General features: G+C 45.5%; 3 protein-coding genes and 1 pseudogene across 9 annotated transcripts; 3 read left to right on the forward strand and 1 right to left on the reverse strand.

Moving 5' to 3' along the window:
* Positions 1–36,583: 36,583 nt before the first annotated feature.
* On the reverse strand, positions 36,584–37,860 carry RPP25 (ribonuclease P and MRP subunit p25). The gene has a single exon (XM_006087891.3). It carries the CDS (start codon positions 37,858–37,860, stop codon positions 37,267–37,269), a length of 594 nt encoding a protein of 197 aa, XP_006087953.2. The 3' UTR covers positions 36,584–37,266.
* Positions 37,861–64,257: 26,397 nt separating this feature from the next.
* On the forward strand, positions 64,258–85,701 carry SCAMP5 (secretory carrier membrane protein 5). 3 transcript variants are annotated; one of them, XM_014455040.2, is made up of 8 exons: positions 64,258–64,384; positions 71,353–71,438; positions 77,127–77,168; positions 77,975–78,103; positions 80,972–81,128; positions 82,256–82,357; positions 82,818–82,935; positions 83,109–85,701. In XM_014455040.2, exons 3-8 carry the CDS (start codon positions 77,162–77,164, stop codon positions 83,301–83,303), a joined length of 708 nt encoding a protein of 235 aa, XP_014310526.1. In that variant the 5' UTR covers positions 64,258–64,384; positions 71,353–71,438; positions 77,127–77,161; the 3' UTR covers positions 83,304–85,701. The 3 variants fall into 3 exon arrangements, with proteins under 3 accessions (XP_014310526.1, XP_006087957.1, XP_006087956.1); XM_006087895.3 differs by having other exon boundaries at positions 64,269–64,384; positions 71,353–71,364; XM_006087894.3 differs by lacking the exon at positions 71,353–71,438 and having other exon boundaries at positions 64,269–64,384.
* Positions 77,981–112,486, forward strand: PPCDC (phosphopantothenoylcysteine decarboxylase). 5 transcript variants are annotated; one of them, XM_023753131.1, is made up of 6 exons: positions 77,981–78,103; positions 91,905–92,111; positions 107,307–107,402; positions 108,316–108,444; positions 111,302–111,470; positions 111,896–112,486. In XM_023753131.1, the coding sequence occupies exons 2-6, from the start codon at positions 91,926–91,928 to the stop codon at positions 111,979–111,981; spliced, it is 666 nt and encodes a 221-aa protein (XP_023608899.1). In that variant the 5' UTR covers positions 77,981–78,103; positions 91,905–91,925; the 3' UTR covers positions 111,982–112,486. The 5 variants fall into 5 exon arrangements, with proteins under 5 accessions (XP_023608899.1, XP_006087958.1, XP_014310530.1 ...); XM_006087896.3 differs by lacking the exon at positions 77,981–78,103 and adding an exon at positions 86,677–86,780; XM_014455043.2 differs by lacking the exon at positions 77,981–78,103 and adding an exon at positions 86,693–86,817.
* On the forward strand, positions 101,558–101,656 carry LOC111825830 (annotated as a pseudogene).
* Positions 112,487–122,182: the final 9,696 nt, after the last annotated feature.

The raw sequence follows: 122,182 nt of genomic DNA on the forward strand, positions 1-122,182 counted from the left end.
GCGAGAGTACCCAGCAAGCCTGAGAAAGGAGAGAATTTCTTGCTTAGAGGAAGGGACAGTCATGGAGGAGATAAGGCGTTTACAGTCTAAAGAATGGTGTGGCTTTGTGAGGTGAGAGTGAAACTGAAGTAGGTAAAAGTCATTTGGGACAACTGGGCTTTATGAGGGGATGCATGGTAGCCCTGGCCGGGCATTGAAGTAGAATGAAATAAGAGTGAATGAGGGTATTTAGTAAGATGCAGTGCAGAAGTCAGGTGGCTAATGGCTGTGAGACTAATCCATCAACCCCCATAATAGAGACTGAGGAGGGGACAAGGGTCCCAGCGAATTCAGAGAGGGCAGAATAAGTGGCCCCAGTGTCAATTACAAATGAGATCAGCTTACCTGCCACCATAATCGTTACCTGAGGCTCTGTCCTGTGATATAAGTCTGTGGGGCCCTGGCAGGGTCTGGGCAGCTTCAGTCTTTGGTGGCCAGTATCAGGATGTCTGGGAGTTCCAAACTGGATCCAGAGGGTGGCCTTGCTGAGGTCTGACCTGGAGAAGATTGGCTAGTGTGGGATGGAGGGTCAGCAATGGAGAAGGAGCGGTTCCCAAACTGTAGCCATCCTTGGCTGGCTCAGGAGGGACCATAAGGGAGGGAGGCTTAATCCAGGCCGGCAATCAAGTCACACCAGTAGGATTCGGAGGTAAGCCCAGGTCGAGCTGCTACTGCCTGCTGCTCTGTGAGTAGCAAACTCAGGGTGACTGAAGCTGGGGTGATGGCTCCCCATCCCCGTGGAACCCTCCCGGGTTTTGGCACCAAATGTTAGGGTTGCCAAAGGAGGAACACATGAGGCAAAAGGGGGTAAAGAATTATGAATTTATTAGGTCATCTGGATACCAGATGAGCTGAGCCCCAAAATGGTGCCAGCCCCCAAAGATGGGGCGTCAGAAGTTCTTAAAGGACTATAGGTGGACTTTCTCTGGGCAGAGAATTCTCTGTGCAGGTCCAGATTCTGGGAAACTCTGGAGGGGAGAGATATGGTCTTAGCAAGTGGAATGTGGTCTAAACAAGTGGAATTTCCATTGTGAAGTGGCCTAAAGGTCAGTTCCCAGGAGGGGGTATCAATTAAATTATTTGATCAAACCTAACAGTCCCATTTACTTATTTTCCCCTTAGTTTCCTTTGCCCTAGGAGAAGTATCCATAAAGATATTGCTATGAGAGATGTCTGAGATTTTGCTGCCTACAGCTTCTTCTAGGATTTTTATGGTTTCATGACTTACATTTAAGTCTTTTATCCATTTTGAGTTTATTCTTGTGTATGCTGTAAGTTGGTGGTCTAGTTTTATTTTTTTGCATGTATCTGTCCAATTTTCCCAACACCATTTATTGAAGAGACTGTCTTAACTACATTGTATGCTCTTGCCTCCTTTGTCAAATATTAATTGAGTGTAATGGCTTGGGTTGATTTCTGGGCTCTCTGCTCTGTTCCATTGATCTATATGCCTGTTCTTGTGCCAGTACCAGGCTGTTTTGATTAGGTGGTTTTGTAGTATAACTTGAAATCTGGTATTGTGATTCCTCCAACTTTGTTTTTCTTTCTCAAGATTGCTGCAGCTATCTGGGTCTTTTTTGGTTCCATAATAATTTTTGGAGTATTTGTTCTAGGTCTATGAAATATGCTGTTGGTATTTTAATAGGGATTGCATTGAATCTGTAGATTGCCTTGGGTAGTATGGACATTTTAATGATGTTGATTCTACCAATTCATGAACATGGTATATTCTCCCACTTGTTTATATCTTCTTCTATCTCTTTTTTCAACATCCTGTAGTTTTCTAAGAACAGATGTTTGGCCTCCATGGTTAAGTTTATTCCTAAGTATCTTCATTTTCTTTTGTTGCAATTGTACATGGGATTGTTTGTTTAGTTTCTCTTTCTAAGAATTCATTATCATCCTATATAAAAGCCTAATATGTTAAGTGTTTGGTGGTCCAGTCAGCCATTCAACCCATCAAAGCGTAATATGCTAATGATATGCTAAGGCCACTCAACTGCTTACTATGACACGCACTGACCACCAGGGGGCAGATGCTCAACACAGGAGCTGCCCACTGGTAGTGTGCTCCCACTGTTCAGGCAGAAGATGGACTCACAGCTGGTGAGCACAGCTGCAGTAGCGGAAGCCTCTCCTGTCTCCGCGGCAATGCTAAGGATGTCCGACTGATGGCTTTGGCCCGCTCCCCGTCTGACATCCCCTGAGGGCTCCCAGACTGCGAGAGGGTGCAGGCCGGGCTGAGAGGACCCCCCCCCCCCAAGTGCACGAATTTCGTGCACCGGGCCTCTAGTCCTATATAATAAAAGGCTAATATGCAAATTGACCGAACAGCGGAATGAGCCGTTGCTATGACGAACACTGACCACCAGGGGGCAGATGCTCAATGCAGGATCTGCCCCCTGGTGGTCAGTGCACTCCCATAGGGGGAGCGCCACTCAGCCAGAAGCCCTGAGTCGGGCTAACGGCTGGTGAGCGCAGCGGTGGTGGTGGGAGCCATCAGTTTGACATCCCTGAGGGCTCCCAGACCTCGAGAGGGCGCAGGCCAGGCTGGTGGACCCCCCTGAGTGCATGAATTTCATGCACCGGGCCTCTAGTTGGTATATGAAAAAGTCATCGAATAGTGGGTGTTGATTTTGTATCCTGCTACATTGCCAAATGCATTTATTAAATCTAGTAGGTTTTTTTGGGGTGGAGTCTTTAGGGTTTTCTATGTACAATATCTTGTCATCTGTGAATAAGGAGAGTTTTATTTCTTCCTTTCCAATTTGGATGCCTTTTATTTATTCTTCTTGTCTGTTCACTGTGGCTTGGACTTCTAATACTACATTGAATAAGAGTGGTGAAAGCAGACATCCCTGTCTTGTTCCTGTTCTTAGGGGAAATGGTTTTAGTATTTTTTTTTATTGCTTAAAGTATTACAAAGAGTATTACATATGTCTCCTTCCCCCCCCCCCTTGACAATCCCCCAGCCTCCCCACACCCCAGTGTCTTATGTCCATTGGTTATGTTTATATGCATGCATAAAAGTCCTTCGGTTGATCTCTTACCCCCCCCCCCCACGCCCCAACCCTCCCCGGCCTTCCGGCTGTAGTTTGACAGTCTGTTCGAGGCTGCTCTGCCTCTGTATCTGTTTTTGTTCATCAGTTTATAATGGTCCTTATTATCCATAAATGAGTGAGATCATGTGGCATCTTTCTTTCATCGACTGGCTTATTTCACTTAGCATAATGCTCTCCAGTTCCATCCATGCTGTTGCAATTGGTAAGAATTCCTTCCTTTTTACAGCAGCATAGTATTCCATTGTGTAGATGTACCACAGTTTTCTAATCCATTCATCTGCTGATGGGCACTTAGGCTATTTCCAGATCTTCGCTATGGTAAATTGTGCTGCTATGAACATATGGGTGCATATATCCTTTCTGATTGGTGTTTCTGGTTTCTTGGGATATATTCCTAGAAGTGGGATCACTGGGTCAAATGGGAGTTCCATTTTTAACTTTTTGAGGAAACTCCATACTGTCTTCCATAGTGGCTGCACCAGTCTGCATTCCCACCAGCAGTGCATGAGTGTTCCCTTTTTTCCACATCCTCTCCAGCACTTGTTGTTTGTTGATGATAGCCATTCTGACAGGTGTGAGATGATACCTCATTGTTTTCTTGATTTGCATCTCTCAGATGATTAGTGACTTTGAGCATGTTTTCATATGTCTCTTGGCTTTCTGAATGCCCTCTTTTGAAAAGTGTCTATTTTGGTCCTTTGCCCATTTTTTGATTGGAATGTTTATCTTCCTTTTGTTAAGTTGTATGAGTTCCCTATAAATGTTGGAAATTAAACCCTTATCAGTGATAACATTGGCAAATATGTTCTCCCATGCAGTGGGCTTTCTTGTTGTTTTGTTGATGGTTTCTTTTGCTGTGCAGAAGCTTTTTATTTTTATGTAGTCCCATTTGTTTATTTTCTCTTTAGTTTCCAATGCCCTAGGAGCTGTATCGGTGAAGAAATTGCTTTGGCATATGTCAGATTTTGTTGCCTTTGGATTCCTCTAGTATTTTTATGGTTTCCCGTCTTACATTTAAGTCCTTTATCCATTTTGAGTTTATTTTTGTGTATGGTGTAAGTTAGTGGTCTAGTTTCATTTTTTTGCATGTATCTGTCCAATTTTCCCAACACCATTTATTGAAGAGACTGTCTTGACTCCATTGTATGTTCTTGCCTCCTTTGTCAAATATTAATTGAGCATATTGGTTCGGGTCGATTTCTGGATTCTCTATTCTATTCCATTGACCTATATGTCTGTTTTTGTGTCAGTACCAGGCAGTTTTGAGAACAGTGGCTTTGTAATACAGCTTGATATCAGGTATTGAGATCCCACCTACTTTGTTCTTTCTCAGGATCGCTGCAGCTATTCTGGGTCTTTTTTTTTCTGGGTCTTTTTTTTATTCCAGATGAATTTTTGGAGAGTTAGTTCTAGGTCTGTGAAATATGCTGTTGGTATTTTAATGGGAAGTGCATTGAATTTATAGATTGCTTTGGGTAGTATGGACATTTCAACGATGTTGATTCTACCAATCCATGAACAAGGTATGTTCTTCCATCTGTTTATGTTTTCCTCTATCTCTTTTTTCAATGTCCTGTAGTTTTCTGAATAGAGGTCTTTTACCTCTTTAGTTAGGGTTATTCCTAGGTATCTTAATTTTTTTTGGAGTGATGGTAAATGGGATTGCTTTTTTAGTCTCTCTTTCTGTAAGTTCACTATTGGTGTATAGAAATGCCATAGATTTCTTGGCATTGATTTTGTATCCTGCTACATTGCCAAATTCATTTATTAAGTCTAATAGTTTTTTGATGGAGTCTTTAGGGTTTTTTATGTACAATATCATGTCATCTGTGAATAAGGACAGTTTTACTTCTTCATTTCCAATTTGGATGCCTTTTATTTCTTCTTCTTGTCTAATCGCAATGGCTAATACTTCCAGTACTATGTTGAACAGGAGTGGTGAGAGTGGGCAACCCTGTCTTGTTCCTGTTCTTAGGGGAAATGGTGTTAGTTTTTGTCCATTGAGTATGATGTTGGCTGTGGGTTTGTCATATATGGCTTTTATTATGTTGAGGTATGATCCTTCTATTCCCACTTTGCTGAGAGTTTTTATCAAAAATGGATGTTGGATTTTGTCAAATGCTTTTTCTGCATCAATTGATATGACTATGTGGTTTTTATCTCTCAATTTGTTTATGTGATGTATTATGTTTATTGATTTGCGGATATTGTACCATCCTTGCATCCCTGGGATAAATCCTACTTGGTCATGGTGTATGATCTTTCTGATGTACTGCTGGATCTGATTTGCTAAGATTTTGTTGAGGATTTTGGCATCTATGTTCATGAGGGATATTGGCCTGTAATTCTCTTTCATTGTGTTGTCTTTATCTGGTTTTAGTATTAGGGTGATGCTGGCTTCATAGAATCAGCTTGGAAGTGTTCCTTCCTCTTGAATTTTTTGGAATAGTCTGAGGAGGATAGGTTTTAGTTCTTCCTTGAATGTTTGGTAAAACTCCCCTGTGAAGCCATCTGGCCCCGGGCTTTTGTTTACTGGAAGCTTTTTGATGACTGCTTCAATTTCTTCCATAGTTATTGGCCTATTGAGATTTTTAGATTCTTCCTAATTAAGTTTTGGAAGGCTGTCATTTTCTAGGAATATGTCCATTTCCTCCAGGTTGTCTAGTTTGTTGGAGTAGAGTTGTTCATAGTATTTTTTACCAAGCCTTTGTATTTCTGTGGGGTCTGTTGTTATTTCTCCTCTTTCATTTCTGATTTTGTTTATTTGGGTCCTCTCTTTTTGTTTCTTGGTGAGCCTGGCTAGAGGTTCATCAATCTTGCTTATCCTTTCAAAGAACCAGCTCTTGGTTTTGTTGATCTTTTGTATTGTTTTTTTTTGTCTCTATGTTGTTTATCTCTGCTCTGATCTTTATTATTTCCTTCCTTCTGCTTACACGGGCTTTTCTTGTTGCTCTCTTTCTAACTATTTGAGTTGTAGAGTTAGGTAATTTATTATCATTGTTTCTTGTTTTTTGCAGTAGGCTTGTAGAGGTATGAACTTCCCTCTCAAGACCGCTTTTGCTGTGTCCCATAGGTTTTGGATTGTTGTGTTTTCATTGTCGTTTGTTGCCATGATGTTTTTTATTTCTTCTTTGATCTCTCTGGTAACCCAGTCATTGTTTAATAGCATGCTATTTAGTCTCCATGTGTTTTATTTTTTTGGATTGTTGTTATTTATTTTTTTAATTAAATCTTTATTGTTCAGTTTATTACATTGGTTCCTCTTTTTTCCCACCATAACTCCCCTCCACCCAGTTCCCACCCCTCCCTCCCCCCTCGCTGCCCACCCACTGTCCTCATCCATAGGTGCACAATTATTGTCCAATCTCTTCCCGCATGCCCCACACCCCTTTCCCCCCCAAGAATAGTCAGTCCATTCCCTTTCTATGTCCCTGATTCTATTATAATCACCAGTTCATACTGTTCATCAGATTATTTATTCACTTGATTTTTAGATTCACTTGTTGACAGATGTGTATTTGTTGTTCATAATTTGTATCTTTACCTTTTTCTTCTTCTTCCTCTTCTTAAAGGATACCTTTCAGCATTTCATATAATACTGGTTTGGTGGTGATGAACTCCTTTAGCTTTTCCTTATCTGTGAAGCTCTTTATCTGACCTTCACTTCTGAATGATAGCTTTGCTGGATAAAGCAATCTTGGTTGTAGGTTCTTGGTATTCATCACTTTGAATATTTCTTGCCACTCCCTTCTGGCCTGCAAAGTTTCTGTTGAGAAATCAGCTGACAGTCGTATGGGTACTCCCTTGTAGGTAACTGACTTTCTTTCTCTTGCTGCTTTTAGGATCCTCTCTTTGTCTTTTGCTCTTGGCATTTTAATTATGATGTGTCTTGGTGTGGTCCTCTTTGGATTCCTTTTGTTTGGGGTTCTCTGCGCTTCCTGGTCTTGTAAGTCTATTTCTTTCACCAGGTAGGGGAAGTTTTCTGTCATTATTTCTTCAAATAGGTTTTCAATATCTTGCTCTCTCTCTTCTTCTGGCACCCCTATAATTCGGATGTTGGTACGCTTGAAGCTGTCCCAGAGGCTCCTTACACTATCTTCGTATTTTTGGATTTTTTTTTCATTTTGCTTTTCCAGTTGGGTGTTTTTTTGCTTCTTCGCATTTCAAATCTTTGACTTGATTCTTGTGATCCTCTGGTCGGCTTTTGGGAGTCTGTATATTTCAGTAAGTGTATGCTTAATTTCTAGTTGGTTCTTTATCACAACATCGAGGGTCTCACTAGATTTCTTGAGGATCTCACTACATTTATCGGCGGTTTCTAGAAAATTCTTGAAAAACCTTAAAAGTGTGGTTTTGAACTCTATATCCAGTAGTTTGCTTTCCTCCATTTCTGTCATTTGTGTCCTATTTCTTTGTCTCGGCATTTTTTATGCTTCCCTGTGTTGATAGAGTGGCTTTCTGTGCTAAGTGTCTTACAGGGCCCAGTGGCTCAGCCTCCCCAATTACCTGAGGTAGACACTCTTGGTGCACCCCCTTGTGGTCTTTGTGCACAGTCTTGTTGTAGTTAAGCCTTGATTGTTGTAGGTATCACTTGGAGGATTTGACCTCCGGGCCAATTCGCTGTGAGAATCAACTATGTCTACGGTGGGGGAACTTCTGTGCTGAAGACACCCTCATGGGGCAAGACTTGTTTCAGTGGTGCTTTAGTGCTCACTGAGTCTGCCCCCTGAGTGTGGCCCTTATGGATCTGAGGAGTTGTAATTGGATGGTCCCACTCAGACCACTGGGTACACTGGCTCTTGGATCTAAGGAGGTGCTAATCTAGCCTCTGCCTGAGGCTATCCAGCAGAAGCCAGCTGTAAAGCAATGCAAGTTGCCCTGGGGCCTTGGGGCAGCTGCAGTTTGTTAAGTAATTTTCAGATTACAAAGGGCCAGGCCTTTCATATGCAAAAGCCTCCGTGCACAGCTTGGGCGGGGCGGGGTCCCAGGGGATCAACAGGTTGGGCAGAGCGAGCAGTATGGCTGCTCTCAGTCCTGCCCTCAGAGGCCCCGTCAATCGCTGCGAGTGCCTTCGAGTTCGGACCGATGCCAGACAGTCCCGTTTCTCCCGTATGAGTCTGGGTCCCCAGAGACTCACCCGGAACTGGAGTTCAGAGCCTGAGACTCCCTCCCGATTGAAAAAGACAATCATGTCCTCAGCCACCAGCCCTCTCCGCATGCACCTCCACACCTTTGTATTTTACTTCCGCTCTGCATCTCCTCTGAGTCTCGGTATGCTTTTCTCTTTCCTTTTAGTTGTAGAATTTCCACTCAGCCAGCCTTCCTGTGGTTCTGGATGATGTCCATTCCATCTTTTAGTTGTATTTTTGAAGTGATTGTGCGAGGCAGCAATCTCCGGTGTTTACCTATGCCACGATCTTGGTTTCTCCTCTGGATTGTTGTTATTGTAGTTGATTTCCAGTTTTATGCCATTGTGATCTGAGAAGATGCTTAATATGATTTCTATCTTCTTGAATTTGAAGAGACTTTGCCTGTGACCCAATATAAGGTCTATCTTTGAAAATGACCCATGTGCACTTGAGAAGAATGTATATTCTGTGGCTTTGGGGTGAAATGTTCTGAAGATGTCATTTAATTCCATCTGATCTAGTGAGTCAATTAGGATTGATGTTTCTTTGCTGATTTTTTGTTTAGAGGTTTTGTCCAATGGTGATAGTGGGGTATTAAAGTCCCCTACTATGATTGTATTGCTGTCAATCTCTCCCTTGATCTCCTCCAGAAGTTTTCTTATGTATTTGGGTGCTCCTATATTGGGTGCGTATATGTTTACCAGAGTTATTTCTTCTTGTTGGATTGCTCCCTTTAGTATTATGAAGTGGCCTTCCTTATCTCTTTTTATGTCCTTCACTTTGAGATCTAATTTGTCAGATATAAGTATTGCTACCCCAGCTTTTTTTTCATTTACATTCGCCTGAAAAACCTTTTTCCATCCCTTCACCATCAGTCTGTGTGCGTCTTTTTTTCTGAGTTGGGTTTCCTGTAGACAGTAGATATATGGGTCATGTTTTCTTATCCACTCAGTTACCCTATGTCTTTTGATTGGGGCATTTAATCCATTAACATTTAAAGTTATTATTGATAGATGCTTGTTTATCGCCATTTTAATTCTTTACCCCTGTGTTCCTTCTTTGTTTCCTATTTTTTCTTTTTACAGCAGACCCTTTAGCATTTCTTGCATTGCTGGTTTGGTGGTAATAAACTCCTGTAGTCCTTTTTTGTCTGTGAAGCTCCTGATTTCACCCTCAATTTTGATTGATAGCCTTGCTGGGTACAGTATTCTTGGATTCAGACCCTTGCTTTGCATGACTTTGTATATTTCATTCCATTCCTTTTTTGCCTGATGTGTTTCTGTTGAGAAAACAGTTGCTAGTCTGATGGGGGATCCTTTGTAGGTAACTTTCTGTCTCTCTCTGGCCGCTTTTAAGATTCTTGCTTTGTCGTTGGTGTTTGCCAATTTAATTATAATGTGCCTTGGTGTCGGTCTTTTGGGGTTCATTTTGTTTGGGACTCTATGAGCTTCTTGGATTTGTGTGAGTTTTTTCTTCCCTATATCAGGGAAGTTTTCTGTCATTATTTTTTCAAACAGGTTTTCTATTCCTTGCTCAGTTTCCTCTTCTTCTGGCACCGCTATTATGCGGATGTTGTTTCGTTTTGTGTTGTCCCAAAGTTCTCTTAGGCTCTCCTCCTGCTTTTTAATTTTTTTTTTCTAGAAGCTGCTCTGCTTGGGTATTTTTTCCTACCTTGTCTTCTAGCTCACTGATGCGGTCCTCTGCTTCTTCTAGTCTACTGTTGATGCTTTCTATTGAGTTCTTTATAGCAGTGATGTCATTTTTCATTCCTTCTTGGTTCTTCTTCATTTCCTCTTGGTTCTTACACATATTGTTGAATTTGTCTTCCATTCTTTTCATCCACCTTATGACCATTTCTCTGAATTCTTTCTCTGACAGGTTGTTTGCCTCCATTGCCTCCATTTCGTTTACTTCCTTTTCTGGTGATGCCTGTTTTTCTTTCATATGCGGGCTGTTTCTTTGTCTCCCCATGATCTCTCTTTTCCAGGTGTTTGGTTATGTAGTTCTCTCTCTGCAGCGTTGATTTAAAGGCACAAAATACAACACAACAAGGCACAAAGCACAAGGCACTGAACACAAATGTATTCATGATACTAATAACCCCAAATAAAGGTGACCACCAGAGCAAAGAGAATTAGGGGATTAGGAAGAAAGAAGAGAAAGAGAAACAGGAGAAAAAGAAAAGAAAAGGAGTGCAAAAATGAAGTTGGGAAAAAGAAAAAAAATTAAGAGAGAAAAGAAAGAGAATGAAATAGAGGAGGGGAAGAAACTATTTATATGGGGAGAAAACTCCAATAGAACAGCCACTAATCCCAACAAATTCCAGCAACAGATCCCTAGAGATGAATGCAAACTACAAACAACAACTAATATCAAGCGATGCGAGGGAAAACAGAAGCAAAAAAATAACCGGGGGGGGAAAAAAAACCAACAGAAAAAGAAAAAGAAAAAGAAAAACAACCTCACAAACAAGCATAAAAACCCCCAATATACTCAACAATCAAGTAAACAACAACAAAATGACAGAGAGAGAAAAAAATATGGATAGTGAAGAAAGAGAAGAGAGAGGTGTATATGGATTTAGAGCAGGGGACTGGAAATTAGATATATAAGTAGGGTAAAATTTTAATAGGGGGGTAAAAAGAAGGAATAGGGAAAATCTAAAGCAGGAATAGGGTAAGAGAAACAGGACAACAAAAGGGGAAAAGTAAGGAAGAGAGTTTTGGTGTAAAGGTAAATTTGAGGTAGAGTAAAATGATGCTAAAGGAAAGATGAAAATAGAATGTAGAACACTAATCCCAAAATAAAATAAAGAGAAAATAAATGACACTATAAAAAAAGGTAAAATGGTAGTAGTAATAATACTGGTTAAAAATAAAAATGTAGTAATTAAAAAGGTAAAATCAGGTGATAAAAAAAGAGAAAAATTAGTTTCTTGAGTAAAAGGTGAAAAAAAAATTGTGCAGTAGCGAAGGTCCTTCAATTCCTCTACTCTTCTGTTTGGGACGCCTTAGTCCTGTCAGGTATTCAGGAGAGTGTTGAAGTTCCCTGTGATACACTGTTCATCCGTGTTGTAAACCACAGTCCTGATATTAAAGCAGGCCGTATTTGTTTCCCTGACTGCCTTTATGTGTGTTTACAGAAGAGTCAGTTTGTGGTTCAGCCCCTGGGTGGCAGTGTTTCTGGATTGACCTCCAAGGCTATACGTCCTCTCTAGCCAGTAGTTAGGTTTTGTTTTCCCTATCGCAGGTAATACTGGTTTGGGAGAGTCGACTGCCCCAGAACTGGTTCTTTGATCCTTACTCCCCGCTCTGATTCCCAGGTTCCACAAAAACAACTTTCCCCTGCAGTCTCTGTGAGTGACCCCAATTGGGCGATCCTATGTATTGGGTTTAATAATCAAACACAAAGATTTAAGGGGGAGAGAGAGAGAGGAAAAAAAAGAGCCTGAGAAGGTGCGCGAACTGGCAACCCTCCACCGTCCAGCTCTGTGCGCAGACTCTTCCGCACTTCCTCTCTCCCCTGGCACTAAGCCGCCGGCACACTGGCAAATTCCGAGGCTGCCTTTTTGCACCCAGTCCAGCTATGGGCTTATTCTCAGAGTTCCCTTCTGCCAGCAGCCCTGCGGGACCCCTTCCACATTCACGGATCATGCTGGCCCCAACGGCTGCGGACTTTGTGGGGCGCAGAGTCCCCCCGCGCGCGTTCCTCTCTCCAACCTGGATTGCAAACTGCACCTTTAGGTGAAATCTGACCTTTCCGTGAGGAGGAGCAGGGCTTGTCAGAGTCCACGTAGTCGCGCTGCTTGAGATGATCCCTGGATGACGTGGTTGCAGGTTCCCTGGATGTATACGCTTCTGATATCAGCCACTCAAGATGGCACAGTCTCCGAGGCTGAGCTGGCCGATCCGGGAGAGATCTCAGCAGCAGTGGAGGCTGCTGGGCCAGGCGAGCCCGATTCGGCAGTCTCCAACAGCCCCCTTTCTCCTGGAGTCCTCTGTCTTTCCTGGCTGCAAACTGTCTCCCAGCTGAATCTCCTCTGCCAATTTGGGCTGGATGGTACTGGTTTCAGCTGCTCACCCTATCTGCTCCGGGACAAGGCACGGGACACGTCCATCTAAACCGCCACCATTTTAGATCTCCATGGTTTTAGTTTTTGGCAATCGAGTATGATGTTCCCTGTAGGTTTGTCATCTTTGGCCTTTATTATGTTGAGATATGCTCCCTCTATTCCCACTTTGCTGAGAGTTTTTTTTTTTTAAATCTTTATTGTTCAGATTATTGCAGATGTTCCTTTTTGCCCCCATAGCTCCCCTCCACCCAGTTCCCACCCCACCCATAGGTGTAAGCTCTTTGTCCAATCTCATATACATATGTATATTTCAGACAGGAAGGGAAAGGGAGAGAGAGAAAGAAACATCAATGATGAGGATCATTGATTGGCTGCCTCCTGCGCCCCCCACTGGGAGTCGAGCCTGCAACCCAGGAATGTGCCCTGACCAGGAATCGAACCATGACCTCCTGGTTCATAGGTTGATGCTCAACCACTGAGCCACGCCGGCTGGGCGAAGTTTTTTTTATATATACGTGCTTCTATATTGGGTGCATATATGTTTACCAGGATTATATCCTCTTGTTGGATCAATCCTTTTAGTATTATGTAATGACATTTGTTGTCTCTTGTGATGGCCTTCATTTTGAAGTCTATATGGTCAGATATGAGTATTGCTACTCCAGTTTCTCCCCCCCCCCCCCGTTTCCATTTGCATGGAAAAGATTTTTCCATCCCTTCACTCTCATCCTTTGTGAGTCTTTTGTTCTGAGGTGGGTTTCTTGTATACAGCATATAGTTGGGTCATGTTTTTGTATCCATTCAGCTACCCTATGCCTTTTGATTAGAGCATTTAACCCATTTACATTTAGGGCTATTAGGTACTTATTTATTGCCATTTTAATTCTGTATACCTAGATCTATCTCTCTGTTTCTTCTTCTCATTACAGCAGTTCCTTTAGCATTTCTTGTAATGCTGGCTTGGTGGTGATGTGCTCCTTTATTTCAACGACTATACTGAATGATGGCTTTGCTTGATATAGTAAACTTGGTTTCCATTACCTTGAGTACTTCATGCCATTCCCTTCTGGCCTGTAGGGTTTTTGATGAGAAATCAGGTGTCAGCCTTATGGGAGCTCCTTTGTAGGTAACAGTTTTCTTTTCTCTTGCTGCCTTTAAGATTCTCTCTTTGTCTTTAAATTTTGGTATTTTAATTATGATGTGTCTGGGCATGGGTCTGTTTTGGGTTCTTCTTGCTTGGGGTTCTCTGTGCCTCCTGGACTTGTGTGACTTTTTTCTTTACCAGGTTAGGGAAGTTTTCTGCCATTATTTCTTCAGACATGTTCTTTATCCCTTCCTGATTCTTCTTTCACACCTGTTTTTCGAATATTGTTTTGTTTCACGTTGTCCCACAGCTCCTTTAAGCTGTCCTCCTATTTTTTTTAATTGTTTTTTCTTTTTGGTTTTGTGATTGAGTGATTTTTTTAACCCTGTCTTCTAATTCACTGAGTCTATCCTCAGCTTCCCCTAATCTGCTATGTCTTCTTTCCAATGTGTTTTTTATTTGTGCTATGTCATTCTTTATTTCTATTTCCATAGTTACTTTATCTCTTATCGTGCTATTGAGCATCTTTACCATCATTATTCTGAAGTCTGTTTCAGATAAATTTCTTATCTCCATTTAATTTGTTTCTTCTTCTGGAGAATTCTCTTGTTCTTTCATTTGTCTGTCTCCTTATTTTGACTGCCTGTTTGGGTTTGTGACTATGTATTAGGTAGATCTGCTATGCCTCTCAATCTCTAGTGCAGAACAGTGTCAAATGCTGTTTATGACTAATTAGATCAGGCAAAGATTCAAAGCCTCCAGAGAGCGTCTGTCTATATACTGAGAGGATTTTGTCTTGAATTGCCCTTAGGCAATCATCCACAGGCGTGGCAAGTTTTTGTTTTTTTCAACAGGGTGGGGCAATTACTTCTACTTGGAGGCTAATTGTTAGTCTCTTTTAAAAAAATATATATTTTTATTGATTTCAGAGAGGAAGGAAGAGGGAGAGAGAGCTAGAAATATCAATGATGAGAGAGAATCATTGATCGGCTGCCCCCTGCATGCCCCCCACTGGGGATCAAGCCCACAACCCGGGCATGTGCCCTTGACTGGAATCGAACCTGGGATCCTTCAGTCCACAAGCCGACGCTCTATCTACTGAGCCAAACCAGCTAGGGCTCTCAGTCTCTTAAAAATACACACACACACACACACACACACACACACACACACTAGAGGACCGGTGCACGAAAATTTGTGCACGGGGGAGGGGGGGGTCCCTTAGCCCAGCCTGCCCCTCCCTCACAGTCTGGGAGCCCTCACAGGATGTCCTACTGACGGCTTAGACCCGCTCCCCATGGCCTCCCTCTGTGCGAGGTGACCGGCCGATCAGGTATATATAGATACTTTCTGGAGGCAGCATGCACTCCTTCCTTATTTCTTTCCTCAGTGGTTGGAGAACAGGGGACTAAAAGGTGGAGACGGAACTGTGGCCCGGGGCTTTTGTAGGCAGCAGAAAGAGGGAGAGGGCTGGGGAAAGTCTAGACATATTTCCTTCAATTGTCTGCCCCTCCTCGGGGCCCCTCCCTCCATTTTTTCCTTCTCATGGTGGACACTTGGGCCTTGGACTGACCAGAGCCCAGCGATAGTGGGGTTCAGCCCCCTCACTTCTCAGCTGAACTACAGCTGCCTCACATTCCAAGTGGGGCTGTTTTCAAGTGACTAAAGTGCTGGGAATCCACAGCTCCCGGCCTCTCCCCTCTCGGTTTCCTCCTTGGGTTGGTTGCAAAGTTCACTGAGACACTGAAACAGCTCTGCCCTGGTAGTTCTGCACTGGCCCCCACCAGGGCCCCGCCGGGCACTCTTCCTTGAGTCTCCGGGCCCATAGTCTGCGCTCGGGGAGGTTGGCCGGAGCCTGTTTCCCCAGGTAGGTGAGGCAGGGGGCCTAGCTTGGAGAGCTGGAGAAAGATGGCAGAGTAATAGTTGGTATGAACCAGTGCCTGCTCAGCCAGACTTCCTAAGCTCCCCACCGGGCCCACGCCGGGCCCCTTCCCTATGCTGGGAGGACCCCCTGCTGAGGTCTCCTCCCTGCACCCAGCGCCCTCCTCCCCTTTCCACCATGGGGGTGGGAGCAGCTCGCCCGTGCCACCCTGGCCTTGAGTCTCCTCCCCCTGCCTGAAGGGCAGGGCGGGGTCCACGGCCAGCCACGGAGGCAGGGGGGTGGGGGGGGGCGCATGGCAGTCTGTGCATGCCCACTCCAGCTCCAGGCCAGCAGCCCGCAGCGAGGCCCTGCGCCCCTCGCAGCCGCCCCTGGGCCCTGTGCATGGAGACACCACCTGCCGCCTGCCGCTGAGCCACCATCCAGCCTGGGACCTGCAGGGGCTAGCGTGGCCTCGGGCTCCCACTGGCCCCGCCAAAGCTGGACTCAGGTTTGCCAGCTGCCCCTGTCCCAGCCCACCAGTCGGGAGTGGCCTCCGCCTCTGAGGCAGCCTGTAGTTAGCGCTGGGCAGGCCTGTGCAAGCCCACTCTGGGGGTGGAAGTCCCCGCCCCATCCCCCCCCACCAGCTCCAGCCTGGTCGTGACTCAGACACAGTAATGGACAAATTAGCATCTCTCTCTCTCTCTCTCTCTCTCTCTCTCTCTCTCTCCATATATATATATATATATATATATATATATATATATATATATATATAAAATTGATTTCAGAGAGGAAGGGAGAGGGAGAAAGAGATAGAAATACAAATGATGATGAGAGAGAATCATTGATTGGCTGCCTCTTACAAGTCCCACTCTGGGAATTGAGCCTACAATCTGGGCATGTACCCTGACTGGGAATCAAACCGTGACCTCCTGGTTCATAGGTTGATGCTCAATCACTGGGCCACACCAGCTGGGCTATTCTCAGTCTCTTAATGGGTCTGAGCAATTCTTCACCATGGGGCAAGGTGTTTTCCAATAGGGTGGATCAACTGCCTTTCCCCCAGGCAAGGTTACCTGTATAGCAAACGTCTGCATGAGAGAGATGATCTCAGCATAGTGAGGAATGACTTATAACATCACAGCTAGATGTTATGTGGGTACCCTTCTCAGTTTGGTGTTCTCTGCTGGGAGGGGGGCAGCTTGGGGATTAGATCCCAGAGTTCTCAGTGGCAACCCCCCCACAGCTGAGTTATCTCTCCAGAATTTTAGTTGCTTTCTTTTGGAGCCCGCCAGCCCTTTCTCACCTCTGCCCATCCTACCAGTCTCTATGCAGTCTCCACTTTTGGTCCTCAGTTATCAGGGTTCTCTCCAGTGAGTCTTTTGTTGATTATTCAGGAAGTTTTTCTGTATTTTAGTTGTAATTCCAGTTTGGTTCTGGGAGCATGTCTGTGCAGCATCCACTTACTCCACCACCATTTTTTCTCTCAAGTTCCCCATTTTATAAATGAGTAAACTAAGTATGGTTAGAACATTTTCTTAAGCTTTTATAGCAAATTAGAGTGGAATCCAGGCTTGTAACCCAGACTCCTGGATATCAATGTTCATGGTCTTCACCACACTACATCTCCACAAAGATTCTTAGTCACCTAAGAATACCCAAGATTGAGCTGGAGGAAGTACCCCTTATCTTTGGAACTGAAGGATTTCAGGCTCTCATTTCAGCAAAAGGTTTTGTTCAGACTCACAGTTAAGTATTCTAATTGAGAAGCTGAAATTAAAATCAGCTGGCTGTCTCAACTTCTGTCCTTTAGTTCCATCTCAACAATTTTCTAAGAACAGCTTAAATAAAGTCAGACTCTCTACCACAAGCAAGGGAAGGTCCTGGATCCCAAGAGACAACTCACCCAAGTTCACCCAATATGGAGGGGAGCCAGTGGGGCTCACTAGGCCCCTATTGAATCCTAGCTCCCAGTCCAGGTATGTGAGGCGGTCCTGGGAGAGCTTCTTCAGAATTCTGCCACACTATACCAAGTAAATGTCAATGTAAGAAACATTCAAAGCTGTTGAGAATTTTTATAAGTTTATTTGAGCAAAACTGACAACAATTGTGGGGAAGCAAACACTTCAATGGATTGAGAAAATGCTCCAGAAAATGGCAGTTTGCACCTTATTTTATACTTTATAATCAAAAGAGAAAAATTAAGTAGGTTACATGAAATACATTGGTGATTGATTAGGGAGGTGGGAGAAAGCAAAGCTGGGGGTAAGGAACCCCTGGGATTGGGGAAAAAAAGTGAAAATGATAGACACATATTTCTTCTTTTTTTTTTAAAATATACTTTATTCATTTTTTACAGAGAGGAAGGGAGAGAGATAGAGAGTTAGAAAGATCGATGAGAGAGAAACATTGATCAGCTGCCTCCTGCACATCTCCTACTGGGGATGTGCCCGCAACCCAGGTACATGCCCTTGACCGGAATCGAACCCGGGACCTTTCAGTCCGCAGGCTGACGCTCTATCCACTGAGCCAGACCAGTTTCGGCCATATTTCTTTTTTAACAATTAAGATGATATAGATTTCTTTTTTTAATCCTCACCCGAGGATATGTTTATTTTATTTTATTTTTTTGTTAAATCCTCACCCAAGGATATTTTTCCATTGATTTTTAGATAGAGTGGAAGAGAGAGAGAAAGACAGAGAGAAATATCGATGTGAGAGAAACACATCAACTGGTTGCCTCCTTCACACACCCCAACCAGGGCTCTGGCTGGGGAGAAGCCTGCAACCGAGGTATGTGCCCTTGACTGGAATCAAACCTTGGACCCTTTGGTCTATAAGGGGGGGGGGAGAGAGAGAGAGAGAGAGAGAGAGAGAGAGAGAGAGAGAGAGAGAAACAGCAATTAGTTGCCTTTCGTATGTGCCCCCAACCATACATGCCTCAACCAGGGACTGAACCTGCAACCTAGGCATGTACCTTAATCAGGAATTGAACCTACAACCTTTGGTGTATGGGACAACACTCTAACCACTGAGCAACACTAGCCAGGGTGACACATACTTCTTTTACATAGGTGGGTACAGAAGAGTTAACAGTCAAAAATTAACATGATAGCAACAATGAGGGGGTTTGTGGTCCACTCTGGTGTTGTGCCTGTGCTTTGAGGGGTCCAGAAAAAGGGCAATTGCTTTGTTATTGCAAAGGCATGGTTATCATGTATGTTATACTAGATGCAAAAAGACAGCAGATAGGCTTAGTTAAGACAAAGATTGACTGTTATTAGGGAAAAATACTACCTTAGGGCATCACTACCCCTCATGTATTGCTTTTAGTTAAAAAGTTTTCATTTCAGACTATACTATGTGATTACTTTAGGTCTCTGAGGGTTTTTTAAAAAATATATTTTTATTGATTTCAGAGAGGTAGGGAGAGGGAGAGAGAGATAGAAATATCAATGATGAGAGGGAATCATTGATTGGCTGCCTTCTGCATGCCCCATACTGTAGATCAAGCCCGAAACTTAGGCATGTGTCCTGACGGGGAGTTAAACCTTGATCTCCTGGTTCATAGGTTGATACTCAACCACTGAGCCATGCTGACTGGGCAGGTCTCTGAGTTTTTAAGGCCACCATGCAGGCCTCTTCTAAGTGTGTCAGGCTTAGTATGTGGCTCATTTTCACCCAAAGACCACTCTCAGATTCTACCTAGAGGCTACTCTTAGGGATTTACCACATGGCTCCCCTCTATAGGGCTTCTCACAACACCACAGCTTATTTCTTCAAGCCAGCAGGAAACCCTTCACTCTCTTCTGAAGACCTCATTTGATTAGGTCAGGCATCCAGGGTAACCTCCCTTTTGATTAACTGAAAGTAAAGGGATTAGCAGCTTAATCTTGGTAATGATATCCCAGCAAATTCCCAGATTCTGCCTCAATTATACAAGCCATGTACACCAGTGGGCATGAATCTTGGGAGCTATCTTTTTTATTTTTTGAATTTTTGTAAGTGTTTATTTGAGCCAAACTGAGCATAATGTTGGGAGGCAAGATCTCAAATGCTCCCAGAGGCCATCTTTAATTCAGCCTACCACATCACTGGGCAAAGGTGGTGGTGGGGGGTCGACTTGTTCCCAAATTGCCTCCAGTTGGCACCCAGGCCCCAGTCCATTCTGCTGCTCCTGGTGGGTGCTCCTTCCTGGATGGGTTTAGACCAGGTATCCTAGCTCTTGCCCAAGGCCATTGAGTCCTTTATCTCTTCTTATCACCTTCTGTCCCTCTGGGGAAGCAGCAGCTGGACTTTTAAAGCCTCAAGTATGACATCATCATCAGTTGATCAGCTATCAGCTTCCTGCTGCAACCAGAGCTTTCATCCTGGAAGAGTTGTGATAAGGCATTTCCTGTGATGTATGCACAGGGAAGGGATAATGTTATTAAGCAGCTTGTGAGGACAAAAATACTGTTCCACCATTTGAATGTCTAGTAAAGGGAAGTGTACATTAAAGAAAAGCTCTATTTTCTTTGGTAATAATGAAGCGTGCATTGGGGAAAAAATGAATCCTGCCATTTTAAAGATGGAAGGGTCTTTGAGGCTGTTAGTCTGACTGATCTTACATTGCTTTCATTTCCTCAGGTCCCTATTTGAGCACCTCCGATGATGGGTATCACACTTCTGTACTATTTTGAAAAGGGGATTAACAAGAGGAGGCAGACTCTGATGCTGAACCTCCAGGGATCCAAGAAGAAGCTGCAGAAGAAGGGGAATCAGATCAACCTAGAAAAAAAGGAAAAGGTGAACTTAATATTAAAAATGGCGGCAGAGTAAGTGCATGCTGCACAGAGATGCTCCCAGGAGCAAACTGGAATTATAACTAAAAAACTTCCTAAATAATCAATGGAAAACTCACAGGAGAGAACCCTGACACCCAAGGACTGAAAGTGGAGACCTCATAGAGACTGGGAGGAGGGGCGGAGAAGTGAAAGGGCTGGCTGGGTACCCACAGATAACAACTGAAGTCCTGGGAGATATATCTCAGCTGTAGGAAGTTGCCACTGAGAACTCTGGGATCTAAACCTCAACCTGTGCCCCCCAGCAGAGAGCACCAAAACTGAGAAGAGTACCTATGTAACATCTAGCTGTGAAAATCAGGGGGTCCTGTCTGCCAGTGAGTGACAGTTGAAAATTCAGGCACCCTCTTAAAGGGCCAATGCACAAAATTCCCTGTGGAGCCACCCACCTTATGCTCTGGGAGAGGGAGGGTGAAGTGGACTGGAGCTGTGAGAGCAGAACCCAAGACTGGGGGCTCGGGGGATAGAGCTCAGAATGCAGACACCCCAAGTTTCCTGGGCTGAGTCATTCCCTCATGCAGCAGAGGACATCTTTCCCACATAGACATTTGCCTTGCCTTGGGGAAAGCAGTTGATCCACTCTATTGGAAAACACCCTGCTGTGAGGCCACTTCAGAGATTAAAAGTAACAATTAGCCTCCAGGCAGAAGCAACTGCCAGACCCTGTTGAAAAAAACTCTTGCCACACCTGAGGATGATAGCCTGGGGGGCAATTCAAGTAGGAATCCTATCAGTCTGTAGGCAGAGGCGGTCGCTGGAGGCTTTGAGTCTTTGCCTGATCTAATTAGTCAGAAACAGCATTTAACACTGTCCTGCACTAGAGATTGAGAGGTGTAGAGGATTTATCTAATACATAGTCATGAACCCAAACAGACAGGCAAAATGAGGAGACAAAGAAACAACCCCTAAATGAAAGAACTAGAGAATTATCCAGAAGAAAAGATAAATGAAGCAGAGATAAAGAAATTTATCTGAGCCCTAGCTGGCTTGGCTCAGTGGATAGTGCATTGGCCTGTAGACTGAAAGGTCCTGGGTTCAATTCTGGTCAAGGGCACATGCCTGGTTTTCAGACTCGATCCCCAGTGTGGGGCCTGCAAGAGGCAGCCGATCAATGATTCCCTTTCATCATTGATGATTCTATCTCTCTCTCCTTCTCCCTTCCTCCCTGAAATCAATAAAAATATATTAAAAAAATTTATCTGAAGCAGAGTTCAGAGTAATGATGGTAAAGAAGCTCAACATCATGAAAAAAGATATAGTAACTATGAAAACAGAAAAATCTGATATAAAGAATGACATAATGCAAATAAAGAACATACTGGAAGGAAACAGCAGATTAGGGGAAGCTGAGAATAGAATCAGTGAATTAGAAGACAGAGTTGAAAATATCACTCAATCAGAGAACCAAAATGAAAAAAAACAATGAAAAAACAGGAGGACAGCTTAAGGGAGCTGTAAGATAACGTGAAACAAAACAATATTCAAATTGCAGGTGTGCCAGAAGAGGCAGAAAGAGAAAGGAATAGAGAAATATGTTTGAAGAAATAATGGCAGAAAACTTCCCTAACCTGGTAAATGGAAAACGTCACACAAGTTCAGGAGGCACAGAGAACCCCAAGGAAGAAGAACCCAAATAAGCCCACACCCAGACACATCATAATTAAAATGCCAAAATTAAAGACAAAGAGAGAATCTTAAAGGCAGCAAGAGAAAAGAAAACTGTAAACAACATAGGAGTTCCCATAAGGTGGAAACCTGACTTCTTATCAGAAACTCTACACGCCAGAAGGGAATGGCATGAAGTACTCAAGGTAATGGAAAGCAAGGATCTGAAACCAAGATTACTATATCCAGCAAGGCTATCATTCAAAATAGAAGGTCAAATAAAGAGCTTCCCAGACAAAAAAAAGGCTAAAAGATTACATCACCACTAAGCAGGCATTACAAGAAATGCTAAAGTGACTGCTGTAATGAGAAGAAGGAACACAGAGAGTAACCTAGCTATATAGAATTAAAATGGCAATAAATAAGTACCTGTCCATAATAACCTTAAATGTAAATGGATTAAATGCTCCAATAAAAAGGCTTAGGGTAGCTGAATGGATACAAAAACATGACCCAACGATATGCTGTCTACAAGAGACCACCATAAAAAAAAAAAAGACACACAGTGGATGAGAGTGAAGGGATGGAAAAAAATAAATTTTCCATGCAAATAGAAAAGAAAAAAAAGCTGGAGTAGCAATATTCATATCCCACAAAATAAACTTTAAAATGAAGGCCATCACAAGAGACAACAAAAGTCACTACATAATACTAAAGGGATCAATCCAACAAGAGGATATAACCCTGGTAAATATATACGCACCCAATATAGGAGCACCTAATATATAAAAAAACTTCTAGAGGACATTAAGGGAGAGATCAACAACAATACAGTCATAGTAGGGGACTTTAACACCCCTCTGACTTTACTGGATAGATCTTACAGACAAAAACTTAACAAGGAAACAGAAACTCTAAAGGACACACTGGATCAGATGGATTTAATTGACATTTATAGAACATTTCACTCCAACACAGCAGAATATACATTCTTCTCAAGTGCACATGGATCATATACAAAGAGAAACCACATGTTAGGACACAAACCAAGTCTCTACAAGTTCAAGAAGGCTGAAATCATATCAAGCATCTTCTCAGATCACAGTGAAATGAAATTAGAAATAAACTACAGAAAAACACCCAAAGACATTCAAATACATGGAGGCTAAATAGCATATTATTAAACAATGAATGGGTTACCAATGAGATCAAGAAAGAAATAAAAAACTTCCTGGAAACAAATGAAAATGAACACACAATATCCCCAAATTTCTGGGACACAGCAAAAGCAGTCCTGAGAGGGAAATTTATAGCACTACAGGCATACCTCAAAAACAAGAAAACATCAGCAATAAACTATTTAGCTCTACAACTTAAAGGACTAGAAAGAGAACAACAAGAAAAGCCCAGAGTAAATAGAAGGAAGGAAATAATAAAGATTAGAGCAGAAGTAAACAACATAGAGACTAAAAAAACAATATAAAAAATCAATGAAACCAAGAGCTGGTTCTTTGAAAGGATAAACAAAATTGATAAACCATTAGCCAGACTCATCAAGAAACAGAGAGAGAGGACACAAATAAATAAAATCAGAAATGAAAGTGGAGAAATAACCACTGACACCACAAAATACAAAGGATTGTAAGACAATACTGAGTCAAATGGGAGTTCCATTTTTAATTTTTTGAGGAAACTCCATACTGTTTTCCACAGTGGTTGCACCAGTCTGCCTTCCTGCCACAGAGCACGAGGGTTCATTTTTCTCCACATCCTCTCCAGCACTTGAGAAAAGAAAACTGTAAACAACATAGGAGTTCCCATAAGGTGGAAACCTGGCTTCTTATCAGAAACTCTACACGCCAGAAGGGAATGGCATGAAGTACTCAAGGTAATGGAAAGCAAGGATCTGAAACCAAGATATGTTTCAGACACTGTGTGTCTCTTTTTTTTTTTTTTTTTTTGATGGTGGTCTCTTGTAGACAGCATATCATTGGGTCATGTTTTTGTATCCATTCAGCTACCCTAAGCCTCGGTTCCGCTTGCCTCAGCTGGCCGCCCCGCCTATCGCCACTCGTAGCTTAATGCAATCCCCATTAAGATATGAACAACTTATATTCCAACAAGCTGGACAATGTGGATGAAATAGACAAATTCTTAGAAAAATATAATCTCCCAAAACTTAATTAGGATGAATCAGAAAACCTGAATAGGCCAATAACAACTGATGAAATAAAATCAGTAATAAAAAAAAGAAAACAACTCCCACCAAACAAAAGCCCAGGTCTGGATGGATTCACAGGGGAGTTTTACCAAACATTCAAAGAAGAACTAACACTATGTTCCTCAAACTATTTCAGAATATCCAAGAGGAAGGAACACTTCCAATCTCTTTTTATGAGGCCAGCATTATCCTAATTCCAAAACCAGATAAAGACACTACAAAGAAAGGGAATTACAGGCCAATATCCCTGATGAACATAGATGCTAAAATGCTCAACAAAATATTAGCAAATCACATCCAGCAATATATTAAAAAGTTTAAAGACCATGATCAAGTGGTATTTATTCCAGGGAAACAAGGCTGGTATAATATTCACAAATCAATAAACGTGATACATCACATAAACAAATTAAAAGACAACAATCACATGATCATATCAATAGACACAGAGAAAGCATTCGACAAAATCCAACACCCATTTTTGATAAAAACTCTTGGCAAAGTGGGAATAGAGAGAGCATATCTCAACATGATAAAGGCCTTATATGACAGACCTACAGTGAACATCACACTCAATTGGCGAGAACTAAAACCGTTTCCCCTAAGAACAGGAACAAGACAGGTATGTCCACTTTCACGACTCCTGTTGGACATAGTACTGGAGTGCTAGCCAAGCAATCAGACAAGAAGAAGAAATAAAAGGCATCCAAATTGGAAAAGAAGAAGTAAAACTGTCATTATTTGCAGACTAGAGGCCCAGTGCACAAAAATTTGTGCATTGGGGGGGGGTCCCTCAGCCCGGCTTGCGCCCATTTGCAGTCCAGGACCCCTTGGGGGATGTCCACCTGTCGACTTAAGCCCACTCCCCGGGGGATCAGGCCTAAGCTTACAGTCAGACATCCTTCTGGCAGCCAGGGAGCCCTCGGGGGATGTCCGACTAAAGGCTTAGGCTCCCAAGGGAGCTGTGATGAGGAAGTTGGGGTGACAGAGGAGTCACGCTGTCCCGCCCGGCCGCCCTGAGTCGGGTCGCACACAGGACGCCCGCCACCCCAGGTCACAGATAGCAGGCCCGAATGGTGGCAGGGCAGGCAGGATGGCGCTGTCCCGCCCTGCCTGCAGTATGCAAATTAGCCGCCATCTTTGTTGGCGGTTAATTTGTATATTGCGCTGATTAGCCAATGGGAGGCGTAGCGAAGGTACGGTCAATTACCATGTTTGTCTATTATTAGATAGGATGACATGATATTGTACATAGAAAACCCTAAAGACTCCATTAAAAACTACTAGACTTGCCCTGACTGGTTTGGCTCAGTGGATGGAGCGCCGGCCTGCAGACTGAGGGGTCCCGGGTTTGATTCCGGTCAGGGGCATGTGCCTTGGTTGTGGGCACATCCCCAGTAGGGGGTGTGCAAGAGGCAGCTGATTGATATTTCTCTCTCATCGATGTTTCTAACTCTCTATCCCTCTCCCTTCCTCTCTGTAAAAAAATCAATAAAATATATTTTAAAAAAAATTAAAAAATAAAAATAAAAACTACTAGACTTAATAAATGAATTCGGCAATGTAGTAGGATACAAAATTTACACCCAGAAATCTATGGCTTTTTATACACCAATAATAACTCACAGAAAGAGAAACTAAAATAACAATCCCATTTACCATTGCAACAAAAAAAAATGAAGATACCTAGGAATAAACTTAACTAAGGAAGTAAAAGTTGCGTACAGACAGTTCTCAGGTTACATCAGACTTGATGTACGTTGTTCCATGGTTAAGGCACCATTGCCCATTTATTTATAAAAAAAAAGTTCTGTCATTTCAACATATGTACATATGTGCTTTATGTTTTTTATTATTTATTTACCACAAGTAAAGGTCAGAAATTGTTATATTTCTTTTAAATTTTTTTACTTACAGCGAAAATCGTGCTACGTCACGCTGTAGGAACAGATCTCCAACGTAACCCAAGGACCTACTGTACTTGGAAAACTATAGGACATTGAAAAAAGAGATAGAGGAAGACAAACAAATGAAAGAATATACCATATTCATGGATTGGTAGAATCAACATCATTAAAATGTCCATACTATCCAAAGCAATCTATAGGTTCAATGCAATCCCCATTAAGATACCAACAAAATATTCCACAGACCTAGAACAAACTCTCCAAAAATTCATATGGAATAAAAAAAAGACCCCGAATAGCTGCAGCAATCCTGAGAAAGAAGAACAAAGTTGGAGGAATCATAATACCAGGTCTCAAGCTATATTACAAAACCACAGTTCTCAAAACTGCCTGGTACTGGCACAAGAATAGACTTATAGACCAATGGAACTGAACAGAGAACCCACAAATTGACCTAAGCCATTATTCTCAATTATACTTGACAAAGGAGGCAAGAGCATACAATGGAGTCAAGATAGTCTCTTCAATAAATGGTGTTGGGAAAATTGGACAAATTCATGCAAAAAATGAAACTAGATCACCAACTTACACCATACACAATAATAAACTCAAAATGGATAAAGGACTTAATTGTAAGACGGGAAACCATAAAAATCTTAGAAGAATTCACAGGCAGTAAAATAGCAGACATATGTCATAGCTATATCTTTACCAATACAGCTCCTAGGCCAATGGAAACTAAGGAGAAAATAAATAAATGGGACTACATCAAAATAAAAAGCTTCTGTACAACAAAAGAAACCATCAAAAAAACAACAAGAAAGCCCACTGCATGGGAGAACATATTTGCCAATGTTATCTCTGCTAAGGGTTTAATCTCCAAAACTTAACAAAAGAAAGATAAACAATCCAATCAAAAAATGGGCAAAGGACCTAAATAGACATTTTTTGAAAGAGGACATACAGAAGGCCAAGAGACATATGAAAACAGGCTCAAAGTCACTAATCATCCGAGGGATGGAAATCAAAATGACAATGAGGTACCATCTCACACCTGTCAGAATGGCTATCATCAACAAATCAACAAATTACAAGTGCTGGAGAGGATGTGGAGAAAAATGAACACTCGTGCTCTGTGGCAGGAAGGCAGACTGGTGCGACCACTGTGGAAAACAGTATGGAGTTTCCTCAAAAAATTAAAAATGGAACTCCCATTTGACTCAGTAATCCCATTTGTAGGAATATATCCAAAGTAATCAGAAACACCAATCAGAAAGGACACATGCACCCCTATGTTCATAGCAGCACAATTCACCATAGCTAAGATTTGGAAACAGCCTAAGTGCCCATCAGCACTTGAGTGGATTAAAAAACTGTGGTACATCTATACAATGGAATACTACGCTGCTGGCAAAAAGAAGGAACTCTTACCATTTGCAACTGCATGGATGGACCTGAAGAGCATTACACTAAGCGAAATAAGCCAGTCGGAGAAAGATAAATATCACACGATCTCACTCATTTGTGGAATATAATGAACAACATAAACTGATGAACAAAAAAAGAGCCAGAGGAAAAAAAATATTTTGAAATATAATTGAAGTAATCCTGTTATTTGCAGATTTTTAATATTTTCTACAACTTTTGTGATATTATACTATGTTAGTACAGTTTTGGTAATATTATTATATTTAAAATCTTTTTTCTTGAAATATTAATGTTTATTGCACATAAATTATTTTGTATCTACAATGTAGTAATAGATTTATTTTTTATATTGTAAAAAAAACAAACAACAACAACAACAAAAACCAAGAGAAGGCACTTGAGAGCATTACATTCTTGCTGTTATTGAATTATATAGAAGTTCTTTTTCCAGAGCAAGGCAGGATGTGACATGGGGGACAAGGCATGGAGATTGGTTGGACAAACATACTACATGGATCACCTAAGAATCAGGGAGAAAGGGTAGCAGAAGGAAGCAACCTTCAAAGATGATCCTGTGGGGCTGCCAACCAATAGAGCTTGGAGGGCTGTAATGGTTCTTTCCTTCTTTTTACCTTATATTATGTAATTTCCTAAATTATTACTTTAAAAAAAATCCTCAACCAAGAATATGTTGTGTTTTTTTGAAAATTCATTTGAGAGAGAGAGAGAGAGAGAGAGAGAGAGAGAGAGAGAGAGAGAGAAACATTGATCAGTTGCCTCTCATATGCACCCTGACTGGGGATTGATCCCCCATCCTAGGTATGTGCCCTGACCAGAAATTGAACCCACAACTTTTTTGGTGTACTGGACGATGGGACAATGCTCTAACCAACTGAGTAACACCAGCCAGGGCCTAAATTAATACTGTTATGATCAGAAAATTATTAAAGGGTATAATTTTTCCCATATTTTTATTGATTTCAGAGAGAAAAGGGGTGGGAGAGAGAGATAGAAACATCAATGATGAGAGAGAATCATTGATCGGCTGCCTCCTGCCCATCTCACATTGGGGATCGAGCCTGCATCCCGGGCATGTGCCCTGAGCAGGAATGGAACCATGACCTCCTAGTTCATAGGTTGACACTCAACCACTGAGCCATGCCTGCTGGGTGAGTATAATTTTTATTGAGATATAGCTCACCATAAAATTTACCCTTTGAGGTGTATAATTCAGTGGTTTTTAGTATATTAACTATGTTGTATAACCATTATCACTAATTCTAGAACATTTTCATCACCACCCCCCAAAAAAAAACCCATGTTCAATGGAACCTATCAACCCCACCAGCCCTATGTAATTACTAATCTACTTTTTGTCTCTATGGATTTGCTTATTCTGGACATTTCATATAAATGAAATCATATTACATGTTCTTTGTGTCTGGTATCTTTCACTTAGCATAATATTTTCAAGGTTCATCCATGTTGTAACAAGAATCAGCACATCATCCTTTTTATGGCAGAATTATACTCCATTATATAAATACTAGAGGCCCGGTGCATGAAATTTCATGCACTGGGAGGGGGTGTCCCTCAGCTCGAACTGCGCCCTCTTGCAGTCTGGGACCCCTTGCTCCTTACCGCCTGCCTGCAGTGGAGGCGGGAGAGGCTCCCACCACTGCCGCTGTGCTCACCGGCCCTGAGCCTGGCTTCTGGCTGAGTGGCTCTCCCTCTGTGGGAGCTCACTGACTACCAGGGGGCAACTCCTGCGTTGAGCATCTTCTCTCTGGTGGTCAGTGCATGTCATAGTGACTGGTCCTTCCGCCATTTGCATATTAGGGTTTTATTATATAGGACTAAAGGCCCAGCGTGCATGAAATCATGCGTAAGTAGCTCGGTTCCGCTTGCCTCAGCTGGCCGCCCTGCCTATCGCCACTCGTAGCTTGTGTCCCACCCTCCGCTGCTCGTAACTCTCCGCTACTAGTAGCTTCCGCCCCGCCCAGCCCGCCATAAAAGCCACTGCTCATTTGGTCGTGTTATGGCATCACGACCACAGGCTTTTTATGAAATAGATACAACATTTTGTTTACCCATTCATCAGTTTACAGACATTTGGGTTGTTTTCACTGTTTGGCTATTATGAATAATGTTGATTTAAACATTCATGTATATGTTTTTGTGTGGACATATGTTTTAAATTCTTTTGAGTATTTATCTAGGAGTATTATATAGGTCAAATGGTAACTCTATGTTTAACTTTTTAGGAACTGCCTAACTGTTCTAAAAAAAAAGCCTGCACCATTTTATATTCCCACCATCAATGTATGCAGATTCCAATTTTTCCACATCCTATAATTTTTAAAAAATAATTTTATTGATTTCAGAGAGGAAGAGAGTGAGAGAGATAGAAACATCAATGATGAGAGAGAGAATCATTGATTGGCTGCCTCCTGCATGCCCCCTACTGGGAATTGAGCCCACAACCCAGGCATGTGCCCTAACCCGGAATCGAACTATGACCTCCTGGTTCATAGGTTGACACTCTACCACTGAGCCATAGTGGCCGAGCCCTATACTTGTTTTTTTTTTTTAATATATATTTTATTAATTTTTTACAGAGAGGAAGGGAGAGGGATAGAGAGTTAGAAACATTGATCAGCTGTCTCCTGCACACCCCCCACTAAGGATAGTCCTGCAACCAAGGTACATGCCCTTGACTGGAATCGAACCCAGGACCCTTGAGTCCACAGGCTGATGCTATCCACTGAGCCAAACAGCTAGGGCTCTATACTTGTTTTAATTGATCCTCACCTAAGGACATTTTTTCCATTGATTTTTAGAGAGTGGAAGGGAGAGAGAGAGAAACATTGATGTGAGAGAGACACATCAATTGGTTGCCTCCCTCATGTGTCCTGACCTGGGCTGGAGATAGAAACTGCAATGCTGGTATGTGCCCTTGACCAGGAATCAAACCCTTGACTCTTTAATGTGCCACTGACACTCTAACTACTGAGATACACTGGCCTGCATATATGTGTACAATAAGATGTCAACAAATACGTATCTATCAACAATTGAAACTAAAAGTCAAAATAAACAAATAAGAAATCTAATAAACAAAATAAACTTGTGAATAAAATAGAATCAGAGGCATGGAAACATGGAACAGACTGACGAATCTCGGAGGGAAGGGGGCGGCAGGAAGAGATTAGCCAAAGATCTTACCTATGGACACAGACAGTAGGGGTGTGAAGGCCTGGGGTGGGTTGGGAACCTGGTGGAGGAGCCAGTATAGCTAAATGGTTAGAGGGCATGCGTATATATGAAAGCTGAGTCTTTGTAGTTGAGCTGGGTCCCCATGCTCAGTTTCCTTTCAGGAAACAGATCAGAGGAACTTTGTGCTAGTGCAGGGTCTTGGGCCTTTTTTTGTGGGGAGGGTCTTGGGCCTTTTATTGATAGGTTTGGGGCATGCTGAGTCAGCTGCAGCTTGTTTGAGAGATTTTAGCAAAGTCTGAAGCCTGAGCAAGGACAGGCCATTTATATGCAAACAGGTTGGGTGGGGCTGCAAATTGGATGGGGCGGAGTCTCAGGGAATCACCCAGGCAGAGCAAACAGATATGGCTTCCAGTCAGCCCTGTGACCAGGGAGGTCCCAGCACAGGAACAATGATCCCTGTGAGCACATTTGTCTGGGAGACAACCACCCCTGAGTTCCTGCCCTGATGCCAGACAATCCAGTTCCTCCTTGTATGTGTCTGGGTCTATCAGTGCCTTGCCCTGGTGCTGGAGCTTAGAGGAAGCGGGACCTTGTAAGTTCAGTTTGTGCGTGGGCCCTTTAAGATGATCTCGCTCCCGAATAAAAAAGCAGCCTAAGTGGGTGCCAGACCAGCCTGTTCCATGCCTCTACCCCTCCTACCAGTCTCAATGTGCTTTCTTCTTTACTTCTCTAGTTGTAGGACTTCTATTCAGTCAGTTTTCACACAGTTCTGAATTATGGTTGTTCTGTATTTTAGTTGTAATTTTGACGTGGGAGGTGGCGAGTACAGGGGTTTACCTACACTGCCATCTTGGTTCTCTCTCTCTCTATCTCTTTTTAATAATAGAGGAAGGGAATGGGAGAGAGAGATAGAAACATCAATAATGAGAGAGTATCACCAATCAGCTGCCTTCTGCACGCCCCCTATCGGGGATTGAGCCTGCAACCTGGGCATGTGCCCTGACCCAGAATCAACTGTGACCTCCTGGATCATAGGTTGATGCTCAACCACTGAGCCATGCCACCTGGCTCTCAATAGTTCTTTAATAGTTGCGTTTCACTTCAGAATAATGTTTAAACTGTGGCTGAATGTGAAGGGAATGAGAGGGGGATTTATATATATATATATATATATATATATATATATATATATATATATATCTCCTTAGGGAATAGTCAGTCTGGGTTAATTATCAAAATCACATGAGGATCTTATTAAAGTGCCTATTTCCAGGTATGTTTTGGGAAATTCTGATCCTGTTGGTTTGGAGTTCAGTCCAGGCAATCTGTATTTTTATTCTGTTTAAATATGTTTTTTATTGATTACAGAGAGAGGAAGGGAGACGGAGAAGGAGAGAGAGATAGAAACATCGATGAGAGAGAAACATCAATTGGCTGCCTCCCATATGCAGCTGGATGGGGAATGGAGGCCGCAGCCTGGGCATGTGCCCTGATCCAGAATTGAACCAGCAACCGCCTGGTGCATGGAATGACGCTCTACCAACTGAGCCACACCAGCCTGGCCAGTCTGTTTTTTTATTTTTATTTTTTAGTTTTTGTTAATTTTCACCTGAGGATATTTTTCCATTGATTGTTAGAGAGAGTGGAAGGGAGGAGAAGAGACACACAGAAATATGGATGTGAGAGACACATGGATTGGTTGTCTCCCACACGTGCCCTGACCAGGGATTGAGCCTGCAACTGAGGTACATGCCCTTGACTGGAATTGAACCCAGGATGGGCTGACACTCTATCCACTAAGCCAAACAGCTATGGCAAATCTGTATTTTTAATAAGTGTCCTAGGGACACTCTCCCTCCTGAGAGCACCCCGAGCCATTTCCTTCTCCCACAGGCACACATCTCCTAAACTCAGGGGAATAATGGGCAGCAGCAATTCATTTTGGGCTAACCTCCTGAACCTGTCTCCAAGGCCCCCTTTTCTCTGACTTTTCAGTGAGCCAAAGCAGCCAGCCTAGGGTCTCTCCTATTGCTTCTTCTATCCTAAGCCCTTCCTTATTTCACTGTCCCCAGCTTTAATAAATGTACTTTCAAAGTTAAAAAATATGTGTCCTAAGTAATTCTGCACATGAACCAAGGTTGGTAAGTCTGGTATTATATCCCTTATCCCAGAGCAATCTAGCACATTTGCAGATAAGAAAGCTAAGGCTCAGAGAATTATTTTGCCCGAAATCACCATCAGCCTTTCTTTCTCCAATGCCTATGATATGTTCAATATGATACCAGGTATTACATTTGCTTGCAGAGTAGAGAGTCTCCCTCCAATCAGGAATAGAAACTCTGATAAGAAGGACTTTGGCAAACACCCCACATTCCTTTCCCCAATTTCCACTGAAGGTGGTGAGAATACCTGTTGTATTTGTTTTTTAAGGCAGCTGTAACAAAGTGACTTAAAACAACAGAAATTTACTCTCCCATAGTTCTGGAAGCTAGAACTCCAAGGTCAAGATGTCAGGGATACCATACTCTCTCTGAATGCTCTAGGGAAGACTCTGTTCCATGTCTTTTCCTGTTGTTTCCTGGCAACTTTTGGCATTCCTTGGTTTGCAGCTACATAATTTCAATCTCTGCCTCCATCTTCACATGTTGTTTTTCCCTCTGTGTCTATCCCTGTCTTTTCTCCTCTTCTTATAAGGACACTAGTCATATTGGATTTAAAGACCCATCCTACTTCAGTATGACTTCATGTGACATATGACTTACATATGTAAAGACCCTATTTCCAAATAAGGTAGCATTCACAGGTTAGGGCTTTGACATATCTTTTGGGGAACACAATTCAATCCATAATATCTGTGATAATTAGGAGGTATCAGAAATCCCACTAGAATATTCAAGTTGTGTATACAAACCCAATCATCAAAGATCAGTGAGGACCCAAGGGCCCAGATGGGAAAAGAATGGTGAGGATAGGAAAGCTTTGGCCACCGTTTATGGGACTGGACAGTTAAGGACTTGGATATGGCATCAGAACAGTTCATAAATATGGCTTAGCCAGTCTATTCATTCAGTCACCAGCTCTCTGTGGGCTTCCTATGTGCCAGGAGCTGGGTAGGGGGTAGGGAGTAAGGCAGGCAGAATTTATTTAATCATAGACTTCTGGTTCAGTGGGGTGACTGACAACCGGAGGATCACACTAATGAGGGAATAATTACAAACTAAGATTTGTGCTCTGAGAAGAAACCTGTTGTCACCAAGAAGACCCTCCTGTGGACCTTCCTTCCTTCCTTCCTTCCTTCCTTCCTTCCTTCCTTCCTTCCTTCCTTCCTTCCTTCCTTCCTTCCTTCCTCCCCTCCTTCCCTCCCTTTCTTCCATTTACCCCTGTCTCTGGGAGACTTGGAGGTGATTCAACATCACAGTGAAATTGAGAGGACTAGAACATCCTAGTGGCCAATGTGGACATAGCAATGACCCAAACTTCCCAACTAATGGGGTTGGGGCTGGGAGGTAGAGGGAAGGGGTGGAGTAGGTGTGGGGTTGGGGGAGGGAGTGTGTCTGACTCAGGACTTCTCCCTACTGAAATGGACGACAGCTCCTAAAACTTTTAACCAATTTGAAACTGTGGACCCCACCCCTCACTCCCCACAAAATCCCTGTTGTTTAGCCTTTACATAGCATGTCTCCTGCTATGCCAGGAAGGCAGGCCAAGTCCTGACCAGACTAGGCTTAATGCCATAAAAAGCCCTCCTTTGTCCTGGCTGTAATGGCAGTGAAATACTACCAAATCTGTCCCCATCTCTGCCCCTGCTACCACTATCCCATCTCTTACCTCCCTGTAGCCTCTGGGATCCAGGCAGGACCCTTCCAACCCACTTCCCAGCTACACAGGTGTTGAAGGGATCCTTCTCAAACACCAAACAGATAAGGGCACTCCCTGGCTTCTGTTGGCTCCCCACTACCTTGTGGCTTGGCTCCTACCTAGTATTCCAGTCCCATCTGCCTCTTAATATGTATCCTTCAGATGCTTATATCCTTCAGAGACTTGAGGCTGCCTCAATACCAGACACAGCACCACCTCTCTGTGCTCTGCCTGGAATTCCCTGCCCAGACCTTCTGGTCCTTAGGGAACCAGCTCCACCAGCACCTATGTATGAGTTAAGTGTTCCTTCTCAGAGCTCCTGCCTTCTCCCACTACCATGGCCTGTGCTAACTTCCTTTTCTTTCTCTCCACTAGATTGGGACCTCCTTGAAGCAGAAACAGTGTCTGATTACTCTGTGATTCTTACCCCCAGTCCCACCCCATGCCTAGATTGAGACCTGGCACAACAATGAAGTCTCTCAAGGCCTAGCCTTGGATTACATACATTTATGTTCAGAAATGGATTCTGATTGTATGACCTGACAGTTTTGTGGGTGTGAGCCTTCACTGCCACCCCTAGCCTACAGGTGCCCCAAGGCAGGCCCAGGAAGCTCCTTGTTAGAGGCCACTATTGGAAAGATGGGGTCACAAGGGGGCTTCCCACTCCCTCGCATTCCGCTACTAGTTAGCTCCCAAATTGGGCCATCTCTGAGGTGCTCCCCTCGCAGCTTTCCCCCTTATTCCTGCACTGCCCAGAGTCCCACCTCAGTCTTGGGGGAGGTGTACCTGGATATCTGCCATCTTCCTTTGGAGCCTGCTCCTGGTTCAGTGAGGCCAGAGGGTCAGTAAGGCAAGAATGGGGTGTTCATCAGTGCTAGGTTCCACTGGCACCCATAAGCACCTATCAAAAGCCCAGGAAACAAACCTTCTGGGGGTGAGGAAGAAAAAGCCAGTTTCATAACATGCTTTCCAGCATGGGAGCAAGTTAACGCTCTGAAAGTGGAGCAACAACATGCCCCTCTCCTCTGCACACCTCAAGAGGAATTTCCAAGCTGGAAGGGGACTTACCTGACCTAACATCAAAAGAGACAGCCTCTGAAGCAACCCCCCCACCCCACCCCCAAGCTTCTGCTTGATGAGTCCTTGGGACTGGCAATCAGGACTTCAGACGCTAGTGGTCTTGGACAGTTGGCCCTTTTCCAGAACCAAGACCAGTCTCCCTTAAGCTTCTACTTCTCCCAAGTTTTATCATTTAATTTAGATGAAGGGTCCTTGGTTGTTAGGGTAATTTACATTCTTTCCACCCTCTTTTGGGCCACCCCTAAGAGGGTCAACAATCATACCAGAGCCCCTTGGCCCTCTGCAGGGACTCAACAAGAATACATTGGGGAAGGCAAGCAGAGATATTGGGAGGGGGGAACGACCACCTCTTGTCACCAGCAGAAGGATTTATTTCAGGGTCCTGCCAGCAAAGTGACTTACATTCCTCCCTACCTCCTCCTTTCCAGGGTGCTAGGGAGTTGCATGGGGTAAGGTGTGCTTCTGAGATCTTAGGCTATATGCCCCCACCCCCATTTGCTAGAGTTCTTCCAGCACCCAGCACCCCCTCTCTTCCCCTAGTGGACTTGAAGTTGGGCAGAGAGGCTATGAAACCGTTATCTCTCAGCAGACAGTTGTGCAGGGCTCGAGGCAGCAGCTTATCAGGGAGCTTGCAGTGATTCACAGTCCAAGTCCCAGCTTCTCTGCTGAATAGTAATTCCCAGCAGTGGATTTGTGCTCAATCTCTCTCCTCCCCCTCTCCCAAGGGTGTGCTGTCCTTTCTCAGAGAGAGAGCAGTGAAGAGGGCTTTGTGCCAGCCTTCTGGGTAAAGCTGTCTATTTGCAGGAGGCTGCAGGTTTAGGAACCCCAAGCAAGATCTTGGCAGTGACCCCCTCAGGGAAGTTCATGGATTCTTTCCTTCCCCTCCCAGAAAAGCAATGTACTGCTCCTCTTTACTTAGTAGTTATGAACAGGGGAGACAGGCCTCCTTCTAGCCACAAGCCCCAGAGGCCAGAGGCAGCCAGGGAGGTCTGGAGAGAGGGAGAAGCCAGGGACTGGGCAATGTGCCTCTTGCACCATTTTGAAGCTGTCCAGTCTCTGTACCTGACCCTGAAGACTACAAAGGTTAAGGATCCCAGGCTGGAGGGGACTGAAACACAAGAGGGCAGGTCAGAGCTGTCTTTTGCACAGGCAAGTAGGGAAAAATATGGGACAGAGCCATATTTATGTTTGTTTTATTGAAAGCAACACTCCAGCTGCGGGGCTCAAGGGAGGAGGCATAGAGAATTTTGTTCTGGTTCTTGCCTCTGAGCCAGCTTGGGGCAGGGAGAATGTTAAAAGAGTTAGAGCTTGTCGCCCCGCCCTTGCCACCAGGATCTCAGGACACTCCTTAACAGAAGGGAAGGAAAACTAGAAAGGTAAACTGTCCTGGGGTGAGCGGAAAAACGAGGCTCCCCTGCCCCAAGCAGTCTGTTTCTCACTCCTCGCCCTCGGCTGCCAATGGATGAGGGTGATTCCAAGAGCTCTCCTTGGCTTCCACACTTTCCTCCTCCCCCCCTTCCCCCCGATGAATGCTGGATGTCTTTAATACTTGTGGGTCCCGGGCAAGGCTCAAGAATCTCACTGCCCACCATTCCCTCCCTGAAGAAGGTCTCAGTATGGCTCAGCAAAGCTGAAGGTGGAATTCTGCATCTTCAGGCAACATAAGTGAAGGAGAACTGCCCCACGAAGCTGCCCTAGGGTCCTTCTCTTGTGGCTGTGGAGTTCATGTGGCAGTCTGAGGAGCTGAGACCAGGCTGTGAGCTCCAGAAGACCGAAGCGTGAACGGCTGAAGGTGCATTTCAAGGTTGAGGCGCTGGGTATAAAATCCAGCTCATCGAGGTGGCCCAGAGCCCAGAGTTCTCAGGCCGTCCAGTCCTCTTCCGCAGCACCTGGTTCAGGTTGTGACCTCTTCGCGGAGCCTTCTCCAGCAGCGGGTTCCCCTAGGCTCCTCTTGGACGTTGCCCTGGTTGGCTGGGACAAGGGGCCAGAATGGGGGTTCGGGGGTTGGTAGCCGGGTTGGTGCGGATCCAGTGCATCCTTGGAAAGTAGGATGGCGAGGCTGGGCATGTTCTTAAGAACACTGAGACTGGTGCCGGGTTCGCTAGGCCCAGGAGTGGGCCCTGGCGGGGGGCTCTGCCACACCTCGCGCACGCTCCGGTAGCGCAGCCGCGTGACCTGGTGCAGGCCAGCCAGGCGGCGCTTGAGGATCTCGGCACATGTGACGGTCTTGGTGGTGGCCCTACCGCAGCCGCTGAAGACGATGGCGCGCGTGGCTGGCTGCGCCATGCTGGAGATGGCGAAGGCTAGTAGATTCCGGATCTTGCTGCCCTCCTTGACCCGCACTTGCACGGCGCCCGGCGCCAGGTCGGCGAAGGGGTCAGGGCTCAGGCCGCCCCACTCAGTCCCGACTCCCCCCGGCGCCTCTTCGGAGCGCACCTTACGGTAGTTCTCCATGAGCGGTGGTTGCCGGGACCGCGGGGACGTGGGCTTTGCCATGGGGCCACTTCAGCCCCCGGGCTGCATGGCTGCCGATCGCGCCCCGCGAGGACCCGCAGGGGTAACCGTGAGGGAACGGCGCGGAAGCTGGTGGGCGGGTAGGGACCGCGAGATCGTCGTTTCCCACTTGTCTCCAGAGGTTACTATTCTATTCCGAGCTCAGGGCGCCCCGAGCTCCGCGCCTTCGGCCGAGGCCCCGCCTGTGGGCCCCGCCCCTACCGCCAGGTCCCACCCCTAACTCGGCCCGCCAGCCCCGCCCCAGCCTCACCCACTTCTCAGATCCAATCCGCGGGATCCTCGGCTGTTGGAGTGGGGACGGCGCGCACAGTGGCTCGTTATGGCAGCGCCACGGGATAAGGCGAAGTTCCCCTATAATCGCTATCAGACCTTCCCGAGCCAACCCTTATAGAGGGGTTAACTAAATAAAAACTGCGTTTGCGGTGCAAATGCTGCTTCAAGCCCGGTCCCCGGGCCCTTCCACCTTCCGACTGAACCCTTCCCTTTCTTCCCTCCCAAGGAGAGATTTACAGACCCTCCTCACTCCCCCCAGCTTCGTCCCTTCAGCTCCTGAGCCAATATGCTCGCCTCAAGGACATCCGTGCACAGTCAGCAAGTGCGGGAGGCGCTGGCTTCGGCCCCACTCCGCGCCTGCCCTCCTCTGACTACCTCGCGTCGTGGCCCTCCAGGACAGCCGGAGACTGAGGTCTTAGCCTCGCGGTGCCTGGCCGGGCTGGAGGTCATCGCACCCTCGGACTTCCCTGAGGAGGGGGGAGTGAGACTCTGGGCCAGGCTTCTCCCTGATATGAATGGGAGGAGAACCAGGAGATCCCTTCTCAAGCTCCCTCTACCCCTGCCTGAAAGTCCATCATTAGAGCTGCACGCTTTAAGGTAAGCCAGGCGTGCTTCCCGATAACGTGGGCCCCCCTTGTCCCCCAGTCGAATTAGTTGTCCGTCAGTCTTGGCATCTTGAGACCTCTGGGGTCCTTTTTCAAAAAAGGAGACTGGGCGAAGGCAGGTTTTAAGAGAGAAAAGGATGGAAAGTGGGAAGTTGAAGCTTTGGTGGCGCTATGAGCCGCTTGTCAGTCTCTGGGTGCCCCTCTACGGGAACTGCGTGGAACCTAGAGAGTGGCCAGGAGAAATGACCAGCGAAGACAGAGAGGTTAGGGTTGAAGGACAGCTGAAGGGAGGGAGAAGGCTGGAGAAGGAGCGGGACCCTCCCTAGAGCTGCCCCAGCGCCTCACCCTTCATCTTTCTACCCTCCTACACGTACTGCACAATCAGAACTAAGAGAGTGGGGCAAACCAGATCCAGGCAGAGGTGACTACGACGGGGCGTGGCGGGTGGGGGCGGACACACGGAGAGCTAGGACGGGAGGACAACCCTGAGAATGCTGGGGACGTGACAGTGGTTGGGAGGCACTGGACCCCAGTCTTGAGAGGGTCTGCTGGAGTCCTTCTCTAACTCCTCACCACTGCTCTCGTCTCCTCGGCACCCTGTAACTCCTAGCTATCGGCCTCTGTTGTTCAGAACCCCATTACCGCCCCTTGGGAGTGGCTGGAGCAGGTGGACCTTTGCGCCTCAGCGTATGAGTTACAGACCTCCCCATCTCCTGTTTGTCCTCTGGGATCAGGCACCTCCGGTCGCGTTCCGCTGGGAACCTGTACTTGGGGCCCGTGCCAGCTCCCGTGGGCCCCGCGAGGACAGTTATAGGTGCCAGGGGCACAGGAGCCTCAAGAAGACACAAAGCCTGGCACAGGGGACCCAGGCTCTTTTAGGGCAGGAAGCTACGTTGTAACAGGCTGGTTAGGGAAGAACAGGCGAGTTTGACGTGCTTGGGGGTATGCAAGTTTAGGCTGAAGGTTCACTGGGGTTGGGGAGGGCCGAGAAGGCAGGCAGAGGTCTGCAGTTTGAAGGAAGGGGCCTGGGTGAGAGGTACGGTTTTGCAGAAAATGAGTATTGGGCGTCCTCCGGGGCTGGCCCTCTAGGCGGCGCCCCTCCTTCCCCGCCCCCGCAGCCCGTTGGAAAGAGTTCAATTCACTTCTCTCCGGAGTCCGGGGCCGGAGAGCGCCGAAAGAGCACTCTTCTCCCCGCCACCCCACCTCGTCCCCTACGCTACCCGACGAGCTCAGCAGCACTTAAAATGTAAATGTACAGGGTGATTAGCCGCCAGGCCCTAATTACCACTGAAGCCATTCATTATCCTGTCAGCGCGCGTCCATAGCCCGCGGCTGTGCGCTTCTGCTGGGCCCGGAGTCGCTAGGCTGGGCACTGGGGGCGGGAGGGGCGGGAGGGACGGGAAGAGGGCGCTGAAGCATCAGAGCAGGGGGCAACTGTGAGTAAGTGCAATGAGGTGGGCTGGGAGGAAGGGGGGGGGGCGGTGGGGGGGGGAGTGGTGAAGTAGGAGGGGGCGGCTAGGAGAGGCGAAATTCTTAGGCTGCGCGGAATGGGTGTGAGGTAGAGGTAGCAAGGATGCGGGCCAGAAGGGGGTTGGTGTGAGTGAGGAACCCGGAATGAGGAGCAAGCGAAGGGAGAATACTAGGGGAGGAACCCCGGGGAAGGGAAAGTCTAGCTTCAGAGGGAAGTGGAGGGCTCAACTCTGGAAAGGTGGGTCAATAAATTTGAGCATCTGTGGCGCATATCCCGCGACGATTAGTAACGTGGAAAGACAGTCTGCAGAGTGGCGTGCCAGCTATACACACGGTGGGACTACAAGTATTTTTAAAGGAGGATCTATTTTCATTTATAGATGTAAGTGTGTTTTTTAAATATCTGCAAGAAAACAGCACACTACATGTTACATCAGAGGCTGCATTCTGTTTTTGTGGGCCTATGTAAGAAAATAAAAACTAAATATGAATACAAAATTCAGCACAGCATATCAAATCATCTACTAATATTCTTTCATTTATACCATTATTTCAAAGTAATTTGGTACTCCCTACCCCCCCCCCCCAAAAAAAAAAGAAATTAGCACAGAGCCTGGAACTGCCTGTGTCAACGAGGTACTGACCTTGAAGCCTAAGCTTCATTCGCTTCTTTGGCTCTGTGAGACCTTGAGCATTACTTAACGTCTTAACCCCTATGCCTTGGTTTTCTCAGTGTAAAATGGTGCTAGCCTAGGAACCTGCCTCATAAAGTGTTTGTGAGACACATAACAATATCAGAACCTTGGCTGGTTCTCAGGAAATGTTGGCTACTATTTTTCACATATTATTTGTGATTAAGTTAAATTTTATTTTTTTAAAATATATTTTATTGATTTTTAACAGAGAGGAAGGGAGAAGGGTAGAGAGTTAGAAACATCAATGAGCGAGAAACATCCATCAGCTGCCTCCTGCACACCCCCTACTGGGGATGTGCCCACAGCCAAGGTACATGCCCTTGACCGGTATCGAACCTGGGACCCTTCAGTTCGCAGGCCGACGCTCTATCCACTGAGCCAAACCGGCTAGGGCTAAGTTAAATTTTAAAAAGGGAGATGAAGAGGAAAGAAAGCTGATGAAAAGAAAAGGAAATGGCAAAGCCTTGGTAATGGCAGTTTCCCTAACATGTTAGGAACTAATGAGTGGCAAATTAGACTTTTTCAATCTAAGGGATGTGACAGGGTAGCTAGATTCGAGCTCAAGCCTGGCTAATACTACACCAACTCCTGCCTGCACTGGCCAGGCTTGTGCACCTTTCTAAAGAGTACATTCTGCCTCTCATGGACAAGTCTCCTCTCACCCCAAGCCTGGGAGAAAATCCCTGGCACAGGGCAAATCTCCTCCTCCTCCATCTCTGATGGGGGGGGAGGGGGCGGGGGAGGGAATAGGATGTATTAAGAATAGAACCATAGTTATTTAGTAATTATTCACCTTACTAACTATAGATAAGAGGTTTTCTTACAGACCCTGGGAAACTGAAGGATGAAACAAGGCTATAAAAAGATAAGATGCCGCTGAAACCGGTTTGGCTCAGTGGATAGAGCGTCGGCCTGTGGACTGAAAGGTCCCAGGTTTGATTCCGGTCAAGGGCACATCCCCAGTAGGAGATGTGCAGGAGGCAGCTGATCGATGTCTCTCTCTCATCGATGTTTCTAACTCTCTATCTCTCTCCCTTCCTCTCTGTAAAAAATCAATAAAATATATTTTTTTAAAAAAAAAAGATAAGATGCCTTGATGGGTCCATTACTCAGAAAAGAAATACATTTTGAGAAAAGACCAAGGACAGGACATGCTTTGGTTTGGTTGCTGTGCCCAGACCCTCACCACCTCCGGGAGTTTGCCTCAGGGACGCTGACCATTCTCAGGTCCCAGGAACTGGCTAAGCTGTTTATAATATCATAGAAGATTAGCCACCTTGTTATCAGACTTTGAGCTCCTGAAGGCCAGAATACAGACCCTCCCCTCCCCTTTCCCTGTTACACGTGCACTTTGCAGCTGCACACAGTTATCTTCTCCTTTACCCCTAGATAATCAGCAAGCTGACAGAAAAAGAGGAAGAGCAGAATTTCCAGGGTGACTGACTGCTCTCCCCGTAATGCCAGCAGTATTGTATTGGAATAAACATTCATACACGATTCAACTCTGTCTCTGCTTAATTTGGCTCAAGTAGTGACAGGTGGCCTTGGACCTATTGTGTCCAGGATCATCTCCAATGGTGGGAAGAAGATTGTTCCTAGTATACACAGACCCAGGGAAAAACCCCCAAGACTGAAAATCTATCTCCCTAAATGGAATGCAGGGAAAAGACCAAAGAAAAAAATCTTGCCACTCCTTAGTAAGAGAAGCTTACAAATAAGTCATATTTTGGGCAGCTGCAAGAGAAATGAATCTCCAAGCATCTTGGCAGGCTCCAAATAATTATCTAGGGTAAAGGGGGGGGGGAGGGATAGTCACAAGTACTACTATGTGAATGCTACTAGGTACAGAAATTACATGCTTGACTAGGTCAGGACAGCAACCTGTCTCAGGAAGCAGCAAGTAGCAGGAGGCAGAGGAGGGGTGCTAATTTATGTCAGAACGAACATCAATTACCATCGGACAGTCTCTGAGGGACTTTGCAGAAAGCAATCTCCATTCTGGCCCTGGTGCAGCTTGTAGGACAGAAAGCAGTTACATTATGGAACAGTCTCTTCTCCATGAGGATGAGGAGCTCCTAAAGCCTCTGGTCCTAGCCCCAGCCTCTCCCAGCAGAGGCTTGGGAGCATGCAGAGGAATCAGGAACTGGAAAGTTGGAGAGGGCCAGAGGTTGCTCAGATTGCAGGCACTAAGTGTCCCGAATTTGGCCAGGCACTCTCACAGATCTATTGATTTATCTCCACAATCTTCCTTTCCATCATTGTTTAACTAATATGGAAACAGGCACAGAGAGGTTAAGTAACTTGCCCAATATACCATAGCTAGAAAGCAGCAACCACAGATATTTGAAGGCAGATGCTCTGACTCATTTTACTACCTCACCTAATTTTAGCTGCTCAGTAAAGGGGAGAGATGGGGGTTCCTAGCTTGGGGACGGTGTATTTGTTATTCACTGCTGCATAAAAATCACCCCAAAACTCAGTAGTTCATAACAAAAACATTCATGATCTTAGTTTCTGGGGACTAGGAATCCAAGAGCAGCTGATAGAGGTAGTTCTAGGTCAGGGCCTCTCATGAGGTTGCTGTAAAGATGTTGGGATCCACTGGGGGATCTACTACCAAGCTACTCACATGTTGGCCAGAGACCTTGGTTCCTTACCACATGGATCTCTCCATAGATCTGCTCTTGACATAACACCTGGCTTCCCCCAGAGCAAGTTGTGGGAAAGCCAGATGTTATGTCAGTTAGTCCCAGGCTGGAGGTGGGGAGAAAAACAGGAATACGAACAAGCAGGAAGCCACAATGCCTATAATGCTATTATGGCCCAGCCTTCTCTGAAGGGGAGTTTGGTTCCACTTCTTGACGTATCACCAGATTTGCAGACATTTTAAAACCACAACAGTTTGGGAGGCAAATTTCAAAGGAGAGGGAATCAGGAATCAACATATTGAAGCAAGTATGTAGTTGTAGAAGGACCTTGAATCAGGAGAGCTAGATTATTTCCTGGAATAAATCAGGCACTTAATAAATTTGTTTTTTTAATTAAATGTTTATTGTTCAGATTATTACATTGGTTCCTCTTTTTTCCCACCATAACTCCCCTCCACCCAGTTCCCACCCCTCCCTCCCCCCTCGCTGCCCACCCACTGTCCTCATCCATAGGTGCACGATTATTGTCCAATCTCTTTCCGCATGCCCCACACCCCTTTCCCCCCCAAGAATAGTCAGTCCATTCCCTTTCTATGTCCCTGATTCTATTATAATCACCAGTTCATACTGTTCATCAGATTATTTATTCACTTGATTTTTAGATTCACTTGTTGACAGATGTGTATTTGTTGTTCATAATTTGTATCTTTACCTTTTTCTTCTTCTTCCTCTTCTTAAAGGATACCTTTCAGCATTTCATATAATACTGGTTTGGTGGTGATGAACTCCTTTAGCTTTTCCTTATCTGTGAAGCTCTTTATCTGACCTTCACTTCTGAATGATAGCTTTGCTGGATAAAGCAATCTTGGTTGTAGGTTCTTGGTATTCATCACTTTGAATATTTCTTGCCACTCCCTTCTGGCCTGCAAAGTTTCTGTTGAGAAATCAGCTGACAGTCGTATGGGTACTCCCTTGTAGGTAACTGACTTTCTTTCTCTTGCTGCTTTTAGGATCCTCTCTTTGTCTTTTGCTCTTGGCATTTTAATTATGATGTGTCTTGGTGTGGTCCTCTTTGGATTCGTTTTGTTTGGGGTTCTCTGCGCTTCCTGGACTTGTAAGTCTATTTCTTTCACCAGGTAGGGGAAGTTTTCTGTCATTATTTCTTCAAATAGGTTTTCAATATCTTGCTCTCTCTCTTCTTCTGGCACCCCTATAATTCGGATGTTGGTACGCTTGAAGCTGTCCCAGAGGCTCCTTACACTATCTTCGTATTTTTGGATTCTTTTTTCATTTTGCTTTTCCAGTTGGGTGTTTTTTTGCTTCTTCACATTTCAAATCTTTGACTTGATTCTTGTGATCCTCTGGTCGGCTTTTGGGAGTCTGTATATTTCAGTAAGTGTATGCTTAATTTCTAGTTGGTTCTTTATCACAACATCGAGGGTCTCACTAGATTTCTTGAGGATCTCACTACATTTATAGGCGGCTTCTAGACAGTTCTTTAAAGACCTTAAAAGTGTGGTTTTGAACTCTATATCCAGCAGTTTACTTTCCTCCATTTCTTTCGTTTGTGTCCTGTTTCTTTGTCTCGGCATTTTTTATGCTTCCCTGTGTTGAAAAAGTGGTTTTCTGTGCTGAGTGTCCTCTAGGGCCCAGTGGTTCAGCCTCCCCAATTACCTGAGGAGGACACTCTTGGTGCACCCCCTTGTGGTCTTTGTGCACAGTCTTGTTGTAGTTAAGCCTTGATTGTTGTAGTTATCACTGGGAGGGATTGACCTCCAGGCCAATTGGCTGTGAGAATCAGCTGTGTCTGCAGTGGGAGAACTTCTGTGCTGGAGACACCCCTCTGGGGCAAGACTTGCTTCAATGGGGCTTTGGTGCTCACTGAGTCTGCACCCTGTGTGTGTCCTTTATGTTTCCAGGGAGCTGCAAACTGGATGGTCCCTCTCTGACCTCTGGGCTTCCTGGCTCCTGGATCTCTAGGGAGGTGCTAATCTAGCCTTTGCCTGTGGCTATCCAGCAAAAGCCTCCCTGCAGGGCTTGGGTGGGGCAGGTCCCACGGGATCAACAGGGTGGGGCTAGCAGTTATGGCTGCCCTCAGACTTGCCCTCAGAGGCTCTGCTTCTCAGTGTTCGGGTAATTGCTGCAAGCCCCTTGGAGAGAAAGCTGCCCTCGGGTTCCGACCGATGCCAGACAGTCCCGCTTCTCCCATATGAGTCTGGGTCCCTAGAGACTCACCTGGAACTGGAGCTCGGAGCCTGAGACTCCCTCCCGATTGAAAACGACAACCACGCCCTCAGCCGCCAGCCCGCTCCACATGCACCTCCTCACCTCAGTATTTTACTTCCACACTGCGCCTCCTCTGAGTCTCGGTATGCTTTTCTCTTTCCTTCTAGTTGTAGAATTTCCACTCAGCCAGCCTTCCTGTGGTTCTGGATGATGTCCATTCCATCTTTTAGTTGTATTTTTGAAGTGGTTGTTCGAGGCAGCAAACTCCGGTGTTTACCTATGCCGCCATCTTGGTTTCCCCTCGAAGAGTACTTGTCAATTATTTTTAAAATATCTTTTATTGATTTCAGAGAGGAAGGGAGAGGGAGAGAGAGACAGAAACATCAGTGATGAGAGAGAATCACTGATTGGCTGCCTCTTGCACACCTCCTGCTGGGGATCGAGCTTAGAAACCCAGGCATGTACCCTTGACCAGAATCGAACCCTTCAGTCCACAGGCCGACTCTCTACCCACTGAGCCAAACCAGCTAGGGCATGGTCAGTTATTTTGTAGAATGTTTCTCTGGATCATTTTATAGACAAACATAATAGAGAGCTTCCTTCCACTTTGAAACCTTTTATATATATACTCTTAGTATTCATTGAAAATCTTTTTGTCACCCTGGCCAGATAGCTCATTTGGTTACAGTGTCACCCTGATACATCAAGGTTTTGGGTTCGATCTCCCGTCAGGGCACATACAACAAATTGATGTTTCCCACTTGCATGTTCTCTCTCTCCCTTTCTCTGACTCTCTAAAATCAATCAATCAATCAATTTAACACTTGGATTGCGGGAAACGAGTTAAGTCGGCTCGCGTGAATTGCGCGTACTCCGCGGGAGCCGTCTTAACTCGGTTCATATAGATTTGCGGTGGAGTGCGGGAAACGTGTAAACTCGGGCCGATTGTAACTGCGTATTACCAAGTATTTGTTTGTTTGCCGTTCACAAAGATACCTACCTGCGTATGCGAACCGTTTCATACCCATTGGGGTAATAGGTATCATAAAAATCCCTTGTAAGTAGAGAACACTTTATGGCGCTGGTCGAGTACAATACCGTTAGGGTACCAATGTATTGTTTTCTCATTTTATAACCGATATCCCTGGATATCTCACCATGCAAAGAGAATAGTTATTGAGAAATACTTCTTGTGTCCGGACGTCTTTAGTTTTGAGTTTTGTGAATATTATTACGTGTTTAAATATTTAAATATATTGTGATAAAGACATTCATATAGAATTTTTAACCAAATAAAATAAAATCGTTCCGCAAAGTGTTCGCATAATAATTATTTTTTTATATCAGATATCTATCGGAGTACCGCTATTTTCAGTTAGTATTATTTTTATTTGCTTTAACCTAGAATGTCGCAGCATTCAGACTATAGTGATGATGAGTTTTGTGCAGACAAGTTGTCCAATTATTCTTGTGATAGCGATCTTGAAAATGCGAGTACAAGTGATGAAGATTCTAGTGATGATGAAGTAATGGTGCGTCCCAGGACATTGAGGCGACGAAGAATTTCGAGCTCCAGCTCTGACTCAGAGTCAGATATAGAAGGCGGGAGAGAAGAATGGTCGCATGTTGATAATCCACCGGTCTTAGAAGATTTTTTAGGGCATCAAGGATTAAACACAGATGCTGTTATAAATAATATAGAAGATGCCGTGAAATTATTTATCGGAGATGATTTTTTTGAATTTCTTGTAGAGGAGTCAAACAGGTATTATAATCAAAATAGGAATAATTTCAAACTTTCAAAAAAAAGCCTAAAGTGGAAAGATATAACCCCTCAAGAGATGAAGAAGTTTTTAGGGTTAATTGTTCTCATGGGACAGGTGCGCAAAGATAGAAGAGATGACTATTGGACCACGGAGCCATGGACGGAGACGCCATATTTTGGTAAAACGATGACGAGAGACAGGTTCCGACAGATATGGAAAGCTTGGCACTTCAATAATAATGCGGATATCGTAAATGAATCAGATAGACTTTGCAAAGTGAGACCAGTACTAGATTATTTTGTGCCTAAATTTATAAATATTTACAAACCTCATCAGCAATTATCACTAGATGAAGGGATCGTACCTTGGAGGGGAAGATTATTCTTTAGGGTATATAATGCTGGCAAGATCGTTAAATATGGAATATTGGTTCGTTTGTTGTGCGAAAGTGATACAGGATATATCTGTAACATGGAAATTTATTGCGGCGAAGGAAAGCGATTATTGGAAACGATACAAACAGTAGTGTCTCCATACACTGATTCGTGGTACCATATATATATGGACAATTATTAAAATAGCGTCGCAAATTGTGAAGCACTTATGAAAAACAAATTCAGAATATGTGGAACAATCCGGAAAAATCGAGGTATACCTAAAGATTTTCAAACAATTTCTTTGAAAAAAGGTGAAACAAAATTTATAAGGAAAAATGATATATTGTTACAAGTGTGGCAATCAAAAAAGCCTGTATACCTGATTTCTTCGATTCATTCTGCGGAGATGGAAGAAAGTCAGAATATTGACAGAACATCAAAAAAGAAAATTGTCAAACCGAATGCACTCATTGACTACAATAAACATATGAAAGGTGTTGACCGGGCCGACCAATACCTTTCATATTATTCGATATTGCGGAGGACGGTCAAATGGACAAAAAGGTTGGCAATGTATATGATAAATTGCGCATTATTTAATTCTTATGCAGTTTACAAATCAGTGAGGCAAAGAAAAATGGGTTTTAAAATGTTTTTGAAACAAACAGCTATCCACTGGTTGACGGATGATATTCCAGAGGACATGGACATTGTTCCAGACCTTCAACCAGTACCGTCTACTTCTGGAATGCGGGCTAAACCACCTACATCTGATCCACCATGGAGGCTATCGATGGACATGAGAAAGCATACGTTACAGGCAATTGTCGGAAGTGGAAAAAAGAAAAACATTTTGAGAAGGTGTCGCGTATGTTCCGTTCATAAATTGCGCAGTGAGACACGCAACATGTGCAAATTTTTCAATATACCTCTACATAAAGGGGCGTGTTTTGAAAAATATCATACGCTAAAAAACTATTAATTTCTATTTGTTTTGATTTATTATGAAAATTTTATTTTAAACTTTAAAAATATGTGTATATTTTTAGGTAATAAGTATTTTTTGGGTTTTTCGTATTTAGTTTATATATATCGAATTATTTATGTACTGAATAGATAAAAAAATGTCTGTGATTGAATAAATTTTCATTTTTTACACAAGAAACCGAAAATTTCATTTCAATCGAACCCATACTTCAAAAGATATAGGCATTTTAAACTAACTCTGATTTTGCGCGGGAAACCTAAATAATTGCCCGCGCCATCTTATATTTTGGCGGGAAATTCACCCGACACCGTAGTGTTAAAAAAGAAAATCTTTTTGTCACTTTTAGTTATAATCAGAGTCAAATTAGTTATGTTTTGGTAGCACATTTTACAGGCTGAGGAGGGGGAAGGGAGATATTAGGGATGAAAGCAAGACAGACTTTGCAATTTATCTGAGTGGTCAGGCAGGTAAGGACTAGAACCTGTCCTGTGGTTTCGGCATTCAGGGTTTCAGCTAGTGCCCAAGGTCAGTGCTTACCACGTTCACGCACAGGCTGGGACTTGTGAAGGGCATTTTTTTCCCCTCTCAGCAGTTAGTGGAAGCAGGTTTGGATGGGCACTCCTGTTCTCACTTGAGAAGTGAGCAGTGGGTGTTGCATGTTCAGAGCTGTTAGTGAGGCTGCAAGAGATGGTAACGATGAAGTCCTGTGTTGGCCAGCAGGCTACCCAGTGCCCACATTTCTCCTAGCTGCCAGCAGAGCAACCTACCTGATGAATGAGCTCTGCAAGTATTAGTCACTGCCGGTGTAGGAGTCACCAAATGGTCTATTGGGCACACTGCTGATGGAAGGGAAACAGTGAAGGGTGGAGGTTGACTAGGGCTTCATATGTAGGCAAGAAGTTAGAGGTCAGGAATTGTCCTTGTTTCCTAGACTCAAGCAGCCCCAGGAATCCCCATTAAATATATATATATATATATATACATTTGTTAATCCTCACCTGAGGATATTTTTTCCATTGATTTTTATTTTAGAGAGAGTGGAAAGAAGGGAGGGAGAGAGAGAAAGAGAAAGAGAGAGAGAATTTTTGATGTGAGAGTGGAATATCGATCAGCTGCCTCTTGTATGCCCCAAACCGGGGATTGAGCCCACAACCCAGGCATGTGCCCTGACCAGGAATCAAACCAGCAACCTTTCTATGCATAGGATGACACCCAACCAACTGAACTACACCAGCCAGGGCCAGTTTGATAAGTTTTGACAATTTTATACACCTTTTAACTACCACCCAAAACAAGATCTAGAATATTTCCATCACCCCACAAATGTTTTTTCTGTCTCTTCCCAGTCAATGTATGAACCCCCAACCACTGTTCTAATTTCTATCACATTAATTTTCCTGTCTTGAACTTAATATAAGTGGAATCATATAGTATGTATTTCTTGGTCTGGCTTATTTTACTCAACATTATGTATTTTAGATTGGTCCTTGTTCTCATATGTATCAGTTACACATTCATTTTTATTGTTGAACTAGAGGTCTGATGCACGAAATTCATGCAAGGGGCTCGGCCCTCGCAACCCTGCTGCCTTGCAGCCCCTTGGCCCCACCCACTGGTCATTCTGGAAGGTTGTTCTGGAAGATCGTTCCACCCACTGGTCTAATTAGCATATTAGCTCTTTATTATATAGAACTAGAGGCCCGGTGCACAAAGATTTGTGCATTCGGGGGGGGGGGTCCCTCAGCCTGGCCTGTGCCCTCTCGCAGTCTGGGACTCCTCAGGGGATGACCACCTGCTGGTTTAGGCCCGCTCCCTGGGGAATTGGACCTAAGCTGGCAGTCAGACATCACTCTGGCAGCCCGGGAGCCCTCAGGGGATGTCCACTTGCCAGCGGGGAGCAAGCTTAAGCTGCAGTCGGACATCCTTAGCACTGCTGAGGAGGCGGGAGAGACTCCCACCACCACCACTGTACTGGCAGCCGTCAGCCTGGCTTGTGGCTGAGCAGAGCTCCCACTGTGGGAGCTCACTGACCACCAGGGGGCAGCTCCTGCATTGAGCGTTGGCCCCCTGGTGGTCAGTGTGTCATAGTGACCAGTCTTTCCCAGTCTTTTTGCTGTTAGGGTCAGTTTGCATATTACCCTTTTACTATATAGGATAGAGGCCTGGTGCATGGGTGGGGGCTGGCTGGTTTGCCCTGAAGGTTGTCCCGGATCAGGGTGGGGGTCCCGCTTGGGTGCCTGGCCAGCCTGGGTGAGGGGCTGATGGCTGTTTGCAGGCTGGTCAAGCCTCCCCCAGTGGGGACCCTCACCCCATGGAGGTTTGGCCAGCCTGGGTGAGGGGCTGATAGCTGTTTTCAGGCTGGCCACACCCCCTTCAGGGTGGAGGGTCCCCACTGGGGTGCCTGGCCAGTTTGGGCGAGGGGCTGAGGGCCGTTTTCAGGCTGGCCAAGCCCCCTGGCGATGGAAGCTCCCAGCCTCTCCTTTTTTTCTTTTCTTTTTTATTCTGGGATTTATTTACCTTCTATAATTGAAACTTTGTTGCCTTCAGTGGAGCTCATAGCTGGCCGGGAAGCTTGGCTTCCTCCATCATTGGGGCAACCAAGCCTCCTGCTTGCTTCAGCTTCGTGGCTGCTGGCTGCCATCTTGGTTGGGTTAATTTGCATATTGTCGCTCTGATTGGCTGGTGGGCATGGCTAAGGCGTAGCGAAGGTACGGTCAATTTGCATGTTTGTCTTTTATTAGATTAGATTATATAGGATCATATTACATTGTATGAATACACAATAATTTGTTTAACCATTCTCTTGTTGATGGCTGTGTCCAGTTTTTAACTATTATGGACAAAGCTGCAATGAATTTGCAAGTGTTTTGTGAACATATGTTTTTATTTTTGGGGGGTATGTACCTAGAAGTAGAATTGTTAGGTCAAAAGGTAACTCTTATGTTTAACTTTTCGAGGAAGTGTAAGACTGTTTTCCAAAGTGGCTGCACCATTTTACATTCCTACTAGAGGTGTATGAAGGTTCCAATTTCTCCACATCCGTATCAATACTTATTATGTCTTTTTGACTACAGTATAGCTATTCTAGTGAATGTTAAGTGGTATCTCGTTATGGCTTTGATTTGCATTTCTCTGACAACTTATGATGTTGAACATTTTTTCATGTGCTTATCAGCCATAAATATATCTTCTCTGGAGAAATTCCTATTCAGATCCTTTGCTCATTTTTTGTTGTTAATCCTTGCCCGAGTATATTTTTCCATTAATTTTTAGAAAGAGTGGAAAGGAGAGGGAGAGACAGAGAGAAACATCGATGTGAGAGAGACACATCAATTGGTTGCCTCCTGCATGCACCCTGACCAGGGCTGGGAAACCTGCAACTGAGGTACATGTCCCCAAAGCTTGGCACACAGTATGAACTAGTACTTTTTAAAAAATTATCTTTATTGTTCAAAGTATTATATATGTCCCCTTTTTTCTCCACTTCAACCTCCTTCACCTCACACCTGCACCCCCCAGGCCTACAGCACTATTGTCTGTGTCCATGGGTTATGCATACATGCATGTAAGTTCTTTGGTTAATCTCATCCTGTTACTCCCCCCCCCCCCCCGCCCCCTTCCTTCTGAGATTTGTCAGTCTGTTGCATGTTTCCATATCTCTGGATCTATTTTGTTCACCAGTTTATTTTGTTCATTATATTCCACATATAAGTGAGATCATGTGATACTTGTCTTTTTCTGACTGGTTTATTTTGCTTAGCATAATACCCAGCAGGCTCCTCCATGCTGTCTCAAAGGATAAGAGATCCTGTTTTACAGGTGTATAATATTCAATTGTGCAAATTACCACAGTTTTGTTTATTTTTACTTTAAAAAATATTTTTTAAAATTGATTTCAGTCTCCATAAAAAAATCTACCAGACTTAATAAATGAATTTGGCAATATAGCAGGATACAAAATTAACACCCAGAAATCTATGGCTTTTTTATACACCAATAATGAACTCACAGAAAGAGAAACTAAAAAAACAATCCAATTACCATTGCAACAAAAAAATGAAGATACCTAGGAATAAACTTAACTAAGGAAGTTAAAGTCCTGTACTCGGAAAACTACAGGCCATTGAAAAAGAGATAGAGGAAGACATAAACAAATGGAAGAATATACCGTGTTCATAGATTGGCAGAATCAACATCATTAAAAAGTCCATACTACCCAAAGCAATCTATAGATTCAATGCAATCCCCACTAAGATACCAATGGAATATTTCACAGACCTAGAACAAACTCTCCAAAACTTAATAAGGAATAAACAAAGACTCCGAATAGCCACAACAATCCTGAGAAAGAAGAACAAAGTTGGAGGGATGACAATACCAGATATCAAGCTATTTTACAAAGCCACTATTCTCAAAACTACCTGGTACTGGCACAAGAACAGACATATAGACCAATGGAATAGAACAGAGAACCCAGAAGTTGACCCAAGCCATTATGCTCAGTTAATATTTGACAAAGGAGGCAAGAGTATACAGTGGAGTCAAGACAGTCTCTTTAATAAATGGTGTTGGGAAAATTGGACAGATACATTCAAAAAAATGAAACTAGATCACCAACTTACACCATACACAAAAATAAACTCAAAATGTATAAAGGACTTAAATGTAAGATAGGAAACCATAAAAATATTAGAAGAATCCATAGGCAGCAAAATATCAGACATTTGTCATAGCAATATCTTTACTGATACAGCTCCCAAGGCAATAGAAACTAAAGATAAAATAAACAAATGGGACTACATAAAAATAAAAAGCTTCTGCACAGCAAAAGAAACCATCAACAAAACAACAAGAAAGCCCACTGCATGGGAGAATACATTTGCCAATGTTATCACCGCTAAGGGTTTACTCTCCAAAATTTACAGGGAACTCATACAACTTAACAAAAGGAAGGTAAATAATCCAATCAAAAAATGGGCAAAGGACCTAAATAGACAATTCTCGAAGGAGGACATACAGAAGACCAAGACACATATGAAAACATGTTCAAAATCACTAATCATCGAGAGATGCAAATCAAAATGCTAATGAGGTACCATCTCACACCTGTCAGAATAGCTGTCATCAACAAATCAACAAATGACAAGTGCTGGTGAGGGTGCGGAGAAAAAGGAACCCTCTTACACTGCTGGAGGGAATGCAGACTGTTGCAACCACTGTGGAAAACAGTATGGAGTCTCCTCAAAAAATTAAAAATGGAGCTCCCATATGACCCAGTAATCCCACTTCCAGGAATATATCCCAAGAATTCAGAAACACCAATCAGAAAGGATATATGCAACCCTATGTTCATAGCAGCACAATTTACAATAGCTAAGATTTGGAAACAGCCTAAGTGCCCATCAGCACTTGAGTGGATTAAAAAACTGTGGTACATCTATACAATGGAATACTATGCTGCTGGTAAAAAGAATGAACTCTTACCATTTGCAACTGCATGGATGGACCTGAAGAGCATTATGCTAAGCGAAATAAGCCAGTCGGAGAAAGATAAATATCACATGATCTCACTCATTTATGGAATATAATGAACAACATAAACTGATGGACCAAAATAGAGCCAGAGGAAAAAAGATATTTTAGAATATAATAGAAGTAATCCTGTTATTTGCAGATTTTTAATATTACCTACAACTTTTGTGATATTATACCATGTTAGTACAGTTTTGGTAATATTATTGCATTTAAATTTTTTTTTGCTTGAAATGTTTATGTTTGCCCTAACCGGTTTGGCTCAGTGGATAGAGCGTCAGCTTGTGGACTGAAGGGTCCTAGGATTGATTCTGGTCAAGGGCATGTACCTTGGTTGTGGGCACATCCCCAGTGGGGGGTGTGCAGGAGGCAGCTGATTGATGTTTCTCTCTCACTGATGTTTCTAACTCTCTATCCCTCTCCCTTCCTCTCTGTAAAAAATCAATAAAATATATTTAAAAAATGTTTATGTTTATTGCATGTAACATTATTATACCTAAAATCATTTTTCTAGCTGAAAAAAAGATTAACATATGTAATACTTTTAACAATAAAAGATTTTTTTAAAAAGACAATAAATAAATAAATAAAATTGATTTCAAAGAGGAAGGGAGAGGGAGATAGAGAAAGAAACATCAATGATAAGAGAGAATCATTGGCTGCTACTGGGGATTGAGCTCACAACCCAGACATGTGCCCTGACTGGGAATCAAACTGTGACCTCCTGGTTCCTAGGTTGACGCTCAATCACTGAGCCACACTGGCTGGGATACCATAGTTTTTTTTTTTTTTTTTTATCCATTCATCTACTGATGAGCACTTGGGTTGTTTCCAGATCTTAGCTATTATAAATAATGCTGCTATGAACATAGGGGTGCATATATTCTTTCTGATTGGTGTATCTGGATTTTTAGGATATATTCCTAAAAGTGGGACCACTGGGTCAAATGGCAGTTCCATTTTAATTTTTGGAGGAAACTCCATAATGTTTTCCATAATGGCTGCATGAGTCTCCATTCCCAACAGCAGTGTACTAGGGTTCCTTTTTCTCCACATCCTCCCCCGCACTTGCTGTTTGTTTATTTATTTTCTCCACATCCTCCCCTGCATTCTGGTAGGTGTAAGGTGGTAGGTACCTCATTGTCATTTTAATTTGCATCTCTCTGATGATTAGAGACAATGAGCATTTTTTCATATGCCTCTTGGCCATTTGTATGTCCTTTTTGGAGAAGTGTCTATTTAGGTCCTCTGCCCATTTTTTAATTGGATTGCTTGTCTCTTGTTGAGTTGTATGAGTACTTTATGTATTTTGGAAATTAACCCCTGATCAGGTCATTGGAAAATATGTTCTCCCATACAGTAGGTTCCCTTTTCATTTTGATGGTGGTTCCTTTTGCTGCACAGATGCTTTTTATTTTGATGTAGTTCCATTTGTTTATTTTTTCCTTTGTTTCTCTTGCCCTAGGTGATGTGCTGGTGAAAATTCTGCTACGTGAGATGTCTGATATTTTGTTACCTATGTTTTCGTCTAGGATTTTTATGGTTTCATGACTTACATTTAAGTCTTTTATCCATTTTGAGTTTGTTCTTATGTATAATGTGAGTTGGTAGTCTAGTTTCATTTTTTTTGCATGAACCTGTCCAATTTTCCCAAAGCCATTTACTCCAGTGTATGCTCTTGCATCCTTTGTAAAATATAATTGAGCATGATGGCTTGAGTCAGTTTCTGGGTTCTCTGTTCTGGTCCATTGATCTGTATACCTGTTCTTGTGCCAGTAGCAGGCTGTTTTGATTACAGTGGCGTTGTGGTATAAATTGATGTCAGGAATTGTGATCCCTCCAACTTTGTTCTTCTTTCTCAAAATTGCTATAGCTATTTGGGATCTTTATTGGCTCCTTATAAATTTTTGGGGTATTTGTTCTAGATCTGTAAAATATGCTGTTGGTATTTTGATAGGGATTGCATTGAATCTACAATTGCTTTGGGGAGTATGGACATTTTAATTATGTCAATTCATGAATACGGCATCTTTTTCTACTAGTTTATATCTTCCCATCTCTTTTTTCCCCAATGTCCTGTGTTTTTCCAGTACAGGTCTTTTACCTCCTTGGTTAAGTTTATTCCTAAGTATCTTAATTTTTTGTTGCAATGGTAAATGGGATTATTTGTTTAGTTTTTCTTTTTGAGAGTTCATTACTGGTGTGTAAAAATGCCATCGATTTCTGGGTGTTAATTTTGTACCCTGCTACATTGCCGAATTCATTTATTAAATCGAATAGTTTTTTGGGATTTTCTATGTACAATATCATGTCATCTGCAAATAATGAGAGTTTTACTTCCTCCTTTCCTATTTGGATGCCTTTTATCTTTTTCTTAGGGGAAATACTTTTAGTTTTTGTCCATTGAGTATGATATTGGCTGTAGGTTTGTCTTATATGGCCTTTATTATGTTGAGATATGCTCCTTCCATTCCTACTTTGCTGAGAGTTTTAATAAAAAATGGGTGTTGGATTTTGTCAAATGCTTTTTCTGGGTCTATTGATATTATCATGTGATTTTTATCTTTCAATTTTTTTGTCTTTCAATTTTTTTATGTGATGTATCACATTTATTGATTTGTGAATATTGTACCAGCCCGAATCCCTGGAATAAATCCCACTTTGTCATGGTGTATGATCTTTTTAATATATTGCTGGATTCAATTTTCTAATATTTTTTTGAGGGTTTTAGCACCTATGTTCATTAGTGATATTGGCCTGTAATTCTCTTTCTTTGTAGTGTCTTGATCCGGTTTTGGAATTAGGATAATGTTGGCCTCATACAAAGAGCTTGGAAGTGTTCCTTCTTCTTGGATGTTTTAGAATAGTTTGAGGAATATAGGTTTTAGTTGTTCTTTGAAGGTTTGGTACAACTCCCTGTGAAGCCATCCTTTCCAGGACTTTTGTTTGCTGGGAGATTTTATTTATTTTATTTTATTTTTTCCCTTCTGCTTCAATTTTACCAGTTGCTATCAGCCTATTGAGGTTTTCAGCTTCTTCATGATTCAGTTTTTAAAGATTGTATTTTTCTAGGAATTTTTCCATTTCGTCCAGGTTGTCCAGCTTGTTGTGTTGTCAGTTGTTAATTCATCTCTTTCATTTCTGATTTTATTTATTTGGTCCTCTCACTTTGTTTTTTGATAAGTCTGGCTAAAGGTTCATCAATCTTGTTTATCTTTTTAAAGAAATAGCTCTTGGTTTCATTGGTCTTTTATATTGTTTTTTAAGTCTCTATGTCATTTATTTCTGCTCTGATCTTTACTATTTCCTTCCTTCTACTTGCTCTGGGCTTTTCTTGTTTTTCTCTTTCTAATTCTTTAAGTTGTAGGGTTAGATAGTGTATCAGAAAATGTTCTTGTTTTCTGAGGTAAGTCTGTAGTACTCTGAACTTACCTCTCAGGACTTCTTTTGTTGTGTCCCATAGATTTTGGGTAGTTGTGTGTTCATTTTCATTTGTTTCCAGGAATTTTTAAAATTTCTTCCTTGATCCCATTGGTAACCTATTTATTGTTTAATAACATACTATTTAGCCTCCATGTGTTTGAACGTTTTTGAGTGTTTTTATTGTAGTTGATATCTACTTTCATACCATTGTGACCTGAAAAATGCCTGATATGATTTCAATCTTCTTGACTTGTAAAGACTTAGTTTGTGTCCTGACATGTGATCTATCTTGAGAATGACCTGTGTGCCCTTGAGAAGAATATGTTCTGTAGCTTTGAGGCAAAATGTTCTGCAAATGTTAATTAATTCCATCTGGTCTAGTGTGTCATTTAGGATTGCTATTTCCTTTGTTGATTTTTTTGTCTCGAAGATCTATCCAGTGATGTCAGTAGGGTGGTAAGACACCTATTATGATGGTATTACTATCAATCTCTTCCTTAAAGTCCTTCAGAAGTTTTGTTTATATGTTTGGGTGCTCCTATATTAGGTGAATATATGTTTACCAGGGTTATATCCTCTTGTTGTATCAATCCCTTTAGTATTATGTAGTGACCTCCATTTCTTGCTGGGGACTCTCTGTGCCTCCTGAACTTGTGTGACTTTTTCCATTTTCTCTTGTATGGCTTTCATTTTGAGATCTATTTTTTCAAATATGAGTATTGATACCCCATCTTTTTTTTTTCATTTCCATTTGCATAGAAGAATGTTTTTCATCCCTTCATTTTCATCCTGTGTGAGTCTTTTGTTCTGAGGTGGATCTCTTGTAGACAACATATTTATGGGTCATGTTATCTTATCCATTCAGCTCCCCTATGTCTTTTTAAAAAATCTTTATTGTTGAAAGTATTACATATGTTCCCCTCCCCCGCCATTGACCAATTCCAGCCCATCCCCGCCCCCCAACTCAGACCTTCAACACCCTATTGTCTGTGTCCATAGATTATGCATATATGTATACAAGTTTTTTGGTTGATCTCCCCCTCCCCCACCTTTCCTCTGAGATTCGACAGTCTATTCCATGCTTATATGTGTCTGGATCTATTTTGTTCCTCAGTTTATTTTTCTCATCAAATTCCACATATGAGTGAGATCATGTACCCTATGTCTTGTGATTGGAGCATTTTAATCCATTTACATTTAAGGATATTATTGATAGATTCTTATTTATTGATATTTTTATTCTTTATGCCTATGTTTCTCTCTCTCTCTCTTTAAATATATATTTTATTGATTTCAGAGAGGACGGGAGAGAGAGATAGAAACATCAATGATGAGAGAGAATCATTGATTGGCTGACTCCTGCATGCCCCCTACTGGGGACCGAGCCCATAACCCAGACATGTGCCCTTGGCTGAAATTGAACTCGGGACCCTTTAGTCCACAGGCTGATGCTCTATCCACTGAGCCAAACCAGCTAGGGCTCTCTCTCTCTTTCTTCTTCTCATTACAGCAGTGCCTTTAGCATTCCTTTTGGTGATCAACTCCTTGAGCCTTTTATTTTGTCTGGCAAGGTCTTTATTTCACCATCTCTTTGAAATGATAGCCTTGATGAATATAGTAATCTTGGTTTTAGATCCTTGCCTTTCATTATCTTGAATACTTCATGCCATTTCTTTCTGGCCTGTAGAGTTTTCTATGAGAAATCAGCTGACAGCCTTCTGGGAGCTCCTTTGTTGGTAACAAATTGCTTTTCTCTTGCTGCCTTTAAGATTCTCTCTTTGTCTTTAATTTTTGGCATTTTAATTAAGATGTGTCTGGGCATGGACCTATTTGGGCTCTTCTTGCTGGGGACTCTCTGTGCCTCCTGAACCTGTGTGACTTTTTCCTTCACTAGGTTAGGGAAGTTTTCTGCCATTATTTCTTCAAGCATGTTCTCTATCCCTTGCTCACTTTCTTCTCCTTCTAGTATTCTTATGATGCAGATGTTATTGCAGTTAATGTTGTCCCACAGCTCCCTTAAGCGGTCCTCCTGTTTTTTAATTGTTTTTTTCTCTTTGGTTTTGTAATTGAATGATTTTTTTCTTAAATCCTCACCTGACGTTTTTTTTTCCATTGATATCTAGACAGAGTAATAGGGAGGAAGAGGAGGTAGAGAGAGAAACATCAATGTGAAAGAGACACATCCATTGGTTGCCTCCTGCATGCACTCTTATTGGGGCTGGAGAACCTGCAACTGAGGTATGTGCCCTGGACCGGAAATCAAACCTGTGACCCTTCAGTCTCCAGGCTGATGTTCTAACCACTGACCCAAACCAGCCTGGGATGAATGAGTGATTTTTTTCTACCCTGTCTTCTAATTCGCTGATCCCATCCTTGACTTCCTCTACTCTGATCTTTACTCCTTCCAGTGTATTCTTTATCTCTGGTATGTCATTCTTCATTTCCAATTGATATGATTACTCTGAAGTCTATATCTGATAAACTACTTAGCTCCATTTCATTTAGCTCTTCTGGAGAATTCTCTTGCTCTTTCATTTAGAGATTTTTTTTGTCTCCCCATTTTTGCTGCCTGTTTGGATTTATTTCATGTCTTAGGTAGATCTGCTATGACTTCCAGTCTTTTTGGAGGGGTAGGCCAATGTCAGATGGTGTTTGTGACTGGCTCTGAGTACTCTGTTTGGAGCTATCAGTGATCTGCAGCTTGTGATTCCCTCTGGTGGGGCTAGGTGCATTTGGAAAGGATCCAGATGTGCACCAAGGTCTGCTTTTCTTAGCCTGGAGTCCAGAAGTAGATCAGGCAAATACTCAAAGTACCCAGAGATCCATGTCTGCCTGCAAGCTGATAGTTATTTTCAGTCACTCAATAAGCCTCAGGTTATAGACCACAGCAAGGTATAAACTCCACAGGATGGGGCCAGAGGTTTGCCAGTGGGTGGGGCAATTGCTTCTCCTACTGCCAGGCAAAAGCTGCCTAGATGGTAAATGTCTGCCTGAGAAAGGTGTCCTCTGCAATATGGGGGAATGATTCAGCACAGAGATCCAGGCAGCTGCCCTCTGAACTCTACTCCTAGAGCCACTAACCCCAGATTCTCCTCATACAGCTCTAGTCCATTCTGCCCTCCCCCTGTTGGAGCCCAAGGTGAGAGGCTGCACATGAGATTTTGTGCATTGGCCCTTGAAAGAGGATGCCTGCATTTCCAGCTGTCTCTCCCTGGCAGACAGCAACCCTGCTGCTTTTCATAGCCAGATGTTATGTGGGCACCTTCTCAGTTCTGGTTCTCTGGGCCTGGGAGTCCAGCTTGTGGTTTAGACCCAAGACTTCTCAGGGGGACCCCTCCCCCCACAGCTGAGATATCCCTCCGGAACTTCTGCTGCTGCCTATGGGAGCCCAGTCAGCCTTCTCATGCCTCTGTACTTCCTACCAGTCTCTATGAAGTCTCCACTTTATGTTTTCGGTTATAAGGGTTCTCTCCAGTTAGTCATCAGTTGTTTATTCAGGATTTTTTCCCCTATATTTTAGTTGTAATTCCAGTTTGGTCCTGAGAGAAAGTCAGTGTAGCTTTCACTTAGTCTGCTGCCATCTTGGAATCTCTGAACTAGTACTTATTATGGCCCAGGCATTGTCCTATGGGTTACACATCTCTACATGTGTTAATTCATTTCATCCTGACAGGATCTCTAAGACAGAGGTACTACTATCATCCTCTTTATTTTACACATGTGGAAAATCTAAGATTCAATAAGGATGAGTACCTCACATAGCTGGGAAGGGTCAGGCAGTCTGCCTTCTAGGTCCATGTTCTTAACAACTGCACTATGTTGTTTCTCATAGTAGGTGATCAGAAAATGCCTGTTGAATAAAAGTTTGTTTAAATAATTATCATTATTAAAGTATTGTTCCCTTCCATTTACCCAAATTCTGAAGGTGCAATACCCTGGGAAAAAGATGGATTTCTAACTTTGGACTTGGGCACTTTTCCTGCCTCTGTTGTTAACCAAATAGGTGGCCCTTCTGACTCTCCTGATTGAAGAAAAGTCATCTGTGGTCATCAGATGGGAACACAAACATTTACTGTAGAACCTGCATGAACTGAAAGATATCTCCGGCAAATTCTATGTGGATCCCAGACATTTCTATTACCCATGCATTAGTCATAAGACATGCTTTGGTGGATGGCATGGGAGCCTATGCGACACTTACCACAGTTGAGAAGGCTTCACTATAGTCCTCAGGCTCCTCTTCTGAAGGTTCAGGTGAACTTTTCTTTCTTGAGGCCCACTTGGACTCCAAACATCTCTCCTGTAAACACCATGCTTGATAACCTCTTCAGGTTCTCAATCATCATCTCATTGGGTTCTCCCTACAGCTCTGTAAATAGGCTAAAGCTTGTATTACAACAAGGATAGCGAGCAGTGACCATGCAGGTGAACCAGAGACAGGATCAATAGCAGAACCCCATTGTCCTGCCCATAGCCCGTGACTCTTCCCCCTGATTGGCTTGGTGGCTAGATTATACTTGCCTCTCAACCTTCTCCAACCCCTGAGGCTCCCTCCCTTCTCTTCTCTCTCCCTCACTGGTTCTTGTCTGCCTTTTTTAAAACTCCTGCCCGCTTTCTATCCCAGCTGTGTGAGTGAAGTCCCACCCCACTCCCAACAGGCTGGAGCCAGACAATGGGCCCTTATTCTGGGCAAAGAATCCCTGCAGTGTCTCCCACCCACTGAGGCTCCCTTCCAGGCCTGGGGTAGTGTGGGCAGACGGCACTGTGGAGGGCAGAAGCCATTGGCTGGCAGGACAGAGGATGGCTCTGACTGAAGAAATCCCACAGGAGGTTTACATTGTAAGCACCACTCACAATAAAAGCCTGTCTTTTACTCCCAGCCCCATCGCTCCAAGTGGGTATCTCTCAACCATCATTAGTTTTGGGTTTTTATTTTTCTTTAATTTATTTTATCTTTTAAAATATGTTTTTATTAATTTTGAGAGAGAGAGAGAGGAAGAGAGAGAGAGAGAGAGAGAGAGAGAGAGAGAGAGAGAGAGAAACATCAATGATGAGAAAGAATTATCAATTGGCTGCCTCCTGCACATCCCCTATTGAGGATGGTGCCTGCAACCCAGGCATGTGCCCTGATTCGGAATCAAATCAGTGACTTCTTGGGTCCTGGGTCGATGCTCAACCGCTGAGCCACACTGGCAGGGCAAGTTCTGGTTTTTTAAAGATTTACCCTCCTGGTCTTTATTCTTTTAAAAAAAATTTATTTTAGAGAGGTGGGGGGGGGGGAGGAAGAAGGGAAAGAGAGAGAGAGAGAAACATCAATCAGTTGCCTCCTGCATCTAACCACGTATTGAACCCACAACCTGGGTATGTGCCCAGACTGGGAATCAAACCCATGACCTTCTGGTGCACTGGCCATACTCCCAAGGCTGGTCTTTATTCTTTTTAGGTGTTCATCTTTGCATATCACAGTCTCTTTCATTCTTTTTCTTTCTCTTTCTAAGCTTCTCTCTATTCCTTTGTGTAGCCTTCCTGTCCCTATTTCTTAAAAAGAAATTTTTTTTGGTTAATTTAATCCTCACCTGAGGATATTTTTTTCCATTGCTTTTCAGAGAGAGTGGAAGAGAGAAAGGGAGGATAGGGAAGGAGGGAGGGAGGGAGGCAGAGAGGAAGAGAAACATCGATGTGAGAGAGACACATCCACTGGTTGCCTTCATCACGAGCGAATCTGCAACCCAGGTACGTGCCCTTGACCAGGAATCGAATCTACCACCCTTCGGTGAGCAGGCCGACGGTCTAACCACTGAACGACACAGGCCAGCGCTGTTTCTATTATATTTTTTCTCATTTTATCATGTTCTCTTCCCTTTCTCTCTTTCCATGTCTTTTTTCTCTACAAGTTTCTGTATCTCTATCTCCACGGCTCTCCTCTTGCCTTTCCGTGTCTCGTGTGCATATGTCTCTCTCTCTTCATGTCTCATCTCTGATCTTCTGTCCTCCATCCCCTTGGGTGTGGATCTGAAGGACCTTCATCGGTCACCATGTTCTCCTGTTCACAAAACTTTCTCACTCCTCCTTTCTGGTAAATCCCAGAGGCCTCTGGAACCGGCTTGGGGGTTATTCCCCAGTTTACAGACTTAGAAGCTGAAGCTTCGGCTGCTGGTACCAGGCTCCCGTCCCTGGGTTTCTTCCTCCACGTCCCCGCCGTGCCCCTGATCGCGCAGGACTTAGGACCTCGGATAGCTCCGGGAACGTGCGGAGGCATCCTGGACTTCTTTCTCGCGAGAGCAGGGAGAAAGGCCTTAGAAGTGGAGCGGGAGTCTCGCGAGAGCTGCTGCGGTCAGGGGCGGCGCGCGCTCCCCGCTCCCAGGACCGAGCGCCTTGCGGCGGGCTTGGCGCCGCATCGCCGGGTGCAGCGCAGCTCTGGGCAGCGCCGCGGCCTTTCGGCCTCCGAGCGACAGCAGCGGGTGAGTCCGGGCCTGAAGGCTCGGAGAAGGGCTTTGCAGGGAAGCTGGGCGCAGGGCGAGGGGCGGGGGTCACCCCTTCTCCACTTCGTACCCACTACGCTTCACCTTTGGACGCAGGAGGCTGGCCGAGATGCTGGAGAGGTGGAGAGTCGAGGTCACCTTTCCAGTTTGGAGCCCCGGATTCTCCCAGGCCTTCCAGCTCCCACCATCCCTATCCTTAGCTGCCTAGAGGAAACCCGCATTCTTGGGTGACGTCAGACCTCTGGATTCTGGAGCCTGACTGGGCCTTGGGCCCTCCATTCTCCCCCTGGAAACCGGTGTTCTCTTTCCTGGGGATGGTGCACGCCATAGGGGACGGGGGCGACTGGAGGCGGGGTGACTGTGGCATCCTTTGCGTCCTTCCTCACTAGAAGGTGGACCCAGGTTGTTACTCCCCCACCTCCACCCCACCCCCGCCTCCCAGGGGCGACCGACCTTTGGACTGCTGGTCTGAGCCGCCTCAGGGTTTGCGGGGGGCGGGGGGGTGCAGTGGCTTGAGCCTGGGGTCCCCCAGGGCTGAGGTGGTGTGTTGGGTGTGCCGCATGTAGCTAATTCCAACGCTGGCTGGAGTCGGTCACGAGGATAAGGGTGAGGTGTTTGGGAACCCGTCCCTTCCCCTGCCTGCCTTCGGGAGCTTTTGATCTGGGAGGTAGGGGAACCAAGTAGAGACTGAGAATTGCCCCAGCTCTCAGATGGGTAGTTTAGGGAGGGCCAGACAGACCTTCCGGTGGACACAAGGAGCACAAGGAGAAAGGGGAGCAAGAGCCAGCGAATAAGAGACTTCCTGGAGGAGGTGAAATTTGGATGGGAAGAGAGGGGATTCCTGGGGAATGGTAGGCAAAGGCATAGAGATGGGAATTACGCACAGCTGTTGGGGAGCCTGCCTGTGAGCCCATGGGGTGGGGGAGTCTAAAGAATTTTGCAGCTACTGGTTCTACCTCTGAGGGGCAGGGCTTTGAAAGAGGGAGATGGTTCTTTCAGGGGCATTACTGGTGGGAATGATTTTTCTGGGGAGGCTACACAAGTCTTGCTAGTTGAGATTTGATCTGGGTTTGGTGAACCTGAAGTCAAACCCCTCAAAGCTAAGAGAGGAGTCTCTTTGGTGAATGGGCCACAGAAAGAGGGTCTTCTTAGGTCTACAAGCCTATGGAGTCCTTTCCCTGGCTGGCTATTCCTCTCTCTGGGCATCTTTTTGCCAGCACCTTTCTTTAGGGATGAAATAATAGGATTAAGTACTGACCTCCCTTGAGGAGGCTGCTTGTTCTAATTTAGAGCATCCTTCCCAGTTCATCTCCCTTTTCCTTTTCTCCTCTCTCTACCTCCCTCTCCCTGCTCCTCCTCACATTTCCTTTAGAGGCTGCACTTCCTTCCCTGCTGATATAGCCTGGAGTCTCTGAAGGTTTCCTGGAGGTGGGACAGCAGGGCTGACAGAAGCTGTGGGCATAGCAGTTGGGGCAGGGCATCAGTTGCTCCTCTCCCACCTTTTGGGAGGGTATCCAGGTCTTAAGCAGGAACACAGGTTGACAGTGCTCTGTGTCCTGCCCTGTGTTGGGTCCCTTCTGGAAAGCCCATCCATGAGAGACCGAGGAAGAGATTGGATGAGAATGAGTGACCGCTTGGTGGCCAATAACTGGTTCAGAATTTAAGCAGTAGGATGTATAGCAGGGATATTTGAAAGGTTTCCCAGGGGAGATAGGATGTGAGAAAACAGTAGGACTTAGAGGAGCTGACAGGACTCTTATTTAGGGGCACTGCAAGCAGAGGGGTGGATAGACATGATCTCATGAATGAAACTGGGTTGTGTGGGAAGCAGGTCAGCCTGTGGTAGAGAAGCAAAGGGTAGTGGGATAGCTTTGTAGCTGATTGGCATAGGCCTTGAATGCTAGGCACAGGTTCAGTAGGTGCTACTAAAGAGTCATCATAGGACAGTGATAGCAGTGCCAGGAGAGTGTTACTTTCTCAGCATGATTCATAGTTCTGGGACTTCATAGTTAGGGGTGGGATAAGGGGACCAGAGGTTGAGCAAGAAGGGAAAACTTCCATCTTGGGCTCTAGGCAGGCAGGAAGAAAATTACCATTTCTATACCAAGGATGAAGGGCTCATGCTGGGGAGGAGGAAGGGCTGGGCAACAGGCAGCCCTGGAACCAGCCCCAGGACTCTGGCCTAATCTGAGTCCAGGTTTGAGTCTCTTCTCTTTGCCATGGGCCTCACTCTCTCCACTGTGGGATCTTCTATTCTCCCAGCTTCACAGTAAGAAATGGAATAAATAATAATCTGGGTTTTTAAAACAAAATTCAGGTAGTATTTGCTATCTTATTTTTTTCTCAGGTTCTTTTGCTATATATACTAGAGGCCCAATGCACGAAATTCGTGCAAGGGGCTCAGCCCTTGCAGCCCCGGCTTCATCCGGAACGTTGTTGGGCTGTCCGGTCTAATTAGCATATTATGCTTTTATTATTATAGATAGCACCCTCACCCATCACCAAAAACATTTTGAGGAACAAAATTGCTACTTTTCCCATTTTGTAGTCAAGAAATTTGGTTTGCTGAGGCCACTCATTTCTTTCTCTGTCTCTGTCAGTCTCTCTATCTTTCTCTCTCTCTCTCTCTCTCTCTCTCTCTCTCTCTCTCTCTCTCTCACACACACACACACACACACACACTGAAATAACAGCAGAGGAGCCTGGAGCCTTCCATTCTTGTGGCCATAGCCTCCTGCAGCCCTCCCAAGCCTAAGTTCTTTCTGGGCTAACCTTCATATACAAATGAAGCAGACTTGCCCTGTGCTCTGGCCATGAGCTCTGGCTTATCCCACTCTGTGTCATCCATACTCTGCTACACTGACTTCTCTGTAACCATGGGCACACCTTTGGAAGATAGCCTGGGACGAGGGACAGAGGTAAGGCTGGAGCCAGGATTAGAGTCTCCTCCTTTAAGCCCCCTAGAATCCAGTTACTACCCAGTTATCTCCCTGTCTCTCTTCCTTGTTTTTCTTGGAGGACTTCAGTGCTGGACAAGTCTCCCACTCCACATCCCATTGTCTCATGGGAGGCAATGCCTCTTCCTGCCACCCTTTCTACCAGGTACTCCTGAGTGTGGTCATTATTGGCATGTGACTACCTCTGAAATCTTAAATTCCAGTATACTCTGACCACAGTCCAACTTTTACTTTACCTACTTTGGGACCCTAAAGAGACCTCTCGTTCTCTGATACCTCCATTTTTTCTATATGATGAGCATCATACCTTCTATGTCTTATCTGGATCCCATAGTCCAGGATTTTAACCATTCTCTGGCCCATGCCCTCAACTAACCTGCCACTTTGCCTGCGTGTCCCAACCCAGCAGCAGAAGTCGCAATTCACATACCAGAGCAGTTTGGTTCTACTTCCATGCGGGGTCTCCAGCCTCAGCTGTCCCTCCACCATTTTTTTTTAGAAATCCTTTCCCTCATCACTGGGGACTCTTGAGAGAAAGGAGGAAGGTAGAGAGAAGAATATTAATGAAAGATAAAGGTATTTCTTTAGTGACGTAAGTAAGGTCAGGAGGCAAGATAGAGAACACTGACTTACCGAGTGTGCAGGGATGGGCAAACTTTTTGACTCGAGGGCCACAATGGGTTCTTAAACTGGACCGGAGGGCCGGAACAAAAGCATGGATGGAGTGTTTGTGTGAACTAATATAAATTCAAAGTAAACATCATTACATAAAAGGGTACGGTCTTTTTTTTTTTAGTTTTATTCATTTCAAACGGGCCGGATCCGGCCAGCGGGCCATAGTTTGCCCAGGGCTGGTTTAGAGTGTCAAGGGCCTGAAATTTAAGCCCCGATGTTGACCAATGGCATGGCCAAACATTAACAAATTAAATAGCTACATACACCTTAGTCATAGCATAGAGAAACCTTGCCAAAATGAGTTGTTATTTAAATTTAGATAGTACTTCACTTTAGTTCAAATTATTTGTCAATTAGTGAACTCATAATTTGTCAAATTTTGAAGGAAGATCTGATTTCCAGACATCCTCAAAGGTCATGCTCCCTAACAATTGTGAACAGTTATTCTACTCTTACCACACGCATTATGCATACTGTTTGGCCTATGAAACTACATCATATTAACTAAATGAAAGACATAGCACCTTTGGCTGAGGAGGACATAGTGGAATTAATTAGTAACAAATGAACATCAAAATGTAACAGGTAAATAAGAATACATCAGATGAGAAATAATAAATAAATGATGAAATGTTGGGTCAGCATGATTTTATGATTATTGCAAAAAAGTAAAAAAATTTGTGATTATTAAGAAAGAAAGAAAGGAAGAAAGAAAGAAAGAAAAAGAAAGAAATCCTTTCCCTCTTCCCAACAACTCCTAGTTTCATTTCATGGGAGGAGTATTCCAAACTGGGCTACTCTCTCCAAACCCTTTATTTATGGAAAGGGTGATTGGGGGTTTGTGGGAGAAGTGGAACCACACCCATGTTTCTCCACTTCTTGAATCTCAGCAGAAGGAAGGGTCCTAGTCTAATATGCCTATTCTGTGCTATGGAAGCTGGCCCTCTGTCTCCTGAGATACTAATGTCCATCAGCTATTTTCCCTTCTAACTGTACCAGCTTGTAAATAAGCTCATTTCCTATCTGGAAAAAACTTTCTAACCCTATGTTCTCCACTAGTTGCTGCTGTTTTAAACCAGTGGCTTTGTCTTTTTGCAAAAATGATATATGACCATTGTAGAAATATTAGAAAAGAAAGATAAAAAATAAAGAAAACAAATAACATAATCTTTTTAAAAATATACTTTAAGTGATTTCAGAGAGGAAGGGAGAGGAAGAGATAGAAACATCAATTATGAGAGAGAATCATCAATTGGCTGCCTCCTGCATGCCCCCTATTGGAGCTCAAGCCTGCGGCATGTGCCTTGACCCAGAATCAAACCAGTGACCTCTTGGTGCATGGGTCAGTGCTCAACCACTGAGCAACACAGGCCGTGCTAAGGCTCTATATTTTTAAAAAGAAGAAGAATAATAAAATTCTTTAGTGGCTGACAGGACTCTGAGAATAAAGCCCAAATCCTGCCCATGGCCTTCAAGGCCTGGATGACCCCGGCCCCTCCCATTTATCAACCCTATTTTTGCCTTTCTGTCCCTCCCACTTCTTGGCTCTACTTTTTTCTGTTCCTTGAATATACTAGGCCAGCCGTGGACAAACTACCTGATCCGGCCCGTTTGAAATGAATAAAACTAAAAAAAAAAAAAGACCGTACCCTTTTATGTAATGATGTTTACTTTGAATTTATATTAGTTCACACAAACACTCCATCCATGCTTTTGTTCCGGCCCTCCGGTCCAGTTTAAGAACCCATTGTGGCCCTCGAGTCAAAAAGTTTGCCCACCCCTGTACTAGGCTGTTGGTCTCCTGATCTTCACACCTGTTTTCCTGATTCTCTTTTTCCCTAGCCATCTCTTACTCATCCTTCAGGATTCATCTGTATGAAGCCTTCCCTGGTTCCTCCAGGTCAAATCAGGGAGGTGCTCTGCTATGTTCCTACAGCTTTTTGTACTTGCTCTCCCAGAGCACTTCTCAGGCTGTGTTGTAATTGCTCATGAACTTAGCTGGATCCTCTACTCTGACTTCCTCCCTCTCAACTCCAACATGTCTCCAATATTACAGAAAAAATTGAAGCAGATACATGGGACTCTCACTCTCCTTTCCAAGGCCTTAAGCCTGCCTGCATCTGCTTGCATCATGCTCTCCTTCCTACCTTTTAGGATTGAGGCTTGTCTTACCTCCTTGCACTGGGTCCCATGCTTCTCCTCTTTAAAGGGTTAACTTCTGTCTATTGTAATTGCAACTTTTTCCCTGGATCCTTCACATCTCTAGCTTATTTATTTCCATCTTAAACAACCATCAGCCATATCCCTTCCTGGACCCTATGTCCCACCTAGCTAGCGCCTTATCTCTCTCTATTCTCTTCCTAGGCATAGGCACCCTTTTTCAAAGAGCTGTCTACACCTGCTTACCTGTTCGACTATAGATCTAATTTGGCTGCCACTCTGATCCCCAACCTTCCAAAACAATTCTTTTTGGGATCACAGATGACTTGTTGTTACTGAGTATAATGAACATTTTCGGCCCAGTCCTTTTCCTGCTGTCGTATTTGTTCACTGTCTACTGACTTTGGAGACTCCACTCTCTTCTGCCTCATCAGTTGCTTCCTCTCATTCTTTGCCAGCTTATCCTCTTTTGCCTGACTTTTTTTCCATTTGTTTTTTCAAACAGGTAATAAATACATTCACATGATTCATAATTTGAAAAGATGTCCCAAATTTCATCAGTACTAAAATGAACATTTTGATATTTCAGAAAACATTTTAATGTCTGTGTCTTAAAATTTTTGGCATCTTAAAATTACAATTTGGCAGTATTATTTTGTGTGTGTAAATAAAATTAACACTCTCTCTTAAAATCCATGATGTCTTGGGGTAGATAGTCTAAAGATACATAGTAACAATTCTTTTTCCCCACTTGCTCCACATGTATTCAGTTTCTCTGTCCCCCAGGGAGACATTTTTTCCCCTTGATATCCTAGAGATTCTTTGAGTATCTATTACCAAATACATAAGGGTGGGGCAAAAGTAGGTTTACAGTTATTCATATGGAAAATAACACAATGATTAATAAATAATAGAGCAAGAATAAACTCAGTGTTTCTCATACACACAACTCTAAACCTACTTTTGCCCCACCCTGTGTGTGTGTGTATATTTTCCCCTCAATATTTTATTTTGAAAAATTTCAAAGCTACAAAAAGGTTTAAAGAACAGTGCAATGAACACCTGTACTAAGGTATGTCACCTAGATTCATCAATTATTAATATTTTTCACATTTGCTTTACCTATTTATCTTTTTTTTTTTTTTTTTTTTGCAGAACCATTTGAAAGTAAGTTGCAGACAAGACACTGTACCTGTAAATACTTCAGCATGTATCTCCTAAGAACAAAGATATTCTCCTAGGTAACCACAACACCTAAGAAATTTAACACTGAATAATAATATCTACTATGCAATCTATTTTCAGATTTCTCTACTTGTCCTAAACATGTCCTTTAGAGCTGTGATTTAAAATTCTAGGATTCACTAAAGGATCATTCATTGCATTTGGCTGTGTGTCTCTTAAGTCTTCTTTTAATTTAGATGAGTCCCCCTACCAGTTTTTTGTCTTTCATGACATTAACATTTGTCTTGGAGAATTTTCCACAATCTGGATTTTTCAGGGTATTTTTTCATACTATTTTCAAAGTAAACATTTTGGCAACAACACTACATAGATGATCTTGTGTCTTTCTGTGTGTCAGGAGATGCATGATGTCCTTTGGTCCCATTACCAGAAATGCTAAATTTGGTCACTTGGTCTGCCAGATCTTCTCATTATTGAACTACTTTTCCTCTGTTGTGATTTATAACTAATCTAGGGTGTGGTACTCAAACTGTGTGATTCTCTTTTTAACAGCCATTGATCATCCTTGCTTGTATCAGTTCTTATACAAGGGCTACAAATGGTGATTTTTTAAAAAATTCTGTGATTCTTTCTATTATTAGAACTTTTCCTTTCCTCTCTCTCTTTCTTTTGTATGTCACCCTAGACTTGTACATTATTTTCATTCAATGTGTTATAACCCACCCATGACTGACATTCATATTTTTCAACTTGCATGCTGAAGTTGAAGAAATATTGAAAGGAACACTTTAAAAAAATATTCTTATTGATTACAGAGAGAGGAAGGGAGAGGTAGAGAGAGATAGAAACATCAATGATGAGAGAGAATCATTGATAAGCTGCCTCCTGTGCACCCCCTATTAGGGATTGAGCCCAAAACCCAGGCATGTGCCCTGACCAGGAATTAAACTGTCAGCTCCTGGTTCATAGGTCTATGCTTAGCCACTGACCCACACCAGTCAGACCAAATACATATAACTTTATTTATTTATTTTTCTTAAATAATGAGCAGGTATGTATGTATGTATTTATTTATTTTTGTTCATCCTCACCCGGGGATATTTTTCCATTGATCTTTTAGAGAGAGTTGAAGAGAAAGGGAAAGACAGAGAGAAACATTGATGTGAGAGAAACACATTGATTGGTTGCCTCCTGCATGCTCCTGACCAGGACCCAGGCCGGGTAGGACCCTGCAACCAAGGTGCGTGCCCAGAATCAAACCTGGGACCCTTTGGTCCGCAGGCCAACGCTCTATCCACTGAACCAAACCAGGTAGGGCCAAATACCTATTTTAAATGAGACTTCTGACTTTTTGTTTAATTGACCAACTTTTAGTCTCAATTACATTAGATAAAAGAGGACTCCTACTGAAATAATAATATTAAATGTGAATTGCTTTATTGTGCAGTTACCGTATACCCAGGTGAAAGGCCACAGAAGGGGCACTTTTTACTGTATATAGCTTCACCCAGATTCACCAGTTGTGAACATGTGCTACATTTGCTTTGATTCTGTCTATATCTATCTCTTTATCATTTCTTCTTTTATGAACTATTTGAAGTGACATCATGATACTTTTTCCCTAAACACTTGAACACATCTTTCCTAAGAACAGGCATGTCCTACAACCTTGATACTATTATCCCACTCTAGAAATGTAACATAGGCACAATATTATCTAGTTTAGAGTCTATATTCAAGTTTCCTTTGTTACTCCAGTGATGTTTTTTATAGTATTTCCCTTAATCAAGGTTCACACAATGGTTTCCATTGCCATGTATTTTTAGTCTCCATTAGTTTAGAAAATCCCTTATCTCTTAAAAATTATCTTTGTCTTTTTTTTTATTTTTCAGATGTTGGCTTTTTTTTTAACAGTCTGGGTCATTGTAGGTTTTAGAATGCTTCACAACTTGGGTTTGTCTGACTGTTCCTCATGATTAGATTCAGGTTAAACATTTTGGGTCTGAATACTATACAGGTGATGCTGTGCAGTCTCCTTGCTCACATTGGGAGGCCATAATGTCCATTTGTCTCATTATTGGTGAGGTTTAGTTTGATCATCTTGTTAAGGTGGCTTCTCTAGCTTTCTTCACAGGATAAGTGCCTGTTTCCTTTTGTAATTCAGTCATCCTTGGCCTAGTACTTTGAGACTCTGTGACTCTCTTCGAACAATCTTTCACCCAGTGAAAGGCTTAGCATTTATTGATGATCCTTGCCTGAATCAGCTATTTCTTTAGTGACTGCAAAATTGGGAGAGTCTTTTAATTCTTTTACATTCATAGCTAGCATTCTTCTGCAAAGGAGAGCTTTCTTTTTTCCTTTTCCCCTCTCTTTTAAAAATAAGAGTGTCACTTTGGACTCATAAATTATTTTAAAAAATTCAGTATGTTATATTATTTTATTATTACTTTTGATACTCTCAATGGTCCCAAATTTGGCTAGTGGTAGCCCTTCAGACTGGTGTCCTTTTTACATGCCTCCATTCATTGAATAACTCGTTTCTGGCACTACAAGATGTTTTAGGCCAGTGGTCGGCAAACTGCGGCTCGCGAGCCACATGCGGCTCTTTGGCCCCTTGAGTGTGGCTCTTCCACAAAATACCGACTTCTGCGCATGGGCCACGAAGTTTCAATTGTACTGTACATGCGCGCCCACACGTGGTATTTTGTGGAAGAGCCACATGTGGCTCGAGAGCCGCAGTTTGCCGACCACTGTTCTAGGCTAACCTTGTATTTGTCTTGGTTTGGGACCAGCCATAGATATTTTTTGAGTCATGCATTCTTACTGATACCTCCAATTCAAATCCTACATCACAGGGCTCTTTTTTACCTTCCCACATTCCATATTCTGTCTTCATACTCTAACAGTGAAAACCCAGGTTCCCATTAACACACACTTACTCATAGCTTTCTCCTATAGTACACGTGACAAAGTTTCAGAATCACCACCTCGGTACCAACAGTAACAGAAAACCTGTTAATGTATAAGATGTTTTTCCAGTGATTTTGTCCTTGAGCTAGATCTCTCTGAGAGAACACAGAGCACTGTGACAAGTTACGTGGCTTGTCAGCTTCATTTGTTTTTGTTTATTTCAACTTTAGGGTTTATTTCTGGTGTAAGTTTTTGAATATGTAAGACATTATATGTACAAAAATATGTAAAAATCTTTACCTAGAGAAGTTTCATGACTCCTCTCAGCCCTTCCATCATGTAGGTTACCATGTTATTTGTTTCTGGTTTATTCTTCCTATGTTTCTTTTGCAAAAATAAGCTAATTAATATGCATTTTCTTCTTTCTCTTTATTTCTTACATAAAAGGTGGCATACTATTTATACTTGTCTGTATTTTGTTTTTTTCTTTCTTAAAAAATTACTTATTTACCCTCTCATGAGGACATGTTTATTGGTGAGAGAGAGAAAGAGAAAGAGAGAGAGAGAGAAAGAGAGAGGAACATCGATGTGAAAGAGAAACATTGATTGGTTGTCTCCCATACGCGCCCCAGGGATCAAACTTGTAAACTAGGTATGTGCCCTGACTCAGAATTGAACCCTCATCCTTTTGATGTACAGGATGACACTCCAATCAACTGAGCCACCTGGCCAAGGCCCCCTCCCCCTTTTATTTAATGTGAAAGATAGCATATTATATAGACTGTTCAACATCTCGCATTTTTTTCAATGACTAGTAATTGTGGAGATCTTTCCATATCGATGTTTCTCTGTCTTTCCCTCTCCTTCCACTCTTCCTAAAAATCAATGGAAAAATATCCTCTGGCGAGAATTAACAAAAAAAACCACACAAACAAACAAAAAAAATAAAAGCAAACTTTTAATTGAAATATAACAAATAGGAAAGTACACAAATCATAATTGTATACTTGATGAATTTTCACAAAACCAACACCTCTGTGTAACCAGCACTAACACCATAGATTTTTTTGCCTGTTTTTAAACTTTATAGAAATCTCTATCCAACTTTTTAAAAAATATATATTTTTATTAATTTCAAAGAGGGAAGGAGAGGAAGAGAGAGAGAGAGAAACATCAGTGATGAGAGAGAATCATTGATAGACTGCCTTCAGCACGCCCCACACCAGGGATTGAGCTTGCAACTTGGGCATGTGCCCTGACTGGGAATTGAACCCTGACCTCCTGATTCATAGGTCAACGCTCAACCACTGAGCAACACTGGTCAGGCTCTATCCAACTTTTAAATGTTGCATTGCTTTAGCACTTGGTCATAGACCATTTTCTGATTTTGGCTGTGCATGTAGCTCCACCAATTACTGTTTTAGTGAGTTGATTGCTCATTTACTTCCTTAGCCTTAACTCACTTAATGTATGTCTCAGTCAGGCCCCCCTACTGAAACTTCCAACTGGAATATCCCCATTGCCTACAAAGCAGCCTGTCTGGAGGTCTCACAACACCTAGGACTTGGCAAGTCAGTGGCAGCTATTTGTCTTCCCCAGGATCCTGCATCTTTTCTCATGGATTGCCTCCTATGATGGGGCTCTCTGTTAACACGCCCCTTCCCCCAGTGTTGAAGCTGGCAGAAAATCTTCTTTTTGTTTTTTGTTAATCCTCCCTCGAGGATATTTTCCCATTGATATTTAGAGAGAGTGGAAGGAAGTGGGAGAGGCAGAGAGAAACATTGATGTGAGAGAGACACAGCGATTGGTTGCCTCCCACACACACCCAGACCAGGGCCAGGGATCGAGCCTGAACCAAGGTATGTATCCTTGACCAAAATCAGACCCGGGACCCTTCAGTTCTCAGGCCAAGGCTCTATCCACTGAGCCTAACTGGCTAGGGCTGGCAGGAAATCTTGATGTCCTCTCTCCCCCCAATTCCCAAGTCCATCTCACGGCCCCTTCGTACTTGCTCCTAAGGGCCTCAAGTATCACTCCCTGCCTACCTCGTCTCTCCAGCCTTACACTCCTGCTGTTTCCTCATTTGCACTCTACCTTGGCCACAGTGGCCTTCTTTCCCTTGTTTAAAAGTGAGAGATCCTGCATCAGGATCTCTGTGAGCCTTCCTCTCTGCCCAGAAGGCTGCCCTGCCCTGAGCAACTCCTCTGTGGTCTTCAGGTCACCTCTTACTGATTATATTTAATTTCCGACTCTCCAGACCAGGTTAGATCACCTTGATATATGCTGTGTATGTTTTCATAGCAGCCATCCTTCCATTTTATATTGTTTACTGCAGAGGTTATTGACTGTTTCATTCAAGGACAGGGACTACATCTTTCTTATTCATGCTTTTTCCCCAGTGCCTGACAGATTATAAATCCCCAATAAGTGAACAAATAACCAAAGGCAAAGGCAGGAGGAAGAGGAGCCCAGCCTATGACTGAGGCCAGGGCTCTGCTGTGTTCAGCGTCAAGGGATAGAATTTCCTCTTTCAGAAGTCTCTAGTACCCCCAGCCCTTTCTGTCACTTGCCTTTCCCTGCATGGTCCCATTCTAGGTTTCTTTCCTATCCTTGAATGGGGTTTTCTGTGGTTAGACTTTGTGCCATGTGGAAGGAAGTAGCTGGTGGAATGATTGCTCTGTGAGGTGGGAGATGCCTCCATTGGGTTCATCCCACTGTGAGAGTGTGAACAGGGCCTGGCCCCAGGGAGCATCCAGCCCGGCTGGGGCTGAGAAAAGGATCTCGTTAGGATGGGCCATGATCCTCATCCTTCTCTGGCTTTTCTTTCCTTCCAGTTCAGAACAAAGAGGCTGGGCCAGCTGGTGCCATCATGGCAGGTAAGGAGAGGACAGGCCATGTGGGTAAGACATTCAAGTAAGCATAGGGTGGTTGGACCTCTTCCTAGTCGCCTTATCTTCCCTAGTATTTGGAGGTCAGGTTCTTTCTGTCCTTTCGTCCCCAGGTTTTCCCTGGTTCCCCACTTGGGCCTGTCTATCGGTGACCCTGAACATGACACTGTCTAGCCCTCCATCAGATCTCTGACCCTGGGGAACAGGGATCAAGCATCCTGATGTCCTGGTCCTATTGGCCATTGGACTGATGAGCGGCATGGGTGGCACAGTCCCTGTCCCCTCTGTCACCATTGCTCTCTAATACTCTGAGACCTTGTCCTTCTGGTTTCTGAGTTGTCTGATTTCCCAAGGTTCAGGTACAGAATGCCAGAGCTGCAGGGAATTTTAGGGACTATTTAGCTCCACCCTCATCCCACTGGATAAACTGAGATCTGGAGAGGGGTAGTGACTTGCTCAAGAGCAGAATATTGGAGTTGAGGCTAGAACCCCCATTTCCAGACTAACCCTTCCTACTAGTGCCTGAAACTGGCTCCCTGCTGAAGAGAATGCTGAACCCCTGATGGACAGCATTTACTGTTTTTCTTCTGAGAGGCAGTGACACTATCTTGGGGCCTTTGGTTACTTTGGGAACCACACATCCTGAAGGAAGCATGGTTTGTTGGGTAAGGATAGCAAAGTGACCTATGGTTACAGGCCTTCCGGGCAGCCTAGGCCAGGGAAAACATGATGATATTGGATTGTCGGGGAGGAGAACATTCAAGGTGATGACATGTGATGTGCTTTACCCACAGAAAGAGTGAACAACTTCCCACCACTGCCCAAATTCATCCCACTGAAGCCATGTTTCTACCAAGACTTTGAGGCAGACATCCCTCCCCAGCACCTCAGCATGACCAAGCGCCTCTACTACCTCTGGATGTGTGAGTGCTATGGATGGGGGATCCAGGTGGGGCACTAGGGTGGGGTACCCACAGGCTGGCTATCTTTTTAGCTCCACTTGCAGCATCTGCATGGGCCAGTAATTCTCCACCCTCCCTCACTCCCAAAAGGCTCCTTTCATGGGCCCACTCCCCAGTAGGGCCTCAGTTTTCCTCAACCCCAAGATCTAGGCCTCTCCTCCCACCAACCCCCATCTCCCATTCACAGACCATTTGGATAAGGGTCTTTGTCTCTTGCTCTCTGTTTCCTTCCCACTGGAGTAGTTTTCTAGGGAACCTCAGGATTCTGGATTTGGAGAGGGTTCTTCCCTTAAGCCTCATTTTTTTTGCTTTCTTTGAGATCAAGCTGGGCTGGTTGCTCCACTTTCCAAGAAGCAGTTTTCTCATTTGTAGAAGAGGGTGTTGTCTCAGTGACTGCTGTGGTTCCACGTAGAGCTCTGTATGGACTCTTAGAACTTCTAATGTTCTAAGATTTTGAGGTCAGGTATGTAAAGGCCCTAGTTTCTGATGATCTGTGGCAGGTTGGTTGGAAAGGTATCATCTTAGGGGGATTAGACTTGGATGTGTCCAGGCTGGGTCATAGGTACCCTTTCGGCATGTGCAAGGAGAGGAATCTGGCTGTCCTATGCTGCGTACCAGTCCCAGGGAACACCAGGCATCACAGGGTGACCTTAACCTGGGTCTGCCACATGTGATGTTGCCTTGAGTCAGTCCTGCACTTAGCTACTTACCTGTGGGGAGATGATTAATTGTTCCAGGAAGGTGAGAAAGAATACTGTCTTTGCAACAGGTCCTTCATGGAATGATAGAAAGAATATGGGGACAGACAAACTCAGTTTCAAGTCCTGGCTTGACCTTTGGATGGCTATGGGGCCATTTCCCCCCATATAACATGAGAGAAAGAAGGGATGGGGCAGGTGTGGGTAGTTCTGTAGATGTTTTGAAGAGAATTTTTCCATTAAAATAGGATGTAGAAGTGGGGTTGGGAGATTTGAGGAGACTGGGATTAGAATGACAGCATGTTTGTGGACACAGGGTAGATACACTATTCAAAATTTATGGACCATGCATGGGTCCATTTGAGATTGACTACCATGAATTTATAGTCCTATCAGGCCTTTGGGATGGGGTCTCCTTTTTTCCTAGTAACAGTCAGTTCAGGTCCAGATGGGAGTTGTGTTCATCCGGGGTGAGTGTGATCAGATGACAGGGCAGGGGAGGGAATAAGAAAATGAGAAGTATGGCATCTAAGCTAGATAAAGAGAGGAGTGGAGATAGAAAAAAGTTGATGGCTAGAGAGAAAGTGGCCAAGTCAATGGATGTGAATTCCGAAGAACTGGTAGAATAATTGCAGGAGAGGCAACTAGATCAACTGAGCTAGAGAGAGATGGGGCTGGGAAGAGAGGTGTAAACCAATATTAAAACAGGTTAATGTCTAGTTTGTGTAAAGAGCAAATAAAATCAGTAAGAACACCAAGGTTCCAGGAAATTTGGGGGCAGTAAACAGGAAAGGAGGAAATGCAGCTGAATGCATAGGAAGAAATGTTCATTCTTATTGTGAGGGACCCCAGATGGGTGTACCTGCAGAGTGACGGTGTTGTCAGAGCAGACTTGGGGAGCATTTCACCTGACCCTGGGCTCTGAAAATTCTGCCCCTGAGAAGATCTCATTCAGGAGCTGGATTTAAGGGCTATAAATATCTTCCTAAGTCCTCTCTAGGTGCCTGCCAGATGCTTTGCTCCCAAAGAAATGTATATAATGCTTAAGGGCTCTATTCAGAAGCCAGTACAGTACATGCCTGGGTGTTTGAAGCTCCATTTGAGCCCCTCTTCCTTTGTTTATTCAGCAGGTCTTTGTGGAGCCTTAAAGGGATCCAGCCTAATGTTCCAGGAAGGGATTACCTTGTGTCAGAAGACTTGGGTGTGTGTTAGTGCCAGCATAGATGAGGAAGGAGTCTTTGAGGTCCCGACTGGCTGTGACTCATTGATACTGTGATTCTGAGGTTCAGCTAAATTATGTGGGCACGGAGGAGGGGGAGCCTGGGTATTGTTCTTGGGGAGCTTCTAGTCTGGTTGATGGGCTGGGATTTGTACTTGAGGGAACCATGAGAGCAACCCAGGTCTGTGAGAGATCAGAGGGATGGGAGATGAGTAAGGCTGCAGTAGTGAAGGAAGGCTTCTTGGAGTGGGTAGCATGATAGTTGTCTAAAAAATGGATTAGATAAAGACTGAGATTCCAGCCACTATTGCCTGCCCCATTTAAGTACAGGGCAGATTATACAGTGGCTTGAATAGATGTTTCCACAAGGCCTTTTACTTTCCCCTTTTTGTGCCCCTACCTTGCAAGAGAAGATGTAAGATGGGTTTCCCATGCCTTGGCCTTGGTGATTGCTGTGGATCTGGCAGGGTCAGGGGCTGAGGTCATTCATAAAAGGAAAAGAGCATTTCTACTACCCTGAGGCTTTGGAGCCCTTCAATGGGACTTGCTAGGCTGAGGCTCTGGATTCCTGCTCTGGAGACTCTGTTCTCTGGGTGTGGGGAGGGGTGGTCTGAGCTCCCAGACTTCTTTCTTACAATCTGTACTCGTGTGTGTGTGTGTGTGTGTGTGTGTGTGTGTGTGTGTGTGTGTTCACTGATATGGGTTATGGGTGTGAATATGTGTAAATGTGGTATGCATGTGTATTTGTCCGTATCTCTCTGCTTGCTCTGTTTGCATGGGTTTGATTGTTATGTCTTGAGTTATGGATGTATGTATCTGTGTCTGGGTGCTCATGTATCTCTGCATGGGCCTGGTGTTTGTGTTCATGTCTGGTGTATGTCTCTGTGTGTGCATGTGCTCCTGGGTCTGCAGTGAACAGCGTCACGCTGGCGGTGAACCTGGTGGGCTGTCTCGCGTGGCTGATTGGAGGTGGGGGAGCCACCAACTTTGGCCTCGCCTTTCTCTGGCTCATCCTCTTCACACCCTGCTCCTACGTCTGCTGGTTTCGGCCCATTTACAAGGCCTTCAAGTAAGTGGTTGGTGCTGACCCCGGCTCCTAACCCTGCCTCTTTGCTCACCTTCCCCATCTCTTCTCTACATATTATCTCACTTTTTTTTTTTTTGCCATCTCCCAAACTTACTTTCCCTATTCACCCTCAGCTCAGACTGCCAGGTAAGATTTGGGCTTCCCGGGAGCTCAAGGCTGGGATGAGAGGGCTGGGAGTCAGAGCCTTTCTTTTAGTTCCTTTCTTCATTACTCTGCCCTTAGGTGTGGGCAACATAGAGTAGAGACCACGCCTATTTTAGTTTTGCTTTCCCCAGGCAGCTGCATGTTAAATGTTGCCAATGGGGCCACCTGTCTTGGTGGAGATGCTCATCCTGTACCCATAGGGCTAGCTGATTTAGTGCCAAGTGAACCATCTATCCATGCACCAGTGGAACTAGCCATCCATATTCTAGTGATACTATTTATGTGCTAATGAGGTCATCCAACTCTGTACCAAAGAGACCACCCATCCATGTATCAGTTGGGCTAGCTGTCTTGGTGCCAATGGGTGTCTACTTTGTGTCAAATAGAATTTTCAATCTTTGTACCAATTGGACTATTCATCCATGTACCAACAAGGCTACCTATCTTGGTGCCTTTGTAGTATCCCCGGTGCCTCAAATGTCTTTGCCAACCAGACCATCTAACTATGTGCCAATTAAATTACTGTCTTGGTGCCAATAGGGTGTCCATTTTAGTGCCAGTGGGACTTTCTGTCTCTAAGCATATAGGATCATCCATCCATGTACCAGTGGAGCTAGCAGTATTGGTGCCAATGGAATTGTCCATCCTCTTGACAATGGGGTCATTTATTCCTGCCACAATGGGCCCATCTATTTTTGTGCCAGTTGGGCCAACAACCAATGTACCAGTGGGTGGTCCATTCATGAAGAGATGTCTCCCTATGTAATGCTGCACACACAGACCTAACATGGAATCCTGCAAAGATCCATAGTTAAACACTGTCCCATTTTGGCCTCTCATTTAAGGCTTTTGACTATCTTCTGTCCATTGTGTACTCACTTAAACTTGGAAGGGCTTGGGGGCCTTGAAGACAGGGAATCCCTAGCCCTCTGCCCAGCTGATGGGAGCCATCTCCTTTGTTGCAGGACTGACAGCTCCTTTAGTTTCATGGCATTCTTCTTCACCTTCATGGCCCAGCTGGTCATCAGCATCATCCAGGCTGTGGGCATCCCAGGCTGGGGCATCTGGTAAGAAACTGAGGTATCTGGGACTGATCCATGGCTAGCATAGGTGGCACCTTGTTAATGTCTTTTGCTTACCTCCATATGCTAAGCTGTCTGACCTGGGAGGACACTATGAATTATAGAAAGTATGATAGGATTCAAGCTACTGGAGTAGAAACAGCCATAGCATTTGAGGAGAAGAAGACCTTACAGTGGTTTCTGGGGGCTGAGTGTCAAAAATCATGGGAGAACCCGAGGAAAAGAAGCATTATGTCTGAGGAGTTCATCTCCTGAGTCATGGGGAGGACTCTTCCTGAACCACTGACATAGGCCCTTTGGGTATAAGTAAGATGGTCCCTTTGCACCCAATAATATGGTCTCTCCATGTGACAATGAGACGGTCCCTTGCTCCAGTATATAGTGGGGTGGTTCCTGGATAACCCTCACCGTGCTGGGTAGCCTCACAGTTGGCCTCTTCCTACAGCGGCTGGATTGCCACCATCTCCTTCTTTGGAACAAACGTTGGCTCAGCGGTGGTGATGCTCATTCCCACCATCATGTTCACAGTTGTGGCTGTCTTTTCCTTCATTGCCCTCAGCATGGTACGTGGTTACCTCAGGGTCATAGGGGGTGGCTTTGGAAAGGGGCTAGGACCCAGAAGTTTCCCCAGGGACTAACTGGAATGGCTTGGTGGACTTTGCTCCTGATGCACAGAGCACAGGTGGGAGGGGGGACTAGCTTTGATTAACTCTTCCTTGTGCTCCTCATCCTCCAGGTTCATAAATTCTACCGGGGCAGTGGGGGAAGTTTCAGCAAAGCTCAGGAGGAGTGGACCACGGGGGCATGGAAGAACCCACACGTGCAGCAAGCAGCCCAGAATGCAGCCATGGGGGCAGCCCAGGGTGCCATGAATCAGCCGCAGACTCAATATTCTGCCACCCCCAACTACACATACTCTAATGAGATGTGAGCCAGCCAAGCCTACTGGGAGGCAGGGCTGGGGGATGATGGGATGGGGCTCAAGTCACATAATCTGTTGTGGTGACCAAGCAGGGTTCTCCCTTTCCTTTTCTCCTCTTTGTACAAAGAAAAAGAAAGAAAGATAAAAAAAATATATATATATCCCCTGCCCCTTTGGATTTTGCTCTGAGCATTCTGAGAGCTATAGGCTGCGCATGGAGCTGCCCCATGTTGCGGTAGTAGTTGTGTCCATGTCCCATGTAAAGTAGTGTGCAGTGGAGGTCTCTGTTGTGGTGCTAGATGTATATTTAGAACTAAATCAGCCGCCCACCCTCCATTTGGCTACTCCCTCTGACCTTGGCCCAAGGACCCCTCATGGGACAGGAGGCATAGCCAAGAGAGCCTGGCCCCCTCCCCAGGGTGATGAGTTGAAACTGTTTCCACTTTTGGTCTTATTGGGAAGTGACACTCTTTAGCACTCATGGTAGTGGTGGTAGTGGGTGGGAGGGTGGGACAGGCCGGGGATCTTTCCTTGCTCCTAATTTGAGTACCCTTCCCCTCCTCTCTTTCTGCTGTCACATTCCCTGTGGTCTATTCTCTTGCCCAGGATTTTTCTCTTCCCCATGTGGCTTTTCTTTGTCTTCCCCAATGCTGAATGTCGCAGTAGTATCTGCTCCTGAGACTGAGCCCATTCCCAGATCAAAGAAGCAGATAGGAATGCTGAGCCTTAGCCCTGATGTGGGAGGGCACACTGATGCAGAGCCCTTTGGGCACCTGTCTCGCAGGGAATGGCATTGCAGGGTCATCTCCCTGACTCTCAGAGCTAAGCCTGTAGAGGCAGGCTCCTCTTTTTTCTATCCTGCTTCCCCTGCTTCTCTTCCAAGCAACCCCTCGAGCCCCTCTGCCTAGGTCTCTCCCCAAACCCCAAGCTGCTGTGGCCTGATGCTGCCACCCTACCCTGCCTTCCCTGAAGAATTGGGTGGTGTTCAGGCAAAGGTACAGCTGAAGTAGAGGACATGTAAATAATTATTGTTTCCTGGGTGAGGTCTGGCTGGTTCAAGCCTGCAGGGAGGTACTAGGTGTCTCTGAGTTGACTGACCATTGGATTCCTGGCAGCAGTAGCTGTTCTGTGTGCTTCTGGTAGAAGGGATAGGCTCAGAGGGCTGGGCCTGGAGGGAAGATCAGAGGAGAGGGCAGGCATGGCCCATTGAGAGGGCTGCATGACTCCCCCTTGCCAACTTGCTCTTGGTCACAGGGCAGTTCTGGGCACTTGAATTTAGGGCCCAGGAAGAAGCAAAGGGCCAATCTTTTCAGCAGGCTCAATGGCTGGAATGGGATTTCAGGTTAGTATTGGTGGGAAGGGAGCCTCTCTGGCTTTTGTTTGTTTTTTCACATCAAGATAACTTGCTACCTTCTGCCTACTGGCCTTGGTTCTTGGCCCTTTCTCACCCTGCCAGAACCCCTTTCTCTTCCAGGACAGTGATTTCAGGGTTATAGGGCTATTCTGCTCCAAGCATTATGAGAATGTTGCTGGTAAAGACCCTGGCTCTCTGAGGCCTGGAGGGGAGTGGATTCTCACTCAAGGAGTAGCTGCTCATTTCCTACTCTCCCTTCTCCTACCTGGGTATTTGGCCTGAAGAACCAAACCCTGCTTGGCCATTGTGGACTGGCTCCAGCTTGGAACCCAGCACCTGGGCTTCCAGTTACGATCCTGAGCTTTGAGCTCCAAGCACTTAATTTTCCTATAAGGGAGCCAGGGCCTCTGGGAAGTTCTCTTTCTAATGGTCCCTTAGGCTTGGGCCAGAGTGTGATTGGCTCTCTCCTCTACCACTTTCTCTCCAAAAAGCATTTGTTACAGCCCATAGTACACTAGGTCTAGGTTCTTCCTTCCCTGTCTTCTCCCCAAGCCCAGACCTCTGGCTTCCTTTCTCTTAGTCTCTGTGGTAGCTTCAGAAGGCCTGTGGTCTAGCTGCAAGCCCAGGATCCAGGACCTGCTGGTTACCACCTCCAGTCAATTTCCTTCTCTTCCTGCCTTTCCTTTGTCCTGGCCCAAGACCTATGTGACCATGCCTGATTGTTCTTGGAAGGCCTGCTACTTGTGTGTGGCTGAGCTTGTCCAGGCCCTTGGATGCTGCATCTCCAGGCAGCTAAGCACTTTTCTGGTGAAAGATCTAGTATGAGATATGGGGCTGGGCACAGATTCATCTCTGCAGGATGGTCTGGGGGGTGGGGTGGAAGAAGCCCACGTCAGTTTTTTGAATCCTCAGGTTTGCAGCCAGTGACCTGTTTTTGTATTCTTATTTCTGGGAGACATAGACCATTCTCCATCTGGCAGTTGAACTGCTTGAGCCAGTGTGTCTGTGGTAACTGAGTGAATCATAATAAATGGGAACATTTGGCCCTGTGTATCCTGCTGTGTCATGTGTCTTCATCTGGGCCTGTGTGGAGCCTCACCTGTGGGCTGTGGGGTGTGGAGGTAGGGTGGGGTGTGGAGGTAGGGTGGTTTGCAGGAGGAAGTAGAAGGCTGGATTAGTGGGGGAGGGGTAGTTTGGTCCAGATAGTCCCTGCAGGCAAGGGCAGAGGAAGAGCACAGAGGGCCCCACTCAACTCTCATGATGGAAACTGGCAGCTGACTGAACAGCCTCCGGGGCAAAGTTGCCTCCACCTGCTTGCTCCAGATGCCTTCCTGTTGCCATGCCGCGCACACCATATGGACTGCTGTTTTGGTAGTCTACGCACCTGCTCATCCTTCAGGATTCATCCCGAGTGACTCCTCTGAGATGGTTTACCTGCCTCTATGTGTTTACACCCCTCTGCTTCTTCATGGGGGACCTTATTCTGTAATTTTCTGTGTTCCTGCTTGTCTCAAGAGCAGGGATGCGTCTGATTTATCTCTGTAACCCTTGCACTTAAAACAGAAGAGGCTTGCCGTAGCGCCGGTTTGGCTCAGTGGATAAAGCGTCGGCTTGCGGACTGAAGGGTCCCAGGTTCGATTCCGGTCAAGGGCATGTACCTTGGTTTCGGGCACATCCCCAGTAGGGTGTGTGCAGGAGGCAGCTGATCAATGTTTCTCATCGATGTTTCTAACTCTCTATCCCTCTTCCTTCCTCTCTGTAAAAAAATCAATAAAATATATTTTAAAAAAAACAACCAGAAGAGGCTCGCTAAGTATTCAGTATTAAATGCCCCACGATGAGCAGTGTTTATGTGTGGGATGGGGGTGTGGAGTGAGGAGGCTGGGCAATTAGACGAAGCCCAGGTGAGAGCACCGGAAAAATCAAGAACGGTGAGCCTGGGTTTGGCGGCTAAATTCCCTTGAGTGGACTACAACTACCACAAAGCAAAGAAATGGACTACAACTCCCAGAAGGCTGTGCGATCACGTAGGCTGCTAGATGCTTACGTGAAGTTGTGTGCCAATTAGAATCAGCGCGAAATCGACAGAGATAGTGCGATATTTGGGTTTACCCGAGACGCCCCTGGCGAGGGTGAGGAGTCAAAGGGAGCTGGGAAACTGGGGAGGGGGTAAGGGGTCGGAGACTGGGTCTTCTAGCGGGGCAGGAGGGAGGTCAGGCCGGAAAAGCTTCGCTTGCGACAGTGGTTCTGCGGCTGTGCTTATGTCCTCACTTTCGTGTGTGTGTGTGTGTTCGCGCGCGCGCTCCACCTCGTTTTCCTATTTTCCTATCTATCTGTAAAGCTCAGCTTGCACTGTGGGTCAGCATGTAGGGACTGTGGAGCCTGTGGGGACTTCATTTTCCTATATGTGCTGGGCCGGAGCATTAAGGACCTCTTTCCGGCTAGCAGCGGTTCTCAACCTGTGGGTCGCGACCATCGGAAAACACATATAGCATGTCAGATATTTACATTATGATTCATAACAGTAGCAAAATTACAGTTATGAAGTAGCAACGAAAATAATTTTATGGTTGGGGGTCACCACAACATGAGGAACTGTATTAAAGGGTCGCGGCATTAGGAAGGTTGAGAACCACTGGAGAGCCTGAAGTGGGGAATTTGTATCTTGCGTTCTCATCCCCTCTTTGCGCTGGTAGGCGATAGTCCAGTGCTGTTTAATCTAGTTTAAATGGGGACCCTGTCAGTTCCCCACACTTAACGTTTGCCTTAAAAAAAAAAAAAAAAAAAGGAATCATGATCCTGCTTCCAAAAAGTAATAGGGACTGCCGAAAGGACACACTACTATCTTTTTTTATAAAAAATATTTTTTTTTCAGAGAGGAAGGGAGAGGGAGAGAGAGAGAGAGACATCAATGATGAAAGAGACTCATTGATCTGCTGCTTCCTGCAGGCCCCACACTGGGGATCCAGCCCCCAACCAGGGTATATGGCCTAATGGGGAATCCAACTGTGACCTCTTGGTTCATAGTCCATGCTCACCCACTGAGCCATGGGGCCATCTTTTGGTGAAATAGAAAAAGGAGAGCCCTGGGATATTTCTGTTATGTCATAGATCCACCTAAAAGTACTGACTGGCATTTAAAAATTAGAGTGAGGCCAAATTTTGTCAAGAGAAAAACATCATGCTGTTTTTTGAAGTATTGGAGGCCCATGCCAGATAATGGGCAGGAGAGATTCCCATGTTGGGAAAGTGGTGGTGTCTTGGAAACAAGGGTTTTCCACATTTCTCCTTGTGGCTGAGAGTCGGCAGTACTCAGTCTCTTGCTAGTAGCCTGTGCATGTGAATATTATCTATCTCCTCAACATACAGTGTTGAGAAGGTTCTCCTAATGAGATTACTGGTGCAGCAAAGTCAAGTATTCTGGCCTCTGGTTTGTGAGAACAATCTTAGAATGCCAAGGTCTTGAGTGCTCCCTGAAGAGTTCCTTGCCTTTCCTTGGGGGAGAGGGTTTAAAGTACCCCTGTGGCCATGAGACTCCTTTTAAAAAAATATATTTTTATTAATTTCAGTGAGGAAGGGAAAGGGAGAGAGAGAAACATCAATGATAAAGAGAATCATTGATCGGCTGCCTCCTGCACACCCCACACTGGGGATCTATCCCAAAACCCAGACACATCCCCTGACTGGGAATCAAACTGGACCTCCTCGTTCATAGGTCGATGCTCCACCACTGAGCCATGCCGGCCAGGCCATGAGACTACTTTTAATGACTTTGGGTTTGGGGACATGGTGACATTTTAGGGAGCGACAAGTGGTTCATTATTACTGAGGCAGAGTAGAGTATGTTGACTGGTGGGAGATTGGGCTAGAGCAGAAGCCTGGAGCCAATAGTGAGGGGCTTGGACACTAGGCTAAAGGATTCAAGTGCTTAATGTATGCTGGACCTCTGCCCACCCACCCCTGAGTTACATTCTGCTTTGGTCCTAGGCCCTAGCACCTCATTCCTATCTTGGGCTGGGCTCATACCCTGTCTGGCCCTTTCTTAGCCCTGGTTTGCTCTGGCTCCACACCTGACCTTATTGTGACTGGCAGCTCCCTAAAACCTTTACTTAACTCTGCCATAATGAAACTCATCATAGGAGATTTACACACCATGACCCTATTACAAACTGAGGCTCTTTACTCTGCCCAGCCCTGTCTTTCTAAAGGACAGAGGAGTTGCCATTTTTCTTTCTGTGGCTTACCTGCGTGGCTTGTGCCCTGGGAGCTTGAGGCTCAGTAATCACAGCCTTCAGCCCTGTAACCTCTGCCTGCCAACTCTTTCTGCTGCTTAAGAGTTCCTTATGAGTACTCAGAGCCCAGGGAAATGAGGCGCTGTCTACAGCTACCTTGGCTATGCAGATAGGTGGTTCTAACAGGAACTGGACAGAGAGTAACAGGCTTACTAGTTTGTGATCTGATCTTTTGTGAGTATAAACAAAGAACTCCTGCCAGTTGTCATCCTCCATGGGATTATCAGATTGAATTGATTTGACCTTGCTTTCAAATAAATGTGGGTTAAATTATCCACTTTCTATTCCTCAAATATAATTCTCCCTGACCCCCACCTTTTCTAGAAAGGTAGATAAGTTTGGGTCCTTAGCAAAGATGGCTCCAGAGGCCTAGTAGTAAATCTTGGGCTGTCCCACCTACTGCGGGACATAGTAGAAATCACCAACATGGATTCCTGCCCTAAATTTCACTGATTGCTTTCAGTAACCCATTCCTTAGGGATATCAACTTGATGTGGTGGAGGTTCAGGGGCTGCAGAGATGAAATTCACCTTCTGGTTTTGCAGGAATTTTTCTGTCCTAGCACCAGTTGGCTAGGGTAGGACAGGATCAAGATTTGAGATCTGGTAGGTAGGTTTCCCTAGAGCAGCGGTTCTCAACCTGTGGTTCCGACCATCGGAAAACACATATAGCATGTCAGATATTTACATTACGATTCATAACAGTAGCAAAATTACAGTTATGAAGTAGGAACGAAAATAATTTTATGGTTGGGGGTCACCACAACATGCAGAACTGTATTAAAGGGTCGCGGCATTAGGAAGGTTGAGAACCACTGCCCTAGAGAGTCAGACATGTGCTTCCATCACCTACTATGGGTGCTGATCAGCCTATTGATTAGTTCTGGGGAAAAGCTGGACAATACGCCCTCTAGACCAGGGGTCCTCAAACTTTTTAAACAGGGGGCCAGTTCACTGTCCCTCAGACCGTTGGAGGGCCGGACTATAGTTTAAAAAAAAACTATGAACAAATTCCTATGCACACTGCACATATCTTATTTTGAAGTAAAAAAACAAAACGGGAACAAATACAATATTTGTATTTGCATGTGGCCTGCGGGCCGTAGTTTGAGGACCCCTGCTCTAGACCTTGCCAGTTGCTAACAGGGCTCTCCAGGCCCTGGAGTAGACTCAGTTTTGCTCTGAGCAAGCAGGGCTTTGATTGAGGCCCTGGTGTAGAGCAAAGATTGAGATCATTGGCAAATGGCACTTCGGGGGAGTCTTACTGAAGGGAACTGGCCTGTGTTTAACTCCTGTTGAGGAGGGTGTGGGCCTCTGGGAGACCCTGACAGGTAGGAGTGGGATAATGAACCCAAATGTGATCCTTAGCTCATGAGGCTGTGTGCCAGACTCTTGAAAGCAAATACTGGGCAAGAGGCCCTAGTGAGCCAAGGGGCCTGTGGTGTGAAGAGGAGGACCCTATGGGTACACAGTCACAGAGGTAGCCATTGGGCAACTTATAGGCACTTCCTCTTCAGAGTCTACGTTAGTGTCTCTTCCCCTGCTGATTCTGCCCATTTGAGGACCCTCTAGTACAGAGAGCCATTGCCACTGTCTTTCCTGCATTGACTCAAAGTTTTCTGCTGGAAGAAGCTTCAAAGATCACCTGGTCCTATCTCTGCATCTTCAGATGAAGAGACAGGTCCGGGGAGGGAAGTACCCTGGCCAAGGTTACACACCAGGTCATGAGCACAATCATGGACAGGGCCCAGGGCTCCTGATTCACTGGCCAAGTTTCTGTTCTCTCCCCCACCCTGTTTCAGAGGGTGCAGTTTATTATTCATTCAGCAGATGTTTAGGACCTACCAGGAGGCTGGTGGTTGGTGATTATACCTGGGCACACATTCAGGGGACTTGCTGGTGGCAGTGGTAGTGGTGGGAAGTGGAGAGGGAGAGGCAAGGAAACTGATGAACAAATTTAATCAATGATTATTAAAAAAAAGTGCATCCCAGAGAAGGACCCATTTTAAATGATGTCAGATGTAATTCCTCTCTTCTAAACTCATCTATAGATTCCCTGAAGACAGCATCTGTCTTCCACAGTTCCTTTGCCCAGTGCTAGATGTAATTGGTCCTTAGAGATTGTTGCTGATGGAATATGTCTTGCTGTCCCAGTCTTCAGAGTGTAGGTTTTAGTGTGTCCAAGTTATCATGGGCATTCACGTCCAGCAACATCTGAGGGATAGAGGAATAAACCAATCAGCTGGTCTCACAGGGTGACCTACATCCCTTTATGCTTGTCTCTTCCTAGGCTTGGATTTGTAGAGTGGTGCCCAGTCTGATCTACAGGGACAGGGACAGAGGCAAATCTCTTAGCTCCCTGAATCCCTCTGGCCCCCTTGTTGCTGAAGGTTCCACCTCACAGGCATTCTGCCACTCCCTTCAGTCAATCAGCCTGGCCCACTACAGTAGCTCCTTACCCTGCCCCTCCAATCTCACCACCACCAGCACCATCTTTCTAAAATGGAAACTCACCCTTGACCTGACTTTACAGCCTTACCTCCCCACGCCCATTACACTTTAGCCTCACTGCTAAGCTGCTCCCTGTTCACCAAGCCTGCCACCTTTCTTTACGTCTTTTCATCTTTGTAAGATTGCTCCACTATCAGTAACTTGCAAGGTTATTTCCCTCTCTCTGGAAAACTTACTTGTCTTTTAGGACTCAACTTGAATGTTAATTTTTCCTCAGACAGTTACTACTGGCAGCCATAGTTCCTGGTATTGACCTTCCTCACAGTGCTGGCCACATTACATTGTAATTGACCTATGTGTGGTGAGGGTGTCTGGCCTTCTTATCAAACTGTGCTCCCAGAAGCTGGGATTGCTGATCCCTTAGGAACCCCAGCAGCTGGGAGGTCTAACAGGGTGCTCAATACATTTTGGTTGAATGTATAAATGAAGTGGGCACCCCTTGTTCTGCTTTTAGATTCTAAATCCTGACAGCTTTATGGAGCCCAGTTCTGGCAGGCTCCCAGGACTCGAAGCCACCAGACCCCACATGGAACCAAGAGCCTCGTGTCCAGCCGCTGCGCCCTCGGTAGAGAGGCAGTTCCGTGTCCTTGTGGGTGTCACTGGGAGTGTGGCGGCCCTGAAGTTACCTCTCCTGGTGTCACAGCTTTTGGACATTCCTGGCGTGAGTATCCTTACTAGACAAGCATGGCGACCTCTGACGTTAGAGAGTTGCTGGTCCTGTAGCCAGCCCACTTTTGTGCAGTGCACAGGGTTTTCTTTTTCTTAATTAAGGTGTTTGCGGCTGTCTGTGTACATTGGTGTGAGGGGAACGCAGGACACAGAGACCAAATTTGCCAGTTTAACCAGGAGCTGGATTAGATAGTTTGGACAGAGCTTAAGGGAAGACTGGGAAAGGAACACTGATAAATGGAGGCATTGAGTTTCCATATGTTGACCCTGAGATTCCCTAAGGTCCTGGTGTGGGAGGAGGGCTAGCTGGAGAAATGGCAGCAAATTCTCTGTGTTCCCTTCTGCTTTGGGCTCCCTGCCCCTGCTTTCACTCTGTCTTCTACCCTGTGGTTCTGTTCTCCCTCCTTAGACACCATGGCTGTCCTATCAGTCCAAGTGCATTGTTCACAGCTCTGGTTTAAATTTTGCTCCTTCAAGTGTTCATCAATGCCCAGGGGCCACTGCATTGTGTTCAGTGTGAGGGGTTTAATCCCCAGCCATTGGCCAGACCATCTCAACTTTAATCAGTTTAATATATTGGGGTTCTGGGGTAGGGTAGAGTCTTCTGTGGGAAAAGTTCTACGCTTTAAACAGTGTGAAAGCCAGCAGGTAACCCATTTCCTCATCTGGTACCCAAGTGCCTTCATTGATCTCCCACTGCCCCACACTCCATTCTGAAGGCCTTTGCTTTGGCCATTCCCTGCCAGGCTGCACTGCCCTCTCTGTCTTTCCAAATTCTGCACAAAAAATTCATGTAGAAACCTTCCTGGCCTGCCTCAACCCATGTGATTTTGCTCCCTTGCAAAACTCATTTAATGTATTAAAGTGGTAAGAACATTTTATTCAGAAAAGTTATGGAAGAAAAAGTTATTCAGAAAAGTTAAGCCCAGTATAGAACTGGGCTTAATTCTGAATACAACAAGGAAAAGTGGGGATTATAGTCAAGGAGCACTGTGGGAGCCAGTGGATGGAAAAATTGCTAAGAGGAAACATTCTGACTAAACTGTCCCAACAGGATTCTTGCTGAAAGCAGGCAGGGTGATCAGACATCATCTGGATGAGAAGCCTGATGAGATCCAGGATAGTCAGATATCGAGGGGGTTTGGGGTGGGCTTCTGGAGAAACCAACTTATTAGCAGGATTGTTGCTCTTGAGGACAAGGCTCAAAGACAGGCCAAGTCAAAAAAGTAGCTCACTACAGTTTGGTCAAGGAGAGAATCTTGATTAAGATAGGGAACCATCAACTGCCTTTGACACTGCTTGTGTTGTTGGAGACTAGTTTTGTGGAGTGGTGTTAAGCCACTGGGGCTTGGGTGATGCTTTTCCTTGATTGTTGTCTGCACAGCTCCTGATGCAGGATGGCACAGGTGGGTGTACCCGGTGTGTCCAGCAGGGTGCAGTGCTCATCAGCAGATGAACATGTTGAGATTCCAGGCAGGGGCTGGGAAATCTTTCACTAAACTTCTACCCAGAAAATCAGCCCCTCATCTCACACCCCCACCCCCACCTCCCAGGCCAGGAGAAGCAGTAAAGCAGGCAGCCATGGATGCCAGCTAGGCCAGATAGGGAAAGAGAGGAGAGTCTTGTGGCTATTCCGAGGCTGGCACTGGTGCTGCTGGGGCAGGGCTACCTGGAGCCTGCCACCCTCATGTGCCCTAAACTGTTGGTAGGAGCTGGCCAGCAGAGCCCTGAGGGTGGGAGGCCTGGAAGGGATTGCAGTAGCAGCAGCCTCTGCCATTGCCCCCCTAGGGAGGGAGGAAGACACGTAGTTTCCCTTTCCCATAGCCCCAGAGCAAGTACATTTCCAGACTGGCTGGTGGCAGGGAATCCTAGCCCAGGAAACAGATGGGCAGCTTCAGAGCTAAGGGAAATGGCAGCTCCACGCATCCTGCCATTCCACGCAGCCAGCATTTATAGGGGTATGAAGAAAGGGTTGCCTGGGGCAGGAAGGTTCTCCAGCCCACTCCAGGCTTTTTAGCCTGGTCTGCTGAGGGACAGGCTATATCTGGAACAGGACTCAGTTTTCTCTCTGGCTGGAGTTGAAGCCAGAAGATGGGTAGCCAGAAAGTCACTGACCTGGGAAGAAGGATGTCCTGACTTAGCCTCATGGAGCCTGCTTTTTTTGGTTTAAAATTAGGATGCCTACTCTCACCCATCCCTTTGGGCTCTTGTCAAGGCTCAGAAAGGGGGACACAGATGGAACAGTTTGTCATCTTGTGCCAAAAGCTAGGCACAGCTCCTGGCACATGAAAGCACTTAACAGTGTTTGTTTCCTGTCCTTCACTCTCTTTCCCCTTACTGTTATGTCCTTTGGGCCAGCCATATGGGAGAATCATGGGATCCACAATCCATCTGTTCAAGTAGAGGGCCCACATCCATGTCACCTTTGGCTCTCTCATCCTGCAGGTAGACAGCTCCTCAAAGAGCCTGGGTTTGCTTGGTGGGGCCCTTGTGAGGTGTTGGTAACTAAGGGGGATCCCTGGCTTGCCTTGTGTTGACCCTGAGGTAGCACTTCTCCACATTCTCTGATGGCACTGATCTCCCCATTTCTGCATCACCCCCGAGGAGCAATCTTTGTCCCTTGAAGCAGTCCTTCTCTGCTCTTTGTCTAAGTCATGGGTTCACGTGCCAAGGCACCCTTAGGTATACCTAGATTCTGACTAGCAAACAAGAAGCTGGGGTGTGGCTGCAGGGAGTTGAGTGATTCCGCAGATGTGGCTCATAACTACTCCTGATTCACCTGTGTCCAGTCATCCCAGCAGAGCCACTGACATAGAGCCAGACCAGGGAAATTGTGAGGGCATGAGGGAGAGGAATGGATTTGGCCTCAAGACTCACATACCAACTGTCAGGGAAGGGTGGCCACCAACAAAGTAGACTTGGAGTCTTTATGTGAGGTGGGGGGAGTTGGACAACAGGGGCCAGCCTTACCTCAAGAGAGGTAGCTGAACCCGGCCGGTGTAGCTCAGTGGTTGAGTGTCGACCTATGAGTCAGAAGATCAGGGTTCGATTCCTGGTCAGGGCACATGCTTGGGTTTCAGGCTCCATCCCCAGTGCGGGGTGTGCAGGAAGCAGCTGATCAATGATTCTCTCTCATCATTGATGTTTCTCTCTCTCCCTTCCTCTCTGAAATCAATAAACATATATATTAAAAAAATAAAAAGAGAGGCAGCTGAGCGTAGAGGATTTCTCACTCTGGGACCCTGGGCAAGTTAGTTCTTTAGTGCCTCAGTTCCCCTTCCCTTCCCTTCCCTTCCCTTCCCTTCCCTTCCCTTCCCTCCCCTCCCCTCCCCTCCCCTCCCCTCCCCTCTCCTCCCCTCTCCTCCCCTCCCCTTCCCTTCCTCACCTGAGGATATTCTGTCCATGGCTTTTCAGAGAGAGAATGGAAGGGAGGCAGGAAGGGAGGAGGGGGGAGAGAGAGGTGAGAGAGACACATTGATTGGTTACCTCCCACATGCGCCCAGGTTGGGGTGTGGAGTGAACCTGCAACCCAGATATAAGCCCTTGGCCAGGAATCGAACTCCCGACCCTTTGGTGCGCAGGCCGATGCTCTAATCATTTAGCACACTAGCCAGGGCTAGCCTCAGATTTCTTATTCATGCACTGAAGAGAAGCTACTCAAATGACCCATCTACAAGACCTCTTTGGCACTAGTGATAGAAGATTCTAGATGTGAGAGCATAAAGGACTAGGGCCCAAAAGCATCTTGAGAGAAGGTCCTGGGGGGAAGGAGCTTCAGGATTTTTTGCAGTTCATAATTGTCATGTAATGGGGTGGCAGTTAGTGTGAGTTATCAGTCAGTTTCTGCCCTTTGGTTGGCATCCTTCTCACTTGGGAGGAGAAAGCAGATACCTCTAGCTTTGCTAGGGCAAGCATCAGTAGGGCTGAGAGCCAAAAGGGGATTTCTATTTTTATTATTATTAAAAATATTTTTATTGATTTCAGAGAGGAAGGGAGAAGAGAAAGAGAGATAGAAATATCAATGATGAGAGAGAATATTGATCGGCTGCCTCTTGCATGCCCTCTACGAGGGATAGAGTCTGAAACCAGGACATGTGACCTCTTGGTTCATAGGTCTACGCTCAACCACTGAGCCATGCCCGGCCAGGCTGGAAGGAGATTTCTAAAGGTAGAGGAAATCTCCCACTCAGGGAGCTGGCAGGCTCTGAGCTTAGAGAAGGATACATTTCTAGAATGCCCATCAGGACATTCAGAGTCATCAAGGGGGAGGGAAAGAGTGCTCTGCTCATGTAGTATGAAATAAATTCTGCTTTTCTGGAGGACTATTTGGCTATATCTAGAGAAATCACAAATGTTGACAGCCCTTGATTCACCTATAGGTCTGAACCCTGTGGGGTATATTTATAAACATCCATTTGTATAAGGAAATTGATTATAACATTTTTTATAATTTCAAAACAACAATGAAACAGGAAACAAATTGTCCAACTATAGAGAGGTGTGGTGCAATTATGGTTCAGCCTCTCAATGGACTCCTTGGTGATGGTTTAGAAGAATGAATGGATGGATCTCTGTGCTGTTGTGGGACAATCCTTAAGATATACATGAATGAGCAAGGTACAGGACTTAGCAAACAATGGCCCCAGGCCAAATCCGGTTTTGTGGCCTGTTTTTTTTTTTCTTTACATTAAAAAAAAATTGATTTCAGAGAGGAAGGGAGAGGGAGAGACAGAAACATCAATGACGAGAGAGAATCATTGATCGCTGCCTCTTGCACGCCCCCTACTGGGGATCGAGCCCGCACCCTGGGCATGTGCCTGACTGGGAATTGAACCATGACCTCTTGGTTCATGGGTCATTTTTGTATGGCCTGTGAGCTAAGAATGATTTTCACATATTTAAATGGTTAGAAAAATCAAAAGGAGACTATTTTGTGTCACACAAAAGTATAGGAAATTCAGATTTAAGGGTCCATAATGTTTTATTGAAACACAGCCACATGTACTCATTTATGTTTTGCCAATGGCTGCAGTCTTACTGCTACAGAGTTGAGTAGTTGTGACAAAGTTTAAAGTAGTATTTGGCCCTGCCTGGCTGGTTTGGCTCAGTGGTTGAGCATCTACCCTCTGTGTATATTTATTTTATTTTTAAAGTCAGTTGGGGATTTCAGTTTGGATATTATGGAACATTCTTTGTAACTTTATGCTTTTTTTTTTTTAATGTTCCAAAGCAGGAGAAACAAGGCCTGGTTTGAGGTATTTCTTACCAGGCAGGGGTACCTGCCTGTCCTGTGGTCCTGCTGTGGAAACTGGTCCATTCAACTTTAGTGCTCCAAGTTATTTGGGCCTCTGCTGGCTTGGCTGGCCCCTTCCTTGCTGGCCTGCTCCTTTAGGAAGTGAACTCTGCAGGCTGCTGGTCAAAGGCAGTCAGGCCTGGCCGCGGGGTCCTGACCCTAGTGGCCTTCCTTGATACCCCAGAACAATATCCCCATGGAGTGCCTGTGCAGTCTGTCTCTCTGGTTTCATATTTGAGAGTTTTCTCTTGTTGGGGAAGGGCACAGAGGGATTGGCAGCTTGGTCCTGCTTGAGTGACTAGAAGGGCTGGTGCAACCAGAACACCAGCTCCCCCAGGAGGCCCCTTTGGAGGCAGAGCCTGGTGGGATATGGTAAGGGTCACAAGAGGGCTGGGGTGGCACAATGGGCTGGATTGGCCACTGGAGACCATGTGGTCCAAATGGCTCATGGCTCAGAAAGGAAAACTGGGTTTAGAGGAAAAGGGGGATTTGCTTGAGATCCTCCAGCTAGTAGATTAGCAGAACTGGTGAGTGAACATGAGCAGCTCAGATCTGGAGCTGGGACATTCTCTGCTCAAGCTAACCACATTTGTGAGGATGAGAATCTCCAGGAACTGTGGACTCTTGCCTGGTCTGCCTTGCTTTATGGTCAGGGGTTATATATACCCACCTACCTATTAAACTGAGCCCTTACTGAGGGCAGAGCTTGTATCTTACTAGCTCTGGCCCCTGTGTTACATAGTAGGCTTGGTAAATGTTTGCCAGTTGAGACATAATTATGAGCGATTGGAACACCCAATGAGTCAACCAGAAACCCTTTGGGGATTTGTTAACAGTGCTACCTCCTCTGCAGCTTCCCACACCATGTGCTGTCTACCCTGGACACCAAGACTCCTTTTTCCTGGAGTATATCTGCCACCCCCATGCTTAGGTTTATGTCAGCTTCTTGGCTGGCCCCCAGGCCCTGGGCACTGCCAGTGTCAACACTGGTCAGCCTTTGCTATGTGTGCCAACCCAGAGGTCTGATCCACCAAAGTACAGGGCTCCTTGCCTTGTGGCAGGTTAAGCCATGGCTGGTGCTTTCTCTTTAGAATCCTCATCAGTCTGTGGAGCTATTATCACATACCCTACAAGAAACACTTTGTCTTTTCCAGCCACTCAGCTGGGTGGCTTTTCTTTGCTTCTATATACCAGAGCAGTGCTATCTAATATGGCAGCTACTGGCCATATTCAAATTCAAATTCAAATTCAAATTATTAAAATTAAATGAACCCCAAATTCAGTTCTGTAGTAACACCAGCCATACCTCAGGTGTTCAGTAGCCAAATGTGGCTGTGGCGGCCATACTAGGCAACACTGATATGACACATTTCCATCACTGCGTAGAGTAGGTGATTTTGCCTTCCAGGGGACAGTGGACAATGTCTGGAGACATTTCTGGTTGTCATAACTTGGGGAGGGCGTGCTATTAGCTCATGGTTATAGTGGGTAGAGACCAGAGATAATACTGGAGGTAGAAATTCAAGCCATGGAGTTTGTCTCATCCCATGGCTGTGGAAGTACAGGTCTCTCAATCTGCTCCAGAAGTAATGTGGGCCAGACAACGGGCCTAAAGTAGAAAAGAAGGTATCACCCCAAATCTGTTTTCATTTCCCTTCCCTGACTCCAGGAACCCCAGCTGGGATTGTTGATGTCTCTTCAGCAGAGAAAAGGAAACCAGACTTGCCAACTGGTTTTAGAAGGAAATCACTATGAATACTGGGCAAAATACAGACAGGAAGCTCATATAAGGGTGTGGCCAGGCATTGGTCACATCACACAAAGAGGTTCAGGTTAAAAACATTAGATGTAAAAACTGTTCACAGTGGTCTTGCCAGGAGACTGTGCACAGAATTGCCTTTCAGGAGCTCTGTAGTATGTGGGTGATTGTTTTAATGCCTAGCCCTGCTTCTACCAGGTCCTAGGAGTGTGTAAGAGAAAGCTAAGGAGGGCTCCTGCCCTCAGGAGTTGTTTTTGCCCTGCCAGGACTCCTTGGCATTTGCTGGGAGAAAGGTCAGGTTGAATGAGTCAATAGTCTGAATAATTTAATATCTAGAAGGTAACACAGCTTGCTTTTTATTTTCTTCAAATGTGTGCAAACTTGGCTCCCAGACCTTTTGACAGAGTGAATGAAAATGAAAGAACAAAGCCCATAGGGCTGATGAATCAGATCAAGTGACATCTCTCTAAAACCAGAAAAACTGGCCTGGGCCTGCTGGACAGCACTGGGGTCAGGGTCACTTCCAAGGAGAGGTGGCTACTTCAGTAGGGTCAGGGTAGGAGCACTGGAAAGGATGGACCCATCACATACTTTCCACATTACTCTTTAGGTAATGACAGTGACCCCAGGAAACTCCCTAACAACTGTGTGCCCTGGGAAGGTAGCCAGAGAGGGATCAACTGAGAGACTGGGGGAGGAGCTTAGAGGGAAGATCTCAAGCAGGGGCTAATCCCCAGGGTGGGAGCCCTACCTGGCACCCTCTAGGGGCCAAGGACAGGCCCTGAGGCCCTGAAGGTGATGTAGAAGGAAAGAAAGGGTAGAGCTGAGAGAGAGGAGGGAGCCCCTAAACACAGCCATTACCAAACGGAATGCTTCTGAAGGCTGGGCCCAGGCACAGTCTTCACTTGAAGACCTGGCAGGCAGTTTGGGAGTTGGGGAGAGTAGGGGAAGTAGATGTTCAGGATGAAGCTTTCTAATTTCAGGATAGAAGAGGATGAACTGGGACATTCTTTTTTATTTTTTATTTTTATTTTATTGACTTTTTACAGAAAGGAAGGGAGGGGGATAGAGAGTTAGAAACATCGATGAGAGAGAAACATTGATCAGCTGCCTCTTGCACACCCCCTACTGGGGATGTGCCCGCAACCAAGGTACATGCCCTTGACCGGAATCGAACCTGGGACCCTTGAGTCCGCAGGCCGATGCTCTATCCACTGAGCCAAACCGGTTAGGGCTGAACTGGGACATTCTTAAGTGGCAAATTGTTCAAGATGGTTGGGAAGCTCTTAGAAATGAGAAAGTGGTACCCATGAGGAAAAGAAGGCAGTGACTAGAAACTGATATAAGTACCTGGAAAGCCCTCTGTTGACAGAGATTGGAAAACAGATGGAGTGCTCACTTCAGCAGCACATACCATATTTTTCTGTGTATAAGATGCTATTTTTTTATAAAGTCATTAGACTGAAAATCGAGGGGCATCTTATACACGGAAGTCACCCGAGGAGGGAGCCACAGGGGTTCGTGGCTGCCCATACCTTGTCAAATAGGCTTCCTCCAATCCTGAGCCTTATTGTTACTGACATCAGCTGATGCCGTAATTGGACGTGGAGGTGAAGAGTGTGCAGATGCAACAGAGACCAGAGCATTCTGAGTCCATAAAGATGTAAAAAAATAAAAAGATAAATACCGGTAAGTGATTGTCTTACTCTGCAAAATTCAAACTGAATGTAATCAGCTATGAAAAAGAACATGGAAATAGAGCTGCAGAGAGACAATTTGGACCTCCTCCCACTGAGTGTCTGATCAGACAGTGGAGAAAACAGGAAGAACAACTCCTTAAGATGCCAAAAAAGAAGAAGGCCTTAAGAGGAAAACCAGCAAAATGGGCAAACTTGGAGCAGAGGCTTAAGACTTGGTTATAGAACAGTGCCAGAGTGGCTTATGTGTATCAACCAAGCTTATTCAATGTCAGGCAAGAATGTTTGCAAGCAAAATGAACATTGTTGATTTTATAGGAAAGGCAAAATTGTGCTTCAGTTTCATGAGGAGAGAAGGGTTGGCCATGAGAACACGAACAAAGTTAGCTCAGAAAATGCCACCAGTTTATGAGGATGATCTCACATATATAGACAGTGACTCATAAGACAGCAGTGATACAATAGAAGTTGAAGAAATTTATATGTCTGGAACTAATAGTGATGAAGAAGAGAGCAGTGATCCAACAGAGGTTGGATAAAGTGATATGCTGCATAATATCATAGTACTGGTATGTAAACATTACCTACTGTAATTACTAAATAAAAATGTGTTCTGTTTTATGTTTAAAATACTGATTTCTTAATTTTGGGTAGGAAAAGTGGGGGGCATCTTATAGTTGGGGGCATCTTATACATGGAAAAATACAGTATACTAAAATTGGAACAATAGATTATCATGGCCCCTGTGCAAGGATGACATGCAAATCTGTGAAGCATTCCATATTTTTTATGTTCATAGCAGCATCTACACTAATAAAAGAGAAACATGCAAATTGGTGTCACTCTGCTACACCCACACACCACACCCACCAGCCAATCAGGTGTGAGTATGCAAATTAACCCAACCAAGATGGCAGCAGCCACGGAGCTGGAGCGAGAAGGAGGCTTGGGTTGCCCCTGGCGATGGAGGAAGCCAAGCTTCCCTGCCCGCCCTGGCTGGCCCTGGGCTCCGCTCAAAGCTACAAAGTTTCAATTATAGAAGATAAATAAATCCCAGATACCTGCTTCCCTCCGCTCAAGGAGGCGCTGAAAAAAAAAGAGAAAAAAAGGAGGGGCTGGGACCTTGAGTTGCTGGGGGCCGTGGCCAGCCTGCAAACAGCCATCAGCCCCCACCCAGACTGGCCAGGCAACCCAGAGGGGACCCCCACACTGAAGGGGGTGTGGCCAGCCTGAAAACAGCCATCAGCCTCTCACCCAGGCTGGCCAGGCACCCCAGCGGGGACCCCCACCCTGAAGGGGCTTGGCCAGCCTGAAAACAGCCCTCAGCCCCTCACCCAGGCTGGCCAGGCACCCCAGCAGGGACCCCCACCCTGAAGGTGGTGTGGCCAGCTTGAAAACAGCCCTCAGCCCCTCACCCAGGCTGGTCACACACCCCCAGCGGTGACCCTCACCCCATGGGGGTGTGGCTGGCCTGCAAACCACCACAGGCCCCTCACCCAGGCTGCCCCACACCCCAAGGGAACCCCCACCCTGGTCCAGGACACCCTTCAGGGCAAACCAGCCGGCCCCCACCTGTGCACCAGGCCTCTATCTATACTAATAAAAGGGTAAGGTGTTAATTACACTGGGAGACCTTCCAGGAGACCTTCCGGATGTTCTTCTGGACAAAGCCATGGTGGCGGGGCTGAGGTAGAGGCAGTTAGAGGCCAACAGGGGAGGGCAGTTGTGGGTGATCAGGCTGGTGGGGGGCAGGGCTGTTGGGGGTAAGCAGACCAGCAGGGAGGCCAGTTGGGGGCAAGCAGGCCATCAGTGGGGGTCAGTTGGAGGTGATCAGGACAGTGGGGGGCCAGTTTGGAGTGAGCAGGTCAGCAGGGGGGCAGTTGGGCACAAGCAGGCCAGCAGGGGGGGGCAATTGGGGGTGATCAGGCTGGCGGAGGTGGAATCTGGGGGCAAGCAGGCCAGCAGTCGGGGGCAGTTGGGGGCGAGCAGGCCAGCCGGGGGGGTCAGTTGGTGCCAAGTAGGCTGGTGGGAGGGGCAGTTGGGGGTGAGCAGGCCGGCAGGCAGAGTGGTTAGGGGCGATTAGGCAGGAAGGCAGGTGAGTGGTTAGGAGCCAGCAGTCCCGGATTGTGATCCATGGGATCGGGCCTAAACCGGCAGTCGGACATCCCCTGAGGAACACCCCCTCCCCCATGCACGAATTTCATGCACGTGTCCACTAGTAATTTATAATAACTAAGATCTGGAAATAGCCCAAGTACCTATCAGTAGATGAATGGATAAAAAAAAACTGTGGTTCATATACACAATGGAATACTATGCAGCTGTAAAAAAGAAGGGTCTCTTACCTTTTGAGACAGCATGGGGAGTATTATGCTAAGAGAAATAAGCCAGACAGAGAAAGATAAGCATCACATGATCTCACTCATATGTGGAATCTAATGAACAAAATAAACTGACAAACAAAATAGAACCAGAGACAATGAAGATGCAACAGACTGACATGTTTTAGAGGGAAGTAGGGATGGGAAGAGATTAACCAAAGGACTTACATGCATATATGCATAGCCCATGGACACAGACAATAGTGCAGTGAAGGCCTGGAGAAGGGGTGGAAGCGGGGTAGAGGGGGTCAACGGAGGGAAACAAGGCGACATCTGTAAAGCTTTCAACAATAAATATTAAATAAATCAGTTGGGGTGGGGGGAGAACACAGATGGAAAGGAGGACATGTGACTAAACATGAAGGTTTATGTGGTCCAGATTGAGCTGAAGCTTGCAATGAAACAGGACAACCAAGAGGGCTGTTCCATGTATTTGGAAAAAGAACAAAACAGTGTCTGGTGCTGGAGGCCAATGGCATAACATTAGGATGGAAAGAAAGAAATGGGAGGGACTTGAGTCTTGTTTTGTTTCCATTTTTTCTTTTGAACTTGAAAAAGTAGGACAGATGGTGATAGGAGGGACATGAACCCCAAGTTGGGTGATTCATCTTCTGACCTTGGCAAGGTCTCCTGGAGTACTGAGGTTATAGTTGGTGACCTACAGGGTGTGTTAGAGACAGCAGAGGGCCTGGGCCTAAAGATGACTAATATCCATTTAGCAAAAAGACAAAGGAGGCGGGCTCCACAGATATCTATAGACAAGGCTTGTAAGCACTTAGGAAATGGTTTGTCACTGGGCTTGATTGGGCTTATTGGGAATAAGGCATACCCATTTTAGTTTTTTTGAATATCAGACAGTATTTTGGATTTTAGGTAAGGTTTTGATGTAACCTTAGGACATCCCCTGACCACCTGGTGATGCATGTTTATAACCACTTAAAGATTCTACTTGGGAAGGATTCTTCCCCACCCTCAACCCTAGACTTATGGAAGGGCTCTGCTCTTGTCTTTGTTCTGTTCATGATTTGAATTCGTGTTTCAGGGCTCTGCTGATGGTGGTGCTGGCGGAGAATAGGCCAAGAAGGACAGGCCAAGAGCTCCATAGACTGAAACAGGGGACCAACTCTGGAAAGGTGGATTTTACCAGGGAAAAGTGAGAAACTGCATTTGGGACTAGAAGAGTTAACTGTGCAGATGCAGTTTAGGGCTTGTGGCTCAGTAGCAACATGGGTGAGAAGAACTCTTAATTTTTTTTTGCGGATTGCAAGCTCCATATACATCAGCAGGAGGATGTAGCTTTTAGAAGAGTTAGTGTGGGTATAGGCATTGACAGACACTCAGTGGGTTCTAGGGATGTGATACTCCAGGTTCCCTGAGCCTAACGCTGGGACACCTCAAACTCCTACAGGCAGAAGAGATGACTCCCACCTCTGAGTTCTTCAGTTCTGGAAAATTTCATTTCTTTTGTAATTTTCTCCCCTCTATTTTTCTGTTCTTCTTTTCTGGAACTCATTATATGTCAGATTTTGGAATTCTAGAGTTGATCTGATTTTTTCACCTTTCCCCCCTGCTATTATCCATTTCTTTATCTTTCTATTTTCTGAATGATTTCTTCTAAACTTATATTGAGTTTTTAAATTTCATTATTTATAATTTTCATTTCCAAGAGTTCTTTTTCCCCTCTGAATGTTCATTTAAAAAAATGGCATCTGATCTCATCTAATCTGATCTGCTTTGAATCTGCTAATACTTCTTTCCAATTCCATATTCCAAAAGTGTGTTTACATACATTAACTGTTGTTTTTTTTTTGGTCCTCTTCTCTTTGTTCTTGGTGGTTCATACTATTTACAAAATCCCTTTACTCTTATTTCAGGGGCTTTGGGAGGGAGCAGAGTTTAATCCATCTTATTTAACTGAAAGTTTATTCTTTAACATATTCTTGTATTTGTTTGTTTTTTTAATCCTCACACAGGTGTGAGGATATTTTTGCCATTTATTTTTAAAGAAAGAGTGAAGGGGGGGCGGGAGAGAGAGGAACATCGATGTGTCACAGTGATTGGTTGCCTCCTACATGCGCCCTGACGGGGAACAGGAATCAGACCTGTAACACAGGTATGTGCCCTTGACTGGAATCAAACTTGCCAACCTCTGATGTATAGGCCAACACTCTAACCACTGAGAAATACCAGCCAGGGCTATCCTTTTGTTTTAAATGTGCCTTTTTAGGCACATTTTGATGTGATTGATGGATTTTAAAACATCTAATATGAGGGTCTGAATTTTGATCAGGGAATTTAACCCATTATATATTTACTATAATTATGATTATATTAGGACTTCTGCCATCTTAATTTCATGCTTTATACTTCTCATGTTTTCTCTCTGCTTCTTTTTTGCCTTTCCTATTTTTTTTGTGTGTAGATTGAATTTTCTCTGCTCATCTGAAATTTATATATAATTTTCCTCTGTGTACCCTAACTTACTATGCCCCATATGTTCCCCTGTCACTGTCTGTGTTTTAAAAGTCTCAACACCGTCCTGTCTCCTCCTGCTCTCCCCACCTGTGCTGGTTCCTCAGCAACTCAGTGGAGTAATGGCAGCCCCATCCAATTGCCATCTTGTTCGGAACTGGACAAGGCTTGTTCAGGGCTGTCCTAGAGGGGACTCCAGTGCTCAGTGGGGGTTTGATTTAAATGACTTTTTAAAAGGTCCCTGAGGTTTCGAGCAAGTTCTGAGTATCGTAGGTTCTTACAGGGGAGTGAGAGAGAATGGACAAATCCAAGAGCTCTCCAGTAGAGCTGGGAACACCAGAGCTTCTGAAGTTCTGTTGTAGACTGCCTCTCTGAGACTTCTGTTCTCTGCTTTTCTCTTAAGTGCTGTGTAGAATACTGTCCCATGACAAGCAGGAAAGAAATGAGAGGGGGCCTTGGGGAGACGGTAGGGAGGGCTGGGGACTAGGTTGAATGGGCATAGGCACACCTCATCCAAAGAGACAGCCATCACTCAATCCCACTAAGTCGTTATCAGTAGGAATATGGGTCCAGCATTGCCAGAGCTTCTGATTTTCAAGAGAAGCCAGGAAAATAAGTTTTCTATGTGAAATCTTTTGATTTGTATATACTGGCTCAAAAATGTTTATAACCCCATGCAAGCCAAACAACATGTCTGCAGACTGGATCTGGCCCAGACACTATCACCCATGACCCCTCCTCTGGTTAGTCAATGATTCTGTCCTTGTCACACTTGACATTTCTCCCTTCTGGATAAATGTCCCCCAAACGTGTTATTTCCTACATCCTTCTCACAGCCACCTCTTCTGGGCCCCTTTACCTTGAGTGCCGTTCACATTACCATGTGCTCTTTCTCAAGGCCATCATTCTGTTAAGCACCTTAACCACCCCCCTTGTTTGCATTGTTAACTTATCTAGTAAATGAGTAGTATGAAGGTAAACTTTGTTCTTGCCCCATGCGTGTAGGCACGTGATGTGGGTTTGGTTTTCCTGGAGCCTTTCTGCAGCTGGAGCCCATGAGTCCTGGTTCTTAGAAGTACGAGAAGAAACTGCCTACTCTCTCGCTGGGGCATGGACACAAACACCCTGTGCCAGGCCTCAGCTCCCAGTGCCTTCACCTGCAGAGGGCAGGGTTTCAATGTGGTCCAGAGCTCAGGACCTGTGAGCCTCCTTGGGATGGCCCCTCCTGCCAGCCATGGCCTCTGGGGTGCTCTTGCCCTGAGTTTCTTTCCCATCTGGCTCTGCTCTTGCCTCATTCTGCCGGAGCGGCAGGAGCCTGTGGCAGCTGCAGCTTTATATACATTGCACAGTTGATGACTGATTCCACAGTAGCTCCTTGATAGGGAAGTGAAACAGCCACACCTGGTGGGGCCTGAACTTTTGGTGACAGTAGAAGTAGTTATGGAAACTGCCAAGGAGGGAGAAGTCCTCTCTGTAGCTAGGCTATGAAGAAAGCTCTTGCCTGGCCTGGTCCCACATAGCCTCCAGGAGTGGCTCTGATAACATGTATCACCCCCCACCCCCACCTGTTTTTTCTTGGTGACAGCTGGAAGTAGCAGTGGTCACAACTGAAAGAGCCAAACATTTCTACAGCCCCCAGGACATTCCTGTCACCCTCTACAGCGATGCGGATGAATGGGAGGTCAGTGCTGGGGGTCCCCAGGGCTGTGTTCCATCATGTGTCTATCAACAGGACAGGACTGTACTCCTGCAGCCCATAGTCCTGGTGGTCAGAGCAGACAGACCAGGCTCACGTCAGCAGTTAGGGCCCTCAAGGCAGAGGTGATGAGGAAAACAACTGCCTAGCTTCTGGCCTGTGGGAGGCCTATAGTCTCCCCCCACCCCAGGCAGAGCTCAGCTTTGGCCCTGAGCCTGAAGTTGAATGCCCTTGGGCTTATCTGGGCTGATACAACCACAGAAGAGCTCTGTTTCCCTCACCATGTCCCCGTGGCTCCCAATGTCAGGGCTGTCCAGAGTGCCTCACTTCCCACAGCCTACATCTGCTCTCTCTCAGAAGGGTGGGCACTGGCTGATTCACCAGACATTGAGTGTGGGCCTCAAAGGGGTGCCCTGCCAGGCATTTTTAAACATTCTCTGCCTAGAACATTTCTGATTGGTCCGTCTTCCCCAATTCTCCCCCTCCCCCATTTCTCACTGCCCCAGACATTTCTCAGTGTCCACTCGCTTAGACAACCCAAGCATCCGCCTCAAGCAGACAGGGCAGGAGTTCCCTGCCAGATGTCAGTTCTCTTGAAAACCGAACCATAAAGGGAATAGCTTGGAAAGGGGCGTTTGTTTTCTCAGGCCTGGTTTCTCTCAGGCTATTGACTCTGCAGCCAATGCTCTCACCGGCTTAGCTGTGAGAGGGAGTGGCAGTGGATTTGGGCAGGGTTGCTCATCAGGTGGTCTTCCTCCGGTTCCTGACTTAGTGTCCTTGGCCTCTGTTTCCTACCCCCAGGTCTCCCCGCCCCCCCCTCCCCCCCCCACACACACACCTCCTTCCCTCCACCAACAGAGTGGTCTGCCCAGTGACGCCATTTCTTTCTCCTTGCCAGATGTGGAAGTGCCGGTCCGACCCAGTTCTCCACATTGACCTTCGGAGGTGGGCAGACCTTATGCTGGTGGCTCCTCTCGATGCCAACACTCTGGGGAAGGTGGCCAGTGGCATCTGTGACAACTTGCTTGTGAGTGAATCCCTGTGCCCTCCTCCCTCCTTGAACCTCTCTCCCAGTTTGCTGAGCTATAGACTACCTTTGTATAAGGTTCTCACCTTGGAATCCTTTTATCATGGTCCTGTTTGCTCAGAACGCTGTCCCTCTGCCCCCTACCCATCTCACCTATGCTCTGGCAAGTTGGCAGAAGGTGTGGTGGATGGATGGACTTGACTTGTGGGTGCTTTCTAAGGCTGTCCACCACTCACCTGCCCTTTGATGCTCAGCTCTTCTCCCTTTGTCCTTCATTCATGGGCTGCCATTCTGTCAGTCTCCTGGCCTGGTTCCATTGCTTGCCTTCTCACTGGGATCTGGATATCCACATGGGCAACTAATAAGAGTGTTTACTTCTTCATGGATGTTTCACACACATTTATCTCTTCTGTATTTAGTCACAGGTGGAGGTGCAGTTTTCCTATGTATCATGGAAAGCTGAGAGAGGAAAATAGGAGAAAGACAGGGCAAGAGTGTGAGCTTATGGATGATGGAGGAAAGGAGCACAAGTTCAGCTGTGCAAAGTGGGATTGATAGATCTTCAGGGAGCTATTGTCCTTAAAGAAACTTTGTGTACTTGATCATCCTGGGAGGAGTTAGGCATGATCTCTCTCCTCCCTCTGCCTTATTACCCTCCCTTTACTCATTTATTGAGCTTTTACCTACCATGAACTGGACCCATGCTGAGAGACACACAGGACACAGGGAACTCACAGTCTGGAAGGAGAGGGTTTTTGTTCACCCATTCAGGTGAGAAGGGAGTATGCTCTGGTGTGTGGCCCAATCTTCAATGTTTCCAGTCAGTCCTTTGACAATAGAGTCACCACCTTGCACAGTAGTAGGCATATACTTACTATATGTATGAGATAATTCGTAATTTTACTGTGGCAAACAGCCAGGAGTTTTTCAGAGTTTAATATGGCGAAGAAGTGAATAACGAAGCTGGGTCAATATTTTGGGGGGTCAGATAGGTCAGTCTCCTCCTATGCTTGTTGTTGGCACTTAAGGCACTTTGGAAGAATCTACTAGTGATTTAAGCATCATTTGAATAAGAACACAAGGTGACCAGAAGAAGGGCAGCACACAGAGTGTGTGGCCAGGAGCCGGTAAGGGAGTGCAGAAGGCTTCCCAGTGGGGTTGGTGCCAGGGCTGACAGGGCAGCTGGAGCCTGTGAGCCTCCTGCCACTTTCATTTAAGTGGGTCAGAGTTGTATGTGACCAGCACTGTGTTACCAAACCTCTAGGCTTCCCACTGCTAGTCAGCAGCTGGCTGATGTGGCGAAGCACAGCAAGCTCTAGGAATTAAGCCCCAGCCTAGGCTGCTCTCCGAGGGCTCCCTCCTTCCTCCTGAAAGTTCTGCTTTCCTGTTTTTCCTTGAAGCTGCCATTGCTCCTTGAAATCTTTGGAGTTCCCTCCTGAGTTGGCTGAACAGTAGAATAAGTTCCCAAGACCAGCCCCCAGATCATTTTCCTCAAAAGGTTTCACTTGAAGGCAAATTTAATATATATTTTATTATTGATTTCAGAGAATAAGGGAGAGGGAGAGAGAGCAACATCAATGATGAGAGAGAAGCATCAATCGGCTGCCTCCTGCTTTGCCCCACAATGGGGATCGAGCCCGAAACCCGGGCACGTGTCCTGACCCTAATTGAACTGTGACTTCTGGTTCATAGGTCAATGCTCAACCACTGAGCCACACTGGCTGGGCGAAGGCAAATATTTTAAGAAATTGCAAATCTTACAATGTTTTAACTGTCACCATTCTTGCTCTGTGGCTCTGTCCTCTCTCAAAAGATGTTTTATCCTTATATCCTTTATCCTTTATCCTGGAAAAGAAGCTTACCCTGCTACTTCTCTCCTTCAGTTCTCCTTCCTTCCTTTCTAGTGCCCAGAACTTGTGGTGCTATTAGAGCAGTGTGCTGAGTGTGAATCTGTGTACTGGCCTCCGGGCCTTTTGTCATCTGACCTGCCCTCTGGCCTACTCAGTCCTTGGCCCCTTCTTTGTGGTAAACAGCCAAGCAGATCCAGAAGGAGAAGGAGACTTCCTTGGGTCACCAGTCCAGCTGGGAGCTGGTCCCCTGATTGGGATCCAGGCCTTCTCTTCGCCCAAGCAGATTCCCAGGGGCAGAACCTGAGTTGCTGAATACAGTGTTGGCCAAACAGAAGTGATGATGGGAACTAATGCCTCCTTTCATGCCTCTTGCTGCCAGAAGGTTTGGAGGAGCTCTGGTTTGTCCAGGAAGTCCTGAGCTTAGAGATGAGGTGGGCAGAGCAAGAAAGTGTGGGACATGGAGGGGTTCGGTTTCTGCTCTGGTCAGTGTGTTTTATTTTGAGGACACGTAGAAACCCCAGCCCAGCCCTCACCCCACCCCACATGCAGTCAGGGGGCTCTTCTAGGTATACTCATGACTTTTGCAGAAGCAGCAGGTGTCATGGGGCCAAGAGGAAGTGCGACTGAAACTGTCCACTCATAGCTTGGTTGCTGAACTCTGAGAGACATTGGTGGGAAACAAATGCTGGTGTCTGGGACGATGCAAACAGCCAGATCCAGAGGCTGTGTGCTGTCCTACTTCCTTCCTGTCCCCAGGAGAGGGCAGGGGCACGGAGAAGGGTGGCATTGGTCCTGGCCTCTTCATTTCATTGTTCTCTGAACTCCCCTCTCTTTTCCTAGAGGGGCATGAGACAGCTCCCTGCAGATAGCAGCCCTCAGTCATCCTAACCTCAGTCATCCTAACCTCATGGCTGCTTGTGACCCAGAGGATGGTGTGTAGGATTTGGAAGGGTTGGGGAGGATGGCAGCTGGAACAGCAGGCACCCCTCCCCCATCCTTTTTCACAGACCTGTGTCATCCGGGCCTGGGACCGCGGAAAGCCCCTGCTCTTCTGCCCAGCAATGAACACTGCCATGTGGGAGCATCCCCTTACCTCGCAGCAGGTGGGCCAGCTCCAGGCCTTTGGCTATATCGAGATCCCCTGTGTGGCCAAGAAGCTGGTGTGTGGAGACCAAGGTGGGCATCTGGCCAGGCTTACAGCCTGTCCTCATGGCCCATGGTCAGATCTGGATTAAGATCCCAGCCTGTTGTGACCTCAGGCAAAACCATTCTCCTCCGAGCCCAGCTTTCTCATCTGGAAGATGGAAATCATAATTCCTTCCCCCTCAGAGTTGTTAGGATTAAATGAGATAGTTCATGTAAGGTTCCTGGTATCCCTGGCACACAGCCCGTGCATAGTTCATGACAGCTACTGTAACTGTTTCCGGGGCCTGTCCTGGTGGGTTTCAGAAGGATGTGAGGGTCTGGCTCAGGCAGAAGGTCCTGTCCTTCTCAGGCACTGGGGTCTGGGTGGAGCCCTTGGGGGAGTACAGGGTGGGATGGGAGTGGGGGGTGGTACCCTGCCTCAGTCTGCAGGGCCACAGCAGAACTTTGTTCCCTAGGTTTGGGGGCCATGGCTGAGGTGGACACCATTGTGGACAAAGTGAAGGAAGTTCTCTCCCAGCATGCTGGCTTTCAGCAGGGTTGAACCCAGGATCTCTCATGTGCGTCCCTCTGTACCCAGTGTGTTTTCAGGCCATGTCAGTGAAGGTGGACATTGGCAAAGTATGGCGGGAATTCACCTTTGCTGAGTAGGGGTCTAGCCTGGGTCTGCTCCACACTCTCCAAGGGCCCGACCTGCCCCAAGGTAAATTGGCCCAGGTCTCAACTTCTTTCAGCCAGGAGACTCCTTGCTATCTGGAGTTCCTCCCCTCCTTTTCCTGGGATGGTTCCAGCAAGCCAGAGGGGCAAGCTGCTGCATTGTCCCTGTGCCTCTAGGAGGGGACTGAGGAGTGACTGGCCAACCTGATTCCCCATTGTGCCCAGGAACCACTTTTAGAAATGGTCTCAGCTGGAGATTCCCAGTGTGGTGGGCCCCTGGCTAGGCCTTTGGAACTTCAGCTGCCCTGCAGGGTCAGGAAAGCCTACACGTTGGAAAGACCCTGATCATGCTGTAAGATTGGGGGTATGGGAAATAAAGAAAAGTGACCTTTTGAGAGACTCCTTCCTTCTTTCACAGCCCATCTGTGGTCTCAGAGATCGGGGTGTTGCTAGGTATGGGTGAGGAAGGATCTGGTGCTTGTTAGGCCCCATGGCATACAGTGGTTAAGGGCAAAGGGCTCTGAAGCAAGACAGCCCTAGTTTAAATCCCAGCTCTACACCTGCTAGCAGTGGGACCTTGGCTCAGGGCTCAGCCTTTCTGACCCTCACTTTCCTCATCTGTATTACTCTACCCTCCCAGAGTTATTAAGAGAATCAAATGAGATAATTTGTGTAGAATAACCACCCCCCTGAGTGCCTCCTACATAGTAAATGTAAAATAAATGGAAGTTTATTCCTAACATTACTGAAATAGACTGTTTCATTTTGGGAAAAATAAAATCCCGACCCTAAGCAGATGTAGCCCTTTATGCAAGTGACAGGCACACAGCCAGCAGGGTTGGAACCTGCCCTGAAACTCAGTCCCCTTGCTTCCTGGTGTCCTCAGTTGTTCTTGTGTGTCTTTTCCTTAATCCTCACTGAGAACATGTTTACAGATTTTAGGGGGGGGGGGGCGGGGAGGAAGAAGAGAAAGAGAGAGAGAGAGAGAAGCATTGATGTGAGAGAAACATCGATTGGTTGCCTCTCGTACTCACCCCAACTGGGGACCAAACCCACAACCCAGGCATGTGCCTTGACTGAGAATTGAACCTACGACCTTTTTTTTTTTTTTTTAAATATATTTTATTGATTTTTTTACAGAGAGGAAGGGAGAGAGATAGAGAGTTAGAAACATTGATGAGAGAGAAACATCGATCAGCCGCCTCCTGCACATCTCCTACTGGGGATGTGCCCGCAACCCAGGTACATGCCCTTGACCGGAATCGAACCTGGGACCTTTCAGTCCGCAGGCCGACGCTCTATCCACTGAGCCAAACCGGTTTCGGCAAACCTACGACCTTTTGATATATGGAATGACAATCCAACCAATTGAGCCACACCAGCCAGGGCCTGTGTCCTCAATTTTGCTGCACCTCAGATGGGGGCCTGAGTGTGCCCCACCCACCCAGTGCCCAACAACACACATGGATGAGGAAGCAGGCTCCAGACACAATGCTCAGCCCTAGAAACTCTCTCCTGCCTTTGACCTAATTGCTGTTTGGTGGCTGCACCGAGGAGGTGCTTGTTTTCCTATTTGGAGCTGAGATTAGGGCTGGCTTCCTGCTCTCTTGTCTTCCAGGCCAGGGGTGAATGGGACCCCATGCATGCCCTCAGACCACTGAGAGTAGAGGTGCCTTCAAGGGGTACCAGGAAGCCTGGCTGGAACCAAGGCCTCCCAAAGCCTCCAAGAGCCTCTATCTCGATAGCACTTGACTTAATCAAGTGACCCTTTGGGATAAAACTGCCCCTGGGCACTGAAGAAAATATAACTAAAATGGCAGCACAAGAACCAGCCTTTTTGGCTGGTTTGGAGGTCGGGGTGTGGGGAGAGCCTGGGTGACTGAAATTCAGAGACAGTCCCAAAATTCCACTTAAATGGTTTCCAGCGTCCCTCTTCCTGTCCACATGGCCCTTCCTTACCTTCAGCACCCTGCTAATGAATGGTGAGGCTTTCCAATTTTAATAGGAACTGCTACCATTTACTGAGTGCTTATTGTGGGCCAGGCTCTGTGCTGGACCCTTTTGGGAAGACTGTTGCCCAGGAGTCCTGCTATAAAATACTTGTTTTAATCAAAGATCACAGGAGCAGAGAAGTTTGTAGGCCAGCGGTTCTCAACCTGTGGGTCGTGACCCCTTTGGCGGTCGAACGACCCTTTCACAGGGGTCACCTAAGACCATCCTGCATATCAGATATTTACATTACGATTCATAACAGTAGCAACATTACAGTTATGAAGTAGCAACGAAAATAATTTTATGGTTGGGTCACAACATGAGGAACTGTATTTAAAGGGCCAGAAGGTTGAGAACCACTGCTCTATAGGCTGCTAGGGCTGCTGCTGGTCAAGGAACGGAAGCCTCTGAGCCAGGTCCCAGTCTCTACACTGGGCTGTCAGTTCTTCCTCCATATAGCTTATGTGTCCCTCTGCCACTTCCCCCCTGCCTTAGAGTAAGGCCCTGACTCCTGAGTAAGACATACTTGGCCCCTGCCTACATTTCTAGCTCCACCCCTTACACCACACCAGTCCTGCAGACAGGACAACCTTGATGGAGTCCTGCTGCTTCTTGCCTTTGCACATGCTGATGCTTTTACTGGAAGGCCGTTCTTTACCTGGCTGACTCTTACTCATGCCTCTGTGTGTCTGGGTGCCACCTACTTTGGAAAGCCTTCCCTGGCCAACTCAGGCTGGTACCCATTGTGCCACTTTCTCATCCTATATAATAAAACCCTAATATGCAAATCAACCAAATGGCAAAATGACCAGTCGCTATGACACGCACTGACCACCGGGGTGCAGGCACTCAATGCAGGAGCTGCCCCCTGGTGGTCAGTGCGCAGAAGCCAGGCTCACGGCTGGTGAGCAGCTACTGTGGCAGAAGCCACTCCTGCCTTCGCAGCAGTGCTAGGGACCCCTTGGGGGATGTCCGCCCCCAGCAGGTGGACATTTGCTGAGGGGTCCCGGACTGCGAGAAGGCGCAGGCTGGGCTGAGGGACCCCCGCAACCAGTGAACAAAAGTCGTGCACCAGGCCTTTAGTTTATTATAACAGAATTGCAATAGTGAGTTTACTTTGTGTCTCCCTAAATTGGGGATTGACTAGAGGGGAGGAGTTGTCCTCTTCCTCACAAAACCTGGTAGGTCATTCCAAGCCTCTTGTACTGACAAAATTAAAAAAGGTGTGTGTGGAGTAGAGGGGTGGGGGGAAGGTCCTGCTCCTTTCTGAGCAAGACACACATAACCTAGGAGCCATAAAAGCAAAGACTGATAAATTTGACTACAGAAAAATAATTCTGCCTAGCAATTGCCCAAAGGCAAGGTCAAAAGACAAACAACAAATGGGAAATTATCTGTAGCTCACAGAACAGAGATCTAATTCCCCTAATACATAAAGAGCTCCTGTACATTGATTAGAAAAGGACCAGGAACACAAAAGAAAAGTGAGCAGGTGATAAAAACAGAGTACACACAGACACACACACACACACACACACACACCTTTAAACATAAAAAGCTACTTAACTACATTGATGAGGAAAGTGGTGCAAATCAAACTCTACTGAAATAAAAGTTTTCACCTACTAGATAGTGAAAGTGTTGCTCTTTGGAGAGCAATCTAAAAATATCTTTCAAAATCACATATATACCTTACCCAGCAATTCTAAGGCTTTGTCCCATAGAAGCACTCACATATATGACATTATGTCTCAACCAGGCTGTTCACTGCAGCATTGTTGATGGTAGTAAAAGGCTGGAAACACCCTCACCATAAAACAGCTGGAGATTGCTTAAATAAATTAGGGTCATTCCTACAGTGCAGTGGTTCTCAACCTTGGCTGCACATTAGAATCACCTGGGAATCTTTTTAAAATCCTGATTTCTGGGCCTCATCCTCCGGAAATTCTGTTTCTTTGTTACTAATGTTGTGACCCCACCCCATAACAAAGAAACAGAATTTCCAGAGGATGAGGCCCAGAAATCAGGATTTTAAAAAGATTCCCAGGTGATTCTAATGTGCAGCCAAGGTTGAGAACCATTGCTGCAGTGGAACTCTACAAGGCAAAGTGTGGGGAAGCTACCCAGGTGCTAGTATTGGACAATGTCTGAGATATATTGCTTAAAAGAAAATGTTAGATACAGAACAATGTATTGCATGCTAGCTGTGTATAAAAAAGTGAGGGAGAAAAGGAGAATATGTTCATCTTGGCTTATGTATACATCAAATACCTATTGAAAAATAAACAAGAAATGAGCCATTGTTTGCCATTCAGCAAGGGAATTGGGTGGTTGAAAAACAGGTGAGAGGCTTACTTCAAGTTTTGAGCCAGCTGAATAAATTATCTACCACAAAAGCATTTATTTTTTTAAAATATATTTTATTGATTTTTTACAGAGAGGAAGGGAGAGAGATAGAGAGTTAGAAACATCGATGAGAGAGAGACATCGATCAGCTGCCTCCTGCACATCTCCTACTGGGGATGTGCCCGCAACCCAGGTACATGCCCTTGACCGGAATCGAACCTGGGACCTTTCAGTCCGCAGGCCGACGCTCTATCCACTGAGCCAAACCGGTTTTGGCCACAAAAGCATTTAAATAAATGCATTTAATAAAGTATTCCTGCCCGTTTGGCTCAGTGGCTAGAGCATCAGCCCACAGACTGAAGGGTCCTGGATTCAATTCCGGTGAAGAACACGTACCTTGGATATAGGCTCGATCCCCAGCTGTGGTCAGGAGCCCATGGGAGGCAACCAATCAATGTGTCTCTCTCACATCAATGTTTCCTCTCTCTTTCCCTCTCTCTCTCTCTCTCTCCCTCCCTTCCACTCTCTCTAAAAAAATCAATGGAAAGGTGAGGATTAACCAAAAAAAAAAAAGAAATGTTCCTGCTCTGCCGGTGTGGCTCCGTGGTTGAGTGTCGACCTATGAACCAGGAGGTCATGATTTGATTCCAGGACAGGACACATACCCGGGTTACAGGCTCAATCCCCAGTAGGGGGCATGCAGGAGGCAGCTGATCAATTATTCTCTCTCATCATTGATTGAATCTCTCTTCCTCCCCCTTTCTCTCTGAAATCAATATATAGATATTACCCTAATATGCAATTAGACTGAATGGCAGACCAACCGAACAACCAGTCGCTATGACGTGCGCTGACCACCAGGGGACGCATGCGGAACATGGTGGGCGTCGGCAGCAGGCGGCAGAGTGTGGAACATGGTGGGCATAGGCCATGGTGGGATGGTGGGGGAGGTGAGTGGGGGCGCCAGACCAAGGCGGGGCACCAGTCGCTGTCATCTGGGCAAGCCTCTCGTGGTTACTGAAAATTCTTTGCTCCCGTGCACCGCAGTCCCGCCAGCGCTCACACTCGCTGCCAGCGCCCAGCACCAGCCCCAATCACAGCGCTGTCAGTGGGTGTGAGCGGTGGCTGGTGGTACCGATCGCCCCTGAGAACTTCTCCACCTCCCCCTGCTCCTGAGGGGTGATCAGGGTGGCAGTTGCCTCTCACACCCACTGCTGGCGCTGTTACAGAGTAGGAAAATTTTTAGGCCTGCTTAATTACCTAGCCACCTCAGCAGCTTGACAGCCTGTGCAAAGTTTCTAGGAACTGAACTCACACACCTGAGCAACAGCCTACAAAGAACTAACAGATCAACACACCTGAGCAACGGCCTACAAAGAACAGACAGATCAAAATTAAGAATAGTCCTGACCTTTAAGTTACCCAGAAATGAATAACAGGATGATGATGAATAGCTTGGCTAAAACTACGCAATTAGCTTTTGTAACTTGGCTTTGCTTGCTATGGGAACCTGAACACGGATGTAGTTGTCCCCTTTAAATATTGCACTCTGCAGATGGTCATGGCCGCTTCTCTCTTGGGCTTCCCGAGTGGAGGAGCGGACACTGGCCAGTCAATAAAGGCTCTCCAAATTTTAATCAGTCTGGAATTCTGGTCATTCTGTCGCTCGCACTCCACAACAGTGCCCAGTGCCAGTCCCAATCGCTCAGCGCTGTCAGCGGGTGCTAGCAGCGGCTGTTGGCCCTGATCGCCCCTGAGGGCTTCTCCACCTCCCTCTGCTCCTGAGGGGTGATCAGGGCAGCAGCTGCCACTCACACTTGCTGATGGTGCCAGCCCCGCTTGCACCTGCTGCTGGCACCGGTCCCAATTGCTCAGGGCCAGCATCATCAGTGCATGGGAGCAGTGGCAGCAGGAGTGGGGCTGCCGGCAGACAGGGGACCGGGAGCTGTGGTGGGAGGGGCCAGGTGGGAGTGCGCAGGATGGGCGGAGACCCACCCCTGTGCCCACCGCAGCCTTGCAGCCCACAGTTCCTTTCAAGGTGCACGAATTCATGCACTGGTGTGGTCCAGCCGGCCTGCCCCGATGGGGGCCATCGGGGGTGGGCTGGCTGGGACGAGGGGCTGTGGGCGGGGCTGGCCAGGGTGAGGGGCCGAGGGTGGTTTGCCGGCTGGCCCCAACCCCGATCAGGGTGGGGGTGCCCGTTTGGAGGCGGGGCTGGCTAGGGCGAGGGGCCGCAGGCATTCTAGTCATTCAGCCATTCGGATATATTCTATATAATAAAAGGGTAATATGCAAATTAACCCTAATGGTGAAACAACTGGAACGACCGCTGGACCTGGCCTATGCCAGATATGAGCTTTGTATACCTTAACTCATTTAATTCTCCTAAAAAATCCTCCAAGATAGGCATTGCTATCCCCATAAAAAAAAAAGAAAAAGAAAAGAACCTGAGAAAATATAAAAATTCTAACTATGAACCAAGACATGGCCTGTCATAGGGGAGAGTAGAAATGGGTGGTGCTGCTCACACAGGCCAGACTTGAGTTGGGAATAGAAAGAGGTACAGGTAGGTGACCATATGTTTTGTTGTCCAAAGTGGACACTTCTGAGAGCAAAAAGGGACAATAAATGTGCCAGGACGATAGGCATCAACTGGATCTGTCCTGGGTAAATCGGGATGTGTGGTCACCCTACATACAGAGCACCAGAGGGAAGTACAGTTCAGCAACCATGCCCTGTGAAGTAACAGCCATCATTTATAATGTAATGCTCAGAGCAGTTTCTAAGGAGGACATTATTGTCCCCATTTGACAGATGAGAACACTGAGGCTCAAAGGGGTTTATTTTTTTAAATGTATACACACACACACACACACACACACACACACACACACCAGAGGCCCAGTGCACGAATTCGTACACGGGTGGGGTCCAGCCAATCTGGCCGGGCCAGCCAGGGGGAGGGGACGTGGGAGGTTGGCCAGCCGGCCCCGCCCCCTGGTCGAACTCCCAGTCCAGGAGACAATTTGCATATTAATCTTTTATTATATAGGATTTTTATTGATTTCAGAGAGGAAGGGGGGGAAAGAGAGAGATAGAAACATCAATGTTGAGAAAAAATCATTGATTGGCTGCCTCCTGCATGCCCCCTACTGGGGATCGAGCCTGCAGCCAGGGAGGGCATGTGCCCTTGACTGAAATCGAACCTGGGACCCTTCAGTCCACAGGCTGAGGCTCTATCCACTGAGCCAAACCAACTTGGGCAAAGGGGTTTCTTAACTTCCTGGAGGTCTCACAGCTTTTAAGTGAGAAAGCTGTGCTGTCTTCTTGTTCTTTCTGTGGGTCATACTGCCTCCCAGGCTCAGGGCTTTGGAGGAAGATCAGAAAAAGAGACCAAGTAGAGAAACAGAGATAGATGGCTTTGGTCTTGGAATGTGACAGGCCATTTGCCAGGCTGTCCCTGCAGTCTACGTATGGCCTCTCCCAGACTGGCAAGTGAGCAGTGGCTAGGGAAGGTGGGCAGCTGGGGCATGGTGGATGCCCCAAAGTCTTCTTTTGCAGTATTCCATGATCTTCCTGGACCTCCAGGGGAGCAGTGGCCAAAGCAGGGGATTCCTAGGAAAAACATGTCATCCATTGAGTTGCCCCCTTTCTATGATTGATGAACAGGAAGACCGAGAAATTGAATGGCAGATATCCAGGAGCCAGGAATGTCCCCCCTGGTCTACAGATTCTGCCATGACTCCAGCTCAGTCCCTGTGGAGCTTCTGGAGAGCCTGTGGTGGTCTGGATGTTGGAATACTCTAGGTTAGGGGCAGAAAGTCTGCAGGATCATATACGTATGGAGGGTGTGAGTCTCAGGGTAACCTGTCATTCAGGGTGAGTCAACTGCCATTGCACAGACAACGGAGGGCCTGGTCCAAAGCTCAGATGGCCTTTGTAGGGCCCTTGACTTATTGCATCACAGGTAGATGAGCAGGGAATTGGCTGCTGATCATGCAGCCAGGCAGACCACACCACTTGCATGCTCCCAGGCCTGGACAGGTTGTAGGCTAGCAGGGTTGACAAGAAAAGGAAAGTCCCTATCCCCAGGGATGTTAGTTTGCCTGCATATTTCAGACAAGCACAGCAACCTGAGGCCACTGCAAACCAATGTTGCATCATCGAAGGCTAACTATGTTTCTTTATTCCTGGACCTCCATTCATTTAAAAAAAATTTTTTAATTAATGGACTTTACAGACAGAGAAAGACAAATACCATATGATTTCACTTATATGTAGAATCTAAAGAGCAAAATAAATGGATGAACAAAGTAGAAACAGACTCATAGATATAGAGAACAGACTGATAGTTGCTAGGTGGGAGGAGGTTTGGGGGGCTTGGTGAAAAAGGTGAAGGTATTTAGAAGTACAAATTGGTAGTTACAAAATAGTCACAGGGATGTAAAGTACAGCATAGGGATATAGGCAATAATATTATAATAACTATGTATGGTGCCAGGTGGGTACTTGAAATATCAGGGGGAAACACTTTGTAAAGCACATGATTATTTAACTACTATGCCGTACACCTGAAACGAATATATATATACTAGAGGCCCGGTGCACAAAAATTTGTGCACTCGGGTGGGTCCCTCAGCCTGGCCTGTGCTCTCTCGCAGTCTGGGGCCCCTCGGGGCCCCCTTCCCCTGGCTGCTGGCACCAGTTTTCCTCTGGCGCCCGGAACCCAGGCCTTCGCTCTTTGCCGGGAGGGGCCGGCGTGGTAGGCTTCCCTCTTCACTCTTCGCTCGCCATGCCGGCCTTCGATCGCTGCTCCTGCCCTGGGCCAGCGAGCTTTGTTCCATCGCTTGGCGCCTACATATGCAAATTAGCCACCATCTTTGTTGGCGGTTAATTTGCATATCGCACTGATTAGCCAATGGGAAGCATAGTGAAGGTACGGTCAATTACCATGTTTGTCTATTATTAGATTAGATATCCTATCTAATAATAGAGAAACATGGTAATTAGCCGTACCTCCGCTACCCTTCCCATAGCGAAGGTATGGTCAATTACCATGTTTGTCTATTATTAGATTAGATATCCTATCTAATAATAGAGAAACATGGTAATTAGCCATACCTCCGCTACCCTTCCCATTGGCTAATCAGGGCGATATGCAAATTAACTGCCAACCAAGATGGCGTCCGGCAGCCAGGCAGCTTGAAGCGAACAGGAGGCTTGCTTGCTTCAGTGACGGAGGAAGCCAACGTTCCCCGCCTGCCTTGCCGGCCTCTGAGCTTGCAGTTTAAGAAACATTGTTACAAATATAGAAGCTAAACAAAACCCCAGAAACCTGCTTTCAGCCAGCCTGGCTTCAGCCAGCAGGACCGCTACATTGTTTCAATTATAGAACAAACGCAGATCCCTGCTTTCAGCCAGCCATCTCAGAGCTGGAGTGAGCAACAGTGTTACAATTATAGAACCCAGACAAACCAGATACCTTCTTTCAGCAGCCAAGGCCTCAGAGCTGGAGCCAAGCCTCAGAGCTAAATCTGGCCCAGAATAAAAAAAAAAGAAAAAAAGGACAGGTTGGGAGCTTCAGTCACCCGCCAGCCTGAAAATGGCCCTCAGCCCCTCACCCAGACTGGCCAGGCACCCCAGTGGGGACCCCCACCCTGAAGGGGGTGTGACCAGCTGCAAATAGCCATCATCCTCTCATCCAGGCTGGCCAGGCACCCCAGTGGGGACCCCCACCCTGATCCAGGACA

The sequence above is a fragment of the Myotis lucifugus genome, unplaced genomic scaffold (genome assembly GCF_000147115.1).
Source record: "Myotis lucifugus unplaced genomic scaffold, Myoluc2.0 scaffold_41, whole genome shotgun sequence".
NCBI lineage: Eukaryota > Metazoa > Chordata > Mammalia > Chiroptera > Vespertilionidae > Myotis > Myotis lucifugus.

What these genes read in the sequence shown, in the direction of transcription:
- RPP25 (XM_006087891.3), bottom strand. Translation starts at nt 37,860, where the DNA reads ATGGAGAACTACCGTAAGGTGCGCTCCGAAGAGGCGCCGGGGGGAGTC.
- SCAMP5 (XM_014455040.2), top strand. An exon ending in CCTCTACTACCTCTGGATGT is followed by an intron (nt 78,104 to 80,971) that starts GTGAGTGCTATG and finishes CTGGGTCTGCAG; the next exon opens with TGAACAGCGTCACGCTGGCG. An exon ending in CCTTCATTGCCCTCAGCATG is followed by an intron (nt 82,936 to 83,108) that starts GTACGTGGTTAC and finishes CTCATCCTCCAG; the next exon opens with GTTCATAAATTCTACCGGGG.
- PPCDC (XM_023753131.1), top strand. Translation starts at nt 91,926, where the DNA reads ATGGAGCCCAGTTCTGGCAGGCTCCCAGGACTCGAAGCCACCAGACCC. An exon ending in GCATCTGTGACAACTTGCTT is followed by an intron (nt 108,445 to 111,301) that starts GTGAGTGAATCC and finishes CCTTTTTCACAG; the next exon opens with ACCTGTGTCATCCGGGCCTG. An exon ending in GCTGGTGTGTGGAGACCAAG is followed by an intron (nt 111,471 to 111,895) that starts GTGGGCATCTGG and finishes TTTGTTCCCTAG; the next exon opens with GTTTGGGGGCCATGGCTGAG.